This window comes from Anomaloglossus baeobatrachus, chromosome 12, assembly GCF_048569485.1.
Source record: "Anomaloglossus baeobatrachus isolate aAnoBae1 chromosome 12, aAnoBae1.hap1, whole genome shotgun sequence".
Taxonomy (NCBI): domain Eukaryota; kingdom Metazoa; phylum Chordata; class Amphibia; order Anura; family Aromobatidae; genus Anomaloglossus; species Anomaloglossus baeobatrachus.
The window spans coordinates 91015607-91157940 of record NC_134364.1 but is presented as its reverse complement, the minus strand read 5'-3'; the positions used below and the strand labels follow the sequence as shown (position 1 = coordinate 91157940).

At 44.4% G+C, this 142334-nt stretch overlaps 2 protein-coding genes across 2 annotated transcripts in view; both read left to right on the top strand.

Annotated features, from left to right (window-relative positions):
- Window positions 1–45498, top strand: part of CASQ1 (calsequestrin 1) — a 52447-nt gene extending 6949 nt beyond the window's left edge. The window contains exons 2-11 of the mRNA XM_075329685.1: window positions 5874–5958; window positions 13130–13230; window positions 18266–18377; window positions 23495–23568; window positions 29174–29304; window positions 36776–36821; window positions 38956–39010; window positions 41033–41133; window positions 41566–41640; window positions 44355–45498. Coding sequence (XP_075185800.1) covers window positions 5874–5958; window positions 13130–13230; window positions 18266–18377; window positions 23495–23568; window positions 29174–29304; window positions 36776–36821; window positions 38956–39010; window positions 41033–41133; window positions 41566–41640; window positions 44355–44612 — 1038 coding nt within the window. The 3' untranslated portion in view covers window positions 44613–45498. The remainder of the gene's footprint in view (window positions 1–5873; window positions 5959–13129; window positions 13231–18265; window positions 18378–23494; window positions 23569–29173; window positions 29305–36775; window positions 36822–38955; window positions 39011–41032; window positions 41134–41565; window positions 41641–44354) is intronic.
- Window positions 45499–72318: 26820 nt separating this feature from the next.
- On the top strand, window positions 72319–132915 carry PEA15 (proliferation and apoptosis adaptor protein 15). The gene is made up of 4 exons (XM_075329616.1): window positions 72319–72623; window positions 121834–122011; window positions 131953–132108; window positions 132751–132915. The coding sequence occupies exons 2-4, from the start codon at window positions 121840–121842 to the stop codon at window positions 132813–132815; spliced, it is 393 nt and encodes a 130-aa protein (XP_075185731.1). The 5' UTR covers window positions 72319–72623; window positions 121834–121839; the 3' UTR covers window positions 132816–132915.
- Window positions 132916–142334: the final 9419 nt, after the last annotated feature.

Sequence of the window (142334 nt, the reverse complement as noted above, 5' to 3'; positions counted from 1 at the left end):
TGCGCTCTCCCAGCTATACTCAAAAAATAATTTAATATCAGGAATTTGACATGAATTTTTAAAGAACGTACTCCAGCCCCATCAGTTTTAATTGATGCAATTTGTATTGTGAAATATGGTGCCAAATTCGCTTTAAGGTGCTCTTAAAAAAATAGGGGTCCTAGACAGAGAGTAGTTCCAGGCAAAGAGGAGTCCAGAGCGTAGAGAGGTCCTAGACAGAAAGTAGTTCCAGGCAAACAGGAGTCCAGAGCGTAGAGGGGTCCTAGACAAAGAGTAGTTCCAGGCAAAGAGGAGTCCAGAGCGTAGAGAAGTCCTATACAGAGAGTAGTTCCAGGCAAAAAGGAGTCCAGAGCGTAGAGAGGTCCTAGACAGAGAGTAATCCCAGGCAAAGAGGAGTCCAGAGCATAGAGAAATCCTAGACAGAGAGTAGTTCCAGGCAAAAAGGAATTTGACATGAATTTTTAAAGAACGTACTCCAGCCCCATCAGTTTTAATTGATGCAATTTGTATTGTGAAATATGGTGCCAAATTCGCTTTAAGGTGCTCTTAAAAAAATAAAAAAATATTCATGTTTTTTCTGTTAGACAGTAGTCCCAGACAATAGTCATATGCAAAGACGTACCAGACTGAGAGATGAGTCCTAAACAAAGAGTCTATGGCAGAGAGGAGTCGAGAGAAAAAAAAAAGTCCAGGGTAGGCAGTGGTCTCAGACAAAGAGGAATCCAAAGCGTAGAGGAGTCCTAGACAGAGAGTAGTTCCAGGCAAAGAGGAGTCCAGAGCGTAGAGAAGTCCTAGACAGAGAGTAGTTCCAGGCAAAAAGGAGTCCAGAGCGTAGAGGGGTCCTAGACAGAGAGTAGTTCCAGGCAAAGAGGAGTCCAGAGCGTAGAGAGGTCCTAGACAGAAAGTAGTTCCAGGCAAAAAGGAGTCCAGAGCGTAGAGGGGTCCTAGACAAAGAGTAGTTCCAGGCAAAGAAGAGTCCAGAGCGTAGAGAAGTCCTATACAGAGAGTAGTTACAGGCAAAAAGGAGTCCAGAGCGTAGAGAGGTCCTAGACAGAGAGTAATCCCAGGCAAAGAGGAGTCCAGAGCATAGAGAAGTCCTAGACAGAGAGTAGTTCCAGGCAAAAAGGAGTCCAGAGCGTAGAGAGGTCATAGACAGAGAGTAGTTCCAGGAAAAGAGGAGTTCTGAGCGTAAGGGAGTCCTAGACAGAGTTGTTCCAGGCAGAGGAGTCCAGTGCGTAGAGGGGTCCTAACCAGAGAGTAGTTCCAGACAAGAGGAGTCCAGAGCGTAGAAAAGTCCTAGACAGAGTAGTTTCAGGCAAAGAGGAGTGCAGGGTAAAGGCAAATCCTAGACACGGAGGAGTCCTATGCAGACAGGAGTCCCTGGTAAAGAATAATCCCAAATAGAGAGAAGTCTCAATAGTGGCGTCCTAGGCAGATCGGACACCTGAGCACTCAGGAGTCAAGATAGAAAGTAGTTTCAGGCAAGGAGGAGACTCACAAAAAGAAAGGTTCAATGGAGAGGAGTCTTCAGAAAATAACATATACCAAAAGAAAGGAGTTCCCGAAAAAGTAATTCTAGACTTGGAAGAATCCTAAGCAGGGCAGAGAAGAATCCCAGAAGGAGTCCCAGTCAAAGAGGATCATGCACAGTGGTTTATGTGTTCTTTAAAGTGGGTAGATAAATTGTTCCTACAGGGATCTATGACCTTACAAGAGAATTGGTGCCCCCTGTTTTGTATAAATGTTGGTTGCTTGCTAGTTACTGTTATTCTCACCAGCACATCCTCACTTTACATGAGAATGTGCTGCTGACAAACTCATTTTTATGTCAGCTTAAATGAAGTGAGAAATGAATGACACGCCCGCACCGGGGCCTAGGGGTTTCTCGTTACCGGGCTGCGGTTCTGCTTCTGGAACGCCGTGGTGGCGTGGCCACGTTTCGTGACCTCGGCGGTGTTGTTTAAATATGAAGGGGATGATGACAGTTTATTCGTGATGCCACTTGTGGTATGCGGCAAGTTAGGTGCAGCAACTGCGGGATGGGGACCTCTGGGGCAGGTGGTGACGCAGCTTAAATGGTGTGGCTCTCCACAGGTAGAGCTGGACCCCAGGGCGGATGGGGGTAGTAGTAGGTGATGGCGGGGGTTCAGGGCCGAAGGCGAATAACGGCGCGACACAGGTTTTTACTCACTGCAGCAGGTTCCAAGGTAACACAACATGTCAGTGACCACCTTCGGAGTGCTGGGGCTTCACTGGGATGGGCTCCAGCCAATCCCGGATAGTTCGGAGGTCAAGACCGGTGCACCCTTCTAGTGCTCTTTCCCTGGTTGTCTTCCTGCGCTGACTTCTCTCCCGCCTGTCCTGTGCCTAGGCACACAGAGCCCTGAACCGGTGTCCGTGGGCCCTGTCGGGGTGACTTGAAGCTCAATCCCTTGGCCCTATGTGGTCACCTTCCAGTGGATTCGTGTGCGGAGTTGGCTTTGGTACTAAATGGTCCTCAGCCTTTGGTTTTACTAGCGGAGCACGTTCGTTCTTCTCCCCTAGTCTAGGGACCAGTCCCTGATCTGTGCCAAAGTCCTTCCACTCCAAAGTTGTTTGTGGAACGAGGCCATGGGAGTATGGCGCACTTCCCGTGGTCTCTAGGACCCCTTCTGTCTTTTGCCCGGGCCGAGCTGCACCAGCTCCAGGCAACAGGTCTTCACTCCTCCACTGCTCCTTCTAACTGCCTGTCACTATATTGTCCCCAGCTCACTAGACTCCACCCACAGACCCTGTCGGATTAGGGGGAGGGAGGAACCATCACTAGCAGTGTGGTGGGTGTACATAGCATTAATGGAACCAAGCTCTAGCCCTAACCCGGTTCAGAGCTGCTAACTGAGGTGTTGTGCGTGTTTTGTGTGCATACCGGTGGATGACCACCTCCGTACCCAGGATGGAATACCACACCTCTGGCTGAGGTGCAGTACCTCTGTGGCGACTGAAGCCTCAGGGGCGCAACATGAGCATTTTACTATTTGTTGTTTGATCACTGGTCGCCTTTACACAGGACAATGAATGATCAGGGTGATCAGGGTCAAGTGCTCGCACAGATGATGATTAGGGCTTGCACAAAAGGCTCTGAGGACAAATACGTATCCATTTTCTCTAGGACTCCTCACTGTCTATTACTCCTCTTATACTAGTACTTTTTAATTTCATGACTCCTACCGAACTACCTACCTGGAATTCCTCCCATTCTAGAACTCCTCCCCTTCTATGGATTAGATCCTCACATTCTAGGGATCCTCACATTCTAGGGATCCTCACATTCTAAGACTCCTCACATTCTAGGGATCCTCAAATTCTAGGACTCCTCACATTCTAGGACTCCTCACATTCTAGGGCTCCTCACATTCTAGGATCTCTCACATTCTAGGACTCCTCACATTCTTGGGCCCCTCACATTCTAGGACTCCTACCCTTCTAGGACTCCTACCATTCTAGGACTCCTCTCATTTGAAGACTCTTAGCACAGAATTAATCTTATATTAGGACTCATCTCAGCAAAGGACTCTACATAGCCCTGGACTCCTCTAAACTTGAGACATCTTTAGCCCAGGATTCCTTGTAACCTGGAATTAATTTAGACCCAGAATTTTCTAAGCCAGAGACATTATTTACCTACTGACTCCTAAGAATACCTCCTAGTCCTAGATATTTCATAGTTAGGGACTCCTTATAGTTCCAGATTCTTCTTCATTTGGGATATCTTTTAGCCCTGTATTTCTCCACACATGGGCCTTAAAACGAATTAGGACACCCCTTACTCTGAGGTTCTTAGTTTTCGACCTTTTAGCCAGATTCCTTTTAACTTTGGACTCTTCTTAGTCTAGGACAAGTCTGGTTCTCCTCTCTACCTGTGATCTTTCTTGGCCCATGCCACCTCTCTAACTAGTACTTCCCTGTACTAAAATCTCTCTGTTTAAGACAACACTCTCCCCAGGATGCCATTATTGTCCTTAGTTTGGGAAATCTTTCAGCGTGACTTCTCTTATACTGGGTTAACTCTCAGTTTGTAACTTTTTCTACCTTGGACACCTCTTATCTCATATCTTCTCCCGTCCCAGGACTTCTTCTTAGTCTTTGTAACTACAGAATTTTTAGTCTTTAGAGCATTTATTTTATAGATCAAAACTTGGCTACTCAATGTTAGGTCACACGACCACGCCAAACCCAAAAATTGAAAACCCAAGAACAGGTTCTTCACTCTCTTTCCAGTCCTTTGTTGGAGGATTTATGACCTTTGTGTTAATTCCATTTTCATGATTGGTAGAGCCCTCTAAAAGTTCTCAACAGGCATGGAAATGATAGATGGGATCAACCTAAGTTTCCTCTTCTCCACTGGTTGCTCCTGGATAAAAAGTGGTCCCCTTGATTCCAATCATGCTAAGGAATCTTTGGCTTTGGACCAGGTCCACCAACTAACACCTTCGACTCACATATATGGGCACAACATTGTCTATTACACCTGATTGTAGTGTAAGTTTTCGATATACCTCTCGAGCCTATGCCAACAGCTATGAACATGGCATATAGCTGATTCTTCCACAAGATGGCATCATAAACTGCAATTCTATCCCTCTCTTCTGTCCCACTGTTTACAGCAGAGATCATGAGATTATTTTTTTTTTATTTTTTGCGTTTTGAGCATCTGCTCGTGTCACTTACTGCATCCAAACATAATAGATTCTTACGTGGGCGGCGTCACGAGAGCGAGGTGTCATGGAAGACAGATGAGAGACAGAGTTCACAAGGATGAATTGTAAAAATACTCTCTACCTGTGTACAGAGAAATGTAGTGCCAACTGGCAGAGACAGGATATAAGAATCCAGGATAATTGGACACTTATTCTATCAGCTGGATTAATGAAGATTCCAGACCACCTAAAAGAAATTTCCAGAAAGTTCAAAAATAAACCTAAGAGTCAGCAGTTGCTACACTGGTCTCCTAGGAGCTGTATTATAGTAGTTCTATTCTTGTACATAGGGGGCAGTTTTATAGTAGTTATATTCTTGTACATAGGGGCAGTATTATAGTAGTTATATTCTTGTACATATGGGCAGTATTATAGTAGTTATATTCTTGTACATAGGGGCAGTATTATAGTAGTTATATTCTTGTACATAGGGGCAGTATTATAGTAGTTATATTCTTGTACATAGGGGCAGTATTATAGTAGTTATATTCTTGTACATATAGGCAGTTTTATAGTAGTTATAGTCTTGTACATAGGAGCAGTATTATAGTAGTTATAGTCTTATACATATGGGCAGTATTATAGTAGTTATATTCTTGTACATATAGGCAGTATTATAGTAGTTATATTCTTGTACATAGGAGAAGTATTATAGTAGCTATATTCTTGTACATAGGAGCAGTATTATAGTAGTTATAGTCTTGTACATATAGGCAGTATTATAGCAGTTATATTCTTGTACATAGGAGCAGTGGTATAGTAGTTACAATCTTGTATTCTTGTACATAGGGGGCAGTATTATAGTATTTTCTTATATATAGGGAGCAGTATTATAGTATTTTCTTATATATAGGGAGCAGTATTATAGTATTTTCTTATATATAGGGGGCAGTATTATAGTAGTTACAATCTTGTACATATGGGCAGCATTATTTTTCAAAACAGTCGTTCTATGTGACTTACCGATGATATATAATTGTGATTATATCTGCTATTACAGTAGCAGGCTAAATTATCAATGCAATTATAATTGTAAATATATTATAATGCACCAAACCCTGTGTCTGATTTTACAGTCATAAAAGATTTTCTTTCTTCTCTTTTCCTCTTTTTCTCCCTTTTTATCTTTTTCCCTAGTTAGCTGCCCAAGTCCTAGAAGATAAAAGCGTGGGATTTGGATTGGTAGACGCTGAACATGATTCCGCAGTTGCCAAAAAGTTAGGTAAGTGTCAAAAGAACCTAATTTTACTTTTAGTATTTACAAAGATAGGTGAGACGTTTTGAAAGTTAGGACATAGCCTGCCCTCTAGTGGGCAAAACAGCAGCAACTTGAAATGCTGCTCCTAACAAATGCCTTTACTGGGGTTTTCTGTTTTTAGAGTGGCATATATAGGAAAAATTTGACTGCATTGAAAAAAAGTGCCCACTTGTGGCAAAATGTGCCCCATTTCTGAAGATCTAATACCGTACTTAATATTCTGAATAAACTTAAAGGCCACTTCGACTCCATAAAACGTGTACCCATATTGGAATAGAATTTTTAAGTCATCCCACAGTGACCAGACTCAGCGGGACAGTAATGAATACAATGGTGGAGCAAGAAGCCATGAGATCGACAGCACTCCACTATTCAGTTTGGGTAAATGATGAAGGAACTGCAGATCAACTGACTTTCAGGTCATGTAACTGGCAGATCACCTCAACAGAGTCGCAGGACACCAGCATGTGGGACTTTTGTGTGGAGACATACTGTATGGTGGACACTGGAAGTATCATACAGTCTAAGGACCTTGGGGGACATCATACTGTATAAGGAGAGCAGGGAGAGGGGGTGAAGGAAATGTATTTTGTGGATATTATATTGTGTGTTGGGGGGAATGTACTGTGTGTGGGGGAATGTACTGTGGGGACATCATACTGTGTATGGGGCAATACACTGTGGGGATATCATACAGTGTGTGGAAGGAATCTAGTATGGGCACATTGTACTGTTTGGGGGGGGGAATATACTCTGGGGGCATCATACTGTGTCTGGAGAAATGTACTGTGGGGACATCATACTGTATGTGGGGGATTGTATTGTGGGGACATTATACTGTATGTGGGGGAATGTACTGTGGGGACATTATACTGTGTGTGATGGGAATGTAGTGTGGGGACATCATACTGTGGGGGGGGGAATATACTGTAGAGACATCATACTGTGGGGGGGGGGTGATATACTGTAGAGACATCATACTGTGTGTGAGAAGAATGTACTGTGGGAACATCATACTGTGTGTGGGGGAATATACGGTGGGGACATTATAGTGTGGGGGGAATGTACTGTGGGGACATTATATTGTGTGAGGGGAAATGTACTGTGGGAACATTACACTGTGTGTGGGGTGAATGTAGTATGGGGACATCATACTGTGTGTGATAGGAATGTACTGTTGAGATATCATACTGTGTGTGGGGGGGAATATACTGTGGGGAAATTATATTGTGTGTGGAGGGAATGTACTGTGTGTGATGGGAATGTACTGTGGAGATATCATACTGTGTGTGGGAGGAATGTATACTGTGTGTGGTGGGAATGTACTGTGGGGACATTATACTGTGTGTGATGGGAATGTAATGTGGGGACATTATACTGTGTGTGGGGGAATGTTTGGGGGGGTTATAGTGTGTGGGGGAATGTACTGTGGGGACATCATACTGTGTGTGGGGGAATGTATGGGGTGGGATTATAGTGTGTGGGGGAATGTACTGTGGGGATATAATACTATGTGGGGGGACTGTACTGTTTGGACATTATACTACACTGTGTGGGGTGAATGTACTGTGAGGACATAATACTGTGTGTGAGCGGAATGCACTGTGGGAACATTATATTGTAGTGTGTGGAGGGAATGTAATGTGAGCATATACTGTGTGTAGGGGAATGTACTGCCGGGACATAATCTGTGTGTGGGGGGGGGGCACTTTGGGGAAAAGTGGTATTGTATTGTATTGTGTAAGATCAATAATAGGCTTCACTAGAAGAATATTTCTGTGTGGGTAAGGTTAGGGAAGTGGCAGTTTGTCTTCTGTCTATAACCATTGCGGACATATTGTCCCCCACACAGAACAGAGACTTCTGTTTCCTCATTGGTTCAAAGTAAAGGCAGACATTTTCTCTCATAGGTATGACATAAACAGACAATTTGACACCTACTCATGATTTAATTCCCCCAGACAATAGAGGGGAACATTTTGTCCCACATTCACGTCAGAGGCGAACATTTTGCCCCCTGCGATTCTTGTAAATGTGCTCCAACACTACCAGCTACACCCAATGGGTGATTATGTCCCACAAAATGGCTCCCTCTCCTGTGCGAGTGGCATGAAGCTCACTTTCATCTTTCTTATTTATACCGTAGAAGAAGGCAGATTATTTTTCCCTGGTAAACAATCCTACAGAAGGAGCGGGTTACAGACATTAAACACTAAGTCCAATTAAATTTAAAAGTGAAGCGCCTGGTTGCCATAGAGACCCCTATTCTGATTATACCGGGGGGCTGGGGGTGCTCCGAGCCGCGCAGAGAACACGATGTTTTGTCGGAATGAAGAACAAACAGAGAAGACTGCGTTAACCTCTCTGATCAAACATTTCTTCATTAGCGGTCGATTTGTGTAATGCTCCGTGAGGAGGGCCTGGCACGGACATAAAAAGCCTAAGTACATCTCGAGCCGACCTGACTACGCCCTGCCAACATCTTCAGGGTTGTCATGTAGAGGTTAGGAGCACACCTCAAGCGCTCACTGACGAGATTAATTTCTCCCTGAGACTCGATGTATGGTCCTTGTGTCTAACGAGCGGTCACAAGATCTGTCTGATTGCAATATATATAGAAGGAAATGGCGGAAACCATGACCAGCTAATCAAATGTATGTACACAGTGACTCCACCAACAGAATAGTTAGTGCAGCTCTGGAGTATAATACAGGGTGTAACTCAGGATCAGTACAGGATCAGTAATGTAATATATGTACACAGTGACTGCACCAACAGGATAGTGAGTTCAGCTCTGGAGTATAATGCAGGAGGTAACTCAGGATCAGTACATGATCAGTAATGTACTGTATGTACACAGTGACTGCACCAGCAGAATAGTGAGTGCAGCTCTGGAGTATAATACAGGAGGTAACTCAAGATCAGTAATGTATGTACACAGTGACTGCACCAGCAAAATAGTCAGAATAGTGAGTGCAGCTCTGGAGTATAATACCGGAGATAACTCTGTATCAGTAATGTAATCTATGTACACAGTGAATGCTCCAGCAGAATAGTGAGTACTGCTCTGGAGTATAATACCGTAGATAACTCTGTATCAGTAATGTAAGTACACAGTGACTACTCCAGCAGAATAGTGAGTGCAGCTCTGGAGTATAATACAGGAGGTAACAGGATAAGTAATGTAATATATGTACATAGTGACTGTACCAGCAGAATAGTGAGTGCAGCTCTGGAGTATAATACAGGAGGTAACAGGATAAGTAATGTAATATATGTACATAGTGACTGTACCAGCAGAATAGTGAGTGCAGCTCTGGAGTATAATATAGGAGGTAACTCAGGATCAGTTATATATTGTAGATCTTCTTTATGTATAATGTGCGCAGTGATACGTGCAGCCACGTGGTGTGACGCGTCCTTGGTTTGTACGGCGGTGTGTGGGACATGTGAGGTCTGTGTGACCTGTAATACTGTATCGGCCGCTCTGGGTAACAGTAGATTGATACTCAGAATGGGCTCATTGTATACAGAGAATATATATACGCCGTCTCTGCCTCTCTGTTCAACAAAGGACCATTTCAAGTTCAGGAATTGGGGGGAGGGCGCCATCACTAGGCATCGTCATGGAAACGGCTTCTATAGTGATGTACAACCTGCATCCACAAACATATACACAATACATACTGTATCCATTTTGTGAAGACCCTGCCATAGAGATGCACAGAGAACGACTCCCTAATCCTCCCATTTGTTTAAAAATTTGCATTGTTTGGCTTTTCACGAGCTTTGAGAATTCATCAGTGAGCTCGTTCAGACCATGAGTTTGTAACGCTGTTACTGCATTCCTCTCAGAAGGCTTATGACTATATGTAATTACAGTTCACTTCATGTTTTTATAAATCAGCTAAGAAAGAGCTCCCTGATAGATTCTCAGTTACCTCATTCTGCAGTCAGCATTGTGCAGAGACAGAAATAGCCTGTAAATGATAAAAGGTGAAAAAGTGTACTCGATCCTGTTATTTCCATAATTCCGTGACTTTTCCTTCGTGGTACAATTTCTGTGTTGAGGAGTGTATATCCAGAACATATTCTGCATCGCTGTCACATTGTGCCCCTGCGGCCCTCTTGCATTTTTCTCGCTGTGACACTCGGTGCTCACGAGCTTGGCCTGAATTACAGCTTATTAGCATAATTAAGAGGCAGCGGAGATAACACTGCATCATGTTCCTGGCGGCGGCGGCAGCATGTGGACGGCTCGTCCGAGATCATTATCACAAGTGGGCGACACACTCATGGGAGGCCTTGTCATGCACGGACCTACACGTACTTGATTTGTCACCGTCTACTGACATCACCATGAATACCGAACTCATTATATGGCCCTCAACATGAACTATGACTGAGCTGACGGGGTTAAATAGCCGAATATATTCTACTCGACAACCATAGATCAGATTCCTACCAGAGGAGATATTTATGATTATCTCTTAAAGGTGTACTCTGTGATATGACTAGTGCAAGTTCTCCAAATCAAAGTCCAGGAGCCTCCCTGAAAAAAAAGGAGAACTCAAGGCTTGAAAAATGTCTTTGGCACACTTGTGGTCATTCTGGTGTCCAAACAGGGGCAAGGAAAGTGTGCGCTTTTGAATGTTTTCCTATGCTCAACCTGACCCCTTTTTTACTTTTCTCACATTCCCTAAAAATTGGCATATGTGTTCTGCGGGGGCGGAACTAATCACTGAAATGGGAAGTCCAATGTTATACTCCACCCCCTCAGAACCAGCAGTAAACAACACAGGGTATTAGTATTGCCTATTTAGAAGGAATCTCTTACCAGAAAAATTTCACCAAAACCTCTGGTAAAGGAACATGTCCTCTGCATGGTCTACACTGTACAAATAAAAGAGCAGGAAGGAAAACACAGAGGATATGGATGAAAAATAGAAGTGTTTATGAAAATATTACACCCCAGCTCTATTTAGCTCATTTTTGTACTTTCTTTGATGGTAGACAACCACGAAAATGTAAAAAATATATAGAGAGAAATCTGCAGGGGCGGAACATAACACTGAAAAGGGAAGTCCTATACCTTGTCCCGCCCCTGAGGTGCAGTACTTTAATATATCATTTAATAGTTTTATCGGGAGTGTTACTTTAAAGGAAATATTTTACAAGAACTGTTTTCTTTTGAACCAGGGCATCAGTAGCTGAATTGATAGGTACCATGTACCCACTAAGTGCCCTTCAGCCCCTCCCCATTCCTTTGGTAACAGGACTATTCCCATTTCTTAGTAGTTAGGGCCTGTAATCAGGAATTTTTAGTCATCAGGGCTTGCTATTGTGGTCTGGTGAGTTAAAAATGATCCAGCTGTAGGTAGACTTTTTTCACCCCAAAGATCCTTTGAGCTCAAGAGAAAGCCCTACCCACTCCAGGAGATATTCTAAGGCAACACTTTGCTTAAAAGCATTTCTTTTTTCTTTTTCTTGCTTTTTTATTATCTACGTCCCTTGTGCACTGCATATTACTACCGTCTGACTCCACAGTAGACAAGGCTTGCTTGTTAAACATGATTATCGGGAAGCGTCTTTTTGTGCACCCAGATGGGCGAATTTAATAAAAGCAAAAAAATCTTGTTGTTAGAGTCATTTTAGTTTGGCGCACGCACCTGGTTTGACAGCTAAAATAATTATTTCCTCGAGTCGGTTTGTAATTAGAGAAGAGGGGTGACTGACACTCCAATAAACAGTGCGGAGGAGGTGAACAGCTCCTGGTATTGTTACAAGACGTTGAACACTTCTGATAAAATCCAGAGCACCAATGGGAGAATTGTGGTTAGGGATTAGCTCCTTAGAATGCCCCTTGATTAAATCGCGTTTGCTCCTTTCATTTTTGTATGGTGGCATCTTGATGACCCTTATGGATCTCCCAACTTTTTAAAATATATCTTATCACACTCCTTTTACAAGTCATGCCCTATTCTCCTTCATTAGCACCATGAACATGGGCTCTGAAGATGAATTATCCTGGCCTCATTAACAACAAAGTCTCGCCCTTTTCCAGGACTCTCCTAGTTGGCAAAAATGTTCCTGAGTGGTGGCACAATGTCTAAAATGGCAACTTCTGAGGGTATTTATTGACCTCAAACTGAGAACGGATTGACCCCTTTTACAAGCCATGCCCTACTCCCATTTTCCACCACCCTGAACATGGGCTCTGAAGATGAATTATCCCGGCCTCATTCACAACAAAGTCTTGGCTTCTTTCAGGACTCTTCTAGTTGGCAAAAATATTCATAAGTGGTGGCCCAATGTCTAAAATGCCAGCCTCTGGGGGCATATGTTGACCTCAAACTGGGAAAGGATTGACCCCTTTTACAAGTCATGCCTAAAGGCCCTGTCACACACAGAGATAAATCTTTGGCAGATCTGTGGTTGCAGTGAAATTATGGACATATTTTTCCATTTGAACACAGCCACAAACCTGTCAATGATTGTCCACAATTTCACTGCAACCACAGATCTGCCACAGATCTGCCACAGATTTATCTCTGTGTGTGACAGGGCCTTTATTGCCATTCTCCACCACCCTGAACATGGGCACTGAAGATAAATATCCTGGCCTCATTCACAACAAAGCCTCACATTTTTCCAGGACCCTCCTAGTTGGCAAAAATATTTGTGAGCGGTAGAATATTGTCCAAAATTGTTCAAAATTGCACTCCCAGGGGGTATTGTTGACCTCAAACTTCGAATGGATTGACATCAACAAATTGGCTAAAATTAGCTAAATAACAGCAAAGCAAAAAAACTGTGATAACTGCAAAAAAAACAGGAGATCCAACACAGCATGAAAGACAAAATCTGTCACATACCAAATGATGTCTGAAAGCAGAAATATTTCTAATGAATAATGACAGGAGTAAAGAAATCTGTGTTAATGAGCAAACGTGTGAAAAACTGGTAAAAACAATGGCAAATTCTACAAAGTGGATAGAAATCCTGAAAAAAAATTGAAATATGCAGAAAAAAACAATAAATTTAACCTTTTTTTTTATGTCCCGTTGCCTAATGACAGTATTTTTCTAATTATTTATCTCTATTTTCTTTCTTTCTTTTTTGTTTTGTCATCCAGGACTGCATGAAGAAGACAGTATCTATGTGTTTAAGGATGACGAGATAATTGAATATGACGGAGAGTTTTCAGCAGACACTCTAGTGGAGTTCCTACTTGATGTAAGTGCGGTGAGAATTGTTAATTGATATTAACATGACCGGACTTAAAGTCCATGGGTATTTCAAAGTCAGATCTTGGGTGTTGTAACTTCTCCTGGATTCCCCCGCACCAATCGATCAGCTAATTAAAGGTGCTGAGATAAACCAGAAATGGAACAGCTCCATTCATGGTCCTAGTGGTTGTGAATGGTACTGCAAGAGAATATGACAGCTTGCTGTACCATTTCTGGTCACTACGCCATGTACAGAGTTGTGCCCCTTCCGATGATCTGTGGAACCTACAATTAGGTGACCCTCAACAATCTGGAATTAGTGGCTTGTTTTAAGGCCGCTTTACACGCAGCGACATCGCTAAAGCTATGTCGATGGGGTCACGGAATTCGTGACGCACATCCAGCCGCTTTAGCGATGTCGTTGCGTGTGACACCTACGTGCGATCGAAAACGGTCGCAAAATCGTTGATCGTTGACATGCTCCCCTATTCCCAAAAATCGTTGCTGCTGCAGGTACAATGTTGTTCGTCGTTTCTGGGGCAGCACACATCACTATGTGTGACACCGCAGGAACGAGGAACCTCACCTTACCTGCGGCTGCCGGCAATGAGGAAGGACGGAGGTCGGCGGGATGTTACGTCCCGCTCATCTCCGCCCCTCGGATTGGGCGACCGCTTAGTGACGTCGCTGTGACGCCGAACCAACCACCCCCTTAGAAAGGAGGCGGTTCGCCGGTCACAGCGACGTCGCTGGGCAGGTAAGTAGTGTGACGGGTCCGAGCGATTTTGTGCGCCACGAGCAGCGATTTGCCCGTGACGCACAAACGATGGGGGCGGGTACGCACGCTAGCGATATCGCTAGGAAGATCGCAGCGTGTAAAGCGGCCTTTGGTCCTGACAACGCTCTAGGAGATGAAAAGCATGCTCCACAATGAGTTTTTTTTAGTGTAGACTCTTGAAATTTTCATAGTCTTAGATTATCTGCTTCACACAAAGCCTTTTTTATTGGAAGGGATCTTCAATAACTATAAACTGTGTAAGATTCTGGCATCAAGTGTTCAGTTTCCCTACAGTGCCTCTACAGGAGAAATTAAGCATTACACGTATCCCACTTTAATCACTGAGAGTCTAAAATGGGAAACTCAAAGTGACCCTTTAAGCACTGAAGATAAAAACTAATAGATAATAAAATACAGTGGAACCTCGGATTACGAGCATAATTGGTTACGGGACTGTGCTCTTAAACCAAGTTACTCTTATATCAAAGCGAATTTTCCCATAGGAAATAATTGAAACGCATACAATTCGTTCCACAACCCAAAAATACTTACTGTATTTCTATAAACGTATTACAGTAATACAAAATAATGTACTGTATTCGTATAAAATTATTACAGTACACTAATACAAAATACTGTACAGTAAAAAAAACAAATTAAACTGCACTTTAGCTTACAATAGAATTGTTGTGCGGGAGGTACAATATAGAGGAGAAAAAATAATGTATAAATATGACAATCTATATTCTAGTACGGTACACAAAAAAAAACCCCAAATCTATTCTCCCCAAAATAAGGCCAGAACTAAGCTAAATGTGGGGTAGGAATACTACACAGGCAATTACGGTACATTACAGTACAAGCAATGTGCTGTACTGGTAGCAGAAAGAAAGTCCAGTACTGTATCCACAAATGCAAATTGATAGACATGCTATATAATATATACTGTACACTGGTATACTGTATGCAGTACATATGTACAGAAAGTTACCTCCAGAGCGGGTCAGAGCGTGGTGAAATAACAGAACCGGAAGTGTGCACGGTGAGTATTTGCTCTCCCCCCCCATATATATATATATATATATATATATATATATATATATATATATATATAAAATCACATTTTATTATTTTATTAAATACATATAATACACATATAAACCTTACACAAAATAAGCATGTGCACGACTGTGAGTATTTGCTCTTATTGCAAAGCATTGCTCTTAATCCAAGTTACAAATTTGTAAAAAGCTTTGCTTATCTTGCAAAATGCTCTCAAACCAAGTTACTCTTAAGGGGGCTTTAGACGCAACGACATCGCTAACGAGATGTCATTGGGCTCATGGAATTCGTGACGCACATCCGGCCTCGTTAGCGACATCGTTGCATGTGAAACGCACGAGCGAACACTAACAATCAAAATTACTCACCATATCATTGATCGTTGACATGTCGATCTAATCCCAAATATCGTTGCTGTTGCAGGACGCAGTTTGTTTGTTGTTCCTGCGGCAGCACACATCGCTATGTGTGACACCCCAGGAACGAGAAACAACATCGTACCTGCGGCCGTCGGCAATGAGGAAGGAAGGAGGTGGGCGGGATGTTCCGGCCGCTCATCTCTGCCCCTCCGCTTCTATTGGGCGTCTGCTTAGTGACGTCGCTGTGACGCCGAACGAACCTCCCCCTTAGAAAGGAGGCGGTTCGCTGGCCACAGCGACGTCGCTAGGCAGGTAAGTATGTGTGACGGGGACTAACTATGTTGTGCGCCACGGGCAGCAATTTGCTCGTGACAAACAACCGACGGGGGCAGGGGCTTTCGCTAGCGATGTCGCTGTGTGTAAAGTGGCCTTTAATCCAAGGTTCCACTGTATAACACTAAGAAAAATAAAAAGGAATGAGAGAGAAAGGCAAGAGGAATAACAATACATATGATGGGAGCTGAGAAGGGAAAGAAGAGAGATGAGAGGTAAGGAGAGAAAAAAAGTACTACGAGTGAGGAAAGAAAGCAAAATAGGATAGCATAATAGGAACTAATAAGGAGAGACGAGAAGAAAATAAAGTAAAGAATGAGGAGAGAAGAGGATGTAGCAAGGATGAAGTAAACGGAAGTGAACGAGAGGGATATAGTGAGAGATGGACGTTGTAAAATAGGAAAGCAGAAGGAAGAAGGAAGGTAGTGAAAGGGCAATGGATGAGAATTAACAAAATGGGACTAGAAAGTCCAGGAGAAAAGATTAGGTGAAAGATGATAGTTAGAAAGTAAAGTGAAGTAAGAGGTAAAAAAAGGTAAAAACAAGATGAAAAATACAAGAAAAAAAAATACATATAAAAGAGGATAAAGGCAAAATGAGAGAGTTGGACAGCATGAAATAATAAGAAAAAAAGGATCAAAAGAGGTGAAAAGAGAAGACGACATTGTAGTAAGAAAGAGGAACATTACTCAAAAGGGATAAAAGAATGGCGGCGAAAGAAAAATTGTCAGAAAAGAATCAAATGGAGAGAATATATTACAATGGGAAAAAATTACAAAAAAAGAGATACAGAAGGTAAAAACAAAAAATAGGAGACGAAACCATGATTAATAAAAAAGGGGGTATAAAATAGGTGAGCAACGTGAAGAAAAGAAAAAAACAACTAGAAAATCTGGTGATGAAAGATGTAATAGAGAGTAAGAAACTACAAAGGACGAGGGAATAAAAAATCCCGGGAGAGGAAGGATAGAGTAAAAAGTCAGCTAAGTGGGACACGAGACGCAAGAGATACGACAGTAAGAGAAAAATCAGAGTAATGAGAAGATAGATGACGAGAGAGACAAGGAGAGTCCAGAGGTGAAGAGACCAAGGTCTACGATGAAAAATAAAGCAATGTAATGAGGAAGACAAGACAAGAGCAACGGGAGGCCAAGGTGTAGAAGAGTGACATTATCAGGAGAGGTAAAATACATTCAACCCCTGCCTGGTAGTCAAGAGACAAATGATGGGGGGAGGGCATATGCCTCGGTGGGTGAAGAAGACAGGGCTGAAGATGGAGGAAGCTTCGTCTTCAGGTAGATGACTTTAGATCTATATGTCAAGCTAAATGGCAGCTCTAATATCTATTTTTTTAATAGTTAAGATGCCTCCTGCCACCAGATATTAGCGGCTATATTTAAAGAGAACACTCTTTGCTTTGGCACAGACAGTAAATCCCGGCAGTGTTTACAGAATTAAGTCCCGACTGACCCCAATTACAGCTTCAGAATATTACGAAATCTGAAAAGATTGCACAGCGCAAATCAGAAAAAGCAATTGAAATCCCTTCTGGGGATACAGACATATTTGGAATAACACAGCTCGAACCTGCGAGGTTATTTAGGCCAAACACTAACAATTAACCTTCCCTTTTGAAGGTCCTTCTGGGCCAAGCATTTACTGATCATCACAAGTCAAGGTGCAGGAGAAAAAATCAATTGTGCTTTTTATATTTTATATTTGGTCAAATAAGGTTTATTGCTGTCAAGAAAGAGTATCCTACAAGTGGAAACTATAAAACAGTGTTACTCAAGGAGATATAGAGGAACTTCTAGGCTGAGAGGCAGCTTGCTGCAACAGAAACCTTCCTCCCACAGGACACAGAGCCTAATTATTTTAGCCCCCCTCCTTTTCCTAAGTCTTTCCCCCTTTCAATGATCCATCTAAAAATGTAGAGAAACATTGTTACGATGACTATGGGATAGCGGGGAACCGGGCTCCTAAGCTGACCTTCAAGCTAGGGGGTTCTATGTTATCCCTACCCTCAGGGATACTCCTAATGGTGGAGAGGCTTGAGTCTCCTTCCTGGCCCTGCTCCTGACCAGTCCTGATCTTATTTCTAGAGAGGGATGGGACAGGAGTGTGTTGAAAACCACAGAAATAGGCAGACATGGAAACCAAAACTCTGTCACACAGCATGCACAAACAAAGGTATAACACAATACTCCTATTATTAGGAGGAAAACAACAACCACTCCAAGCAAAAGCAACACATTCACTAGTAAGTCTGGGATACAAAAGCTCACAGACCAACACAGGATAACTTATAGTTGGCATGAGAAGATTTCATCCAGCATAAATAGGGAGCAGATGGGATTGGCTTCCCCACCACATGTGATCTCAGGAGGTCTTCAATAATTCTGGACCATAGTCCTTATGTGTAATTCAAGTAATCCAAAATTGTGCATCTCACTGGTGGTTGATGCAAAGGAAAGACAAGGCCTTATTACTCTAACCTCTTTCCTATACAGGTTCTGGAGGACCCAGTAGAATTCATTGATGGAAGTCATGAACTTGCCGCCTTCGAGAATATTGAAGATGAACCTAAGCTGATTGGATATTTCAAAAATGAGGACTCAGAACGTAAGTAGAATTTTATTTATGTATTGGTCTTCTATGCAATGCTTCAATGACGAGATTTAGCCAGACACATCCATTAATCCAACACCAGGTTATTTGGCATTCTGCTGCATGTCTATCTATTCTAGCTAGACAATAGTTTTATCTTTTGACCACAACCATTCACTATGTAATGAGGGCAGAAATCAGTGTGTGTAAAACGCTGACAAAGATTTTAGGTCGGTTTGTTAGAGGAATTTTCTATCCATGAAGCCTTGTGAAAAGGGGATGAATCTAGATAATAGGATGATACTCAGCAGATCCCTAGAACAATGGGTATACAAAAAGAGGGCCAAAGAATCCGAGCGTGCACAACCCTCTACTGAATAGTCCTCATGTACCATCTGAATGATCTATAGATACACTCCAATGTACTATCTATACATCCTTACATACTATCAATATCCTTACATCTATCAATACAGCTTTAGATACTACCTATATGTAAGACTTCCAGGGACTCCACTTACAGTGGCTCCTTTTAAATAGTATGAATACACTTGTTTCAAAGAGTAGTTTCTCCACTCAGGGATTACTAAAGTAATGAAAATGTACGCCAGCAACAGTTCATGAGTTTTTCTCTCACTTGGAAGCAATGGCTTTAATGATAATAGGTAAAAGGCTTGAGCAGAGATAAAAAAATTCGTTCACAGCAACCAGCTCATTGGTGACACTTTTTTAATACTTGTCACAATCTGCTGGCAAAAACCTCAGCAGCACATCCTTCACCACAGATACAATCTCTTTGTCTTCTCCACAGAGCAGCAAAGCACAGTGCTGGTCACAGCCCTTCTTCATGATCACCAATCTTGGCATTGGTACCCTTCTATTACTCAAAGATCGTCTTCTAGCATATTACAGCCAGGGCACTTCATCTACAAAGTTTATTGATGCACACAACACCAAACTCTCACATGAGATATGTAGTGTTTCACTGGAATTGTCACAACGTTATCGCAGCATACAAACACATGGGGCAGTGTAAAACATCACATTACATATAACAACATGTCCTAACAAGAACACGGCATTAGTGCAGACCCAAACAATTCAACAGGTAGCAACAGTCTGTGATGTTTGTAAGAGGGTAGCAAACCCATTTTCAACCCTCTTAAAAATATGACTTCGCTATCTATCTAGCTATCCTGATGAACTATCTATACGTCTCACATACTATCTATACATCCTCGCATAATATCTATATGGCTCACATACCATCTATACATCCTCACGTAATATCTATATGGCTCACATACCATCTATACATACTCACGTAATATCTATATGGCTCACATACTATCTATACATCCTCACGTAATATCTATACGTCTCACATACCATCTATACATCCTCACATAATATCTAGATGTCTCACATACCATCTATACATACTCACGTAATATCTATATGGCTCACATACTATCTATACATCCTCACGTAATATCTATACGTCTCACATACCATCTATACATCCTCACATAATATCTAGATGTCTCACATACCATCTATACATCCTCACGTAATATCTATATGGCTCACATACCATCTATACATCCTCACGTAATATCTATATGGCTCACATACCATCTATACATCCTCACATAATATCTATATGGCTCACATACCATCTATATATCCTCCCATAATATCTATACGTCTTACATACCATCTATAGAACATCATGTAATATCTATACGTCTCACATACCATCTATACATCCTCACGTAATATCTATACTTCTCACATACCATCTATATATCCTCACGTAATATCTATACGTCTCCCATACCATGTATACATCCTCACGTAATATCTATACGTCTCCCATACCATCTATACATCCTCACGTAATATCTATAAGTCTCACGTGCCATCTATACATCTTCATGTAATATCTATATGTGTCACATACTATCTATACATCCTCACGTAATATCTATACGTCTCCCATACCATCTATACATCCTCACGTAATATCTATAAGTCTCACGTACCATCTATACATCCTCGTGAAATATCTATATGTCTCACATACTATCTATACATCCTCACGAAATATCTAAATGGCTCACATACCATCTTTACATCCTCATGTAATATCTATAAGTCTCACGTACCATCTATATATCCTCGCGTAATATCTATATGTCTCACATGCCATCTATAAATCCTGAAACATCATCTATATGTCTCACATGCCATCTACCGTATATTTCCTCATGTACCATCTACACATCTCATGTACCATCAATACATCCTCACGACCCATCTATACATCTCATGTTCCATATCTACAACCTCACATACTACCTATACATCCACTCATACCATCTATACATCTCATATAATATCTATATGTCTCATGTATCATCTATACATCTCATGTAATAGCTATACATCCTCACATACAATCTTTTCCCCATCATGTGCTGTCTGTATATTGGTTGGTTACATGTTCGAGTGTAAATGATAGTGATTTGAAAGGGGGTCAGAATGACACATCCGTCCACCATGGATACAATCACCAGCAATTTACTGAAGGCTTAATTGATCATTTACAGGGGGTATTAGGAGATTTAGTGAGTCAGCAGCCATCCTGCCACCACTTTATTCAACACCTCAGTACACAAAACCTGCTTCCGCAGCACCCCCCGGCCTCACTGCCAGCCTCCTCCCCCGCTACATATGTTTATTTGGACCATTGATAGAACTTTCCTCTTAGCATTGTGCAAAAAGTTCCGGAAAACAGAACTCCAATATCATCACAAGACATCCATCATCCTATGATGTACTGTAAGTCTGTATATCATGATTCATTGGGGTCAGATCAGGGACTCTGTAACAGGAGGGCAATTTCTTCATATGTCCATATTATGATCCCTGTGGTGGCAGCTTGTTGGTTCTGGCTGAGTGGTGCGGTACATCTGGGCCAGTAACATGTCCTACATACCTATCCAACCCAACATGGGACCACTGGTGGATACCGGCGATTCTATTGGAACTACACAAAGAGATTAAGTTGTCCTAATACTTTCCTGGTTTAGTTCACAAAGGGTTACTAGACCTTGGAATTGTGGATTTGGCATCCTGTGTCTGTAGCCGGATCCCCTTTTTATTTTCCTCTAACATTGGGTCATATCTTCAGCTCCACAGACCATTAATCCTCTTATAATTCTGTACGCTTACCTTCTCCTGCCCACACAGTCCTTACAAGCGTGCAGAGTAAGTGCACTCCTTGAGTAATGAGCAAGCAAGTGCATGACTGGGACCTGCCCGAATACCGAGCAAAGTGATCGTATCTGATGGCAGTAATAACATGTGATGGATCATGAGCAATTCATCATCGGAGAAGCCACTACATTCAATCCCAAGAAGATGTAAAACACTTCTCCAGCCTATCACGACACTTTGAATAAGCCTATACAGCAACCTCACATATGGGATATGGAAGTCTAAGTATGGAGTCCTCTAGTAACCACCCAGTCGAAGCTTGCACCATGAGATGCCAACTTTCATGCTAACCACAGTCCTGCCTGAAGTCTTCAAAGACAGAAAGTAGGCCCAACATCATACAGACCATAGCTAAAACTTGCTATCTCTAGAAAAATGTCCATGAGGGCCCAATAAAAAAGTGAGACCTCCCATAGGTAGGGGTCATGTGTCATAGGAGTTCAAAATCAAGCCACATTATCACACTTTATTCTTGACCTCATTTCTGAACACTTGAAAGGTCATTGAATTCCTAGACCCCTTTAAAAAATGCTCTTATTTAAACAGACGTTTCATAGTCATCATACCCAACAATTGACAATGGATGAAATGAATGTTGAACGCAGATATCAAACACAAGATCGACCATATTTTACGCTGACCTAATCATTCAGCTAGACGTTCTCTTATCTGAGTCTTCAGCCCAATGTTTAATGCTCCAACATGTGTAATGCAATGATAAGAGAGAGGCTCCGGCGGCCCGCACCGTTCTTCATAATGGAGAAGGCTAATGTAACGTCGCTGAATAAAAATCAAATCAAAATGGATGGCTGCTCCCTTTGAGATGAGGCAACCATAGGATTTCCTCTATACAATGTACAGATGGATGGTAAGAAGGGACTTAATCTTCAGAATTCACATGCGAGCAACGTCCTTGACGCCGTCATGTTCTTCTACAACTAAGTGGTCTTATCTGAGTTAGTCAGGAGAGCCCAGTTTATGAGTGACAACTAGTTCCCATCTATATGAAGACCAAAATAGAGCATAGGTGTGCTTCGGGAACACTACCAGAGGAGGAAACCAACCATAACCATATTTGCTTCTTCTCTGACAATGTAAGGGATGGCATGTACCAGAGAGGGCTCATTTCCATTTTTGTTGTGAGTCCCCATAATCATAGATAATAACATATTTGAGAAAATATGACTATGAATATTGATGACTGAACCATCACAACCCAAAGGGTGCTGCTAAGGAGCCAACGTTCTTCAAATATACACTTAAAGGGAATCCTTCACACTGAAAATGAAGTCCAATCAGTGGGCACCATGGCTTAGAGCAGGAGAAGTTGAGCACTATATTAGAAATTTTCAGTAAAATTACTAACTGAGGATTTGAGTCAAGTGGGCGGTTACTTCTTGTGACTCAAAGCTAATTAATTGAGAAAGGACATCCACTGGACACTTAAGACCAAAATAAGCTGAGGTTTCAATGAAGAAACTACAGGTTCTACTATTTTTGTTAGTGATATGTCATATCAAATGTTCACATAGTTGGCCTCATTTCGGGGGATGTATATCGCCGCCTCCCAACCTAGTCATGTTCCTCTCCGACATGCGCCATCCCTCCTGTTAACGCCTCTGATCGCACCTGGAATATTCATTTTTTGATGCGAGGTTTACACAACTCTACCCCCTTTCGACTAAGACATCCTAGGAAATCCACAAACCTGTTCTGTAATTGACTGTACCAGTGGGACAATAGGCCATTTTTTTTAGTGATGATTGATTTGTTGTAATTGTCTGCCCTATGAGAAATTCCACAATTAATCCAATTACTAAATTACAAGACATATCTTCTACCTTTTGCAGATTACAAGGCCTATGAAGATGCAGCTGAAGAATTTCACCCCTACATACCATTCTTCGCTACTTTTGACAGCAAGGTAAGAGTTAGCCTGACTGATGTCTACACCAATTTCCTTAAACCCTATCAGACCTGTTATACTGAACTAACACGTTAAAGGGAATGTCCACCTCAAGACTGAAACATATCGGAAGACATGACTTCCCATCATCAGAAAAAAGGCCTTCAACAAAAGGCTCAAAAACTAAATTGAGAGAAGACATGAGCAAAATGAATTTGCCTAGAACTTCTAGGAATTTTCTGAAGCTGGAAAATTTGAACAATTTGCCATACGCTTCGCATGAGTAGGCTAAACACATTTATGTATTGCCTCGGACAGAAACAGACAACATGAACTCTGATGGACTTCCTCATAATTCCTTACAGCCAGAAAATTACATAGTACAGAACAATCAATTAGGAGGGACTGTCATAGCCTGTATAAAAGCTAGACAGGGAATGCAGCTGCAAGTTTGTGATGAATCTGGATAGTGAGAGGACTTCGCAGGTTAGAGAAATAATATGGAAAGAAAGGCATTAAAAATTTAAGAAACTGTACTGATAATGTGTGTGACAGCATAAAAAGAAAAATATTATACAGGTTTAAATGATAGGGAGAGAAAGATAAGAGAGTCACGGTGTCTGTGATGAAGGGCCAGGAAGGAATCAGTACCGTTATAGTGCTGCTGCAATTCAATCACACGTGTCCATCAATATCATTGGAGGTTTTGAAGTACTTTTCGTTTGTGGCACCTGATTTGTCACAAATTGAATTTCCTTGGAAAATTTGGCAAAACTGTCGAATTTGGTCCTAGATACGTCTACTGCCGACCATAGCACTATTGATTTCAATTGTGCTCAATCGATTGTGTGTGGCAAGGAACCATAAAAATCGATTACACTCTCTGACTAGTATCACGTCCGAGGTCCTGCCTGGTTTAATGGTTGGCCCAACCCCTCCTTGAATAGAGATGGACAGGCATCGTAGCTCATGGAGCACAACAGTTGTTGCCTCTTGATTATTCACAATGACCTAATAGAAGATAAGTAGAAGTTACTATCACTTGCTAGCCATCATGCACAGGTGCTGGTACATTACCCGCGGATCAGAATACTAATCTTTTCGATGTGATAGAAATGCAAGACAGAAGCCTGTGGCCAGACCAAGTAATTGGTATTTTCATACAATTCCCTACTTTGCAATTAAAAGCCATGACTGCTGCTTGGGTTGTCAGAGAAATACTGTGTATTTAAGGGCAGGGTAGTTAGTCACTGACTTGTCACATATGGAGGATGCATCAGATGGTGAAGGTGGGGAGTTAGTCATCTATTGCGTTACCATAGCTTTAACATTTTTAAAGGGATAGAACAAAAAAAATCTGCTAGGTGCAACAAACTACTGAAATACAAATTAACATAGCAAAGAGCGTAAAAGTTGGAATAAATTCTGAAATTTAAGCTCAAATATCCCTCCTCCCATCATGTTCTTTAGAGGAAATATCAACCGGGCTCATTGTCGACACTATCAAAGGCACCCACCAAAAAAATATAGTGTGGTGAAGGGGACCATGGGCTGAGCTGCAACTGTTATCTCTGCAAATTGGGGCATCTAGGTTTTAACATCAAATGATCGGTGAAGATTTGACTTAAGCGCTTCCTACCAATCGGTTTAATGCAGGGGTCAACAAGTTTAACAGAGTCCTTTCATTGTAGATAGTGACCCTTCTTTATCCATGTGAGTGATGATGTGTCTTGGTTTTCACTGTAATTCAGCCTCATCCATGTGGTAGGACCCTCACCGATGACACTCTGAAGCCTACACCCATCAATAAGTCATCGAAAAAAACTCAAATTCAGACATTTGCCAAAACCTGTATGATTGTTCATGGTTTTCATACCTAATATCTTCCAAACTAAGTCAACTTTGAGAACAGAAGGAGTTAAATAGTTGACAGTAACAGGATTAGTTCTGAGGCACTTTATCGAACACATAGGCAATAAAATTACCGCCTTCACGAGTTACTGCTAATATCTGAAACATATGTGCAATAATCATACTTAATTGCTCTACCGCATCCCAATTGATTTCTGCTGTAGGCTGAAACTACATATGAGCTATTGTAGAAGACGTTTCAACTGTGGGCTACACATCAGAGGCAGAGGAAGGAAACTTAACAATAAACTGAAAAAATGGACACAATGGTCTTAGGACATTATATATTATAAAGTGGCCAGATGGTAAAGTCTAAATTTGGTCAAATTTTAAGGGCATTTAAAAAAAAAAAAACAACTTATGAATGGTTGGTTGTTCTGATCTGTTCGTAAGGGATATGTGGTGGCCATTAACAATGATACGTTGCCATCCATATTGGTTATCATTATGTTTTTGGGTCCCTAATAGGAAGGATAACTCTTGGTGAACTTGGCTAAAGTCCAGCTTCAATGAGCTTTCCATATTTTAACATTGATAAGTAGTCCAAGTTTGATGGTAGAAGTCCAACTCTTGAGGCTTCCAATATTAATGAGAATGATATTAGTCAAGATTGCTTCTGCATCCTAAAAATGGCTGTGAAGTGCAGTTATTGAAACACAGATTTTGGGACAGTGGGACCAAGAGGTTCCTTTTGTTTCTGTGGGTTCTTGTCTTTTGACTGCCTTATCATACAGTCCCTGACAGAAGTTCTATTACTTATCCATTTTATGTAAATAAAAGCTTATAACCTGACTTTAAATTCATCCATTGGTTTGATAAATTATTCTTTTGAAAGCTAAAACCCTCCCAAATTTGTTTAGGTTATTAAAATAAAGTTGCTGCAAAGCTGAAATATTGATCATTTAATGAACACAGAAAGGTCAGATTTTGGCAAGACAAAAGTTTTGTTGCCTTGTCATATAATGCACCCAATCCTAGTTTACAGCCTCACCTGTGCTCACTATATGATCGCTTAATTAGTGGGTGTGTATAAAAAGAAACCCAGCACCCCAGACCTTCAGTTGAACTGCAACTTGACCTCTGACAACATGCCAAAAATCCACCCTGTGACCAAAGCCTTGATTATCAAGAGGCTGAAGACCAGATCCACTGCAGAGGTGTCTGGCACCTTTAATGTGTCTCCGCATCAAGTACAAAGAATTAAAAAAAGATTGAAGAGACTGGAGATGTTTTTGACAAGCCCAGGTCCGGCAGACCCCACAAGACAACTGTTCAGGAGGAACGTTTGTTGGTTAGAAAATCCAAAGCCAGCCCCTCTTCCACTGCAGCAGAGCTCCAAAAGGCCTGGTCATCTCAAGTCCTTGTGTCAACTAGAACAGTTGGTAGGATTCTGTCTCGAAATGGCCTCCATGATCGAATCAGTGCCTAGAAGCCAGCACTAAACAAAAGGCAATTAAAAAAACGTGTGGCATTTGCCAAGTCCCACAGCCTGCTAAACAGATGGACACTGGAAAAGTGGCAGAAGGTGGATTTCTCTGATGAATCTTCAGTTGAATTACACCACAGCCACCGCAAATACTGCAGGAGACCTACTGGCGCCCGTATGGATCCAGAAAACACGTAAGTTTGTTGATGGAAAGATCATGTGCGAAACATTTGCAAGGTGGAAGCCAATATCAATAGCCTAAAATATCAAGAAGTATTAGCTACCTCTTACATTCCCAATCATAAAAGGGGTCAAATTCTGCAGCAGGATGGTGCTCCATCTCATACATCCTGTCAGGACCGGGAGGACTGGTAGACCCAGGAGGTGGAGCCGCTGGACCGAGCACCCCACCGGGGGCAGGGTACACGGCAGCCGGAGCAGTGGCGTGGCTGGGACGGGAGCCGCGTCCCACAGGGGACGGGAAGAACAAAGTCACTGGGGTCACGGGGTTCCTAAGAGACAGTGCAGGACACTGGTACAGGTGCCGGGTAGTAAAGACAGGCAGTAGTACAGGACACGGCACAAGGGGACCTGAGCACCTAGCTCACAAGACAAGGCTTCAAGACACGTTGATCAGGCGCCGCCCACATGGAAAGGCCAGTCTTATATACCCAGCACAGCCTCATGTCATCTCCTGCTCCAGGTGTGCTGGGCCTATAAGACCAGGAGAGTGGGCGCGACCTGGTCCTATACAGAACCATGTGGCTAAGACTCAGAGTCAGACTCATAAGACCAGGAGCAGGACACAGGAGAGCACGAGCGGGAGCGGCAGCCATGACCGGTGGACACGTGGACTGGATCAGTGAGCACGTAGCGGTGGTGCGATGCAGGTACGACTGAATCAGTGGGTACGGAGCGGTGGTGCGATGCAGGTACGACTGAATCAGTGGGTACGGAGCGGTGGTGCGATGCAGGTACGACTGGATCAGTGGGTACGGAGCGGTGGTGCGATGCAGGAACCGGCTCAGTGGGTAAGGAGGGCTGCCGGGACACCGGGAGCGTGACACATCCATCTCTACAACAAAGTTCCTCCTGGCAAAGAAGATCAAGGTGCTCAAGGACTGGCCAGCCCAGTCACCAGGCATGAACATCATTGAACATGTTTGGGGTAGGATGAAAGAGGAAGTTTGGAAGACAAAACCAAAGAATCTAGATGAACTCTGGGAGGCATGGAAGACTGCATTTTTTGCTAGTCCTGATGACTTCATCAATAAATTGTCACACAAAATATTAAATATGGCTCTAATAGCACCACAACGTCATTCACCAATGGTTATGCAACATATCTTTGTATTAGAAGTTAATTCTTTGTTTGAATTTCACATAACTTTCTGTGGGCGACAAAGATCTGTTCTTCAGCCTCTTGATAATCAAGGCTTTGGTCGCAGGGGGGATTTTTGGCATGTTGTCAGAGGTTAAGTTGCAGTTCAAGTGAAGGTCTGGGGTGCTGGGTTTCTTTTTATACACACCCACTAATTAACCGATCATTTAGGGAGCACAGGTTAGGATGTAAACTAGGATTGGGTGCATTATATGACAAGCCGACAAAACTTTTGTCTTGCCAAAATCTGACCTTTCTGTGTTCATTAAATGATTAATATTTCAGCTTTACAGCAACTTTATGTTTAATCTTTCTTTATTAAAGTAAACAAGAGAATTTACAGGAAGAAAAAAAAGAAGATTCAAATACGTGATTACTTCATGTCAACTTACAGAGATTATAAGCCACATCCTAACTAACACCCCTTCTCTTACTAACTATCATAAGGCACGCATATGACATGTAACCACCTTTTATAATACAGACAATCTCCTTCCAAAGGAGAACTACAGCAACTTTATTTTCATAACCTAAACCAAATGTGGGAGGGTTTCAGCTTTCAAAAGAGTAATTTATGAAACCAATGGATGAATTTAAAGTCAGGTTATAAGCTTTTATTTACATAACATGGATAAGCGACAGAACTTTTGTCAGGGACTGTAGAGGTATCACTAGTAACTTCCTGTTGATGGATCAAAGACTGCTTTGATCTGATCTTCAAGGTGGATGTTGAAGGTATTTTCAAAAACACTATCAAGGCCTACCTGGATGGACAGAATTAGGTCGGTGAGATAAGGAGTCTTGATGGTTCAGTGGTAGGCTTGAGACCATTTGCTACTTAGGGTTGCTGTTCTTAAGGTTTGAGTTGTATTTTATGCCAACCAATTCTCTGTTTATGAATCCAGGTTGCCAAGAAGTTGACTCTTAAGCTCAATGAGATTGACTACTATGAACCTTTCCATGATGAGCCAGTGACAATTCCCAACAAACCCAACAGTGAAAAGGAGATTGTAGATTTCCTGCACCACCACAAGAGGTAAGTCACAGCTAGGTTGGAACTCTGAAGTTGATAGAACCAAGATCTTCCTAAGAAACCCCCAGGTTTATTGATCGTGCAAACCACAGATAATGACAACTTCACGAAAAGACCAAAACATCAAGAATCTGACTCAACAGAGCATAGTCTCACCCCATATCACTTGGCTAAAACTGTTACATGTCTCCCCAAGGCAAGCCAGGCTGGTTGTCAATCTTCTAATATCCATAAATGGCTGGTGGGCTCTGGTAAGATCCATTTGATAGATCCACCATAGTTTTAGAATTTGAAGATAGATGTTTGAAGGCCAAACTAAGTCTTGAATCTATGAGCTTGAGATATAGAACAATGCTAGCGGTATTATACTATCACCAGTCCATGTTCAGCAAGGGGCGAGAGACAGTTCTGTTGGGAAGTTACCATAGCGCCTGGCAAAATAATTTAGCTGCCATAGAAACATTAGCTATAACAGGGACAGTGTCACCTACTTATATTGAGGTCAATTTAACCCAACAATCTCCCTTCAGCTACAAAAGAAATTCATAATTATACAGAACAGAGAACTCATCTATCTGTGAAGATTACATTTTCTCCTGCAAAGAAAGCACTATTATAGTAGTTATATTTTTGTACATAGGAGCAGTATTATTGTAATTACAGTGCCTTGCGAAAGTATTCGCCCCCCTTGAATTTTTCAACCTTTATCCACATTTCAGGCTTCAAACATAAAGATAAAAATTTTAATGTTATGGTGAAGAATCAACAAGTGGGACACAATTGTGAAGTTGAACGATATTTAACCATCTTCCCTGTCCCTGCTGCAGAAACGCAGACCCAAACCTTGATGCTGCCACCACCATTTTTGACAGTGGGGATGGTGTGTTCAAGGTGATGAGCCGTGTTGCTTTTATGCCAAACATATCGTTTGGCATTGTGCCCAAATAGTACGATTTTGGTTTCATCTGACCAGAGCACCTTCTTTCACATGTTTGGTGTGTTTCCCAGGTGGCTTGTGGCAAACTTTAAATAACACTTTTTATGGATATCTTTGAGAAATGGCTTTCTTCTTGCCACTCTTCAATAAAGGCCAGATTTGTGCAGTGTACGACTGATTGTTGTCCTATGGACAGACTCTCCCACCTCAGCTGTAGATTTCTGCAGTTCATCCAGAGTGATCATGGGCCTCTTGGCTGCATCTCTGATCAGTCTTCTCCTTGTTTGAGATGAAAGTTTGGATGGACGGCCGGGTCTTGGTAGATTTGCAGTGGTATGATACTCCTTCCATTTCAATATGATCGCTTACACAGTGCTCCTTGGGATGTTTAAAGTTTTGGAAATCTTTTTGTAACCAAATCCAACTTTAAACTTCTCCACAACAGTATCACGGACCTGCCTGTTGTGTTCCTTGGTCTTCATGATGCTGTCTGCGCTTTAAACAGAACACTCAGACTATCACAGAGCAGGTGCATTTATACGGAGACTTGATTACACACAGGTGGATTATATTTATCATCATCAGTCATTTAGGACAACATTGGATCATTCAGAGATCCTCAATGAACTTCTGGAGTGAGTTTGCTGCACTGAAAGTAAAGGGGATGAATAATATTGCACGCCCCACTTTTCAGATATTTCTTTTTTAAAAAAACTTTAAAATAAGCAAAAAATATCATTCAACTTCACAATTGTGTCCCACTTGTTGTTGATTCTTCACCATAACATTAGCATTTTTATCTTTATGTTTGAAGCCTGAAATGTGGGAAAAGGTTGAAAAATTCAAAGGGGGACGAATACTTTTGCAAGGCACTGTATATGCTTGTAAATAGGAGCAGTATTATAGTAGTTATATTCTGGTATGTAAGAGCAGTATTATAGTAGTTATATTCTTGTATATAAGGCAGGGGCAGTATTATAGTAGTTATATTCTTGTACATAGTGGCAGTATTATAGTAGTTATATTCTTGTACATAGAGGTATTAGTTTAGTAGCTATATTCTTGTATATAGAGGCAGTATTGTACATAGGGGCAGTACTATAGTAGCTAAATTCTTGCATATAGGGGCAGTATTATAGTAGTTTTATTGTTGTGCATATGTAAGTATTATAGTAGTCATATTCTAGTACATATGGACAGTATTATAGTAGTTGTATTCCTGTACATAGGGGCAGTATTATAATAGTTAGGTCTTGTACATAGAGGCATTATTATAGTAGTTATATTCTTATAAACAGGAGCAGTATTATAGTAGTTTTATTCTTGCACATAGAGGGCAGTATTATAGTAGCTATATTTTGGTACATACAAGGCGGTATAATAGTAGTTATATTCTTGTACATGGGGGCAGTATAATGGTAGTTATATTCTTGTACATAGGGCGCAGTAATATAGTAGTTATATTCTTGTACATAGGGGCAGCATTATAGAAGCTATATTCTTGTACATAGAGGCAGTATTATAGTAGTTATATTCTTGTACATAGGACGCAGTAATATAGTAGTTATTTTCTTGTACATAGGGGCAGCATTATAGAAGCTATATTCTTGGACATAGGGGTCAGTTTCTATAGTAGTTATAGGGAGTAGTATAGTAATATATTTTTAGTGTTCCTATTATTTTGTGTCAGAGTTCTGCATCATTGTATCCTGTAGTCTTGAGCAAAACAATCTCCTATCACATAGAGTCTCGCTTTTCAGCAAGGAAATAGCCTCAGGTCCGTTTTACTCCATTTCATTGACAATAGTTTGTGCCCTAGGGGATCATCAGTTCACAGTCTCGTTATTTATGTGCGATTGTTAGCTTTTTCTTTGCAATTTTTAAAAGGGGACCAATTTATTACATAAACCAAAAAAAGAGGTCAATTTGAGCAATACTAATGGTCACCTTTTTCAGTTTACAAATGACTGATTAAATAAGATTACATTTCCAAAACTGTCCTGCCTCGAATTCATTCGCAGATGGGAGATGTAGGCAGTGAGGGATATCAATCTACCCACCATGTGAAGCTCTGGGAAAGAGTTGGTGAATCTAAGTCTACACGCCACGATATATCGTGCGATCGCACCCGCCCCCGTCGTTTGTGCGTCACGGGCAATTCGTTGCCTGTGGCGCACAATGTCGTTAATCCCCATCACACACACTTACCTCCCTAACGACGTCGCTGTGGGCGGCACCATCCTCTTCCTGAACGGGGAGGGACGTTCGGCGTCTCAGCGACGTCACACAGTGGCCGGCCAATAGTAGTGGAGGGGCGGAGATGAGCGGCCGGAACATCCCGCCCACCTCCTTCCTTCCTCATTGCCGGCGGGACGCAGGTAAGCTGTGTTCGTCGTTCCCGGGGTGTCACACGTAGCGATGTGTGCTGCCATGGGAACGACGAACAACCGGCGCGCAGAAGGAGGAACGACATTATGAAAATGAACGCCGTGTCAACGAGCAACAATAAGGTGAGTATTTTTGCTCGTTAACAGTCGTTCGGAGGTGTCACACGGTACGTCATCTCTAACGATGCCGGATATGCGGCACGAATAACGGCGCTTTAACTTATTTGTCTGTTTCTTCAATCTCTGTCTGCTGACCCTTCCTTGCCTCTTCAGTCCTCAGCTGTCTCTTCCTGTGGCTACTTCTTCCTTGTCTCTTCTGCCCAATCTGTCTCTTTCTATGCCTGATTCTTCTATTCCTTCAGTTCTCATCTGTCTCTTCCCATGGCTGATTCTTTCGTCTCTATAGGGTTCGTCTATCCCTTCCTATTAATGATGCTTCTATTTGTTCAGGCCTCGTCTGTCTCTTGCTGTGGCTGATTCTTTCCTGTCGCTTCAGGCCTTATTATCTGTCTCTTCCTGTGGGTTAGGCCCCTTTCACACATCAGTTTTTTGCCATCAGTCACAATTCGTTGGCTCGATGGATAGACGGATCCGTCGCAGATTGGGGAAAAACTGATGCGACGTATCCGTCGAAAAAATGTCGCATCAGTTTTTTCAGCCCAACAGTGTTTTTACACCCCATCTGAGCATGCTCAGTTAAAAAAATCGGAATCCGTTGCTGGATTCCATCATCTGACGGATTACGACGGATCCTGGGTCCAAAGGCTTCCATTATACCAAATGACAAATGGCGACGGATCCGTCGCTGTTTGCTTTTTCAATGCAAACAAAAAACGTTACTGTGGATGTCGTCACTGTCCGACGGACAAAGATTTTACGACGGTTCCATCGTACAACGGATGAAACGTGAGGCCATCCGTCGCAATCCATGGCTAATATAAGTCAATGAGAAAAAACTGATCCAGCGCTGGATCAGATTTTTTCACAATGCGACGGATTGTGACTGATGGCAAAAAACGGATGTGTGAAAGGGGCCTTACTCTTTTCTGTCTTTCCAGGCTTTGTCTTGTCTCTTCTTGTGGCTGATTCTTCCCGATCTCTTCTTGTGGCTGATTCTTCCGGATCTCTTCTGTTCTATTGCTTCCTGTGACTGATTCTTCCCGGTGTCTTCTGTTTTCTTCTATCACTCCCTGTAGCTGACTCTTCACGGTCTCTTCTGTCCCCTTCTATCTCTTCCTATGACTGACCTTTTCCTGTCTCTTCAAGCTTGTTTTGTCTATTCCAGTGGCTGACCTTTCTCTTCTTTCTCCTTCTATCTCTTTCTGTGGCTGACTCTTCCCGGTCTCTTCAGGCTTCGTCTGTCTCTTGCTGTGACTGACTCTTCCCCATCTCTTCAGGCTTCGTCTGTTTCTTCCTGTGGCTGATTCTTCCCAGTCTCTTCAGGCCTTGTCTGTCTCTTCCCATGACTAACTGACCCAGCGTATCTGAGCCGATAGTGTACGATACAGTATTCTCAGCGCTTTTATACGCACTCAGAGAAGTTGGCAGCTTTACATTATCCTATTTCCAGGGACGCGGGCCTCTCTGTCACAGGTGTCTCTTGAGGGTTAACTGTAGATAAGAGACGTCTCGTAGCTCCGTGTTTCTCACTATGGCTGATGAAAGCGCCTCTCTACAGACACACTTTAAATATTGGCAGTTCAGAGACCATGGTTGCCATGACAGCGAGGCCTTTACTCCGCGCTGAGCAAATACGTTATTATTGTTGTTTCTAACATATCACATCATTAATACTGAATCATAGTGCTCCACGGATGCCGGGGACGAGATCGACCACAGCCGAGACATCTGACTTGTTTACTTTTAAGAAATTACTTCACAGAGAAAGTGGGAAAAATAGTAAATTCCCCCCCCCCAAACATGACAGCCATGTTCTCCATTACCTGTCTAGTGTCCCTGTAACCATAGTAATCATGTACCCCATACCCGAACCCATGTTGCCCAAAGAACTCAAGAAATGGTGCCATCATAATGATAGCCATAAAGAAACCTAACAAAGGTCAAAGCACCCTACAGTAATATTCATAATGTTCTTACAACAAATGCCATGGTGCCCCCATATAGAATAATGTGCCCCATATAGCCCTCCATACAGAATAATGGGTCCAACATAGCCCTCCATACAGAATAATGTGCCCCGCATAGCCCTCCATACAGAATAATGTGCCCCACTCCATACAGAATAATGCGCCCCACATAGCCCTCCATAGAAAATATTGGACCTCACATAGCCCTCCATACAGAATCATGTGCTCCACATAATTTTCCATATAAAATAATGGGTGCAACATAGTCCTCCATACAGAATAATGGGTCCAACACAGTCCTCTATACAGAATAATGGGCCCCACATAGTCCTCCATACAGAATAATGTGCCCCACATAGTCCTCCATACAGAATAATGTGCCCCACATAGCCCATCGTACAGAATAATGGGCCCCACATAGTCCTCCATACAGAATAATGTGACCCACATAGCCCATCGTACAGAATAATGGGCCCCACATAGTCCTCTATACAGAATAATGTACTCCTCATAGTCCTCCATATAGAATAATGGGCCACACATAGCCCATCGTACAGAATAATGGGCCCCACATAGTCCTCTATACAGAATAATGGGCCCCACATAGTCCTCCATACAGAATAATGTGCCCCATATAGGCCTCCATATAGAATAATGTACTCCTCATAGTCCTCCATGTAGAATAATGTGCCCCACATAGGCCTCCATGTAGAATAATGGGCCCCACATAGCCCTCCATACAGAATAATGGCCCCACATAGTCCTCCATACAGAATAATGGGCCCCACATAGGCCTCCATGTAGATTAATGGGTCCCACATAGCCCTCCATACAGAATAACGGGCCCCACATAGTCCTCCATACAGAATAATTGGCTCAGCATAGTCCTCCATACAGAATAATGGGCCCCACATAGCCCTCCATACAGAATAATGGCCCCAAATAGTCCTCCATAGAGAATAAATGGCCTCACATAGTCCTCCACACAGAATAATGGGCTCCACATAGTCCTCCATACAGAATAATGGGTCCCACATAGCCCTTCATACAGAATAATGTGCCCCACATAGCCCTCCATACAGAATAATGTGCCCCACATAGCCCTCCATACAGAATAATGGGCACCACACAGTCCTCCATACAGAATATTGTGCCCCACATACCCAATCATACAGAATAATGGGCCCCACATAGTCCTCCATACAGAATAATTGGCCCCACATATCCCATCATACAGAATAATGGGCACCACATAGTCCTCAATACAGAATAATGTGCCCCATATAGGCCTCCATATAGAATAATGGACCTCACATAGGCCTCCATACAGAATAATGGCCCCACATAGTCCTCCATACAGAATAATGGGCCCCACATAGTCCTCCATACAGAATGGGCCACCACATAATACTCCATACAGAATAATGGGCCACACATAGTCCTCCATACAGAATAATGGGCCCCACATAGTCCTCCATACACAATAATGGGCCCCATATAGCCTTCCATACAGAATAATGTGCCCCACATACCCCTCCATGGAGAATAATTGGCTCCACATAATAGCTATGATGCCCCGTAACAATATCCATGAAAACCCCATAACAATGGTTCCTGTCCACCAAAACAAAGGCCATGGTGCCCTTATAACAAAATCATGGTGCCACAGAAAATTGCAATGATGAATCGTAATAAAAAGTAATTGTGCCCCTATAAAATAGCTATGATCATGACAATAGTGATGATGCCCCTCATACCAATGGTTTTCATCACAACATTAAACACTGTGACCACAAGACAAACGTTACTGTGCCCCCCCCCTTCATAAAAATAATATTTTTGGACTGTGGAACAAAAAGTCGACCAACCCGGCTTAATGTCCCCCTCTATGGTTGGTGGGGGAGCCAACTGTTTAGCTGAACTTCTGTAGGTAGAAAGTAATGGTATGACCATGGGATGACTTTAGGTTCAGGGGCAGCTGAGGGGCCAAACGTTCTGATGGTCACCTCAGATGGTTCTGTTGGTTAATATTTTCGTGTCCTCTTTTTTTAAATGTCTTTCAGACCAACACTGAGAAAGCTCCAGCCTGACAGCATGTACGAGACTTGGGTAAGTGCCTGTACGTGTGGTGACATTGATGTGGACGGTGTTTCTGGCCTCTACATACCATACAGCGTTAAGCCGGTCTTTTTGTTTTACACTGCGTCGTAGGTTCTTAATTAGAAGTTTCCCCTGAATTGATTTTGCATGAAGTCTATCAATACATTGAGTCTCAGCTGATCTCCCTCATTAAACCGTCATGCCCTTTATTAATGTGCACAGTGGGGCGGTATATACCACATTCTCGTAGCCGTGACTCACTGAGGCAATGGTAAGGTGTAATTTACGGCAGGAATCTCGGCTCCGTATTGCACGATGTGTCATTTCGAAGATTAATATAGGAGATACAAAGCAGAACTAATGAAAGTAATATGTAACAGATGTAATAAAGGCGGATGAGATATATACAAGCAGCATGGGGCGAACGCCGAGAATGATGGGAATAATGAAATTATATTAGTCAAGGCCTATAACAAAAGCTGGTCATAGAAGTAGTATAAACAAGTATAGGCCTTATATGTCATTCTATAGAACAGATAACAACCCCTGGCGTCACTTATGTCCAGGGGATAAAGATGGCTTCAACTGGCAAAAAAATCATCCTAGATCCTTGTTTATCCATATTAGCTAAGAGTTTTCCAAGCCACAAGAATATTTGGTTATAATAGGATTCTCAGGGTGTCTACACACCGTGGCTAGCTGTCAGCCACGGATTATTCTCCCTGGCCCACCACAACATATGTAAACTCAACTAGGCCAAGCATTCATGTGTTCTTAACCAAAGATCACCTTGAGTCCAAGAGCGGTCACTCATTTTATAGATTACAATTCTCCTTCCAGAGTGGGAACACACAACACGTCTTTTACTGTTATAGATACAGTTTAGGAAAAGAGACAGGTAAGCCACAGATGACGCCATCAATCTGGTTTCCTCTCTCATGGTAAAAAAAAAGGATTAGGCACACATTCAAACCTACTTTTCCCAATTCTCTAAAGCGGGCTTTACACGCTACGACATCGCTAATGCGGAGTCGTTGGGGGTCACGGAATTCGTGACGCACATCCGGCCGCATTAGCGATGCCGTTGCGTGTGACATCGATTAGCGATTTTGCCACGTTGCAAAACAGTGAAAAATCGCTAATCGGCGACACGGGGGTCCATTCCCAATTATCGTTACTTCAATAGTAACGAGGTTGTTCCTCGTTCCTGCGGCATCACACATCGCTGCGTGTGACGCCGCAGGAGCGAGGAACGTCTCCCTACCTGCCTCCCGGCCGCTATGCGGAAGGAAGGAGGTGGGCGGGATGTTACGTCCCGCTCATCTCCGCCCCTCCGCTGCGATTGGGCGGCGGTTCAGTGACGTCGCTGTGACGCCGCACGGACCGCCCCCTTAGAAAGGAGGCGGTTCGCCGGTCACAGCGACGTCGCCGGACAGGTAAGTATGTGTGACGGCTCTGGGCGATGTTGTGCGCCACGGGCAGCGATATGCCCGTGTCGCGCAACAGATGGGGGCGGGTACGCACACTAGCGATATCGGGACCGATATCGCAGTGTGTAAAGTAGCCTTTACTCTACTGTTGGGAAACAGTCGGTAAACCACCACAGGTGTTGCCGAAATCACCTAAAATAGTTTACTTTATCTAACGTGTATTGCCAACTTTATTGGATCAATTTGCTTCTCTGTTAGCATCTATTAATTAAAGGCCAACTATGGCCCTAGTACGGTTCCCAAGGGCTCTATGAACACTAGGTTTTTAGGAAAAAATTGGGCACGATAAATCCTATTTTGTTGGATCCTTGTTTTCCATATTTGCATCTCTTGGAAAGGATCCTTGATATAGGTCCACAAGGCCTCATGAACACAAGGTAACATGTTATTGGATACATTTCCAGTTTACGTAGACTAATCACATTCTTTTTTTGTAATGTCGGTCCCTTTCTCTATTGTTGTTGGAGATAGAAAACACTGTTTTCCACAAAATCACTCCAGATAGAGACTTTAAGTGGGTCTACATATATCGGATTTCTTTGCCAACTTTGGCTCCTAAAAAGCTGGAAACTCTCTTCTGTCTCTCAAGATTCTTCCCTGACCCTCACAATTCCCTGTGTTAATTTTTCTTCTTCTTTTCCTTCTTCTTATAGGAAGATGATTTGAATGGAATCCACATTGTAGCTTTCGCAGAAGAGGATGATCCTGGTAAGTAGTTGAGATTTCAAGGGTCCAAACAAAAAAGTTAAAAAAATTCCACCTGGAAGCACCTAGAGAAGATCCCAGCCTATGTTACTGTTCTCCTCCTCTTCTCAATACACCATAGATGCCAACAAAGTTTTTATGACTGCCAAATATCCAAATTTATGGGGTATTGAAAATGGGAACATGTGTAACGCCTGCCTGGAGCCACAAACTCCGACTGGCTGTAAGGGGTTCGGGGATGATGGTGCAAATAGCATTAAAATTATTATTTTTATTCAACAATTAAAATAAATATTTTACAGATCCATATAAATATTAGGCAGGAAAAAATGTCCCATAAATTATAGCAGCGGTTTTACTAGGAAAATAAAGTGCATAATGCCAAGATCACTTAAAAAGTCAATCCCTAATATATGACAAAGTGCACAGTGCAAAATTGTATCTAAATCCTATGTCATATATAAATAAGGTTATGGTATAATGATCCTATGTAAAAAAAATGTAACAATTATTTAATTTGCAAGGAAAATTATACCTTAAGTGATCTGTAAAAGCTCCAAAGTGTACCGCAAAGCCCCGACACGTGTTTCAGCGATCCTTTCCTCAGGGGGTGCTATAGAACGTGTCGGGGCTTTGCGGTACACTTTGGAGCTTTTACAGATCACTTAAGGTATAATTTTCCTTGCAAATTAAATAATTGTTAATTTTTTTTTACATAGGATCATTATACCATAACCTTATTTATATATGACATAGGATTTAGATACAATTTTGCACTGTGCACTTTGTCATATATTAGGGATTGACTTTTTAAGTGATCTTGGCATTATGCACTTTATTTTCCTAGTAAAACCGCTGCTATAATTTATGGGACATTTTTTCCTGCCTAATATTTATATGGATCTGTAAAATATTTATTTTAATTGTTGAATAAAAATAAAATTTTAATGCTATTTGCACCATCATTCCCTTTCTTTATTTAATTCTAACGAATTTTTTATCTGAAGGTATTTTTGATATTTATTGAAATTTAATGGTGATATTTATACGGAAATTTTGATTATCTCCTGGCTGTAAGGGGTGTCTAGAGAAAAGCCGCTCACAAAGCAGGACCCCGAGAACTCCGCAACCCTTTAACCCCTATACAGAGATTTGGAATTACACAGAGCCCCAGAGATCACTACCTGTGGTAGGCTGTAGTCCATGGTGGTCAGGCAGGGTCAAAAACTAGGAAATGCTAAACAGGAACAGAATCGACAGGCAAGGGCGTAGTGAGGAGACAAAGCAGAGGTCAAATACGGAACTGGCAGCAAGGTACAAAAATGACAGGCAGGAGGTTGTCAAAAAACAAGCAAAGGTCAGTGCACAGGACTCAAAATACAAACAGCACATGAACCAGGAGTACAGAACTATCTCTGGCAGTGGTCACATGACAGGAGGGGGAATAAGAAGGGTGTGGTGTCTTCCCATTGGCTGCAGGTGAATGATGGCAACTTCAGCTGGAAGACACACGCCACCTACAGTCAGCCAGTGTTACTGCAGGTTCTAGGGAAACCCAGCCTAGTGGATAAGCGGAGCCTGTGCTCAGCAGAGCCACGGGCACAGACTCCTCTCCCATCACCAGCACTATCCATGATGGGTATACGGCGTCGCCTGGCGATCGGAGCAGAAGTCGCAGGCGCGGACTCCAGTGGGGACATGACAACATGTCAACAAGTCCAACCTTTGGCTGCCACTCTTAGATGGACATGTAAAAAAACATCTAAAATTTTGGCTCAACTTTAGCATCTAATAACTGTAAAAATAAATTAAATCTTCTCTGTCACGATTCTTCTTTTAAAAGTAACGAAATTAAATTAGAAATTCAAATTATAACAACTAAGATGTTTTGAGGAACCTGATAGTTCTCCTTTCTAAAAAAAAAAAAAGATGACATTATTAGCATTTACCAGCTGCAAAGGAGAACCTATGATACGGAAAGTCTTGCAACTACGGGAAGATCCTTGATCATAATCTGTATTTCAGATGGTTATGAATTCCTGGAAATCATCAAAGAGGTTGCAGAAGACAATACGGATAACCCAGATCTCAGCATTATCTGGATCGATCCTGAGGACTTCCCATTGGTAAGGAAATCTCATATTTAGATACAAGAAATGACTGCTTAGAGTTGAGAATTTCCCTGGTCGAATAACAAGATGTTTAAAAATTACATTAAATGTTTGAGATTTTGTAAATTACATTTTTTACATTTTTAATTAAAATAGAACTTGTAGTTCCTACTTTACTGTATTAGGAAGCTGCTTTACAAGCTGTAATCTCGCTGCCTGGCTCACAAGGAACCAAGTAAAAAACAAAGGCTGTATTTTTGATGAATGCAGTTCAAGATGGTTGCACACTTGGAATAGCTGAACGGAGTGTCCTTGGCGTTCTTGGCACCCTTAATGTTTCTCCAGAATGTGGGAACCGGGTGCCTAGTGGCATAGTAAAGAAATGAGACGTGTGGAGAATTGTATCTGTGTGCTCTCTTTTTTCATTTAGTTCTATTTTTTTTTTAGTTGATTCCCTACTGGGAGGAGAAGTTTGGCATTGACCTGTCTCGCCCTCATATCGGTGTGGTGAATGTGACAGATGTAAGTAAGCCCTAGAAACTGCAGCCATTATCTTGTATATCTATGTTTACCAATTTGTGGAGATGTTCAACCTAGTGTTTTGTTGTAGAAAGAGAAAAAAAACAAGTGTTCCAGGTTTTCCACCATATTTGCAGACCTAAGGGATGACTAATACACTTTTCAGCCCATTTTTTTTTTCAGATCAGGTTGTTAAATTTGAAACCAGATGGAGACATATGGCTCCCTGGTGGTCTTAGAGATGAAGGAAGGACTCAATTTTCCTTAAAAGTAACTAAGCATATGCTCTGGAACCAACTCCATGTTGGTTATTCATCACCCAACTCTTTTGGTCCAGGCCAGTTCTTCATATCAGGTTGCTAAAATCAAAACTAGATTAAGACCATTGGCATTCTGGTGGCCTTAGAGATGAAGTAAGTAAATACTACTTGGCTTGATTGTCGATGACCCAATTCTTTCCACCCAGGCCAGTTCTTCAGATCAGGTTTTAAAAGCACAACCAAATTGAGACAACTGGCTTCATTATGGTCTTAAGGATGAAGGCAAGAGTTGCTGCTTCACTCAATTTCCCTCAAAAGTCATTAGGCATGTTCTCTGAGTCCTCCACCACCTTCCATCATCCAATTCTTCAGACCGAGGATAGCTCTTCAGATTAGTATGTTAAAATCATTTAGCAAGAAAACAGTCTCGCTCCTGGCTTATTCTGTGGACTAGTACATTTCCAATCCACCAAGTGGGAGTCGCAGTGTAATAAAGTTGAGAAAAGCTGTAGACAGTCTAAATCACTGTTTGAAAGAGGTCTGTGGCCAACATGATAGATTACCCATATATTTTGAGTAGGTATCTTGGTAAAAAAACAATATTTTTATTTAAACTTTCTGACTTTTTAACCCCATGGGATCATAAATGAAATTAATGTACATACTAACAAAAAACGAGTTTGTGCGTTTTTGTAAAGCTTTGGTGACTGACAAAATTATATATTTATAGCTATTAAAATTAAACATTTATTTTCTAATGAAAGAAATTAATCATTGGAAGAGGCCTTCATTTAAGATTTAGTCATCTTTACCATGGTCTAACCAATCTGGTCAAATGGGTTCAAAACTAATAACAAAATGATCAACCAAAGTCATAGACCGGTACCAGAAAAGGTGGAAGAATATAGAACCATTCTAAACCTTAGAAAGAATAAAAGTACACTAAATATTACCGCCATAAGATGTAATACATGATCAAATGTTGACTAGTAAAAATTCTCCTCTCAGATCTTCCATCTATTCACTACAAGTCTTCCCGCTGTGTCTTTTCTTTGTGGCTCTCTTCCAATTATTCATTATAACACTTGCTTGATAGTATTAGATCTATCTCGAAGCACGTAGGCCCATCTGGTTAACATCTCTCCCTTCCTACAGGACCTGTTCATCCTCCACTCCTTCTAACTAATGAACTAGCATGCCTAGGAGGATATTGTGCTGCCTATTCACGTGTTCTCATCACCAACCAATCCCCCCCTACCACCTAAGTCTCATCGTTCCTTTCAAGTCGGCCATCAGTAGCGTCTCTGTCTCGTTTAGTCTATAGCTTTGCACATATATAAATGCTCCTCTGAAGCTTTTGTTCCACCTGCCTTCATGAATGCCATCTCCTCTGTCTATTATCCCAATCCCACATTGTGTCCTTTCTGTGGAACATAATTACTGCTTTCTTCGGCTGCCTCCTGCAATGTTGTGTGTGACAGTGAGACATGCTGAGGCCGGTTTATAATTTTCAGATAACGCAGCTGTGCTATTTAGAAATCTGAGGATGGTCGGCAGACCTGCCTCTACATCCTGGGCTAAAAACAAAGATGTTGTGCAGAAAACATCAGTTTCAGGATTAACGAACTGTCCTCCCCATGACCACCCTTAAGGATCCCATACACAGTAGAAGAACATTGACCAAACCAGCCTTCCGACTCTTCCTCAACAGATGATTTTTGGGGAGAAAAAGATACAGGACAGCTTATCCTTTTGGTCTCCAGGAGATCGGCTTCCAGAGGAGCCTAGCATCGGCTCTCTCAAAAAGAACATAAAATTGCAGAGCTTTCCTGTTTGGGGGACACAGGAGAGCTAGCTGATGACAAATAGCTGTCTATTGAGAATGAGGGTGGGTTTAGAGTTGAGCTACTTCACTCGATTTTCTTCAAAACTGACCATAAATGGTGAGATGAGACATCTCAAATTTGTGGTGTCCCAGCCATGCCACTTCCACTGTGGGAGGTTTGGTCCTTCCATATATCTGTAATCTCTCTGGTAACACCAAGCTTTTCTGTCAGCGGTTATTGATGGCTTTCAGTCTTTGAAATACTGGCTCATGATACCTAGATATTATACCGTATGTGGAATTTATTGGTTTATTTAATAGAGTTGGGATCTTCCATTCAATAAATTCATCTCCTGGCAAAAGTAAAGAGTGGATAGAAAAAGTGTCTCTCACTCTTGAGGACTTATCTTCTGTGGCATTACAAGACTAATCCACTGGGCCTTATTTCACCTGTGGTAGCATTGCAGGAAAATTCATCTGCCAGGTTCAACCTGGGATTGGGATTGGGATTGCCCGACAAGAACAAACATTCTAAGCATATATATTTTGGTTTTGCAAGAATTAGTGATTCATATGGTAGCAAAAACTTTGTTATTGATTAATGATGGAATTTTAAAATATTTCTACCATAGGCTGATAGTGTTTGGATGGACATGGATGATGAAGAAGACCTGCCTTCAGCAGATGAACTAGAAGACTGGATTGAAGATGTTCTAGAGGGAGATATCAATACTGAAGAAGATGATGATGATGATGACGACGATGACGATGATGATGATGATGACGACGACGATGACGATGATGACGACGATGATGATGACGATGATGATGACGATGATGATGATGACGACGACGACGATGATGACGATGATGATGATGACGATGACTAAACGGTCATTGATTAAGTCGTTAGCATCTAACTAGATTATCCGTACGTTATTCACACGTCGAAAATCTTTAGTAACAACATATTTTTATATGAATTCTCGGAAGCTCATAAGCTTTACATAGACCCCCAAAAATTTAACATCTACTTCAAATCATAAAAATCGTCAGCAAACATAGTTAACCTGTTGTTGTGGGCAAAGGACATCTCTCAGGATATCTTCCATAATCAACCAGGGCCACCCAAAAATGTAAATTTCAAGACCACATGATGACTATGTTACCTTCTATACATTCATGGAAAACCACCTAAGGCTCAAAAACTGCATAAACATCCCAATACTAAGGAGAACACATCTAAAACGACATACCCCATTTCTGTTAGGTCAATGCCAATCTAGTGTGCACAGCTATCCACCAAAGTGCCAATTAATGGGTCAAGTGCTCCAACTCCTTTGAAACAACTTTCTAAGGTGTCGGGGCTAAAAAAAAAAATAAATAAATTGGTCGAACGTGCAAGAGTAGGGGCTTATTTCAAAGGTGTTTTCCACCCGATGACTGGCACTTTGGGGATGGGTGGTACTGAATAATTGCACCTACTATATTAGCATCATTAGGGCATCTGTAAGTTGGTCCTAGTGATTAAATCTTATCCCACAGTATAGGATTGAAAAAAATTTGGAACGTGACATCAACCTCCTTCCGTCTATGTTGCAGATACAAATTTGGACATTTTGCACATTTTTTTTCCAAACAATTGATGTTTGCACAAAATTTGTCAATGAATTTCATGCATCACTGTCAAGGTCTTAAAAGGTTCTCTACTGTGACTTCTGTGGTACAAAGCAATTCCCACAATTTGGAAAAAAAGAAAAATGATAACACCTAAAACCTTGTATGTGTCTTTTTTGGTAATTGTTATGGTTGTGCCATAGCTATAGCTAGGCGTTGAGAAAGCAGTTGTGGCCTAAAAGATGGGATAATCCCCCTAAACATCATATACATCCAGTAATCTCATCCGCGGTTAACACCTGTTTGGCGGTAGACTGAGGCCTAGCTGTTCCTTCACGCTAGGACTCTGGCCCATATTATGTTTTCTACTCATTTGGCATCAGATACCAATACATACACATATGAACTGCGTAGGACTAGTAAGATAGTAGATTCATTGGATTACATGCCAGCACAGATGCCATGATAATGACTAACTGGAACTGGAAGATTTTCACATATTTGGTATTCTAATCGGGGGTCATTCTAATTTGGGTACTTCAGAAGTTATTGCGCTCCTGTGGGTTGTCTATGGTTGCTACCAAAACATTTGCAATTTTACCCACAAATTTGAAGATATTCCCTGATCATGGATATAACGTATCCATGGATTGTGAGACTCAGATTTTTTAGCTATGTCATGGAAAATATTGTATTTCCATTGTCATGTGACGCTTCTGATATGGAGATGTTCTCTCTGCCTTTGAGGCCTTGCATTGAATCAAACCTATTTACTAATTAAGATGTACACAGTCAAAGTTTGCTCTTCCAAAAACTGTCAGCTACTTGTTAATTACTATGTATACAAACTCCATGTCTGCTCTCCATCAGATAACTCACTTCAATTACCTGTTCACAGCAAGCAGAGATCCAATGCACTCAGCCTTTGATCTGTATATAACTATAACTCAATTTATGTCACTGGTCCCAAGATAAAATGCAAAGTAGACACTCCTCTTAACAACAGGGTGCCCAGCCCCTGCTTAAGCCCCCCACATGGGCTCCGCCTATTCTAATATTTAATGGAGAAGATTGCCAAAAAAGTTCTGGGTTAAGATAGTAGGGTTTTTTATGGAAAGCGTAAGAAATATTCAAGTATAATAGTAAAAGGGAGACAGTCTTGCAGTAGCACAATACCAAGATGTCCTCTACTGCTGCCAAATCTCTGTCCAGTGGAGAATTGTTTTTGTGAGACATCTATCCCACAATGCACTGCTCAGAAAGTGGTTATCCCAGACTGCAGTCTATCCGTAAACAACAAGGGGAATAATTATATATAATATCTACTTCAGAGTCTACAGCTTATGCTATAATTACATGTCTTCCCTCCGCTTTACTTGTGGATCTGCGCAGCAGATGATTCAGGCTCTAGTACAGCAAAAAATTATACCTGCCTGACTGACTGACAGGTGCATCAAAGAAAACAGTCCCCGGGAAAGGAACTCGAGTGACACTAAGGATCTAGTGATATCTATAGCAACAACATTCATTTACGATTAAATATTCACCTATACATCTATTTATCACATCCATCTATTTAACTTTTCATCTTCGCCAGACGTTTTCCAAGCAGTGGCCATGGCTACGGACAGCATGGTTTTCTTCATAGATCAGTGTGATGTCACCTAGTAGAGCTAGAGTTTATCTCAGGTCTCCATCTTGGATTTGCTGTTGCTTAGTATCCAGGTATCTGGAGATCACTACATGGAGAGTATAGATGGGTGAGTCGATGACGGGCGTACATGCTGCATTATGGAAACACGATACCCAGAAAAGGAAGTGAGGCCCAACCAACAATACTACTGATGACTGGAAGGAAAGACAATCTAGACAAGCTAGTTAATTACCAATGAGATGGAAACCTCATGTCTGCTGGAAAGCTTTAATCTGTGAGACGAGACATGTCTGAGGACAGATTTCTGCTCAATGGTGGCGACCAGAAGATACATATATATCGGATCAGAAAGAAAAGTTATTTATTGTCACACTACATTGTAAGATCGGCGGCGACTCTTAGGGCTGCTTTACACGCAACGATGTATCTAACGATATGTCGTCGGGGTCACGGAATTCGTGACGCACATCCGGCCTCGTTGCGTGTAACACCTACGAGCGAGTGTTAACGATCAGAAATACTCACCTAATTGTTGATCGTTGACACGTCGTTCATTTTCAAAAGATCGTTGCTGGTTCTGGATGCACGTTGTTCTTCATTCCTGAGGCAGCACACATCGCTACGTGTGACACCCCGGGAACGATGAACAACAACGTACCTGCGTCCTGCCGGTAACGAGGTGGGCGTGTCGCTAATGCGGCTGGTCTCCGCCCCTCCGTTTCTATTGGCGGGCCGCTGTGTGACGTCGCTGTGACGGAGCACAAACCTCCCCCTTAAAAAAGAGGTTGTTCGCCGCCCACAGCGACGTCGCTAGGAAGGCGAGTACGTGTTACGTCTCTTAGCGATATTGTGCGCCACGGGCAGTGATTTGCCCGTGACGCACAAACGACGGGGGCGGGTGCTTTCACGAGCGACATCGCTAGCGATGTCGCTGCGTGTAAAGCAGCCTTTACTGTGTCAACTACGCTTCAAGCTAGTAGACCAGAATACCCAGTTGTGCTAGTTTCCAACAATCAACCATAATAATAAAACCACTTACTTAATAATGGGTAGGTCCCAAAACAACACTAACCTGTAAAGATGTGGACGCCAAAAGACTTCTAAAGAGTCCTGTCATCAATACCTAGCAGCATTGTGAGGTACAGCCATCATGGATCGAGCTTGGGTTTGATTGAGATCTGAAAAGTTTAGAAACAAAATGGTCATCAACTTTATGACCTGACATATATCAGACACATCCCACAAGAACTGACATATTCTGAACACCCCCTGAAGACCTGACATATACTGGAAATACCCCACAAGACCTGATGTATACTGGTAATATCCCACAAGACCAAACATATACTGGAAATGTTCCACAAGACCTGACATATACTGGAAACTCCCCACAAGACCTGACATATAATGAAAATATCCCACAAAACCAAACATATACTGGAAACATCTCACAAGATCTGACATATACTGGACATGCCACAAAAACTGAAATATACTGTAAATACCTCACAAAAACTGACAGATACTGGAAATTTCCAACAAGACCTGACAAACTGTGCACCCCCTCATAAGACCCGACTTTGACTGAAAACACCCAATAAAACATGCTGTATACTGGGATCATCCAAGACTCGCTGTATATCAGGAACACCACACGAAACCCTGTCATATACTAGGGACACCCCATAAGACCTCCTCTATACGGGTAACACCCCACAAGAACCACCTAATAGAGGGAAAACTCCACAAGACCCACTATATACCAGGATCACCCAACAAGACCCGTTGTATACCAGTAACGCATCTCAAGACTTGCTATATACCAGGATCACCCCACAAGAGCCTTTGTATAGCAGGAGCACTCCACAATACCCGCCATATACCAGGAGTACCCCACAAGACATGTTGTATAGCAAGTACACCCTGCAAGATATACTGATCCAGTCATCTAGAAGTTACAATTTGGCCCTTCTCAAAGTTCTCACATTATTATACTTTGCTCATTTTTCCCACTTTTTTTTTTTTTTTTAACATCTTTTTATTGAATTTTAACCGAATTTCTTTTACAATCTGCTCTTATACAAAGAGCATTTCATTGATGACATTATAATCAAAACAGTCCCGCCCACCCCTCCCCCCGCTCTGCGTGCGACCAGAAGCAACTTAAAATGGTAACTTATGTAATTGGTATGTGTCCATTGAGCAGTTCAAGAAGGTACCAAGAGGTCTGTCCAAACTGAGATTTAAGTCTATCCTTAAGCACTGTAGCCAAGTTAGGTATAAATAAAGACCATGTTTCAAAGAAACGCTTAGTCAACTTCTCCTTATTTTTCCTACTTTTAACACATAAACTTTAATAACCACCGAAAGGCACCATTGTCATAAAATAGTCAGGTACAGTTAGGTCCAGAAATATTTGGACAGTGACACAATTTTCGCGAGTTGGGCTCTGCATGCCACCACATTGGATTTGAAATGAAAACTCTACAACAGAATTCAAGTGCAGATTGTAACGTTTAATTTGAAGGTTTGAACAAAAATATCTGATAGAAATTGTAGGAATTGTACACATTTCTTTACAAACACTCCACATTTTAGGAGGTCAAAAGTAATTGGACAAATAAACCAAACCCAAACAAAATATTTTTATTTTCAATATTTTGTTGCGAATCCTTTGGAGGCAATCACTGCCTTAAGTCTGGAACCCATGGACATCACCAAACGCTGGGTTTCCTCCTTCTTAATGCTTTGCCAGGCCTTTACAGCCGCAGCCTTCAGGTCTTGCTTGTTTGTGGGTCTTTCCGTCTTAAGTCTGGATTTGAGCAAGTGAAATGCATGCTCAATTGGGTTAAGATCTGGTGATTGACTTGGCCATTGCAGAATGTTCCACTTTTTTGCACTCATGAACTCCTGGGTAGCTTTGGCTGTATGCTTGGGGTCATTGTCCATCTGTACTATGAAGCGCCGTCCGATCAACTTTGCGGCATTTGGCTGAATCTGGGCTGAAAGTATATCCCGGTACACTTCAGAATTCATCCGGCTACTCTTGTCTACTGTTATGTCATCAATAAACACAAGTGACCCAGTGCCATTGAAAGCCATGCATGTCCATGCCATCACGTTGCCTCCACCATGTTTTACAGAGGATGTGGTGTGCCTTGGATCATGTGCCGTTCCCTTTCTTCTCCAAACTTTTTTCTTCCCATCATTCTGGTACAGTTTGATTTTTGTCTCATCTGTCCATAGAATACTTTTCCAGAACTGAGCTGGCTTCATGAGGTGTTTTTCAGCAAATTTAACTCTGGCCTGTCTATTTTTGGAATTGATGAATGGTTTGCATCTAGATGTGAACCCTTTGTATTTACTTTCATGGAGTCTTCTCTTTACTGTTGACTTAGAGACAGATACACCTACTTCACTGAGAGTGTTCTGGACTTCAGTTGATGTTGTGAACGGGTTCTTCTTCACCAAAGAAATTATGCGGCGATCATCCACCACTGTTGTGATCCGTGGACACCAGGCCTTTTTGAGTTCCCAAGCTCACCAGTCAATTCCTTTTTTCTCAGAATGTACCCGACTGTTGATTTTGCTACTCCAAGCATGTCTGCTATCTCTCTGATGGATTTTTTCTTTTTTTTCAGCCTCAGGATGTTCTGCTTCACCTCAATTGAGAGTTCCTTAGACCGCATGTTGTCTGGTCACAGCAACAGCTTCCAAATGCAAAACCACACACCTGTAATCAACCCCAGACCTTTTAACTACTTCATTGATTACAGGTTAACGAGGGAGACACCTTCAGAGTTAACTGCAGCCCTTAGAGTCCCTTGTCCAATTACTTTTGGTCCCTTGAAAAAGAGGAGGCTATGCATTACAGAGCTATAATTCCTAAACCCTTTCTCCGATTTGGATGTGAAAACTCTCATATTGCAGCTGGGAGTGTGCACTTTCAGCCCATATTATATATATAATTGTATTTCTGAACATGTTTTTGTAAACAGCTAAAATAACAAAACTTGTGTCACTGTCCAAATATTTCTGGACCTAACTGTATATTTGACAATATGATGGTCAAAATAACGGTCTGAATAACAAAAAGACTCTGGTGGTCATGGAGCAGTGCCCAACCTGGTGATGATTCAGTATTGGGAAGCAATTTGGAGCTACCACACTTCCATCCCTTCCCAGACCTGAAGCAACAAAATGGCCTAAGTGCACAAACTGTAGACCGCTGCTGTAGACAAATCCTTTTAACCGATGGAACTAAAGGGGTTGAGTGGGGAATCAAAAACATAATGTCTATTACTGATATGGGAATGTGAAGGTCCAAAAGATGATGAGGGAATACGCTCAAGAGGAGGCCTTATTTTTTCATTTTTGAGCTTAAAAAGGCCCCCTCCTCCTTCCTTTCAACAGATGCTAAAATATTTAGGTGAATGGTCTAGTGCATGGTGGGTTAACTGCAAAGGCTGTAATCACAGCGGATTAAAGCCACAGGAACAGCGGAGGAATCTATAGATTAGAGCGATGCCCATCCATTAGCGTTTATAAATAAAACGGAATTAGAAGGCAGAAGAGACTCGCTGACCATGGTAGACTGTCTCGTAGATCAATGTGATGTGTATTACGAGCCAGTGACCTGACATTGCCAGGAGCTAATAAACTCAGAGAGACTCTGATTCTTCGCTCAGTCGGGAATCGGGGAATTCACAGCATCTGGTGTAACTTCTTGGGTCACATAAACATGAGGTGTGTGGCCAAAACCCAAATCTGTGAATGTACCCCGTTAGGATCATAATTTGTTTATTAAGATATTCTTTACTTTCTCCACATCATACCCATTAAAAAGTAATGATAATAGGACATTTTAAACTGCACAAAGTGTAGTGAGAACTAGAGATGAGCGAACCAGCCGCGGTTCGGCTCGAGTTCGGTTCGTCGAACGGAGGTCTCGTTCGAGTTCAGTTCGGCGAACGTTCGACGAACCGAACTCGAACCGCATAGGAAACAATGGCAGGCAATCACAAACATATAAAAACACCTAGAAAACGCCCTCAAAGGTGTCCAAAAGATGACAAACAACTCACAACACAACACAAACACATGGGAAAGTGACAAGGACATATACTCATGCGAAAACAAAAGAGCTGGACAAGGAAAAAGAGGAGGAGACACAGATATAGGCATGGCACGCCCTTCTAAAGTCATGTAAAACACCACAAGGTGACTCCAAGCGGAGTTCTCCCTTTTTTCCAAAAATTGGGCCACACACACACACACACACACACACCCACCCCTTCAGTTGCAGCACTTGTGCCCTAGTTGTACACTTCACAGCTAGATTTGCATCAAGCACATTAAAAAATACGCCATACTTAACCGTTCCCAGGATGACCCCGGGGTAGGTAGCAAAGTCTTTGCTGAACCATGACTTGTTCATCTTGGCTCCTTTTAAAAAACAATGTAAGCAAGGGTTACTCCAAGCGGAGTCTCCCTTTTTTCCAAAAATTGGGCCCCACACACACCCACCCATTCAGTGGCAGCACTTGTGCCTCAGTTGTACACTTCACAGCTAGATTTGCATCAAGCACATTCAAAAATACGCCATACTTAACCGTCCCCAGGATGACACCGGGGTAGGTAGCAAAGTCTTTCCTGATCCCAGCTTTGTTCATCTTGGATCATTTTTAAAAACACAGCAAGCAAGGGTTACTCCAAGCGGAGTCCCCCTTTTTTTCCAAAAATTGGGCCACACAGACACCCCATCAGTGGCAGCACTTGTGCCCTAGTTGCAAACAGGATGTTTTGATTTGCATCAAGCACATTCCAAATCCACAAGCATTTACTCTCCCCAGGATGAGACAGGGGTAGTAAATTCCTTGTGGATCCATGACTTGTTCATTTTGATGAACGTTAGTCTGTCCACATTGTCACTGGACAGACGCGTGCGCTTATCTGTCAGCACACACCCAGCAGCACTGAAGACACGTTCAGAGACAACGCTGGCAGCTGGACACGACAAAATCTCCAAGGCGTAAGTGGAGAGCTCTGGCCATTTTTCAAGATTTGAAGCCCAAAATGAGCAAGGCTCCATTTGCAAAGTCATGGCATCAATGTTCATTTGGAGATACTCCTGTGTCATCCTCTCCAGCCGTTGACTATGTGTCCGACTTGTTGTCTCTGGTGGCCTTGCAAAGGACGGTCTAAAAAAATTATGAAGAGATTCAATAAAATTGCTGTTACCAGCACCAGATACGGTGCTGCTGGTACGGGTAGACTGTTGAAGATGACGAGACCGTCCCATGTTTGTCAAGTTACAACTGGGAGATTCACTCCCTGCACCTGCACGGTTGTTTGGTGGAAAAGCCGAGCTAAGATCGAGTAACAGCTTCTGCTGATACTCCTGCATACGTGCGTCCCTTTCTATGGCTGGAATTATGTCACAAAATTTGGACTTGTACCGGGGATCTAATAGTGTGGCAAGCCAGTAGTCATCATCACTTCTAATTTTGACAATACGAGGGTCATGTTGGAGGTAGTGCAACAAGAAGGCGTTCATGTGTCTTGCGCAGCCATGCGAACCAAGTCCACGCTGTGTTTGTGGCATAGAGGTGCTAACCGTTCTTTCTTCCTCTGACATCTCCCCCTAACCTCTTTCAACTGAAATTTGACCAAGGTCTCCCTCATCCGCTGAGTCTTCCATGTCCATGGACAGTTCGTACTCCATTTCTTCATGTTCTCCTGCACCTTCCTCAACATTTCGCCTGCTACCATGCGCCCTTGTTGATCCCTGTCCCCCATGGTCCCATGCCTGCCACGTTGGTGATGATGAACGTCTGGACCTTGGTGATGTTGTTGTGTCTTGCGCATATGAATCCTCCTGTAGTTCCTCCCCTTCCTGTTGTCCCACCCCCTGACTCCGAATAGTGTTTAGCGTGAGCTCCAGCATGTAAATGACTGGAATTGTCATGCTGATAATGGCATTGTCAGCGCTAAACATATTCGTCGCCATGTCGAAACTGTGCAGAAGGGTGCATAGGTCCTTGATCTGAGACCACTCCATCAGGGTGATCTGCCCCACCTCTGCATCTCGTTGGCCCAGGCTATACGTCATGACGTATTGCACCAGGGCTCGGCGGTGCTGCCACAGTCGCTGTAACATGTGGAGAGTTGAATTCCAGCGTGTCGCCACATCGCATTTCAGGCGATGAACCGGCAGGCCGAAAGACTTCTGGAGCGATGCAAGTCGCTCAGCTGCGGCGCTTGAACGGCGGAAGTGAGCAGACAGTTTTCGTGCCCTGGTCAGAAGGCCATCTAGGCCGGGATAGTGTGTTAAAAATTGCTGGACAACAAGGTTCAACACGTGAGCCATACAAGGCACGTGTGTCACCTTGCCCAGGCAAAGGGCCGCACCCAGGTTTGCAGCATTGTCGCACACGGCCTTACCAGGCTGCAGGTTGAGTGGAGACAACCATTTATTAAACTCGGACCGCAGAGCTGACCACAACTCCTCAGCTGTGTGACTCTTATTCCCAAGACATGTCAAGCTAAAGACCGCCTGATGCCGTTGCGCTCTGCTGCCAGCATAGTAATGAGGGGTGCGTGATTCCTTCTGCGCAGTGAGAACGCTGGTGGCCTGACCAGGCAGGCTTGGGGCGGAGGTGGAGGACCCAGATGAGGTGGAGGAGGCAGAAGCAGTGGCGGAACTTGGACAGACAGAGGATTGACACACAAGTCGTGGGGACGGCAAGACTTGTGCAGCAGACCCTTCACCATCTATCACCATAGTTACCCAGTGCCCAGTCAGCAACATGTAACGTCCCTGTCCATGCTTACTGGTCCAAGTATCGGTGGTGAAATGCACCCGTTGACACACAGAGTTTCTCAAGGAAGCGGTGATGTTGTGTGCGACATGCTGGTGTAGCGCAGGCACACCTTTCTTAGAGAAGTAGTGGCGACTGGGCATCTGGTACTGGGGCACAGCGACAGACATAAGGTCTCTAAAATCCTGTGTGTCCACTAGGCGGAAAGGCAGCATTTCGGTAGCCAACAGTTTACAGAGGGATAGAGTCAACCTCTTCGCTTTGTCATGGGTCGCAGGAGGTGGCCTTTTATTTGACCACATCTGAGGGACAGAGATCTGGCTGCTGTGTGTAGACGGTGTTGAGTAGGGTGCCCCGGGAAAAATGCAGGTTTGTGAGGAAAGTGCTGGCGGAGACATCATGTTGCCTTCATCCAACGTTGGTGCTATCGATGTCTGAGAGAGCTGTACACACGCACTTGTTTCCCCTTCCAAGCCAACTGACGACCTACCAAGCAAACTGCCTGTTGCTGTTACAGTGGTGGAAGTTGTGCGTGGAAAACCAGGTGTGACAGCTGTCCCCACAGTCCTAGAAGATGAAGAGCGCGCGGATGCACTGGAAGGGGCAGGCGGTGGATGGTTCGCTCCGCTAGGCCGCATTGCAGCACGGTGAGCTTCCCACTGGGACATATGATATTTATTAATGTGACGATTCATGGAAGAAGTTGTCAAACTGCTGAGGTTTTGCCCTCTACTAACAGAATCACGACAAATTTTACAGATCACATAATTTGGCCGATCTTTTGCTATGTCAAAAAAGGACCAGGCTAGGCAAGGCTTAGAGGGCATGCGACCTGCTGAGCCCCCCCGACTAGTGCTCAGAGGCAGAGTGGTGGCTGAGGATGCAGTTGTAGACGTGCTACCAGTGCTGCGACTCTGTCCAGGAAGGCGCAAGGTAACTTCGTCGTCGGTTGCATCCTCCTCCACTGCCTCTGTTGACCTCCTCGAGTGCCTGACTGTGGGTTGACAGTAGGTGGGATCTAGAACTTCCTCATCAATTGTTGTGTTTGCACCCCCTCACCCTCAGACCGAGCCTCTTCTTGCCCTGACCGAATATTTAAGTTGTCATCCCAATCTGGTATCTGCGTCTCATCGTCATCAGTATGTTCCTCATTGTCTATAACAACAGGTGTTACAGTTTGTGAAAAAGGGTCAACATTATGCTCAGAAACTTGGTCCTCACGGCCTGAATCAGAGTCACAAAGGTTCAGGGCATCACTGCAGACCATTTGCTTGTCTGTACTCACTGTAGCTTGGGAGCAGACTTCTGATTCCCAGGCTATAGTGTGACTGAACAGCTCTGCAGACTCAGCCATCTCAGTTCCACCATACTGTGCAGGGCGGATGGAGACTTCAGAGCTGGGAGAATGCAAGTGTGATTGGGCTGACAAATCAGAGGACTGGTAGTTGAGGTGGCGGAGAGGGCATTTGTTGGACCACTTGAGATCCATTCAAGCATTTTCCTTTTTTGGCCATCATCTACCTTTGCTCCAGTTGTTCGTGTCCGTAAAAAAGGGAGCACATCGGATTGTCCACAGTAAGTAGTAGACATCTTACTTTTGCTGGAAGATGGTCTATCTTCAGCAGATGTTAATGGAGCTTTGCCACCTTCCCCACGGACAAACCCTTTTTTTTCCTTTTCCAACACGCCTCTTCCCCTTTCCACCAGCATCTGTCATTTTGCCACTCATTTTGATTGCGACAAGATTGTGCACTTAAAATGTGGTAGTAAAAATTGAGAGGTGGTGTAGATTTCAGCGCTGGTCTAGCTTTATTAACAGCAGAATAAACAACAATAATTATCCCTGACAATGCAACTACGACCCTTAAACTGGCAGCATAGTTTGCTAGTATAATGGCTTAGTAACAATGAGTTTGAGTGTGCAATGCAGGCAGACGTGCTGCAAATATCTTTGCACCAGTGGGACAATAATGAAGTCCAACAGCCACTTTTAGGATGCCAGTAAGGTTCCTCAGTGTTTGCTAGTATAATGGCTTAGTAAAAATGAGTTTCAGTGTGCAATGCAAAGGTGCTGCAAATATCTTTGCACCAGTGGGACAATAATGAAGTCCAACAGCCACTTTTTGGATGCCACTAAGTTTACTCAGTGTTTGCTAGTATAATGGCTTAGTAACAATGAGCTTGAGTGTGCAATGCAGAGGTGCTGCAAATAGATTTTCACTAGTGGGACAATAATGAAGTCCAACAGCCACTTTTAGGATGCCACTAAGTTTCCTCAGTGTTTGCTAGTATAATGGCTTAGTAACAAATGAGCTTGAGTGTGCAATGCAGTCAGACGTGCTGCAAATATCTTTGCACTAGTGGGACAATACAGAAGTCCAACAGCCACGTTTAGGATGCCACTAAGTTTCCTCAGTGTTTGCTAGTATAATGGCTTAGTAACAATGAGTTTGAGTGTGCAATGCAGGCAGACGTGCTGCAAATATCTTTGCACTAGTGGGACAATACAGAAGTCCAACAGCCACTTTTAGGATGCCACTAAGTTTCCTCAGTGTTTGCTAGTATAATGGCTTAGTAACAAATGAGCTTGAGTGTGCAATGCAGGCAGACGTGCTGCAAATATCTTTGCACTAGTGGGACAATACAGAAGTCCAACAGCCACGTTTAGGATGCCACTAAGTTTCCTCAGTGTTTACTAGTATAATGGCTTAGTAACAATGAGTTTGAGTGTGCAATGCAGGCAGACGTGCTGCAAATATCTTTGCACTAGTGGGACAATACAGAAGTCCAACAGCCACGTTTAGGATGCCACTAAGTTTCCTCAGTGTTTGCTAGTATAATGGCTTAGTAACAATGAACTTGAGTGTGCAATGCAGGCAGACGTGCTGCAAATATCTTTGCACTAGTGGGACTATACAGAAGTCCAACAGCCAAGTTTAGGATGCCACTAAGTTTCCTCAGTGTTTGCTAGTATAATGGCTTAGTAACAATGAGTTTGAGTGTGCAAAGGGCAGGAGGGTACAGTGGCAGGGTTGTGGGTCTGGGTAGAGGAAAGGAAGCCTCCCTTTCTATCCCTCCTAATGGGGAAATGCAGCGAGGAAATCCCTGACCTTAGCTACACAGACGCTGTCATCTTGTGTAGCTGTTAAAATCTGTTTTCACGGCCCTGACTGTCACCTATGGCTCTGACCCTGCCGGTATTAGCCCTTACAAGGGCTGAAAGAAACTTCTATCCCTATTCTGTATAGCGCTGTGTATAGAGCATACACAGCAGTATCGGAGACAGGAGCTACGCCAGCAGTGATTGACACCAAGACGCAGAAGTCAGATAATGGCGTGCTGGAGGAAAATGTCCGTTTTTATAATGCAGGGACATGTGACATGGACATCCTATCACACATGCCGTTGCTTCTCTGGCTAAAAGTCCACTTAGCTGTGTGTGTGTATGGGATTGGCTGACATGCTGGCCCGCCCCACTACACGCGCGCGCTTAGGGAAGGAAGACAAGGAAAAAAAAAAAATGGCGATCGCCATTATCCAAACAGCAGTGATCTGAATGCGCTGTTCCCGCACACTATACACTGAAATTTCATAATAGTGTGAGTCACAGAGTGACTTACACTATTACAGCGGAAAGCCAGCTAGTAATTAGCTTGTCTTTTTGCTGCTAGAACCGTTATCGAACGTATCTAGAACTATCGAGCTTTAGCAAAAAGCTCGAGTTCTAGTTCGATCTAGAACAGCCCCCAAAATCACTCGAGCCGCGAACTGGAGAACCTCGAACCGCGAACCGCGCTCAACTCTAGTTAATACTGTACTTAAACCGTTTCCACAAGAGACCACTTGGACAAACTAGTATGTTATCTTAAATACAGAGAAGTTCCTATGTTTCACCAGTTACATCAGCTTCATCAGGGGGAAATGGAAATAAGGCAACGGTTTCCCCGTGATGAAGCTGTCGTAATTAGTGAAACATGTAGGAGTGGCAGCACTCTGTACTATTCTTAAAGAAAAATATCTAGCATGGCTTAATGGTTACTTGTGAACTTGTGGGAGAGTGGTTTCTGTGGTTCACTGATTGGAAAGGTTATTACGGCAGTATATCGGTTTTAATTACAGTTGTAATTACACTATATGCAGCCTAAGCATATAGGTAAAAACCTTCTCTTTAGAGAGACCAGTCTATGGATCCACAATAATTAAAAACATTTCTTAGAGAGTGAAAAAGAAAAATGTAATGATAGGTACATTCACCAGGGTATATTTTTGTCTGAAAGGATATAGTTTTCCATCAATAATCTTGACATTGGAGTCACAGCAGTGAGAGAAAAAAAGCTTAAACAGGCAGATTCAGGGACAGATTTCTGAGGTGAAGAGGAATTAGTCAGATAAACACTGATCCAGGAAGGTGGCAGATTTGGACATCCTATCCACAGCTGGAGCCACAAAGGTTACCCAGCCATAGAACAATGACTCCAAGAATGCCACTGCAATGTTTAAGGGTTTGGGTTTATAAAAATCAAGGGATCTGAAAGAGTCACATCCGTTCATCTCCTGAAACATTAGTGAAGTCACACAAACGAATGTTGGGCGCTAAATGTTGAGTTATGAAGCCTAGCTCCAAGTTTGAAGGTGTGTCATAGAGTTTTGGTCAAAGCAAGAGCAGATCAATAGTTTTTCATATCTATGCCCAACTTGGCCAAATATCTTCTAAGGTGTAAAGCCTGCTTTACACGGTACGACCGATTGTGCGATTTCACAATCGATCGTACCCGCCCCCGTCCTTTTTGCGTCACGGGCAAATCGCTGCCCGTGTCGCACAAAGGTAGTAACCCCCGTCACACATACTTACCTCTCGTGCGACCTCGCTGTGGGCGGCGAACGTCCACTTCCTGGAGTGGGAGGGACGTTCGGCGTCACAGCGACGTCACACGGCCGCCGGCCAATAGAAGCGGAGGGGCGGAGATGAGCAGGATGTAAACATCCCGCCCACCTCCTTCCTTCCACATAGAGACGGCGGCGGCCGCGGGAGGCAGGTGAGCTGCTCATCGTTCCCGTGGTGTCACACGGAGCGACGTGTGCTACCACGGAAACGATGGTCAACTAAAGTAACCGATATTATGGAACCTAACGAGCAGTACCCGACTCACGATTTGTGAGCGATACTGCGTCGCTAGGAGGTGTCACACAGGCCGGCATCGCCAGCGATGCCGGATGTGCGTCACAAAAACCGTGACCCCGACGATCTATCGCACGATAGATTGCCTGATGTAAAGCAGCCTTAAGGGTACTATTCATACTGAAGTAAGATTCTGCCTTCGTAACTAGTGATGGATGAACACTAAATTGCTTGTTACTCAATTTTAGCTGGTCAGACGTTCAAATGTGCTTGACGTGAGTAACAAGCATTTTGTAAAGTCAAGGATTGGCCTGTTCGGGTCTATGCCCACAGACAGACAGCCAAAAACAGAGCATTTTCGGAGGGAGGGCGGGGTTGTTTTTTTTTTTTTTGACCCACTTCGTTCGAGAATGTTGTTTTATCCCACAGTTGTGCCATACAGAGACTGCAGTGAAGCATGCAATGGAGCAAGCCTGAGCGTTGTGGTCGTTGTTTGAGGGACAAACTATCCGAGCACCCGCGATACTTGGCCGAATCCCATGAGCAACCCGAGCATGCTAATGCTGGATCGAGTAACGAGCAGTGTCGAGCATGTTCGACCATCACTGTTCACAACCAAAAATAAGGTTTCCTCTACACTAAAGAGTTGAGGATAGTTGAAAAATAAAGAATCAGATGAGACTGATTAATGATGGATGTCAAAGAGTGACTTGGGTTCCTGTTCTTTTCTAAGACGTTTCATGGAGCTTAGGTCCACCTGAAGTTCTACCACAACTACATTTAAGTTGACCAATCATCTAATATGGAAAAATTGCTACCAAAAACATTGTCACAAAAATCTCTATTATGCTATAGAGTTAGGGCGGCGTCACACGCTACGATATATTGGGCGATATGTCGTCTGGGTCACGGATTCCGTGACGCACATCCGGCATCGTTAGAGATTTCGTAGCGTGTGACAGCTACGAACGACTGTGAATGAGCAAACATACTCACCTTATCGTTACTCGTGACACGTCGTTCATTTTCATAAAGTCGTTCCTCCTTCTGTGCGCCAGTTGTTCATCGTTCCCGAGGCAGCACACATCGCTCCGTGTGACACCCCGGGAACGACGAACACAGCTTACCTGCGTCCCGCAGGCAATGCGGAAGGAAGGAGGTGGGTGGGATGTTACGTCCCGCTCATCTCCGCTTCTATTGGGCGGCCACTGTGTGACGTCGCTGTGACGCCGAACGTCCCTCCCCCTTCAGGAAGAGGATGTTCGCCGCCCACAGCGAGGTCGTTCAGGAGGTAAGTACGTGTGACAGGGGGTTACCGACTTTGTGCGCCACGGGCAACAAATTGCTCATGACGCATGTGACGCCCTGGACTAGTCAGGTCATCCCAGGTAGCCCCATGCACACACACCCCCCTCCCTAAAAAGGTGACAGCAGCCAAACTTCAAAACCTTGTCACCACCCTCCAGGTTTGAGGGCCACACCAGGGGGGCGGAGCCAGGCAGTTGGCTCCGCCCACCGAGGAGTTCACAAGCCTGGAGGCGGGAAAAAGACACAAGTTCAGTGTGTAGTAGTCTAGTCTTGACAGTGGAGGAGAGAGGTCGAGTTCAAGGGCAGACCTGTGACCAGGTCTGCCAATAGTCTACTCAGGTGTCTGGGTCGGAGCCCAGTCACCTCTGGCAAGGAGGCAGACGGTGGTGGCCGCCTGCAGGAGCTGGGATTACAGCCAGTGGAACCGTAGGGACCGGGGTCGGGCGGTGGCCCGCCGGTACCGAACCGGGGAACCGATTGGAAACCGGAGCACCAGGAGGGGTACTCAGACCTAGTACGAAGCCCCGAACTGACAGGGCCGAGTCAAATCAACAGATTGAGGACTGGACTTAAGGACCTTTCCCACACAAGACCCGTTAGAAGACAACATCCCAACCATACAGGATAAAGCCACCGCCAAGGCATAGAGACCCTAGGGGCCAGCGTCTGCGGGCAAACAGGGCTCTTCCGACACCCAGCAAGCCGGGGAGCGGACTACCATTGCTTAGGCATAGGAGTCAAACATTCACACAAAGAGGTGCAGGAGAAGGGAGGAAACCACCAACCTGTTAAGGAAAAAGCTGCAGCCAGCTGCGGGCCCCGTTCATCATCCTGTTTGGTTTACCAGAGACTCCAGTGTATTGTGTCATAGGGAGTACACCAGTGCCTTCGGGCCGCACACTGCGCCGCACCGCAGCAGCATCCAGCACGCACCTGTACCCACACTTCAGCACCTCCCTCGGGCCCCCGGGACCATCACTCCCCTACCCACGGAGGGGTCAACACCAAGCTGCGCAACACCGTCCCCGGCAGCCCTAGTTAACGGCAGCGGTGGTGTCCATCCATTCACCACAACCCATGGGTGGCGTCACGAACTTACATCCCATTCCAAACCACCGCGGCCCCGGACGTGGTAATCCACACTGAAGTCCCTGCGTGTAGCGACAAACCCCCTTGCAGAGCGACGTGACCCCCGGGTCCGTGAGGAGCTCGAGCCACCCACCGTACGAGCACGGATCCGAGCGGCTCGGCGGTACACGCACAAATGATGGTGGCGGGTGCGATCGCTCATGTGATATATCGTCCTGTGTAACGCCGGCCTTAGGGGTACTTTGCACGTTGTGACATCGCTACTGCGATATCGTCAGGGTCATATCGAAAGTGACGCACATCCGGCGCCGGTAACGACGTCGCAACGTGTAAAGCCTAGATGCGCCGATAAACGATCGCAAAAGCATCGTAAATCGGTGATCTGTGTAGCGTCGGACATTTTCATAATGTCGCACCAATAGGAGATATGATGTTGTTCCTCGTTCCTGCGGCACCACACATCGTAGTGTGTGAAGCCGCAGGAGCGAGGAACATCTCCTTACCTGCCTCCACCGCCAATGCGGAAGGAAGGAGGTGGGCGGGATGTTTACGTCCCGCTCATCTCCACCCCTCCGCTTCTATTGGCCACCTGCCGTTTGACGTCGCTGTGACGCCGCACGACCCGCCCCCTTAGGAAGGGCCAGAGCGACCAGAGCGACATCGCAGAGCAGGTAAGTGCGTGTGAAGCTGCCGTAGCGATAATGTTCGCTACGGCAGCTATCACAAGATATCGCATGTGCGACGGGGGCCGATGCTAGCGATGTCGCAGCGTGCAAAGTACCCCTTAGAGTATGATGGAGCATAAGTCCATTTTATGATGGGTCAACGCCATCCATGATCAAAAGCTTCATCCCCAAGCCCTAAGCTTCCATAAGTTTTCTTTCTCTGCGGCCTAGACTTTCTACAGTTTGCAGACTTCTCCAATTATAACCTGCATTCATCCCACTCTGTTCAGGTTTTTAAGTTTCACTTATGCCTGTTGATCGGAGAATTATAGCCCAGCCATAAGCCTGTCTAACTTCTCACTTTGTGCCTCTACCTGGCCAATCATGAAAGGTCCCCCACAGAGACCGCAGCACAGGAGCTCAGAATACATATTTCATGTCATCGCCTCTCATGTAGTGAGAGACACATTTGCAATGACAGTCAGTATTTCAGTGTATAAATAGTATTTCCTTCCTGTGCGCGGCCCAGTGGTGCTGAATCCTATATGAGATGCCCAGTGTGACAGATCATGATGAGCCGCAGACAAATGTGGAAAAACGATTCCAGAAGATCATGAGCTCAGATCTTATCTACTGAGCAATGGGTTATTATTGATATTATTGTAGACTCTTAATATATGTGTAAGATGGAGGGTCTATATCTCTAATATTTATATCTGTCATTTATAACACTGGTACAAACAAGTCATCAAGTTCTTCGAAATTAATTACCTTCCAGTTTTATATTTCTGCATGGAGCAGTATTATAGCGCTTATATTCTTGTATATAGGAGCAGTATTATAGTAGTCATATTCCTGTACATAGAGGGCAGTATTATAGTAGTTATATTCTTGTACATAGGGGCATTATTATAGTAGTTATATTCTTGTACATAGGGGGCAGTATTATAGTAGTTATATTCTTGTACATAGGAGCAGTATTATAGTAGTTATATTCTTGTACATAGGGGCAGTATTATAGTAGTTATATTCTTGTATATAGGGGCAGTATTATAGTAGTTATATTCTTGTACATTCTGGCAGTATTATAGGAGTTATATTCTTGTACATAGGAGCAGTATTATAGTAGTTATATTCTTGTACATAGGGGCAGTATTATAGTAGTTATATTCTTGTACATAGTGGAAGTATTATAGTAGTTATATTCTTGTACATAGGGCCAGTATTATAGTAGTTATATTCTTGTATATAGGGGCAGTATTATAGTAGTTATATTCTTGTACATTCTGGCAGTATTATAGGAGTTATATTCTTGGACATAGGGGGTATATTTTAGTAGTTATATTCTTGTACATAGTGGGCAGTATTATAGTAGTTATATTCTTGTACATAGTGGAAGTATTATAGTAGTTATATTCTTGTACATGGGGCAGTATAATAGTAATTATATTGTAGTACATACGGGACTGTATAGTAGTTATATTCTTGTACATAGGGGCAGTATTATAGTAGTTATAGTTTTTTAGATAGGGGACAGTATTATAGTTAGGTCTATTCTTGTATATAGGGGCTATAATATAGTAGGTATATTCTTCTACAGTACATAGGAGGCAGTAGTATAGTAATATTCTTGTACATAGGGGCAGTTTTATAGTAGTTATATTCTTGTAGATAAGGGCAGTATTATAGTAAGTTATATTTTTGTATATAGGAGCAGTATTATAGTAGTTATATTCTTGTACATAGGAGGCAGTATTATAGTAGGTATATTCTTGTACATAGGGGCAGTATTATAGTAGTTATATTCTTTTACATGGGGGCAGTATTCTAGTAATTATATTCCTGTACATAGGGGGAAGTATTATAGTAGTTGTATTCTTGTACATAAGGGGCATTATTATAGTAGTTATATTCTTGTACATAGGGGCAATATTATAGTAGTTCTATTCTTGTATATAGGAGGCAGTATCGTAGTAGTTACATTCTGCTACATATAAGGCCGTATTATTTTTATATTCTTGTACGTAGAAGACGGTATTATATATTCCTTAGTATTATTAACAATCTTAACTGAATATCCTGTGATCCCAGCAGGAAACATAGAAGAGAATGATGAAGCTACTGATGGCAAAGATTGGAAAAACCGCCATCTAGCAGTGAGATAGTTAATAGGTCCAGTGTGGCAGGTGCATGGGGACAGGATGAATCTCATTACCTACTAATTAGGATATATCAGTAGCTGTAAGCCGGCGATAAACAAACAAAGAAATTGGGGAATGGTTTCTCCTCGCTGTAATTTACCTATAAGTGTGGCTTAAGGACATAAGTACTTAAATTGGATAAGATTTTTATTTGCAGGAACAAGCAATTTAACTAAGATCCCGGAGCAGGGGAAAGACATGCTGAGAGGCGAGCGAGACAGGACAGATATTAATACGTATAGTGCGTCATTAATAATACTGGGGTGTTCTGTGGCCCAGAGGACTTGGGGCCCCCGGAAAGCAGGGATTAAATATTAAATTTCCCGACCCTGTTCCTCACTTCCAAGATTCTGCATTTGAATTCCTCTCGAATCCCTGATTTCGGGAAGTGTTTTGGTGGTTGTATCTCATTTCTTTTCCAGTGTCCAGGAATTCACATTTGGGGGATCAAACGGCTTCTTATCTTAGGGGGGTACTCACATTTTGTAAACCTGGGTCAAGTATCCACCGAGTCCCAATCATATGTTGAGGAATTCGTTCAAAATCAGGAAGCTCTGCCAACTAAAATCTTATGTCGACAACCATTTTCTAAAGGCCGCTTTACACGCAACGACATCGCTAACAAGATGGCGTTGGGGTCACTGAATTTGTGACGCACATCCGACCTCGTTAGTGGCGTCGTTGTGTGTGAAATGCACGAACGACCGTTAAAAATCAAAATTACTCACCTAATCGTTGACGCGTTGTTTCTTTCCCGATTATCGTTGCTGTTGCAAGACGCAGGTTGTCCGTTGTACCTGCGGCAGCACACATCGCTACGTGTGACACCGCAGGAACAAGGACCATCACCTTACCTGCGGCCGCCTGCAATGAGGAAGGAAGGAGGTGGGCGGGATGTTCGTCCCGCTCATCTACGTCCCTCCGCTTCTATTGGGCGGCCGCTTAGTGACGCCGCACAAACCTGCCCCCTTAGAAAGGAGGCGGTTCGCCGGCCACAGCGACGTCGCTAATCAGGGAAGTATGTGTGACGGGTCTAAGCGATGTTGTGCGCCATGGGCAGCGATTTGCCCGTGACGCACAACCGACGGGGGCGGGTACGCTCGCTAGCGATATCGATAGCGATATTGCTGCGTGTAAAGTGCCCTTAAGGCATATGAAGGCCATGAGTTCACCATATCTGTAGTGAGTAAAAAGTGGTGGGGCACAACGAGGGGTAGGCAGGGTAGGCGACTGTTTCATGTTGTCACATAGAGTTTTGCACAAACTTCACTGACTGTTATGGCGGCGTCGGGCTCTGTTCAGTTTGGAGATTCTTACACTCCGCCTGATGGTTTCTCTGGTATCTGTATTCAACACAGGAAGACTCCGATTTGAACCTGCCGTTTGCTGATTCATAGGCAGGCTATCAAACGTTAATCTCTGCTGGTCTGCTTCCTCCTTTGATCACATGTTGTGGGGAGACCTATCAGATCTGCTCCCCTTCTATTTATGCTGGTTGAATCCTTCCACCCATGCCACCTATAGCTTGTCTATGTTGGTCTGTGATGCCTAGTGTCCTAGACTTTCTGGTGAAAATTTTGCTTTTTGCTTGAGGTTGTGGAGTTTACCCTGTTGTTTTGTGGTTCCTTGGTGCTCTTGTTTGTCCTCCTGAATCTCTTATTGCCTTTACCTTTGTATGTTTCTGCTATGTGACAGAGTTTTTGTTTTCTTTTGTCTGTCTTTCTCTGTGGATTTCATCACACTCCTGTCCTGTCCCTTCTGGGAGGAGGAGGGGGAATTAAATCAGGATTGGTCAGGAGTATGGCCAGGAAAGAGACTCAGGCATCTCCACCGTTAGGAGTATCCCTGAGATTAGGGATAGCATAGGGCCCTCTAGCTGGAGGGACACCTTAGGGGCCTCTGTTCCCCACAATCCCACAGTCACCACCAGGGCATGTGACGAACACAGGAATAGTGAGAAGAGTGCCATTAACTAGGGGAAGGTGAAGATTATGCCTTCTGCCAATAATACTGCAGGTTGGAGGTCGAAGAGACAATTTTATAGGATACACTTCTTTTCGGCATCTCATTGAGTGTTGTCCACGCATTTCGACCTGTGGTGGTAAATCAACGGTCCGTGTAGTTAGGTTGGATTCACTAAAATATATCTAAAAGGCAACATAGATGAGACTCCAGCACTGAACGCTGAGTCATATCTCATCATATGTCTGTCATCATCATTTCTCCTCAACAAAAATAGATTCCATGCCCCGGATATTCACCTCTGAACATCGCGACCCTCTCAGATCTATTCATCATTAATATTCATCTCGTCATTGCCATTTCCATATTTAATAAGGACACATAACCTACACTTCAAGAGGATGCAAACAGGAAGTCAGTGCGGTTTGTTTTCCTCTAGGTGGCGCCAACACGATGACTTGCTGCATTACTAAAAGCGGAGCTGAGCCATAAAATAACTTTATGTCGAGCCTTGCACATCCTCCTGGCGTTCTGAGATCTGAAATGTCATTTACTCTTAAGTGCCCGCTGACAAATGATCTGATTCATCAGGAACGGGACGACATACCTCTTAATGCAGAGCCCTCCACCACGCACTGAATCATCCGTAGTCATAAGGACTTACTCCAAGTAATGAGCCATCATCAAGTTTACATCATAGAGACTAATAATTGAGAGTTTTTGAGATAGTAGAAGAAAAAGACTAAAAACTGTAGAGACTCTTCCTTTTTGCACATGCATGATGGACGTCGTGCATGCCCATTCCTTACTGTGCCCCAGAATAATCCATACTGATGTCCCTATCATTGAAAGATGGGGTATCATCAGAAAGGTCACCGAACATTATGTCAATGTCACATAACACGGAGGAGAAGCAGCAGACAGAAAGTACAATACAAAGTAAAAACCTCTGTGAGTCCCTTTTTACAGGTCATGCCTCTTCCTCCTTTCACACAGCCTCAATCTGATGACAAAGCATCCTGGCCTTACTTAGGGGAAAACCAATTCTCGGGAAAAGTTTACTGTACTCAAGAAATTTGCCAACTTTTCTGAGAGTCATAGTCTTTTGAGAGAAGGTATCTATTTTGGGCAACACCCTTCTGTATGATGTTAATAGATGAGGTGGTTTCTCCTCTTTCCAACAGAGAAAGACGTTCACTCAAGAGATCATGGACAGTCAATGATTTCAACTGACGTCACCTAAAAATTTTCAATAACAGCTGATAAACTGAGGATGGGTGGGGTCACTCTCCAAATATCCATTACAACCACCATCCCATTAGTCCTACGTTGAATGGAGCCAACAACTTCTCCGAAGAGGCTAACTATCCAATAGTTACGAAATTATCACCTGACAATCTTCAAGAGTTGGGAAAAAAGAATTGGCCAGTTGAATTTTGAGATGCCCAATATTTTGTGATAAGTTGGCACCAGAGATGTTGAATAGCAACATTCTCCCTTATAGGCATTTTCAGCGAAAATGAGTGGGGTCAGGAGTGTCAGATCAGCCCACAGTCATTTGTACTTTGTTCAAACGAGTGTAGGTCCCCCCCTTTTTTTTAACTAGGTATTAAATTTATATGGCTTTCCATGTGAAGGGGTCTGAACACACGGACCCCGGTCCTGCTCTGATCCATCTCCATTGAGGTCGGTTAACACAAGGTAAGGTTTTAATACTAGAGGTTAGGACCATCCCAATTGGGGTACACCTTGTGGCAGTTGGATGGTTTTTATGCTAATTTTTTAATCAAAAACAGTGTTTACTAAGTAGTCTATGTTATTTAAATGTGCTATTACTATTTATATACTTACTGGCGGCGTAGTGCCAGCGACTCTGCAGAGATGCCGAGTTACTCACCGCCCCGGCCGGGTCACGCTATCCCCCATACTCCCCTGGCCATCCACATGTGCTGCTGCCTCATTCCACCCCCTGGGCCCTGTACATGTTGCACAGGGTTCCCAGGAGGGCATCTAATACGCCGTGCGCCATTTCCCGGAAATGCCTCTCAGCCTATGGCTGAGAGGCACTGTGTATTTAAGGCACCCTCCCATTTGGGAAGGTGCTTGCGCAACACCTTTAGTTAGTCAATCAGTCTCCTAGCTAGTTGTCAGGTCCTGAACTCCTGTCATCCCTGTGTCCGTTTCCAGTAACTGCCTTCCCATACCTGTGTGCCCCTGACGCAGGGATGCCACTAGGAATTTCAGGGCCCCTAACTGACATAATTTTGGGGGCCCCTTGAGACTCCACCCCAGCTCTGCCTCCATCCCTGCTCCGACTCCACCCCTCACACCTTCCACAGGCCCACCGCCAATCTTGGAAAAAGTGAGTTCAAGTAACCCCAAAAAGATGCCATTGTGATGGTTTCCTATGTCTTGAGATTGTCCGCGAAATGCGAGTCTTCTGGAAGCCAGAAACAATGTACCATCCAAGATTCTACGCAATAGGGCATTGAACTTGTCACTTTCAGTATGGATTTGCATTTGAAAGCTGCTATCAACACCAGAAAAACCAGTAACTGATTTTTCCAAAAGCTTCCAAGCCACATAAGAATCCCGATGCTGGGGATTTTTTTCGTGATTTCGTCATCTTTCGTAAAGATACCTCCACTGTTGTTCCTTTGGATCAACGCCTACTCGTCTTGCCAAAAGGCTACTACAGTCATGGTGTTCCAGAATCTTACCAGAAGAAAAGAGAAGGCACGTGATGCAGTATAGAACTTGTTTTGAGCTGCTCCAGACAATCCAATTTCTAGGTAACTCTTCTTGACTATTGGACAACTGGGAGCGTAACAGACTTTTGGAAAATCTTTTGCCAGTGTAATCTGAAGGCATGTCTTTGATCATGTCTATTAACTGTCTTTCAGTTTTCAATTTGCACAAAACGATAAACTGTCTGTCCTGGTTTTGCAAGTGTTCTGGCCATCGCCTAGGATCACTGTAGTCGCAAATTTCGATTTCATGTTCGGCAAAATCATCAACATTATCATTTGCCTCTCCTAGTCCCAGCCCCTCTGCTAGTCCTACTGACTCAACCTCAGTTCGAGTCACAGATGTTTTGTTTCCAGATCCGATAGTTGCACAGCCGTGTTCTTCGTCTGCAGGCCGCAGATCTTCATGTGGCAGTTCCTGGCGGGCTGTTGATGGAGAGGAAAGATCTTCCGGTTCAGCAGATGCATTAGGTAATAATTTGGCAATTACATTTTTGCTCCTCAGTTCTTTTTCCCGTTTCTCCCTCTGTTTCTTTACACGTCGCTTTTGAGAACCAGATTTGTATCGATTCATTATGTTCTATTTTGATCGGTTGGCAAAAAATGATAACTTTATTATTCAAACGTAGGGTTAAATAATGCACCCCATAGTCCTCCATAATTATAATGCACACCCAATATAGAATAATGCACCCCATAGTCCTCCATATAGTATAATGCACCCCCATATAGTATAATGCAGCCCCCATAGTTCCCCATACAGTATAATGCAGCCCCCATAGTCCCCCATATAGTATAATGCACCCCCATATAGTATGATGCACTGACATAGTCCTCAATATTGTATAATGCACTTGCATAGTCCCCCATATAATATGATGCACCCCCATACCAGTCCTCTATATAGTAGAATGCACCATATAGTATAATGCTCCCCAACAGTCCTCTATATTATACTTCAGGCTCATACATAGCACTCTATACAGTATAATGCAGCCTTATATTGCCATAGCCCCCCTTAGGCCACCATGCACTCATTGAATAAAACAATAAACAAGTTACTCACCTCTCGGCAGGGTAAGATTCCTCCAAATGGCTCCAGTCCCTGCTGTGTGAGCCTCCTGCCTACAGCGTGGTGATGTCACTACGCTGAGCTGCCACAGCGCAGGAGACGCAGCCAGGAGAAAGAGGGAGGAGTCCGCACCGGATAGTGTTGTGCTGACTCTTTCCTCATTGCGGGGAGGAAGTTCAGCCGCGGTCACAACGCAGGGGATGGTGGGCCTGTGTACAGGCACCGGGCCCCGTCGTACTGAGTGGCGCAGGCGACCCCTGCTGCGACTGCGGTAGTTACGCGGCGCCCCTGGTTTTTAAGCCAATAAATGAAGCGTGAAGGGGCCCCCCTTCTGATGAGCCCCAGGACTAGAGTCCTGTTTGTCCCCCTGGTGGCAGCCCTGCCTGACGTGCTCACCATTCCTGTCCATATTCATCTGTCCATCCTGCCTCGGTCAGTCACCCAGTTTGTACCCATCTATTTCTGTGTCCATCACATGCCCTGGGGGTCAGCTACCACAGTCCCGGTCACAGTCCTGGGAGTAGTACCTGGCGTCCGCCTCGCGGTGGGCGCTTACTTAAGCTCCCTCCCACTAATGGGTAAACCTGGGTCCCCCCTGTGGTCCAGTGGGTCCACTAATCCCACTCACTGCCACTACACTAGCCTTGAGCGTTACAACCAAGTATATGTTCATTTTTTTTTTAAGTTTTTTTATGGGTAAGCCTACAACCTGCCGTAACCCTCAGTCTGATATAGCACCGCACAACCAGCTCTACCCTAACCTACTGTATCCTCACCTATCCCTTGTAGATTGTGAGCCCTCGCGGAAGGGGACCTCTATCCTCCTGTACATGTCTGTGCCTTGTTTTGTTTATGATTATTGTACTTGTCCCTATTATGTATACCCATTTCAGATGTAAAGCGCCATGGAATTGATGGCGCTATAATAATAAATAATAATAATAATGGGTTGATAATTAGCTCAACAAGCATTACTAAGATCCCTCATCTCTAATCACTGGTCAAAAGGGCAAAAAGTCAGTAACAATTCAGTGTAATTTTGGGACCCCACGCTAACAGTAACCATCTGTACTAGGCATTTACTATACGATATACTCTACACAAGGAACTTCACTACTGTTAATGCAAACTAGAAGCCCAAGTTGCAGTGTAAAATGCAGGATATTAACCCAGCGTGATCTTTATCTCCAGTAATTAAGTACATTCTACCCCCTCCATGTAAAATTGACTACTTCCCCTCACCCGCTGCCTATATACAATGGGTGTGTAGTCATTAATAGGAATACATCTGTAGCTTTCTGTCTCTCATTCCCTCGCTCCCTCACACACAGATCCACACGCACAATGTGACATCACTCAGTACAAAGGGTGGAGTGAGTGAGACCACATTGAAATCAGTTCTGTCTGTAGGGGAAGGGAATTTCTTTGCAGACAACAGCAGCAGCAGCAAGAGGATCTATCAGCTAAGCCACATCCACCCTGGCTGGCATCAAATATAGAGAAACACAACAGTCTTATAGAAGGAGAGCAGAGCTTCCCATCATCTCGTAAAGTACACAGAAGACTTGGTCCTGGTCTGGGCTTGAGAAGTTATCAGAAACCTGAGATACCAGAACATCACTTTATCGGCTTGACGACAAACAGACGGTAGGACTGATGAACCTCTTGTGGGATGATTTAGGCAACTATTTAGATTACTATGAGGAAACCAGGGTAAGAGATGGTCAGAATGAAAGGGGTGTGTTGGGAGTGGCACAGGGACAGCATCGGCATAAACCAACTTTTGACATCTCTGCTTCCTACACTAAAAATATTATATATCTCAATATGAAAACTTTAGACGATGGAGCTTATTCTTCTTCTGTGGGTGTTCAGTAAGTCAATTTTGCTTTGGAGCTGCCTCCAAGCCTTCTGTGAAAGAGTTGACAAGCCTGGGAATTTTGGGGATGGTCTATCATCCTGGGTGTGGATGATTGGAAACTAAATGGAAAAAAAACTCCCGTGAGATCTCATGGAGATGTTTTGAGATGAGGGAACTTATGAAGATATCTTGTAGACTTCAGAGGTCAATGGTTAAGGGAAATAATTTAAGCTTCCTTATTGTCTTCCATATAGGATCTGATGAGTCTGAAATCGATCTATCAATGACATTTGGGCTTGCTATTGGTATATCAATGTCTTTTTTGTTGAGTCTAAAACCGATATATCAATGAAGTTTCCATTTAGTCTGAAATCTAAGACATTTCTGTTGGATCTAAAAGTGAGCTATAAAGTCTGATATCTATATACAGATGACATCTCTATTGATTCTGATACCAAAATATCGATATCTTTGTTGAGTCTGAGACCGATATATAGATGATGTTTCTTTTGACATTAAAGTAGTGACAGATAACGTGAGATATAGCCTGAGGCATCCAGTAGACTTTGGAGGTCTTTGATTAAGGGAAAGAGTTTGGTGATAATTATTATCACCTGTACAATTTCTGAGGAGTCTCAAATTAATTTATCAAGGACGTTTTTGCTTGATCTCTTATCGATGTATTGCTCTAAAACCAATATATCAATGATGTTTCTATTTAGGCTAAGACTAATATATCAATAATGTTTCTTTTGGATCTGTTATCTATGTATTGGTCTAACCGATATCTCAATGATGTTTCTGTGAGTATTATATCGATATATCGATGATGTTTCTGTCGAGTCTTACATCAATATATCGATGAAGTTTCTGATTAGTCTGATGCCGATTTATTATAGTATGAAGGGTTTGAGGTGTTAATAACTAGTGCACTAACGAGGTTCCACCCATATACTCCCCGTTTCAATTCCGTTCCTCTGCAGTCTCCTGCTACAGAGTTGAGTGTCCAGAGTAGTCACATTCGGAAGTTTGGGCGTGGGATAGTGAGAAACAGCGCAGGACAGGCTGACAAACCCACTTCCTATAAGCTGAGAACATGAAATACAATGGACTCTCCTGTGTATTAAAGCACATTCGGTCTGATCTAGCAGAGTCACGATTGTACACAAGAGGCTGATCACTCCATGCAACATCAAATACACAACCTGGCAACACGGTGGATGTAAAATGCGTTACTCATAAATATTAGACAGGGTAATGGCACGCAGCGTGCATGATCCAGCTGTAAAATATGCACAGAACAAAATAGAACACACTTAAAGGGGAAGGGGCTCTATATCCACCTGAAAGACGTTACATAGCAACAACCATGTAACTAGGAAGATCCTGGGTTGTGGTGGAACCAGTCATGGTCCAGAGGTAGGTCTCCAATGACTGTAGCGTAGACCTACAAGTGCTTGTATGATTTTTCATTACATGATTCCATTTGGGACTATGTATGTTATTTCATGGAAAGCCAAGGCAGGAAAGAGTTAAAAAAAAATCCACCTCATAACGGCTGACATGTGACCATCAGTGGCGGCATTGATTTAGGAATTATTACTACGAATGTTGGTATTTCCTGTTTGCTTACATGACATCAATGGAGGGCCAAACTAGTGGGTGTCCCCCTCGTCAAGGGCTTGGGCAGCAGAGTAGAGCCAGATACCCTGAAATGGTCACATGAGGGGCAACCCAAAGCAGTGGATGCATCGAAACACAGTACCACTATTTCTATAGTGTTAGTCAGAGTGCCCCATGAACAATGTCATGACAGTCCTGTCAAAAACATGGCTTCCTATAAAATGGTACCAGCCTGAGTGACCACATAAACAGTGTCTGACATAGTGTTCCAAGGTGTCCCCATCAATAGTGCCAGCAATAGTCCCCTAAAACAGTTTCACACACTGACAGTGTCTGTATGCCCAATGAAGCATTACTCTCTGTTATCAGCTGGCTAGAGGCGGACTTGAGTCTTATTGGCACTAGTAACAGGAAGTGGAGTGCAAGGGTTAGGCTACTTTCACACTTGCGTTGGACGGCTTCCGTTGCTATCCGCAGCCTTGAGGAATTACGGTAACCGTTGCAGGAATCCGTTATATTCCTCATAGACTTCTATTAGCTACGGATAGCAACGGATGGTTTTGCATTGCATCCGTCCCGCGGCGCATCAGTTGTTTTGACGCTGACCGCGAGTGACCGTCGGGCGGATGGAACGCTGCATGTAGCGTTTTTCTGTGCTTGGCGGAGTGTCAAAAAAACACAACCTGCAGGAATCTGTTGGTGTCCGTTGTTTTTATAATGGATGCCTATGGTGGCGGATTCCGTTAGAATCCGTCATTTGACGGATTCCGTTAATGCAACCGTCTTTACACAACTGCACATGCTCAGATGTGTAAAGTCAAGGAAAAAAAACCTATAGTGGATTGCGTTATTTTGTACGATCTGTAGCATCCGTTGTGCCACTATATGCAACGCATCTGTTGCATCCGTCACACAACACAATGCTACGGATCCCGTCCAACGCAAGTGTGAAACTAGCCTAAATAAGATGTATCAGGTGGGGTTTTTCAGGTCAGGACTTCCCAGTAAAGGCCCCATCGAGGGAACAGTGGCTGAAGACCTGCTGCTCCTTCTCTTCTAACATATGTTTCTTCTTAGTCATATAATGATGACTGAGCCCGGGATGGCGGGAACTCACTGGTTTCACAGGGTTCAACATCACCATGGCCTCACTTAAAGGGGCTGTCCACCTCAAACAAAACCCTCTTTAACAGAGTGGTCCTCAATGATAAGTTAATCACAGCAAACCCTTATGATCATCAAAGAGGAACCTGATAGTAAACGTTTAATTCCCCTGCAGCGCACCCCAGGAATAACAAAGTATTACAATTTCCATGTAATGAAAGGACGTGCCGCGTCCTCCGGAGTGACAGTGGTTCCTTGTACCTGCTCTTCACAGGTTATGGCATCCGGCTTTTCTGTCCCCATACCGGGACTTGTCTTTCTACAGATGAGCAGTCACGTGATCTATGCAGCCCCACAGAGAGAACCGTGACCGTGGTGTTGTGTAAAAAGTGACAGCGGAGTATTCTGTGCCACAAAATGATGGTGGAATATTCTGTGCCACAAAATGACAGCGGAGTATTCTGTGCCACAAAATGTCAGCAGCATATTAAGTGCCACAAAATGACAGCAGCGTATTGAGTGTCACAAAACAAAAACAAAATATTCTGTGCCACAAAATGACAGCGGAATATTATGTGCCACAAAATGACAGCGGAGTATTTTGTGCCACAAATGACAGCAGAGAATTGACTGCCACAAAATGACAGCGGAGTATTGTGTGCTACAAAATGACTGCTGCATATTGAGTGCCACAAAATGACAGCAGTGTATTGTGCACCACAAAATGACAGCAACGTATTCTGTGACACGAAATGATGGTGGAATATTCTGTGCCACAAAATGACAGTGGAGTATTGTGTGCCACAAAATTATAGCAGAGTACTGGTGTGCCACAAAATGACAGCAGCATATTGAGTGCCACAAAACGACAGCAGAGTACTGAGTGCCACAAAACTAAAGCAAAGTATTCTGTCCCACAAAATGACAGCGGCGTATTCTGTGCCACAAAATGACAGCAGCATACTGAGTGCCACAAAATGACAGCAGAGTATTGTGTGCCACAAAATGACAGCAGAGTATTGTGTGCCACAAAATGACAGCAGAGTATTGTGTGCCACAAAATGACAGCAGAGTATTGTGTGCCACAAAATGACAGCAGAGTATTGTGTGCCACAAAATGACAGCAGAGTATTGTGTGCCACAAAATGACAGCAGAGTATTGTGTGCCACAAAATGACAGCAGAGTATTGTGTGCCACAAAATGATGGCGAAGTATTGTGCACCACAAAATGACAGCGAAACAAGCTAATATTTTAGGCCACAAACTGCAAATCGCCCTACCCCCGCCAATTACAGAATAATACATTCTGTAGAAGGAGGGTAAAATTAAAAGACATGACTCCCTCTTGATCTGAAGGAGATCAATCTTCATTTCTTTGCACACATTTTCTCTCCTTCGGGGGTCCCAAAAAATTCTGACAGAGGCGTCTTGTCTCCCCAAGGCAGCTGCAGCCAGGCCAGTGCTGAAAGCGTTAAGCGAGGCATTGAAAAAATGAATGAATTAAAGGCATCCAGCTTCCTTCAGTGAAACATTAGCAGGCCGGCCATGTAGAGATAACGCTGGTAATACACAGGAAGCCAGACCGATTGTCACACTGCCAGGCGAAGAAGAATGTAGGATTTTAGCACAGGAAGAAACAAGCTATGGGGAGGAAAGGGGGGTCCGCTGCTTAATGACCTATTTTGTGTGCACTGTACCTTTAAGAACAGTGGTTTATTAATCACAAAGCTGTAAAGTAATTCCTGACCTATTTATGAGGTATATCATGGCGAATTCTGTCATACCTTATAGAGGAAGAACCGCCCTAGGGGAAATCACCACCCCATCAAAAATAATGGATTGGGGCAATTTTAAAAGAGAAATCACCCCAAATTTTTATTAGATATATTACATCAATTGCCAGCCCCTCTGGAACCAGTACAATTGTTCTTAAAGGGGATATCCATACTTAGAAAAACAGAGCTACTTTCTGTCCAAAACTGCGCCACCCTTGTCCACAGATTGTGCCTGGTACTGCAGTGAAATGAACAGAGCAGCTATGATTTTACTATACTCCAAAACCATATTTATCAAGATTAGTTGACACTTAGTCCCTCCTTTGGACTGCATGAAACTGGATGGGAACACCCACTTTTGGGTGGAGCTTACACAAACACAGCCCCTTTCAGGGAATTGCCTGGATTGTATCTGAAAATTCAGAAAAGTCTTTTCAAAGTTGGGACTCACCTATTCAATGCCTAATTCCTCTAAATCCTAAATATTGACATGTCGTACTCAAGTGAGGACCAGTCACTAGATACCAATATGTATTTTTTTTACATTTGGTGTAAACGCCGCTGTTCTCCCGAATCCGGCGATGTTTTACGTTTGTTCCTGTGCCTCTCAGTTCCAGAGATATAGCCACCTTTTCCTTGCATATGAATGTAGCCTTTTAACCAAGTAGGTGTGCTTGGTCCTTAAGAAGACGCCCACATTAAAGATGACTACACCCACTTGGATAACAAGAGGAAATTTATATACAGAAAAGAAGGGGCCATATCTCAGGAATGGAGAGGCGTAGGAACAAAAGAAAAACATCGCCGGATTCAGGAGGACAGCGGCATTTATACCAGGTTAACAAAATACATATTTATAGCAAAAGTCAGGTCCTCCATAAAGCCAAACTACACTCAAAATCTGAAAGTTGACATGTGTTCATACTGCAATATTGCCCTTCTTCAAACTGCTGAGATATGAGGAGCTGTTTGATGAGATTTTCACAATAAAGTTGTTCCCCCTAACATCGAGGGACAGGAGAAGTCATCGGGCTTGAAACATACCCATGTCTTTCATGTGTGAGAACATCATCAAATATATTCCCACATCTAAAGGCTCATTTACACACAACGATATCGCTAACGAGATATCGTCGGGGTCAAGGTGTTGGTGACGCACATCCGGCCTCGTTAGCGATGTCGTTGCGTGTGACACCTGTTTTTGCGATCAGTAACGATCACAAAAAGGTATCAAATCGTTCGTCGTGTACACGTCCTTCATTTTTAAAAAATCGTTCCTCGTTTGGAACGCAGGTTGTTTGTCGTTCCTGCGGCAGCACACATCGCTATGTGTGACACCGCAGGAACGAGGAACAACATCGTACCTGCGGCCGCCGGCAATGAGGAAGGAAGGAGGTGGGCGGGATGTTCCGGACGCTCATCTCCGACCCTCCGCTTCTATTGGGCGGCCGCATAGTGACGCCGTTGTGACGCCGAATGAACCTCCCCCTTAAAAGAGAGATTGTTCGGCGGTCACAGCAACGTCGGTGAACAGGTAATCGCATGTGACGCTGCCGTAGCGATATTGTTCGCTACGGCAGCGATCACCCCGTGACGCGCTACCGACGTGGACGGGTGCTATCGCTCGCGACATCGCTAGCAATGTCACAGCGTGTAAAGCCCGCTTTAGTTTCTTACACCCCTGCGTATGTGATATGAGTATATTGCCTTATTGAGGTTTACTAAGGCCCAAGATAGGTTTTTAGGTTTTTCGTGGTTACCCTTCAAATGAGACTCAGCAGCACAAAGTGTTTCAGCAGAGCACAGTGCTACTCTTGGTAAGAACGTACTTGTAAGTGACACAGGGCTGCATGTGTGTGACCGGAGCAATGCCATGATGTGAGGAGGGGAATGGAAATCACAGAGGAAATCACTGAGTCACCCTCCGCACTGACTGACAGCCAGTCTAATACTGAGCAGCTGTTAGTCAGGGAATGGGGTCTCAAGCAGCACAGAGTATTTCAGGAAATAACAATGCCGATCTTATATGGTGCAAAGATCTCTACAACCAGGTGATTATGTTAATCATGACTGTTGTGATGTGAGGAGCAAGCTGTGAACAAGTGGAAATTCCTAGGCTGATGTAAAAGGTACAGGCCCACAGCAGCACAGAGTGTGTTAGGAGAGAAGTATTCTGATATGCATGAAAATAGAGCTAAATATGACAGGCGCAGTGTTCAGCTGTAAGGCTATGTTCGCACGTTGCGTTTTTTCCGCGTTTCTGCAGCGTTTTTAGCAGCAGCGTTTTTGCGCTAAAACGCATGCGTTTTTAGCGCTAAAAAATGGTCAAAAGCCATTTCGTCAAAAACCAAGGGAAGGAAAACGTGCAGAATAAACTGCAGGTACTCCGACGCAACGTGCGCACATAGCCTAAGGATGACTGTGACATAGCAATAAAAAGAAGGATCCCAGCAGCAGCACAGAGTATTTCAGAACAGCTGGATATTTGTGCTTAATTTCCAATTGCAAAAAAAAAATTAAAAAAATAAGATATCGGGTTGGGTCGGTCCATTCATCTTTAGGCTATGTGTCCACGGTAGAATGTACCTGCGGATTTTTCTGCATGAAAATCCGCGACTTTCGCGGCAAATCCGCACCTTATTTTTGCTGCGGATTTACCGCGGATTACCGCGAATTTGCCGCGGATTTTGATGCGGATTTTTTTTTTTTTTTTCCCCATTCTATACCCAAAATCCGCACCAAAATCCGCAACAATAATTGACATGCTGCAGATTTTTCCGGATCAAAATCCGCAGCATGGACACAGCATTTCCAAAATGCCATTGAAATGACTTGGAAGTGCCGCTGCTGCAGATTTTCGGAAAATCCGCGGTAAATCCGCGGCAAATCCGCGGCAAAATCCGCGGTAAATCCGCAGCGTGGGCACATAGCCTAATAAATGTCCGACCGACAGAGCTAGAACAGAGTCTAGACAAGTTCTACACACACAAAAAAAAAGCCAAAACGCTTTGTGAAGGTTTAGAAACAAGAAGGAAGCGAAGATCATATGTGAGAGTAGCTGAACAGATTTTACTTCCTCTATAAAAATGACTGTCAGCCCCAAGCTCACTTCTGTAGCCACAACTTAATTTTTTTCCACAGATGGAAAGGCGCCGCCTCAGTATTAACCTACTACTTACCAAACAAAATCAAATTGGGAGTCTAAAACTATCAATCCCTAAACTACCAAGCTAACTCCTGATATGTAACGTGCCAGATTATGGCTCTGCTATGGGGTCCACAAACACCCCAAGTAATCAAAGTTCATTTCTCTGTTGGGTCCATGCTGCTGCATCTGTAAAATTATTTGCAGTGCTACAAGTGCTAGAAAACTGGGGTAGTTAGTCCTAGTTTGAGCTCAAGGCTTCACTGGCAAATCAGAGATTAATGGCATTTTGGATTTCTATAGACACGTGTAAAGTAAACTGTTCAATACATACGAATTGTGCGCCATATTAATTTAACCCTCTGTTACAAGGATGTCTGCTGCTCAACACTCTAAAGGTCGCTTTACAAGCAACGACATCGCTAACGAAATGTCGTTGGGGTCACGGAATTAGTGACGCACATCTGGTCTCGTTAGCGACTTTGTTGCATGTGACATGTATGAGCGAGCGCTAACGATCAAAAATACTCACCTTATCGTTGATCGTTGACACATCGTTCATTTCCCAAATATCGTTGATGGTGCTGGATGCAGGTTGTTCGTCGTTCCTGAGGCAGCACACATCACACTGTGTGACACCCCAGTAATGATGAACAACACTGTACCTGCGTCCTCCGGCAACGAGGTGGGTGTCACGCTCTCCACCCCTCCGCTTCTATTGGACGCCTGCCGTGTGACGTCACTGTGACACCGCACAAACAACCCCCTTAGAAAAGGGGGCGCTAGGAAGGTAAGTATGTGTGACGGGTACTAGCAATATTGTGCGCCAAGTGCAGCGATTTGCCCGTGACGCACAAACGACGGGGGCGGGTGCTTTCACAAGCGACATCGCTAGCGATGTCTCTGCGTGTAAAGCAGCCTATAGAGTTCAGTAGAAATGGTGAATGCACTTTTGGAAGTGACATATAAGACATAAAAATTAAACAATTTAGATAGTCGCAGATAATGTGGATTTCATAAATAGCAGATTTAAAGGGAACCTGTCACATGTAAAAATGCTATTAATCTGCAGATATAGGGTTAATATGCAGGTTAATATTGTTTGAAACCTGCCTTTCAAACCCTGCTGCCAGCAGGAAATTAACTTTAATCCTCCCAGCAGCATTCTGGTTTCAATCATGGGTGTGGGGCCAGTTCAGGTTGTCACAGCTCAATGTACGAAGAGCGGCACCTGTAACTCACCCTCCGCACTGACTGACAGCCAGTCTAAAGGGTACTTTACACGCTGCGATCTCCCTAGCGAGATCGCAAGCAAGCGTACCCGCCCCCGTCGCTGCCCGTGGCGCACAACCTCGTTAGTTCCCGTCACACGCACTTACCTGCCCTTCTACGTCGCTCTGGCCGGCGAACCGCCTTTCTAAGGGGGCGGGTCATGTGGCGTCACAGCGACGTCACACGACAGGCGTCCAATAGAAACGGAGGGGCGGAGATGAGCGGGACGTAACATCCCGCCTACCTCCTTCCTTCCGCATTGCAGGTGGAGGCAGGTAAGGAGATGTTCGTCGTTCCTGCGGCATCACATATAGTGATATTTGATGCCGCAGGAGCGACGAACAACATCGTACCTGCAGCAGCAACGATATTAAGGAAATGAGCGAAGTGTCAACGAGCAACGATTTTTCACGTTTTTGTGCTTGTTGCTTGTCGCTCATTGGTGTCACACGCTGCGATGTCGCTACTGGCACCGGATGTGCGTCACTACCGACGTGACTCCAACGGTATATCGTTACCGATGTCGCAGTGTGTAAAGCATCCTTAATACTGATCAGCTGTTAGTCAGGGAATGGGGTACAGTTACAGACGCCATACAGAGCGGTGACTGAACCCACGCTGTTGCCACAGCCGTGACTGAAACCCGAACGCTGCCAGGAGGATTAAAGTTCATTTCCTCTCGACAGCAGCGTTTAATGTGTAGATGCCGGGCAGGTTTCAAATGCTATTAACCTGTAAATTAATCCAGTATCTGCAGATTAATAGCGTTTTTACACATGACAGGTTCCCTTTAATTATCAAGTGGTAAAATTAACCATAGAAAGCAAAGGACCCCTTGTGTATGTTATATAGTAGCTGTATTCTTTACATATGGGGCAGAGTAGTAGTTACATTCTTGTATATAAAGGGCAGTATTACAGCAGTTATATTCATGTACATAGAAGCAGATTATTGTAGTTATATCCTCGTACGTGGGGGGCAGTAATATAGTAGTTATATTCTTGTACATAGGGGCAGTATTATAGTAGTTATAGTCTTGTACATAGGCGCAGAATTATAGTAGTTATATTCTTGTACATAGGAGCAGTATTATACCGTAGTAGTTATATTCTTGTACATAGGGGCAGTATTATAGTAGTTATATTCTTGTACATAGGAGCAGTATTATAGTAGTTATATTCTTGTACATAGGGGCAGTATTATAGTAGTTATATTCTTTCTTGTACATAGGGGCAGTATTATAGTAGTTATATTCTTGTACATAGGGGCAGTATTATAGTAGTTATATTCTTGTACATAGGGAGCAGTATTATAGTAGGTATATTCTTGTACATAGGAGCAGTATTATAGTAGTTATATTCTTGTACATAGGGAGCAGTATTATAGTAGGTATATTCTTGTACATAGGAGCAGTATTATAGTAGTTATATTCTTGTACATAGGGGGCAGTATTATAGTAGTTATATTCTTGTACATAGGAGCAGTATTATAGTAGTTATATTCTTGTACATAGGGAGCAGTATTATAGTAGGTATATTCTTGTACATAGGGGCAGTATTATAGTAGGTATATTCTTGTACATAGAGGGCAGTATTATAGTAGTTATATTCTTGTACATAGGAGCAGTATTATAGTAGGTATATTCTTGTACATAGGGTCAGTATTATAGTAGTTATATTCTTGAACATAGAGGGCAGTATTATAGTAGTTATATTCTAGTACATGGAAACAGTATTATAGTAGTTATATTCTTGTACATAGGGGGCAGTATTATAGTAGTTATTTTCTTGTAGATGGAGTAGTATTATAGTAGGTATATTCTTGTACAAAGGGGGCAATTCTTTTTGCGTTTTTCCAGCATTTTTGAGCCCTTCCAGTCAATTGATTTAACCTAAAAAGCACATTGGGCAAAAAGTGGTAAAAACGCGTCAAAAACGCATACGTTTTTGGGGCCAAAAACTGTGCATCTTTGTGGTTAAGAAAAGCTGCAGCGTGTGAACATAGCCTTAAAATAGTTACATTCTTGTACATAGGGGCAGTATTATAGCAGTTATATTCTTGTGCGTGCATAGGGCTCAGTATTATAGTAGCTATAATCAAGTACATAGGGGGCAGTATTATAGTAGTTACATTCTTCTACATAGGAGCAGTATTACTGTAGTTATATTGTTGTACATAGGGGGCAGTATTATAGAAGTTATATTCTCATACATGGGAGAGTAGTTAGAAGTGTGTTTATAGGTGCACCAATATTAACGTATGTCGTGTCATTTTTTTTTAACATGGAGTTGATATAGTCAATATGGGTATATAATATTCAGCCACCACAGGCCGCAGTGGGTTGATTTAATAGGGTCGGGAAGGGTCAGGCCTGTGTAATCTCCATGAGTAATCAGTGGAATAGAGACGTGTGGGGATGCAGTGACATGGGTGGCGTGGCTCCATCCCTGGACCACTTTTGGATGGGGCTTTGCATTGAGAAGCTTACACGCTCAGCCCATCAGCGCTATGCCTTGTGTCAGCCCATCTGTTGGAGGCAGTCAGCTGACTCATGTTCTGCAGATTTCTGTTTTGACCTGAATACTATGGGGCTCGGTGGGACTGGAGAGTAGGAGGGAGGGGAAATGCTTTGAGATCGCTGTAAAATCTCCATCATCAGATAGGAAATGACTCTCGGCAATCCTCACACCAAATCACTGAATGAGGGCGCATCCCATTCAGGAAGTAGCGGGAGGAAATATATAGAGGAGGAGGGAACTGTGTACATGGAGGCAGGAAATGAAATTAAACCTAATTTCTCTTATAGTAAATTTGACATTTAAAGGGGTCCTCAGTGTAAAGAGAACTTTATAAAAAAAATTCTCACATTTTTATCAGTTCCCAATAATAAGTTATTGGACTGTGGAGAAAAATAGATTAAATCTGTGGGCCGGGCCTGCTAGAGAACAAGAAGCTCCAGCAACTGGCAATTAAAGAGTACAGCATACACTGTGTGCAGATATTATTAGGCAAATAAGTATTTTGATCACATGATCCTTTTTATACATGTTGTCCTACTCCAAGCTGTATAGGCTGAGAGCCAACTACCAATTAAGTAAATCAGGTGCTGTGCACCTCTGTAATGAGGAGGGGTGCGGTGTAATGACATCAACACCCTATATAAGGGGTGCTTAAGTATTAGGCAACTTCCTTTCCTTTGGCAAAATGGGTCAGAAGAGAGACTTGACGGGCTCTGACAATTCCATATTATGAGATGTCTTGCAGAGGGATGCAGCAGTCTTGAAATTGCCAAACTTTTGAAGCGTGATCACCGAACAATCAAGCGTTTCATGACAAATAGCCAAAAGGATCGCAAGAAGCGTGTTGGGCAAAAAAGGCGCAAAATAACTGCCCATGAATTGAGGAAAATCAAGCGTGAAGCTGCCAAGATGTCTTTTGCCACCAGTGTGGCCATATTTCAGAGCTGCAACGTTACTGGAGTATCAAAAAGCACAAGGTGTGCCATACTCAGGGACATGGCCAAGGTAAGGAAGGCTGAAAAACCACCACCTCTGAACAAGAAACATAAGATAAAACATCAAGACTGGGCCAAGAAATATCTTACCACTGATTTTTCAAAGGTTTTATGGACTGATGAAATGAGAGTGACTCTTGATGGGACAGATGGATGGGCCAGAGGCTGGATCAGTAAAGGGCAGAGAACTACACTCCGACTCAAACGCCAGCAAGGTGGAGGTGGGGACTGGTATGGGCAGGTATCATCAAAGATGAACTTGTGGGACCTTTTCGGGTTGAGGATGGAGTGAAGCTCAACTCCCAGACCTACTGCCAGTTTCTGGAAGACAACTTCTTCAAGCAGTGGTACAGGAAGAAGTCGGTATCATTCACGTAAAACGTGATTTTCATGCAGGACAATGCTCCATCACATGCATCCAACTACTCCACAGCGAGGCTGGCCAGTAAAGGTCTAAAAGATGAAAAAATAATGACATGGTCCCCTTGTTCACCTGATCTGAACCCCATAGAGAACCTGTGGTCCCTCATAAAATGTAAGATCTACAGGGAAAACAGTACACCTCTCGGAGCAGTGTCTGGAGGCTGTGGTGGCTGCTGCATGCATGCAATGTTGATCGTAAACAGATCAAGCAACTGACAGAATCTATGGATGGTAGGCTGTTGAGTGTCATCATAAAGAAAGGTGGCTATATTGGTCACTAATTTTTTGGGTTTTGTTTTTGCATGTCAGAAATGTTTATTTCTAAATTTTGTGCAGTTATATTGGTTTACCTGGTGAAAATAAACAAGTGAGATGGGAATAGATTTGGTTTTTATTAAGTTGCTTAATAATTCTGCACAGTAATAGTTACCTGTACAATCAGATATCCTCCTAAGATAGGTAAATCTAAAAAAAACCCCACTCCAACTTCCAAAAATATTAAGCTTTGATATTTAGGAGTCTTTTGGGTTGATTGTGAACATAGTTGTTGATCAATAATAAAAAAAAATCCTCTAAAATACAACTTGCCTAATAATTCTGCACATAGTGTAGAGTCACCTTACTAGATACATACTAATTTGTTTTAGCTATTAAGAATGGTACTATCAGGTGGTTATGACTCCCTACACCAGTAATGGTGAATTCCGAAGAGCAACAGGAATGTAACTGATGGGCGGTTAAAGCAACCGAGGGTGGTATCTGACACCATCAGAAGAGCAAATAACAAGTGGTTTCAGTGACATGTGACTCCCCCAACGCCACAGATGGGTGATTCCCCTAAACTACTGCCTTACCATCGCCAGCGGCGAATGTTACAGTTTGATCGGGCCATGGAGTCCACTGACGCCGGCTCTCCGCCTCTCCCTGAGCTATACCAAGAGAGATCTCGCAGATGCAGGAACAGCAAAATCTAATTCTGAACCAACTAGTCAGTGAATGTGCACCACTCCAGGTAATGCTCCCTCTGTAACCAGACCTTCTCTGTCTGCACCACTTCACTTCGATGATGACCCCAAGCAATGCCAAGGTTTCATCAACTAGTGCACAATGCACTTTGGACCGGTCCAAAGAAAATTGATGGGTCAGCAGTTCAAAGTGGCCTTCCTGATATGGCATCTTGGTAGCGAGGCTCTTACTTGGGTCAATTCCCTGTGGGAGAGAAATGACCCAATTACCACTGACATTCTGGAATTTCTGCAGGCCTTCCGAAAGTTTTTGATGAGCCGGGCCGTGTCGTGTCTGCTGTGTCCTCTCTTCTGCCATTGTGCCAAGGAGTCAAGACTGTGGTCAATGTGTGGTTCAATTTCGCACTCTTTCTTCTGAAGTTGGATGGAATAATCAGGTGCTGGTGTTCACCTTTTGAAAAGGTTTATCCGCAAGAATCGAGGATGAACTGTCCAGCTGTGATACTCTCACTACTCTGGATGATTTTCTCTCTTTAGCCACACGGGTCGATCGCAGGTTCCAGGAACAATCCAAAGAAGTCTCCAGTGAAAGGAAATGTACGCACCTGGCTCCAGTCTTCCAGAGACCATTAGCTTCTCAGGTTCCAGCTTCTGTTGTGGTCCTGAACCCATGCAGGTGGATAATATCAAGATGTGTGATCAATAACAAGAACATCGCCAAGTTTTGGGGTTGTGTTTCTGCTGTGGAGGAGCAGAGCACTTCTGTTCTTTGAGGACATAAACCCTCTTACCTTGGCTCAGTAGGGGGGGGCGTCTACCTTGGCGAAAACTGTTCCTCTTCTTCGTTGACCTTGTCCGTATCGAATGCTGGAGTTCAGTTCTCTGAGACAGCTCATGTAGACTTCGGTTCTGTTGGAAATTTAGTTCAGTGAGCGGAGGTGAATCATTACCAGATCCCCATCCGACATCTTCTGAAGCCCGTGTCGGTGTCTTCCGTGGATGGAATGCCCCTGTGCGATTCCATGCGCTTTCTGAACTTGTGGATCTATGCATTTGGAGAAGATCTCCTTCCTAGTTCCTCCAAACTTGTCTTGTCCGTTTCTTCTAGGTCTGCATTGGCGTTATGTTCATGAGCCTGTTCTGAACTGGAAATCTGGTAAGATGCGCCATAGGGGACAGAGATGCCATGAGAAATGTCTGGTTGATGCCCATCTGTCCCAATCTTCTGAGGTCTTGTCAACCAGTCCTGCTTTCTGCCCTTCAGCCGGCTACCACTGACTTCGTCGAGAGGAAAGAAGAGTCCCAAGGTGTCCCTAAACCATCTGTGATGTCTACCCCGGTTACCGGTTCCATGTCCCAGAGAAAGCCTTCTAAGCAATGGCCATCCAGCCTATCCCTTCCACCAGCCATTTCTTCTCCCATTCACTGTGAGGATGTTATTCCATGGATGATATTGCTTTCTGGCCTGGTGAAGAAGGAGTGTAAAGGGGGGGTACTGAAGCGGCAGCGTTCCTGCATTGCTCTCCACAGCAGAGACGCTGCCTTACTTACAGTGTGGCCTGCCTAAGCCGCACTGCCTTCCTTTCCCTCGGTCAACCATGTGTGCATGTTCTGCTTCCTCCTCCTGATGCCTGTATGCGGTCTCCCAGAAATGCGCCTAGAGCGTGCATGCACACAACTGCCCAGAAAGCCATTTCCTGGAAGTGCCTTGCAGCCTATTGTTGAGAGGCACTGGGTACTTAAGTCATTAGGGGAGGTGCCTGATCAACGTATTTAGTGGTTTGTGCCCTAGCTAGCTAGTTGTCAGGTCCCCTTGTCCACTTCCCGTGTCCATTTTCCTATTCCTGTTTCCCATCCCCATCGGTAACCCCGGTGCCTTTCCATTCTGGCTGTGCTATCAGCCTCGACTGTTCCGGTGGTCCCTAACTACATTAGTGACTGTGCCTCAGCCATCATGGTGGTCCCCGTCTAAACTAGGGACTCTGTCTGTTCGTCCTAGCCGTATTATCAGCCTCAGCTGTCCTGATCACCCCTTTCTACACTAGTGATTCTGCCTGTCCATTCTGGCCATACTGTCTGCCTCAGCAGTCGTGGCTGCACCTGCAGTATTAGTGACTCTGTCATCCAGCCATTGGACTCTGCCCGTCCTGACCTGCCCTGGGGGTCAACTGCTACAGCCCCAGTCACTGCCCTGGGAGTAGTAATAGAATAGGTAAAACACCAGCACTCAAGGAAAAAGGAGAATTTTGAGTATGCAAATAAATGTTATTTTTTATTAACTGCAAAAAGTGAACCCTGACAATGCAACACCAACGTTTCGGCTTGCGCCTTAATCAAGGTTGCCACTGCCATACTGCTGCTGCAAGCTTCCCTGGGCATCTCCTACAGGCGTTCTCTTTCTCTCCACCATTCTTCTGAATCTTCTACCCACCAATACAATGTATGCTTGTACTGCAAAGTGTGAAGCACCTGCTTTATCTCAGCCACTGTTGTCCATTGTGACCCACGTTCTCTTGTACTTCCACATTAAGCAACAACCTTGAGAAAGGCGCAAGCCGAAACGTTGGTGTTGCATTGTCATGGTTCACTTTTTGCAGTTAATGAAAAATAAAATGTATTTGCATATGCAAAATTCTCCTTTTTAGTTTGAGTGCTGGGGTTTTACCTATTCTATTAGTACCCTTGCTTTACCCTTCAGCACCACCTTTGAAGCAGTGAGCCAGAGCTCACCTATAGTATATGATGCCCTGGGAGTAGAACCTGGCGTGATTCCTGTGTGGTTCAGTAGGTCCACTTCAGCTCGCCACCTTACCATCACCAGTGGCACGTGTTACACACAGATTCACTTTTCATGTCCTCAGGGCACAACTAATAAGTGGTTACCCCAAGAACACAGATTGGTGGTTTGGTCTCCTCACACCACCCAAGGTTATTTCCACGATGCCACTTAAACTAGGAGCAGCACCAAGAGCTAGTTCCCTCATACCACCGATAGTGGTTTTACGCAGCCAATGGGTTTTACTAACCACCTATTAAGTAATATGCTTTTAGATAAATTTATGAACCTAAAGCCAAATATTGGCATCGAAGCCCCCGTCACCGACACCCCCCATCCTCCGAGAATGCCCGTTTATTATCCATTCAGGACTTTGTTTTAAACTGTGTGTTTTATTGTAACCCCTATTGACAACCAAATCTTTCAGTGTTATATTTTAACGGAGCCTTTTTGTACTTTGTCGGGAGTCCAATCCTTACATACCCAGCAGTTCAAGGTCCCGGGGAACACTGAGATAAAAAGCACTATTGTTCGCTCCAACCCAAGTGCACCCCCCTCTCCATTACTCCTTTTGTTTGCTCCCCACAGTAATTTTGCATAAAGCTATCAGCCTTCCGGACATTCCATTCCATTTAAATGGGGGGGAGGGGGGAAGTTGGGATGAAGTCTATGGGAGCAAAGCTGGTTCACAGCCTGAAAAATTAGAACTTTGTGTGGAGCAGGTTAAAAGGACAAGAAGAAAAGTAAAAGCAGACGGATGTTTGGAAGAAGCTGACAGGAGACTGGAAGGCTTCACAAACTGTGTCTTGGAGAGTTGGATCATAGAATACCAATGATGCCTGGGATTCTCTCCCCGCCCGCCCCGGTCATGTAAGAAAACTTCACGAGTAGGGGTGGGTGTCTAGGAAGTGAAGTAACATGAAATAAGAGGTGAAAAAAACTGAGAAAGAAGGATAGAACAATTACTTTTAATAAAGTTAAAAAAAAATTCTAGAAATAGAGAATTTTAATTTTGTAGAATTTTTCAATTTTTTTTTATTCCAATTAGATTTTTTAAGCAGACTTATGTATTTTTTTTAAATTCTGCAACAGAGAATTTAAAAAAAAAAGTGTAATTCAGATTTATTTTTCTGAAGGGCCATGGTTTCTCTGGCCTCACCGACGGTGGACACTACTCTACTCGGAGCAGGGTGTATCAGGCCTTATGATGGTGGACATTACTCTACTCATACTATGGTGTATGAGGTTTCACAATGGTGAACACTATTCTACTCGGAGCATGGTGTATCAGGCCTCACGATGGTGGACACTACTCTTCTCAGAGTATGGTGTGTCGGCCCTCACAACGGTGGACGCTACTCTACTAAGGCTGGTTTCACACTACGTCTTTTTAACATCCGTTGAAAACGTTATTTTAGCGGAAGTACGGATCCAGTGCAAATGCGTTTTCATTTCAATGCATTTGCAATGGACTCGCGTTAACATCCGTTCACCTGCGTTTGCCTGCGTTATAGTGCGGATCCGGTGACTTGCAGTTTTTTAACATGTTTCAAAAACGCTACTTGTAGCGTTTTTGAGCTGCGTCAAAATACTGCAAGTCACCGGATCCTGACTAAACAGCACGCAAACGCAGGTGAACGCTGGCGTGCTGATAGACAGGATCCTGCTTTTGTACTGAGCATGCCCAGAAAGTACTGAGCATGCCCAGAACCAGTCTCGCGTGATCTGTCTATCTCTCTACTCCCTCCCTCACCCTCTCTCTCTCTCTATCTCTGTCTTTCCCCCTTCCTCCCCTTCCTCTCTCCCCCACCTGAGAGCTGCGGACACTCGTAACCAAGGTAAATATCGGGTAACCACTTCTCTTAGTTACCCGATGTTTACGTTGGTTACGCGTGCAGGCAGCCCGGCTCCTAGCAGCTGCAGACACTCGTAACCAAGATAAATATCGGGTATCCAAGGCCGATGTTTACCTTGGTTACCAGCGTCTGCAGCTGTCAGAAGCCTCCTCCCAGTCTAGTTCCCCTCACTCCCGATCACATGACTCCAGTGCCCGCCCCTAAACATCCAGTGCAGGATCCTGCAAAATAACACATGCGTTTGCATACGTTATTTGCTGTAAAAGCAGGATCCGTACTTCCGCTAAAATAACGTTTTCAACGGATGTTAAAAAGACGTAGTGTGAAACCAGCCTAAGAGAGTAGTGTGTCAGGATCCACGATGGTGGACACTACTCTACTCATAGCATGGTGTATGAGGCCTCACAATGGTAGACACTACTCTACTCGGAGCATGATGGATCAGGCCTCACGATAGTGGACACTACTCTACTTGGAGCATGGTATATCAGGCCTTACAATGGTGGACACTACTTTATTCGGATTATGATGTATCAGGCTTCAAAATGGTAGAGACTACTTTACCAGAGCATGGTGTCAGGAATCACAATGGTTGACACTACTCTAATCAGAGCATGGTGTGTCAAGCCTCACAATCTACTCTGAGCATCGTGTGTCAGACCTCACAATGGTGGAGACTACTCTACTCTGATCATGGTGTATCAAGCCTCACGATAGTGGACACTATACTCAGAGCATGGTGTATCAGGCCGCAAGAAGGTGGACACTATACTTAAAGCATAGTGTATCAGGCCTGTATCAGACCTCACAATGGTGGAAAATACCCTAGTGGGAGAATGGCATTTCAGGCCTTATGATGGTGGACACTATTCTACTCTGAGCATGGTGTATCAGGCCTCATGATGGTGGAGACTACTCTACTCTGATCATGGTGTAAAAGGCCTCACAATGGTGGAGACTACTCTACTTTGAGCAAGGTGTATCAGGCCTCACGATGGGGGATACTGGGCACTATAATCAAACTATGGTATAACAGGCCTATATCAGGCCTCACAATGGTGGAAAATATTCTACTAGGAGCATGGGGTATCAGGCCTCACAATGGGGGATACTTCTCTACTCGGAGTCACGCAGCTCTAACGTTCTGGGGTTTATTGACGGCAAACAGTGTAATCGAAAATTAAAACATGCCCGCAGTCGGGGATAAAAGTAGGATGATTGTGCCGGCGGCAGTGGATTATATAACAATTCAATGTTGTCACTTTCAATATGATGCTTTCGCTCCTCCATAAGTCCTGGTGTGAATTATTCATGGTGTGCTTGAAGGGATTCAGATTTTTTCACAATTGGAGGTGTGATTTTTTTTTTTTTAAAGGCACGCATCCAAGAAGTGTTCCTCATCACTCTGCGATAGCGTATGATCTCCTGGGTTACAAATAAGACACAACAGAACGACTCAGGGACCCTTTTCAGAACATATTTATGAAAATTTGAACCCATAAAGGGTTTCTGAAACAGACTGCGACTGTATTTTTAGCCTGGTATCAAGCTGGAAAGGACTGACATCCTTATAAGGGTATTGTCTGTCTGCTGTCAGTTGATCAGCCAATAAGTATTTCGTAGAGCATTCTCTTCAAATCTGATTGGCTGAAAAACATGAATCTTCCACAATGCTCCTCCCAAAAGTCATTTTCAGTTGAATGCCAGGCTCATTTCCAGACCCTTTTTGAATACAAGTCCAAAACTAAGGGGTCTTATATAATTTTATGTAAGAAATTGATCACTTTTACACATCTTAAGACATGTTTGCCCTTTTCCAAAAATACTGAATAAGGCAATATGAATAAGGCAGGTCTACGCTGGAGGGCGTTCGTTCAAGTCTTTGTGTATATTGTTTAGCAAAGGCGAAAAGGTTGTATATAAAAAAAAAAAAAAGAAAAAAGGAGGGGCGGTGTTCACACAGACTCGTCAGTTGCCATGGCGATTTCGTTGCACATAGATGGAAGAATACATACTCTTCCCTCAAGGCCTCCCTCCCGTCTTGTCTGCGATCGCTAAGCCAATTTTCACATTTCTTTCAGGCTTAGCAAATGTAAAGCATTGGCGTGAAGAATGTCGGGAAGGGGTTAATTGGAGGGGGGAGGGGGGGACGGAAATGGAAGGGAAAGAGTAGGACAGGGTTAAACAGGAAAAAAAAATAATTAAAGGGTAAGGGTATGTGCGCACGTTGCTTTTTACCTGCTTTTTACCTGCTTTTTTGCTGCTTTTTCTTCTGCGCTGTTTAATGCCAAAATGGATGTGTTCTTCTATTCAAGCAAAGTCTATGGGAATTTGGGTTTCTTGTTCACACTATGTTGTTCAAAATGCTGCCTTTTTGTAGCAGAACTTTGGTCAAAAACTCAGCTTTGCAGTGCAAAACCCAAATGGCAAAAACAATTGACATGTTGCTTCTTTGAAAAGCTGAGTTTTTGACCAAAGTTCTGCCACAAAAAGGCAGCATTTTGAACAACATAGTGTGAACAAGAAACCCAAATTCCCATAGACTTTGCTTGAATAGAAGAACACATCCATTTTGGCATTAAACAGCGCAGAAGAAAAAGCAGCAAAAAAGCAGGTAAAAAGCAGGTAAAAAGCAACGTGCGCACATACCCTAACTCTTCTCAAAACCTAAAAATTCAAATACAACTGAAGTAAATCCCCATATCTTCATTTCCTCCATATCACATCTACAGGAGTCAAGGAAGCTGAGATATGGAAGGTTGTTTGAAGGCTTTGATGCTGGTCATGTGACAGGGGTGGAGCATGGTGGTCACTGATGACGGTCTCTTCCGGACTGATGAATCTACTGGATCAGGAACTCAAAAAATGTTATACCCTGTAGGATCAAACAACACCACATATTTCAGCTTCCTGGACCCTAGTAGTGACTAGGGCATCAAACAAAATGGCTACCTGGGAAGTAGTAAATTCTGAGACCACTGGGCAGGAAGCGGAAGTGTTGATGACAGCCTCGCAGTACAGCCGTCCACCAGGGCCACTCCTATAGTCAGTATGCTATATAGACATCCATAAATTTTACCGTGTAGTTCCCCTTTAAGAAGCATGATATAAGGAGTTTACATCTGTGCACGGGACATGTGGCCAATCAGATTGCGGCTTACGAGTCCTTTAAAAAAAATTAGATCAGTAATCTGACCGTGGTCCTTCGCCACATTCAGGTCACAAGACGGTTCGCTATAACCCGAGTCACAGATACTCCGCAGATAGACAGCACGGATAATTCTCTCTAATGTCACAAGGAAAACTACAAGAAACAACCTCAGAGACATAGTGATCTACTGCTCATCCGAGGGTACAGGTGTACATGCCCAGGTTATACCAGCTGTACATTTATAATCATATATATATAAAATACCCAGGTTATACTAGCTGTATATATATATAATTATATACAGGAGATGCCTATGTTATACCAGCTGTACATCTATAATTATATATAGGAGATGCCCAGGTTATACCAGCTGTACATATATAATTATATAAAGGAGATGCCCAGGTTATACCAGCTGTACATATATAATTATATACAGGAGATGCCCAGGTTATACCAGCTGTACATATATAATTATATACAGGAGATGCCCAGGTTATACCAGCTGTACATATATAATTATATAAAAGAGATGCCCAGGTTATACCAGCTGTACATATATAATTATATAAAGGAGATGCCCAGGTTATACCAGCTGTACATATATAATTATATACAGGAGATGCCCAGGTTATAACAGCTGTACATATATAATTATATATAGGAGATGCCCAGGTTATACCAGCTGTACATATATAATTATATACAGGAGATGCCCAGGTTATACCAGCTGTACATATATAAGTATATACAGGAGATGCCCAGGTTATACCGGCTGTACATATATAAGTATATACAGGAGATGCCCAGGTTATACCGGCTGTACATATATAATTATATACAGGAGATGCCCAGGTTATACCAGCTGTAGATATAAAATTATATACAGGAGATGCCCATGTTATACCAGCTGTACATATATAATTATATACAGGAGATGCCCAGGTTATACCAGCTGTACATATATAATTATATACAGGAGATGCCCAGGTTATACCAGCTGTACATATATAATTATATACAGGAGATGCCCAGGTTATACCAGCTGTAGATATAAAATTATATACAGGAGATGCCCATGTTATACCAGCTGTACATATATAATTATATACAGGAGATGCCCAGGTTATACCAGCTGTACATATATAATTATATACAGGAGATGCCCAGGTTATACCAGCTGTACATATATAATTATATACAGGAGATGCCCAGGTTATACCAGCTGTACATATATAATTATATACAGGAGATGCCCATGTTATACCAGCTGTACATATATAATTATATACAGGAGATGCCCAGGTTATACCAGCTGTACATATATAATTATATACAGGAGATGCCCAGGTTATACCAGCTGTACATATATAATTATATACAGGAGATGCCCAGGTTACACCAGCTGTACATATATAATTATATACAGGAGATGCTCAGGTTACATCAGCTGTACATATATAATTATATACAGGAGATGCCCAGGTTATACCAGCTGTACATATATAATTATATACAGGAGATGCCCAGGTTATACCAGCTGTACATATATAATTATATACAGGAGATGCCCAGGTTATACCAGCTGTACATATATAATTATATACAGGAGATGCCCAGGTTATACCAACTGTACATATATAATTATATACAGGAGATGCCCAGGTTATACCAGCTGTACATATATAATTATATACAGGAGATGTCCAGGTTATACCAGCTGTACATATATAATTATATACAGGAGATGCCCAGGTTATACCAGCTGTACATATATAATTATATACAGGAGATGGCCAGGTTATACCGGCTGTACATATATAATTATATACAGGAGATGCCCAGGTTATACCAGCTGTACATATATAATTATATACAGGAGATGCCCAGGTTATACCAGCTGTACATATATAATTATATACAGGAGATGCCCAGGTTATACCAGCTGTACATATATAATTATATACAGGAGATGCCCAGGTTACACCAGCTGTACATATATAATTATATACAGGAGATGCTCAGGTTACATCAGCTGTACATATATAATTATATACAGGAGATGCCCAGGTTATACCAGCTGTACATATATAATTATATACAGGAGATGCCCAGGTTATACCAGCTGTACATATATAATTATATACAGGAGATGCCCAGGTTATACCAACTGTACATATATAATTATATACAGGAGATGCCCATGTTATACCAGCTGTACATATATAATTATATACAGGAGATGCCCAGGTTATACCGGCTGTACATATATAATTATATACAGGAGATGGCCAGGTTATACCGGCTGTACATATATAATTATATACAGGAGATACCCAGGTTATACCAGCTGTACATATATAATTATATACAGGAGATGTCCAGGTTATACCAGCTGTACATATATAATTATATACAGGAGATGTCCAGGTTATACCGGCTGTACATATATAATTATATACAGGAGATGCCCAGGTTATACCGGCTGTACATATATAATTATATACAGGAGATGGCCAGGTTATACCGGCTGTACATATATAATTATATACAGGAGATGCCCAGGTTATACCGGCTGTACATATATAATTATATACAGGAGATGCCCAGGTTATACCGGCTGTACATATATAATTATATACAGGAGATGGCCAGGTTATACCGGCTGTACATATATAATTATATACAGGAGATGCCCAGGTTATACCGGCTGTACATATATAATTATATACAGGAGATGTCCAGGTTATACCAGCTGTACATATATAATTATATACAGGAGATGTCCAGGTTATACCAGCTGTACATATATAATTATATACAGGAGATGTCCAGGTTATACCAGCTGTACATATATAATTATATACAGGAGATGTCCAGGTTATACCGGCTGTACATATATAATTATATACAGGAGATGCCCAGATTATACCGGCTGTACATATATAATTATATACAGGAGATGCCCAGGTTATACCGGCTGTATATATCAGTAAATACCCAGGTTATACCGGATGTTATATGATGATATTTCCTGTAGTTTTCTATTGTGAGCAGAATATCTTTTCCAGGATGAAATGAGTAGAGTTTCGCACAGGACAATATGGGAGGGCGGCGCAGTAACCTCCGTTGTTCAGCAGCTGCCGTACTTTGGAGAATTAGTTCTTAATAATGGCAGGGTCACCATCGACGTCCGCGGAGCTGCCTGTCTGTCGCCGTCTCTGCCAGGAGCATGTTGGAAACTAATGTCCTGGGAAGAAGAACAAGACGTCTGTCTCCCTGTATGAGGCCACGATACACTTAGTGCTAATCACAGTTTCCAATATTGCTATTATTCTAGCTTCTTAAAGGGATTGTACCAATCGCTCTTTAAAAGTATCTATGGTGTACATTTATCCATGCTGAATACATAAAAGTGCAGTACAGGTCTGAACGGCACTTTATTCTAAAGATTTTTTTTGTTGCAAACATCTGGATTTGAAATAAATATGTTGTAGTGAGTGAAGGGGGCGCTGTTGTATTGCAGTCTATGGAGAAAGAAGCTTTCAGTGTTGGTGGTGGAAAGTGGTACTGCAAGTACCATCCAAAAAAAAGAGGTATGAATGCAGCTCTGGAGGTGATGAATAGAAATTATAAACAGTAAAATTACGGGCTACAGCCCCTGATGTTTCAGTGAATAAATGACCATAATGCATTGTGGGAGATGAGAAAAAAAGCTACTTGAGTGAGCAGAATTGTAAAAACAGCTCTGGAAGGATTTTTTTTTACATTTCCTCTGTGAAAACATTTTTTTTAACCTGGAAACTGGGAGGTTGGAGGAAAAGGGTGGTGTTTCCGATGGATGTCACTTAGGGGAGCACCGGACGATATATCAGGTGCTAATACGGGGTGCTGAGGAAAAACAGATGCCGGAGATGTGTGAGCAAGATGTAGAGGAAGTCGCCTCGAAGTAAAGGTCAGTGTCAGGAAGAGATCTGCACAATGTCACCGACATATAAACTCCGCAGGCCCACTAGTGTCCCCACACAGGGCCGAACCCCCATCATAGCCCAACAAACGCAATAGTGTATCCCTCTCACGACCCCACAGCCCCCCACACACAGTACATACCCTTTCATGCCTCTCACATACAGCACTGTACCTCACTCATGACCCCACAGACCCCCACACACAGTATTGTGCCCTCTGATGGCTCAACAGCGACCACATACAGTACTGTACCCTCTCATGGTCCCACAGCTCCCCCCCCCACGGTACTGTACCGTCTGAAAGCCCCCCACTCCCTACAGTACTGTATCCTCTTATGGCTGCACAATTTGACCCCCACGCACGCACATACAATACTGTACCCCCTCATGGCCCCACAGCCCCCGGCCAACACAGCACTGGATCTTCTCATGCCCCTCATACACAGTACTGTACCCTCTCATGGCCCCACACACACAGTACTGTACCCTCTCATGCACCCACACACTACTGTACCCTCTCACAGTCCCCACACACAGTACTGTACCCTCTCATGGCCCCACACACAGTACTGTACCCTCTCATGCACCCACACACACAGTACTGTACCCTCTCATGGCCCCACACACACAGTACTGTACCCTCTCATGGCCCCACACACACAGTACTGTACCCTCTCATGCACCCACACACTACTGTACCCTCTCACAGCCCCCACACACAGTACTGTACCCTCTCATGGCCCCACACACTCACTACTGTACCCTCTCATGGCCCCACACACACAGTACTGTACCCTCTCATGGCCCCACACACTCACTACTGTACCCTCTCATGGCCCCACACACACAGTACTGTACCCTCTCATGCACCCACACACTACTGTACCCTCTCACAGTCCCCACACACAGTACTGTACCCTCTCATGGCCCCACACACACAGTACTGTACCCTCTCATGGCCCCACACACACAGTACTGTACCCTCTCATGCACCCACACACTACTGTACCCTCTCACAGCCCCCACACACAGTACTGTACCCTCTCATGCACCCACACACTACTGTACCCTCTCACAGCCCCCCCACACACACAGTACTGTACCCTCTCATGCACGCACCCCACACACACTACTGTAGCCTCTCATGCACACACCCCACACACACAGTACTGTACCCTCTCACAGCCCCCCACACACACAGTACTGTACCCTCTCATGCACACACCCCACACACACAGTACTGTACCCTCTCATGCACACACCCCACACACACAGTACTGTACCCTCTCACAGCCCCCCACACACACAGTACTGTACCCTCTCATGCACGCACCCCACACTCACTACTGTACCATCTCATGCACACACCCCACACACACTACTGTACCATCTCATGCACACACCCCACACACACTACTGTACCCTCTCATGCACACACCCCACACACACAGTACTGTACCCTCTCATGCACGCCCCCCACACTTACTACTGTACCATCTCATGCACACACCCCACACACACTACTGTACCCTCTCATGCACACACCCCACACACACAGTACTGTACCCTCTCATGCACGCACCCCACACTCACTACTGTACCCTGTCATGCACGCACCCCACACACACAGTACTGTACCCTGTCATGCACGCACCCCACACTCACTACTGTACCCTGTCATGCACGCACCCCACACACACACTACTATACCCTCTCATGCACACACCCCACACTCACTACTGTACCCTGTCATGCACGCACCCCACACACACACAGTACTGTACCCTGTCATGCACGCACCCCACACACACAGTACTGTGCCCTGTCATGCACGCACCCCACACACACACACTACTGTACCCTCTCATGCACGCACCCCACACACACAGTACTGTACCCTGTCATGCACGCACCCCACACACACTACTGTACCATCTCATGCACGCACCCCACACACACAGTACTGTACCATCTCATGCACACACCCCACACACACAGTACTGTACCCTCTCACAGCCCCCCACACACACAGTACTGTACCCTCTCATGCACACACACAGTACTGTACCATCTCATGCACACACCCCACACACAGTACTGTACCCTCTCACAGCCCCCCACACACACAGTACTGTACCCTCTCATGCACGCACCCCACACACACTACTGTACCCTGTCATGCACACACCCCACACACAGTACTGTACCCTCTCACAGCCCCCCACACACACAGTACTGTACCCTGTCATGCACGCACCCCCCACACACACAGTACTGTACCCTCTCATGCACGCACCCCACACACACAGTACTGTACCCTCTCATGCACGCAGCCCACACACACAGTACTGTACCCTCTCATGCACGCACCCCACACACACAGTACTGTACCCTCTCATGCACGCAGCCCACACACACAGTACTGTACCCTCTCATGCACGCACCCCACACACACAATACTGTACCCTCTCATGCACGCACCCCACACACACAGTACTGTACCCTCTCATGCACGCAGCCCACACACACAGTACTGTACCCTCTCATGCACGCACCCCACACACACAATACTGTACCCTCTCATGCACGCACCCCACACACACAGTACTGTACCCTCTCATGCACGCACCCCACACACACAGTACTGTACCCTCTCATGCACGCAGCCCACACACACAGTACTGTACCCTCTCATGCACGCACCCCACACACACAATACTGTACCCTCTCATGCACGCACCCCACACACACAGTACTGTACCCTCTCATGCACGCAGCCCACACACACAGTACTGTACCCTCTCATGCACGCACCCCACACACACAATACTGTACCCTCTCATGCACGCACCCCACACACACAGTACTGTACCCTCTCATGCACGCACCCCACACACACAGTACTGTACCCTCTCATGCACACACCCCACACACACAATACTGTACCCTCTCATGCACGCACCCCACACACACAGTACTGTACCCTCTCATGCACGCACCCCACACACACAGTACTGTACCCTCTCATGCACGCACCCCACACACACAGTACTGTACCCTCTCATGCACGCAGCCCACACACACAGTACTGTACCCTCTCATGCACGCACCCCACACACACAATACTGTACCCTCTCATGCACGCACCCCACACACACAGTACTGTACCCTCTCATGCACGCAGCCCACACACACAGTACTGTACCCTCTCATGCACGCACCCCACACACACAATACTGTACCCTCTCATGCACGCACCCCACACACACAGTACTGTACCCTCTCATGCACGCACCCCACACACACAGTACTGTACCCTCTCATGCACACACCCCACACACACAATACTGTACCCTCTCATGCACGCACCCCACACACACAGTACTGTACCCTCTCATGCACGCACCCCACACACACAATACTGTACCCTCTCATGCACGCACCCCACACACACAGTACTGTACCCTCTCATGCACGCACCCCACACACACAGTACTGTACCCTCTCATGCACACACCCCACACACACAATACTGTACCCTCTCATGCACGCACCCCACACACACAATACTGTACCCTCTCATGCACGCACCCCACACACACAGTACTGTACCCTCTCATGCACGCAGCCCACACACACAGTACTGTACCCTCTCATGCACGCACCCCACACACACAGTACTGTACCCTCTCATGCACGCACCCCACACACACAGTACTGTACCCTCTCATGCACGCACCCCACACACACAGTACTGTACCCTCTCATGCACACACCCCACACACACAGTACTGTACCATCTCATGCACGCACCCCACACACACAATACTGTACCCTCTCATGCACGCAGCCCACACACACAGTACTGTACCCTCTCATGCACGCAGCCCACACACACAGTACTGTACCCTCTCATGCACGCACCCCACACACACAGTACTGTACCCTCTCATGCACACACCCCACACACACAATACTGTACCCTCTCATGCACGCAGCCCACACACACAGTACTGTACCCTCTCATGCACGCAGCCCACACACACAGTACTGTACCCTCTCATGCACGCAGCCCACACACACAGTACTGTACCCTCTCATGCACGCACCCCACACACACAATACTGTACCCTCTCATGCCCCTCATACACAGTACTGTACCCTCTCATGCACCCACACACTATTGTACCCTCTCACAGCCCCCCACACACACAGTACTGTACCCTCTCATGCACGCACCCCACACACACTACTGTAGCCTCTCACAGCCCCCCACCCCCTACACAGTGACAGTATCACGTTTACCTGTCACATCATCACTGCTCTAGTGTTGTTGGTTTCTGCTGCCATGTGACTTTCTCAGGTCAGGTGACCTGAAGGGCTTTGAACTGTGAGGCTCTACCTTGAAGGAATGGTGAAGAAAGCACCCGCCGGCTTCACCTCTATCTCCAGCTGTAGCTATATCCTGGAGGACCGACCTCCCTAGACTGTCCCTTTAGATGTGAGAGTGATGGCAGATGATTATTATTTTTTATTTGTTTTGTAGAGCACCATTGATTCCCGGCTGCTGTACATACAAAATACAGATACTGTCTGCTGAGCTGTGTATCTAATCCTATCCTGTGTGATACTGTCTGCTGAGCTGTGTATCTAATTCAACCTGTGTGATACTGTCTGCTGAGCTGTGTATCTAATCCTATCCTGTGTGATACTGTCTGCTGAGCTGTGTATCTAATCCTATCCTGTGTGATACTGTGTGCTGAGCTGTGTATCTAATCCTATCGTGTGTGATACTGTCTGCTGAGCTGTGTATCTAATCCTATCCTGTGTAATACTGTCTGCTGAGCTGTGTATCTAATCCTATCCTGTATGATAATGTCTGCTGAGCTGTATATCTAATCCTATCTTGTGTGATACTGTCTGCTGAGCTGTGTATCTAATCCTACCCTGTGTGATACTGTCTGATGAGCTGTGTATCTAATCCTTCCCTGTGTGATACTGTCTGCTGAGCTGTGTATCTAATCCTATCCTGTGTGATACTGGCTGCTGAGCTGTGTATCTAATCCTATCCTGTATGATAATGTCTGCTGAGCTGTGTATCTAATCCTATCCTGTGTGATACTGTCTGTTGAGCTGTGTATCTAATCCTATCCTGTGTGATACTGTCTGCCGAGCTGTGTATCTAATACTGTCCTGTGTAATACTGTCTGCTGAGCTGTGTATCTAATCCTTCCCTGTGTGATACTGTGTGCTGAGCTGTGTATATAATCCTATCCTGTATGATAATGTCTGCTGAGCTGTGTATCTAATCCTATCCTGTGTGATACTGTCTGCTGAGCTGTGTATCTAATCCTATCCTGTGTAATACTGTCTGCTGAGGTGTGTATCTAATCCTATCCTGTGATACTGTCTGCTGAGCTGTGTATCTAATCCAACCTGTGTGATACTGACTGCTGAGCTGTGTATCTAATCGTATCCTGTATGATAATGTCTGCTGAGCTGTGTATCTAATCCTATCTTGTGTGATACTGTCTGCTGAGCTGTGTATCTAATCCTACCCTGTGTGATACCGTCTGCTGAGCTGTGTATCTAATCATTCTCTATGTGATACTGTCTGCTGAGCTGTGTATCTAATACTGTCCTGTGTGATACTGTCTGCTGAGCTGTGTATCTAATCCTATCCTGTGTGATACTGGCTGCTGAGCTGTGTATCTAATCCTATCCTGTATGATAATGTCTGCTGAGCTGTGTATCTAATCCTATCCTGTGTGATACTGTCTGCTGAGCTGTGTATCTAATCCTATCCTGTGTGATACTGTCTGCTGAGCCCTGTATCTAATTCCATCCTGTGTGATTGCGTGATACTGTCTGCTGAGCTGTGTATCTAATCCTATCCTATGTGATACTGTCTGCTGAGCTGTGTATCTAATCCTACCCTGTGTGATACTGTCTGCTGAGCTGTGTATCTAATCTTACCCTGTGTGATACTGTCTGCTGAGCTGTGTATCTAGTCCTACCCTGTGTGATACAGTCTGCTGAGCTGTGTATCTAGTCCTATCCTGTGTGATACTGTCTGCTGAGCTGTGTATCTAATCCTATCCTGTGTGATACTGTCTGCTGAGCCTTTTATCTAATTCCATCCTGCGTGATTGCATGATACTGTCTGCTGAGCTGTGTATCTAATCCTATCCTGTGTGATACTGACTGCTGAGCTGTGTATCTAATCCTATCCTGTGTGATACTGACTGCTGAGCTGTGTATCTAATCCTATCCTGTGTGATACTGACTGCTGAGCTGTGTCTCTAATCCTATCCTGTGTGATACTGTCTGCTGAGCTGTGTATCTAATCCTATCCTGTGTGATACTGTCTGCTGAGCTGTGTATCTAATCCTATCCTGTGTGATACTGACTGCTGAGCTGTGTATCTAATCCTCTCTTGTGTAATACTGTCTGCTGAGCTGTGTATCTAATCCTATCCTGTGTGATACTGTCTGTTGAGCTCTGTATCTAATCCTCTCTTGTGTAATACTGTCTACTGAGCTGTGTATCTAATCCTATTCTGTGTGATACTGTCTGCTGATTCATGTATCTAATCTCATCCTGCGTGATACTGCCTGCTGAGCTGTGTATCTAATCCTATCCTGCGTGATACTGCCTGCTGAGCTATGTATCTAAACCTATCCTGTGTGATACTGCCTGCTGAGCATGATATCTCGGCACTATTCTGGACAGACTGACGCGCCCCCTTGCCATATACCCCGGGCACAGTGGATACGGGAGTGCCGCGGTGTTAGTGCGGTGCAGTCCCCCAAGTGTCACATGTAATAAATGTCTGCGCCTGCACACAGGATGTCCAGCAGTTTGCAGAGATCATCGGTGTCCGGCTCTCAACCGTGTGCTAATCTCACAGACAGTATGTCTGCCTGCGCCTGGCACTGGTTATATAATAGAAGGGGATTCACGGTGGCACTCGTCATGGCATTTAAAGGGGAAGTGCCTCTATTTTGCAATGCCATTTCTACTTGTACAAACCCCGCAACAGATTTAGACCATGCTACTAATCAGAGGCTGATGTAGGTTTTGCTGCACCTGGTGCAAGAAGTCAGTTTGGCGCCACCTCCTATACACAGCTCAAGCGGTGTGAGCAGTCATCATGTGACCACTCAGATGTGATTTGCACACTGACAGTCACATAATAATGAGCTTCTCTCTGAGAGAACCAGGAGGTGAAGCTAGTTGTCACGTGAACCTAAATCTGAAAATCGCCTATGAAGAGTCATGTGATGAGTGCTGGAAACAGCAAGCAGGGATGAATCCTGACAATGAGCATATTACACACTGTTAGGATTTGGCTACAGTGCTGAAAGTTGTAATTCATGCTCCTAACACAAATACAGATGTACTAGCTATGAAGTTATCACCTTGCAGAATACTTTATCACCATAGCCATGTATCATCTGACAGATTATGGATTGCTACATGTGTACAGGAACAGAACCAATAACAACACAGCAATAAATCCCCAGAGCCACCATTTGTACATAACTATGTCACCACCACCATCATCAGTACAGGAAGACATCACCAGAACCATCATCAACACACACGAATACATCAACAGAATCACCTTCAGTACAGTAATATAACACTAGATCACTAAATGGATACACCAATCCAGGAATACATCACAAAAACTGCCCTCCGTACATGAATATATCACCAGAACCATCATCAGTACAAGAAAACATCACCAGAAATACACCACCAAAACCAGCAGAAGTACATTAATACATCACCAGAATCATCATCAGTATAGGAATGCATCACCAGAACCCCCATCAGTACATGAATACATCACCAAACCACCTTCAGTATAGTAATACATTACTAGAACCCCCATCACTATATGAATACATCCATGATCTTTTCATCACTAATAAACTCTCCTTCCTCGCCATCACAGAAACCTGGCTCACCCCCTCTGACACAGCCTCTCCTGCTGCACTTTCTTATGGAGGTCTCCAACTCTCTCACACCCCCTGCCCCAGCAACAAGCATGGTGAAGGAGTTGGTTTGTTCCTGTCCGACCAATGCTCCTTTACACCAATTCCACTACCACCCTCTGTTACTCTCCCATCTTTTGAGGTGCACTCCGTACGCATCTACGCCCCCTCCAACCTTCAACTGGCTGTCATTTACCGCCCTCCAGGGCCAGCCACTGCCTTTTTTGACCATTTCACCACCTGGCTACTACACTTCCTTTCCACCGACATCCCCACCATCATTATGGGTGATTTCAATATCCCCATTGACACTTCCCACTCATCTGTCTCCAAACTTCTAACACTCGCTTCCTCCTTCGGCCTCACCCAATGGTCTTCTGCAGCTACTCACAAAGATGGCCACACGCTGGACCTCATCTTCACTCGCCTCTGTTCCCTATCTAACCTCTCTAATTCGCCTCTACCCCTGTCTGACCACAACCTACTCACATTCTCTTCCCTCTCTTCGCCAAGTATGCAACCCCCACTCCACAAACTTTCACACCCTCGCAGAAATGTCAAACACATTGATTTACACGCCCTTTCTCAGTCCCTTCTCCCTCTCATAGACATTGCATTTTTACACGATGCAGATGCTGCTGCAACTTTATACAACACTACAATCTCTGCAGCTCTCGAATCAGCTGCCCCCCTCACACACACCAAAACCCGCATAATCAACAGGCAACCCTGGCACACGAGGCAGACTAAAGAACTAAGACGGGCTTCCAGAATTGCTGAGCGCAGATGGAAAAGGTCTCATTCCACTGCGCACTTCATTGCATATAAAGAGTCCCTCACCACTTTCAAGTCCACGCTAACTGCTGCAAAACAAACCTACTTCTCATCCCTCATATCCTCTCTCTCTCACAACCCTAAACAGCTATTCAACACTTTCAATTCTCTCCTCAGTCCTCCAGCACCACCTCCCTCTCCTCTCCTCTCAGCTGAAGACTTTGCCTCTTTCTTCAAGCAGAAGATTGACAATATCAGAGCAAGCTTTGGCCCACAATCACTACAGCCACTTCTCACAACTACTCAGCCTTCTTCCTCCAAATCCAGCTTCTCCACCATGACAGAAAACAATCTTTCCACTCTACTCTCAAGATCACATCTAACAACCTGTGCACTGGACCCACTCCCATCCCACCTCATCCCCAACATCACCGCAGTCCTCATCCCAGCCCTAACCCATCTCTTCAACCTATCACTAACAACTGGTGTATTCCCTTCATGCTTTAAACATGCCTCTATTACACCCATCCTCAAAAAGCCCTCCCTTGACTCATCCTCTGTGTCAAACTATCGCCCCATATCCCTTCTCCCCTATGCCTCAAAACTACTAGAACAGCATGTCCATCTTGAACTGTCCTCATACCTCTCATCCTGCTCCCTCTTTGACCAGCTAAATCTGGCTACCGACCGCATCATTCCACTGAAACTGCCCTAACTAAAGTCACTAATGACCTACTAACCGCCAAAGCCAAGCGACACTACTCTGTCCTCCTCCTGGACCTGTCCTCTGCCTTCGACACAGTAGACCATTCCCTCCTACTACAGATTCTCTCATCTCTGGGCATCACAGACTTGGCCCTATCTTGGATTTCTTCATACCTAACCGACCGAACTTTCAGCGTCTCCCATTCTCACACCACTTCCTCATCTCGCCCCCTATCTGTCGGTGTCCCCCAAGGCTCAGTTCTTGGACCCCTGCTGTTCTCCATCTACACCTTCGGCCTGGGACAGCTCATAGAGTCCCACGGCTTCCAGTATCATCTCTATGCCGATGACACACAGATCTACCTCTCTGGACCTGACAGTACCTCTCTACTAACCAAAATCCCACAATGTCTGTCTGCTATTTCATCCTTCTTCTCTGTGCGATTCCTTAAACTTAAAATGGACAAAACAGAGTTCATTGTCTTTCCCCCTCCTCACTCATCTCCAACAAGCCTTTCCATCAAACTTGATGGTTGCTCACTCTCCCCAGTCTCACAAGCTCGTTGCCTTGGAGTAACCCTCGACTCTGCTCTATCCTTCAAGCCACACATCCAAACCCTCTTCAACTCATGCAGACTACAACTCAAAAATATCTCCCGGATCCGCGCTTTCCTTAACCAAGAATCAGCAAAAACATTAGTGCATGCCCTCATTATCTCCCGCCTCGATTACTGCAACCTCCTGCTCTCTGGCCTCCCTTCCAACACTCTTGCACCCCTCCAATCTCTCCTAAACTCTGCGGCCCGCCTAATCCACCTCTCCCCTCGCTACTTCCCAGCCTCGCCACTCTGCCAATCCCTTCACTGGCTTCCCATCACCCAACGACTCCAGTTCAAAACATTAACAATGATATACAAAGCCATGCACAACCTGTCTCCCCCCTACATCTGTGACCTAGTCTCCCGGTACCTACCTGCACGCAACCTCAGATCCTGACAAGATCTCCTTCTCTGCTCCTCTATCTCCTCTTCCCACAATCGCGTACAAGATTTCTCCCGTGCATCCCCCCATACTCTGGAATGCTCTACCTCCGCACATCAGACTCTCACCTACCGTGGAAAGCTTCAAGAGGAACCTCAAGACCCATCTCTTCCAACAAGCCTACAACCTACAATAGCCCTCAGTCCAGTACACCACTGCGCAACCAGCTCTGTCCTCACCTATTGTACCATCACCCATTCCCTGTAGACTGTGAGCCCTCGCGGGCAGGGTCCTTTCTCCTCCTATAACAGTCTGTTTTGTACTGTTAATGATTGTTGTACGTATACCCTCTTTCACTCTAAAGCGCCATGGAATAAATGGCGCTATAATAATAAATAATAATAATAATACATCACCAGAACCACTATTAGTACAAGAATATAAGAACCAAGCTTACTACAACAATCAATTGAAATGTTAGGTCAGCCTCATATACAGTTGAATTACATTAACTACAACTCCCAGTATGTCCTTAACAATAATAAGGAGATATTGGGATTTGTTACCAGCCATCATTAGACTGGGGACCATACAGGAAACACATTACTGATGAGAGATAATCAATATCACAGATAAACTTATACCTTCAGGTACCTTATAGGTTATAAGTGACATCATCTATGATTGAAGTTGGTTTTTTTTTCTTTTTCTTCTGGAACAGACACCATGATGACTTTTCTCTGATCTGCAGGACATCCCGACACAGTGCACTTAAAAATAGCAGCGTGATTATAAAGCTCCTGAATAAAAAATATCTGCCGTACGTTGTGCTTCTGAATAATTGCACTTCACTTTGCTCCCTGTACAAAGTGTGACCACCACACTGTCCTTCTTATAGTACATGGCCTCCACACTGCCCCCTTCTCAAACTCTCTCCACATACTTTCCCACATACTGTGCCCTCACACTGTCTCTCCATACTGCCCCTCTCTATACTGCCCCCAGTGACCCCAAAATGTCTTCTCCCACCTTTTCCGCCATATTTTACCCTCATAATATTCCCACTTTCCTGATGAATCTCAGTATCTTCAGCTCCATCGGAGCGCTTACCACATCGTCGCCGTGCAGGAATAATGTCAGCAGAGTGATCAGGTGACTGTATCACGCTGCTGACATTATCCTGACTCAGGAAGGCCTCCATTGTACTTATTCCTGACAGATATGGGTACAATGGACTGCAGGGAGCTGGTGTCTTACCTGTTCTCTGAGCTTGCTATCAGTGTAAAAACTGGCCCAGAGAATGGCCAGATCTGGCCTGACGGAGCTTTCCCCCACCACTGGTGGCTGAGCTCAGCGCAAATGATCCCCTGCCACTAATGCTCTAACCGGCACAGGGTAGTACCCCGAATATGGATGATTACAAAATCAGCAATTTGGGACCTGTGGGTTCCTCTTCTACTTCTACTTGAAAATGTACACTACCCATAACAGGAATTCTCGCTTGGTCTAAGCAAAAAAGTACCACTTTAACCTGAGCTCTTGGGAAAAGGACCACATCACCTTAAAGTTTCTTAAATTTTAGTGTTGGGGAACTATTAGATTGTCCCCCCACAATTGTCAGATATGGTTGCCTATAGAAGTCAAATACAAGCATTATTTCTAGTGTAGAGTCTGCAGGGGTGGAGCTTGACAGAAAACACCAAAGAATCCCAGCATCAGGCTCCTCCCCTGCGGATCCCACTATAGAAATACCACAGTGTATCACTTTTTCCCTGCAGTGTTTCTTTAAAAAACATAATTCTTTCTTTCCAATTCCAGTTTTTACTGACCGGTGCGCAAATTAATCTACCGTTCTGCTCGTTAGCCAATTAATTTTCATGCCTGACACTTCGACAGAGAAGTACATGTTAATTAATACACTATCATGAAATAGCAGAGGACATGTAATCTCATTATATCAGCATCTATGGCGATGCTACTAGGAGACGGTGGTACTCACCTGCCGTGCACACCATCCCAGACGTCGCTGCTCCACTTTTTTTTGTAATTTCTCTTAACACCCTTCGAATCCGCCGTTCCCCCCCTCTGTCTCCCATGCAATCAAGTGTAAAGACGCGGTTAATAACTGTTAATTAGTTTTCCCTGAGCTGTGAGCACGGAGGTAACACATTCAGTGCACGTCATGCAGCTCCAGCTTTACATGGAGTTGAGGATCTTAAGGGGCTTTTTTTTCAGAATTGATCCAAAATTAGTACGTTTAGGATATATAGAAAACAGACGTCTGGGTAACTCTACTTGTACTATGACTATGATCCAAGTGATTCTTAAACTTACTGGCACTACTCACCACCCATGACCCTGTGAGGATTTACACAGACCTTTATTTAATGGGTGGCCCAACTGTTCTTTACCAATTTAGGGCAGGTAATTGCAGGTAAAAATGTTACTGTAAAATAATATATATTTTTTTATATTTAATTGGACACAACTCCTTATTTGGATTCACTATCATAGGACAGGTTGTGGTTGGGAACCAGTTTCACTTGTTTATACTTATCGTAAGACATGTTGATGTGGTGGGCACCTCTTTCACCCTTCTTTCAGCTCATCAGTGCAGGACAGGCTTTTGTGGTTGGGAAGCTGTTTCACTTGTTTCTAGTCATCATCGTAGGACATGTTGATGTGGTGGGGAACTTCTATCACCCTTCATTCAGCTCATCAGTGCACAACAGATTTTTGTGGTTGGGAACCTGTGTCACTTGTTTATACTCATCATCGTAGTACAGGTTGATGTGGTGGGGGACGTCTTTCACCCTTCTTTCGGTTCATCAGTGCAGAACAGGGTTTTGTGGATGGGAATCTGTTTCACTTGTTTACACTTATCATAGGACATGTTGATGTGGTGGGGGACCTCTTTCACACTTCTTTAGGCTCATCAGTGCAGGACAGGTTTATATAGTTGGGAACCTCACTCGTTTATACTCATCATCGTAGTACAGGTTGATGTGGGGGGTCCTCTTTCAGCCTTCTTTCAGCTCACCAGTGCAGGAAAGGTTGTGGTTGGGGACCTGTTTCACTAGTTTATACTTATTATCATAGATGACAGATGAATATGTTGGGGGACATGTTTCACCCTTCTTTCAGCTCATCATCGCAGAACAATCTGTGATTGGGAGCCTGTTTCACTTGTTTAGACTCATCATCGTAGGACAACTTAATGTGGTGGGGGACCTCTTTCAGCCTTATTTTGGTGCATCAGTGGAGGACAGGTTGTGGTTAAGAACCTTGGGAACCTATTACAACTTTGTTTGGACTCAGTGTGGGATAGGGTGTAGGAGCCAGGAATATGTTTCATACATGTCTTAACTCATTAGTGTAAAAACAAAATGTTGCAGTTGATATGGCAATTTCTGCAAAACAATATGAACGGTCTCAAACATTTTGACCTGTATACAACACTCATGTTCGTAGCCATCAACCTGTAGACAACCAGTTTCATACATTTTTTGGCTCTTTACTGTGAGATAGATAGGTAAAATAAAGGCTGGTTTTCAAGAAATTGGGTCCTTCCTGTTTCATACTTGTTTGCACTCATCAGTGTAAAGCAGATTGGTGTTTTCTGGAAGCAACTGGAGAATAAACTATTTCAATGGACAAATGTGTGAGACCATTTTCACAAACTAAACGAGGGGACAACCTGTTTCTCCCTTTTGTGGACTCATCAGTTTCAAACGAGTTATTGTGAGTTTCAGCCATGTTTGGAGAAATCAAGCTGTATAAAACCAGTATAGCCCTTCTATAGACTCATTGGCATAGGATAGGTGATAGTGGGACACAGGTGAAGAGCTGGACATGGGGAAACTGGAAACTTAGTGCTGTCACTACTTCTAGTGGCCTATAACAGAGCACACACAATAGATATCTCTCATCGGGGGAGAATGAAGCTGTGAATCCATAGGAATGTAGAGAATTCTTATCTCAGCATAAAGGGTGCGAAGTATGAAGACAAACTGGAAGGCTGCATGGTGTTGTGTCATTAACACTTCATCACTTCCACTGTGCCAATGCCGGAGAGTGTGTGCGACAACCTGACACACTGAGGACATCATGTCAGTGGCGGCTCCGCACACGACTGTCATCCAATCTGTTATTTCCATCACATCCTCAACACAAATAACACAAAGGACTACAAGAATAACTATAAAAATTAGCTCACAGTTCATGTATCACATATAGAAGTATTGTACAAGTAGTAGTTGTATTGTTGTACATAGGGGCGGTGTTATGGTAGTTATATACTTGTACATAGGGGCAGCATTAAAATATATTCTTATACATACCGGTAGGGAGCAGTATTATAGTAGTGATATTCTTGTTCATAAGGACAGTATTATAGTAGTTATATTCTTGTACATAGGGGCAGTATTATAGTAGTTATATTCTTGTACATAGGAGCAGTATTATAATAGTTATATTCTTGTACATAGAGGCAGTAATATAGTAGTGATATTCTTGTACATAGAGGCAGTATTATAGTAGTGATATTCTTGTTCATAAGGACAGTTGTGAGGTAAATCCGGAGATATGACGATAAATCATGATATTCAAGTATGTCAGGAAGCCCTCTCCTGGTGTCACCCCCCCCTTTCCTTCACACAACTGGTTTAGCAACAAACTCCATGGCCATGTCCTGTGATATGGAAATTAGGTGGCTTTAGGACAAAGGACACAGGATGACTCCCTGCCGTCACCCTGTAACAAGAGTTGTATCTCATTAGCAAGGCTATGGAACTAGCAGACAGAACGACTCCAGTAAAAAATGGTTCATATCTCGCAAGCCATATTTCCGATAAATATGGCAACCATAAAAATGGTGTCTCCGCATGTGGACGATGCCGGCACCCCCTTTTTATGGGAGCAGGACATTGGGAAATGCCCCAGGCGTGATATCAGCCAATGGGGAACTGGCAGACAGGTCATGAGTCCCCTCGTTCTGTAGCTAAATTCATAACTGTCACAATGAGAGCATTGGCGTCCGCCTACGACGCTCCCAGGCAAAGTTAGGGCCAATATCCCCTTTGCTGGATAATTCTGATCCATGCAGGGGGAGTGGCAGTGCTTCCCTGTGAGGTCACTAAGGTAGGAGGGGACCTGGATCTGCCCAGGTTGATAACCCTACTTCGGCCATTTTCCAGTGTTCTTCTGCTCGGGGGCCTGGTTGGGAAAGACCTGTGAGGGGGTTCCTGGAAACCTGGTCTACAGCGCCCCCCTGTGGCCAGACGCAACAAGGTAACTGCTGGAACTGTGTATGCCTGTTTGTAACCCATGCTTTGATTGTAACTGTACTCTGACATAACTGTATATTCTGTAGATTCCCTATTGTATATATTGTAGTTCTAGTGTGCTTTAGGCGATTAAATTATATAATTAATCTTGGGCTGTTCTGTTATCTCGATCTTGAATCCCACGTCTGTGTGTTCGGCTAATAGTTACCGTGAAGCGGTTGGTGGCAGCGAGTTGTGCCAAGGATTATTGTGGGGAGGCCAGTGAGATTCGGGAAGATATTATATATTCCGCCCGCGGAGGTCGGGGGAATATATACCTTACTCTCACCGGGGACCCTTCAATAATCGGCATAAGTAGTATAGCGGCCTCCTTGCTTATTGTCGGGCAATTCCATAATTGGCCTGACTATAAGAGGGGCGCTAGAGAGCGCGTCACGTGCTCTGTCTGTCGGTCGGGAGGTATAAAGTAGGGGTGACCCCCACTTGTTACCCCCCGATTGTGACGTACTGGTAGCCAGCGCGGGGGATTTCTGAGTGACCCCCCCGGTGGTTTGTGACATATTGGTGGCAAGCGGTGGGATCGAGATAATAGTGTGTGTGAGTGTGAGACCCATACTCCCAGACACTAAAGACTGCCTGCAGCAGCTGTGGCTGCTGGGGTCTTCAGACTAGCTCAACACTAGAGTGTCAGAGTGCAGATACTGTAAGGTGTGTGGAGGCATCAGGTGTCAGTTCTGTGTCAGTGACCAAAAGTCTGCAAGAATGGCTGAGAGCACCAGGAGCAAAGCCAAAGGAATGGCCGATGCTAAGGCCAGAGACGATGAGGAGGTTGTCCACGAGTCCTCCAGGAGCTCGACGCCAGAAAACAGCTCTGCAGAGGACATTGCACAACCGGGCACTGCTGGACAAGATGAGGAGCAGCTCGCCCAAGGGTCCTCAACGAGCCAGATGCCAGCCCTCCGCTCTGCAATGGACAGTGAATCACCAGGCTCCGCAGCGGGCCGCAGATCACCACGTGCCATTCCACCGAGCCTGGGAGGCTCGGATAGCCTTCTTCAAATGGCTATGGCCCTACGCCAGGCTGGAGACCGGGAGGGCTACAAGGAACTCATGGCCGAGCGTGAGCGGCAAGCAGCGCGTGAAGAGCGCCAGGCAGAGCGTAACTACCAGCTGCAGCTAGCTCAGCTCCGGCCCTCATCAGCCACCCGTGACCTTCCAGACACCAAACTTCCAAAGGTCCGTGTTGAGGACTTCCCAGTGCTGGAGAAGGATGGAGACTTGGACTCTTTCTTGACTGCTTTTGAACGGACTTGCTTGCAGCATCATCTGAAAAAGGACCAGTGGGCCAAATACCTGACCCCCCGTTTAAGGGGTAAGGCCCTGGATATCCTTGGGGACTTGCCTGCTGAGGCGGATCAGGGCTACGACACCATCAAGCGGGCCCTGATCCAACAGTACAACCTCACCCCGGAGTCCTACCGCAAGAAGTTCCGGACGCTGCAGAAGGGACCAAAGGACTCCTGGGCTGACCACCGGCGGGCACTTGCCCGAGCTGCCGACCACTGGACCCAAGGCCTGCAGCTTTCCACCGGACCGGAGATCCTGGACTTGTTCATCACGGAGCAACTCTTGTGGAACTGCCCTGAGGATCTCCGCCAGTTCATCCGAGACCAGAAGCCAAAGGGATCCACGGCTACAGCTGCCCTGGCAGATGACTACACCAACAATCGGGCTCCTGAAGCCAGGAGAGCAGCCACCAGCAGCACCTGGAGAGGGGGTAAGATGAACTCTGCGACTGCCCCACCTGCCCCTAGACTGCAGGGGGTGTCCCCCTCAACTCCCCTCTCCAGGCCCGTGGCAGAACCAAGACGGTGCCACCAGTGCAACCTACCTGGACACTTCAAGGCCATGTGCCCTCAGCGTCCCAAGGCCCCGGCTCCGTCCCCGTCCCAAGGGCCGCCCAAGGTGTATTGTGTGGGTGGGGGTGGTGGTAGGTCCCTGGACAGCTTCCAACCTGTCACCGTCGGCCAGTCTGTGACCATAGGACTGCGAGACAGCGCCTCGGAGGTGACTCTGGTGCGGCCTGAGATGGTGTCCCCCCAAGACTTGATCCCTGGAAAAACCCTCGCTGTCTCCGGGATTGGAGGCATTGACCCGGCGCTGCCTGTTGCTGACATTTATGTGGACTGGGGCGCAGGGCGAGGGGTGAGGGAGGTGGGGGTAACTGATCGGATCCCTGCAAACGTGCTACTTGGGACAGATTTGGGGCAGATAACCTCCCAGTTTGGGCCCCAACCAAGGGCTGAACCTTCAGCCAGTATTGACATGACTCCTAACAATGTTAATGTGTTATCTATGAATGATGTAAGGGAGGAGGGAGTGAACTCTGATATTTCTGCTTGCATAGACACCATAGACACACACTCAGCTGCAGCTGTGACAGGGGAGGGGGTCAGAGAAAGGTGTGACAATGCCTCTACAAGTAACCAGCCTGTGAGCTGGGATCTGTTGCCCTCTGCAGGGATAAGCAGAGAGCAGGGTGCTGCAGGGGGAGGACCAGTGTGTGGGGTGGGGGCTACCACAGCAAATGTGGGGTCCCCAGAGATTTCACAGCGGGGTTCTGTTGCTGCAGGAGGGGAACAGGCAGGTGAGATTGGGGCCGGTCCAGGAGCGGAAGTGCTCCCAGGTAAGATCTCGGTGCATGGTTCCCCCACAACCGGGGTGTCAGGAAGCCAGGTAGGTCTGCCTGAACCGGCGACTTGGTCAGGAACGGAGGAGGATCAGGCACGACCCACGGTCGCAGCGGCTGTGGCCGCTGTCACCCGCAGTGGGAGTGCTGGAAGCCAAGGGGCCTCCCGGAGGTCCGATAGCTCTTCCCCTTCTGACCAAGTGGCAGCCGAGTCAGGTGGAGGCCAGGACACAGGTCCCGGGGTACTGACTGAAGATGTGACAGTCTCGTCGATTCTGGCCACATCTGGTCAGGGGTTTCAGGCAGCGTTAGAAGCTGACGACAGCCTGAAAGCTCTAAAGGAGCAGGCGGCACAGCCTCCCTCGGACTCGGACCCGGAGCGAGTGGTCTGGGACCAAGGACGGCTGTACCGGGCCACGGTCCAGCAGGGTTCACCGGAGGCGTGGCCCAGGGACCGACAGTTGGTGGTACCCTATCCGTTCCGGACGGAGTTGTTGCGGATCGCACATGAGATTCCGATGGCCGGACACCTAGGGATCGCTAAGACCAAGGCCAGGTTAAACCAGCATTTCTACTGGCCAAAAATGGGGGCCGATGTGGCTGCCTACTGCCGTTCGTGTGAAACCTGTCAGAGAGTGGGGAAGGCGGGGCCACACCCCAAAGCCCCACTGGTATCTCTGCCAATCATCGATGAGCCTTTCAGGAGGGTGGCTGTGGATCTGGTCGGCCCGCTGGCCATCCCCAGCAGCTCCGGGAAACGCTTCATACTGACGGTAGTGGACTATGCCACCCGGTACCCAGAAGCAGTGGCCTTGTCGTCCATTCGGGCTGACAAGGTGGCCACCGCATTGCTGGAGATTTTCTCCCGAGTGGGTTTTCCCCAGGAAATGCTCACTGACCGGGGGACCCAATTCATGTCCCAGCTGATGGAGACCCTCTGTAAGCAAGTCCAGGTGCGACATCTGGTGGCCAGCCCGTACCATCCACAGACTAATGGCCTGTGCGAGCGGTTCAATGGCACCTTAAAGCAGATGCTTAAGATGTTGGTCGACTCCCATGGGCGTGACTGGGAGCGGTATCTCCCACACCTGTTATTTGCTTACCGGGAGGTTCCACAGGCCTCAACAGGATTCTCACCGTTTGAGCTCCTGTACGGGCGACGTGTGCGGGGCCCCCTGGCTCTGGTGAAAGAGGCTTGGGAAGGGGATTTGGCCACCCCTGGAGTGTCGGTTATCGAGTATGTCATGCGCTTCCGGGACAAAATGCAGGCCTTGACGCAACTGGTACACGACAATATGGCTCAAGCCCAGGCCGATCAGAAGCGTTGGTACGACCAGAACGCTTGTGAGAGGACCTACCAAGTGGGTCAAGAGGTGTGGGTACTGGTCCCCGTACCACAGGACAAGCTTCAGGCAGCCTGGGAAGGCCCATACCTCGTGTACCAGCAGCTCAACCCTGTGACGTACCTGGTCACCCTGGACCCTGCCCGTGGAAGGCGGAAGCCCTTCCATGTGAACATGATGAAGGCACATCATGAGCGGGAGGCATGTGCGCTCCCCGTGTGCAACCTGCCCGAGGAGGGAGAAGCGGAAACCCTCTTGGATATGCTAGCCCAGGTTAGGGCAGGCGGATCCATTGAGGATGTGGTGGTTGGCCACCAGCTCTTGGAGGACCAACGGTCCCAGCTGTGGGCCACCCTACACCCCTTCCGGGGGTTGTTTACCAACCAGCCCGGAAGGACTGACTTGGCTGTCCATCACGTGGACACTGGGGATCATCCCCCGATCCGGCGTTCAGCATATCGGGTCTCCCTGGAGGTGCAGCAACACATGCGCCAGGAGATTGACGAGATGCTGGAGCTGGGGGTGATCCAGGCATCCAACAGCGCTTGGGCCTCGCCTGTAGTCCTCGTCCCTAAGAAGGACCGAACCACTCGGTTCTGCGTGGACTACAGGGGGCTCAATGCGGTCACGGTCGCCGATGCGTACCCAATGCCACGCATCGATGACCTGCTCGATCAGTTGGCCGGGGCTCAGTACCTGACCATCATGGATCTGAGCCGGGGATATTGGCAGATCCCCCTGACTCGCAAGGCCAGGGAACGCTCTGCCTTTATTACCCCATTTGGACTGTACGAGTCCACGGTGATGCCATTCGGGATGAGGAATGCCCCTGCCACTTTCCAGCGGATGGTCAACACCCTGCTCAAGGGACTTGAAGGGTACGCGGCCGCGTACCTAGATGACATTGCCGTCTTCAGTCCCACCTGGGAGGACCACCTAGAGCATCTAGCACAGGTGCTCAGGCGGATCCACCGGGCAGGTTTGACCATCAAGCCGGGAAAGTGTCAGCTGGCCATGAGCGAGGTCCAGTACCTCGGTCACCGGGTAGGCGGGGGAACACTGAAGCCCGAGCCTGAGAAAGTGGAGGCCATCGCATCCTGGCCCACCCCCAGGACCAAGAAGCAGGTGATGTCCTTCTTGGGGACCGCTGGGTACTATAGGAGGTTTGTTCCATGCTATAGTAGCCTGGCAAAGCCCTTGACGGACCTCACCAAGAAGAAGCTGCCCTCTGCAGTCGATTGGACAATGGACTGCGAGACAGCCTTCCGGGCCCTAAAGGACGCCCTGTCCAGCCCGCCCGTGCTACAGGCAGCCGACTTCACGCGGCCGTTTGTAGTACAGACCGACGCCAGTGACTTCGGCCTCGGTGCGGTGCTCAGCCAGGTGGACTCTGCGAACCAAGAGCACCCAGTCTTGTACCTGAGCAGGAAGCTGTTACCAAGGGAAGTTGCCTATTCCACGATGGAGAAGGAGTGCCTGGCCATAGTGTGGGCCCTGCAGCGTCTGCAACCCTATCTATACGGGCGCCACTTCATCGTGGAGACGGACCACAATCCCCTCAGCTGGTTGCACACCGTCTCTGGGACGAATGGGCGATTGTTGCGATGGAGCCTTGCGCTCCAGCAATACAACTTCACCATTGCCACAAAAGGGGCCGTGACCACGGTAACGCAGACGGGCTGTCCCGACAAGGAGAGGTCGCGGACGGGCGCACGGGGGAACACGAGTGTGCTGCCCCCTAGCGCCCTCAAAAGGGGGGAGGTGTGAGGTAAATCCGGAGATATGACGATAAATCATGATATTCAAGTATGTCAGGAAGCCCTCTCCTGGTGTCACCCCCCCCCTTTCCTTCACACAACTGGTTTAGCAACAAACTCCATGGCCATGTCCTGTGATATGGAAATTAGGTGGCTTTAGGACAAAGGACACAGGATGACTCCCTGCCGTCACCCTGTAACAAGAGTTGTATCTCATTAGCAAGGCTATGGAACTAGCAGACAGAACGACTCCAGTAAAAAATGGTTCATATCTCGCAAGCCATATTTCCGATAAATATGGCAACCATAAAAATGGTGTCTCCGCATGTGGACGATGCCGGCACCCCCTTTTTATGGGAGCAGGACATTGGGAAATGCCCCAGGCGTGATATCAGCCAATGGGGAACTGGCAGACAGGTCATGAGTCCCCTCGTTCTGTAGCTAAATTCATAACTGTCACAATGAGAGCATTGGCGTCCGCCTACGACGCTCCCAGGCAAAGTTAGGGCCAATATCCCCTTTGCTGGATAATTCTGATCCATGCAGGGGGAGTGGCAGTGCTTCCCTGTGAGGTCACTAAGGTAGGAGGGGACCTGGATCTGCCCAGGTTGATAACCCTACTTCGGCCATTTTCCAGTGTTCTTCTGCTCGGGGGCCTGGTTGGGAAAGACCTGTGAGGGGGTTCCTGGAAACCTGGTCTACAGCGCCCCCCTGTGGCCAGACGCAACAAGGTAACTGCTGGAACTGTGTATGCCTGTTTGTAACCCATGCTTTGATTGTAACTGTACTCTGACATAACTGTATATTCTGTAGATTCCCTATTGTATATATTGTAGTTCTAGTGTGCTTTAGGCGATTAAATTATATAATTAATCTTGGGCTGTTCTGTTATCTCGATCTTGAATCCCACGTCTGTGTGTTCGGCTAATAGTTACCGTGAAGCGGTTGGTGGCAGCGAGTTGTGCCAAGGATTATTGTGGGGAGGCCAGTGAGATTCGGGAAGATATTATATATTCCGCCCGCGGAGGTCGGGGGAATATATACCTTACTCTCACCGGGGACCCTTCAATAATCGGCATAAGTAGTATAGCGGCCTCCTTGCTTATTGTCGGGCAATTCCATAATTGGCCTGACTATAAGAGGGGCGCTAGAGAGCGCGTCACGTGCTCTGTCTGTCGGTCGGGAGGTATAAAGTAGGGGTGACCCCCACTTGTTACCCCCCGATTGTGACGTACTGGTAGCCAGCGCGGGGGATTTCTGAGTGACCCCCCCGGTGGTTTGTGACAACAGTATTATAGTAGTTATACTCTTGTACATAGGAGCAGTATTATAGTAGTTATATTCTTATACATAGGAGCAGTATTATAGTAGTTATACTCTTGTATATAGGGGTAGTATTACAGTAGTTATAGTCTTGTACATAGGGGGCAGTATTGTAGTAGTTATATTCTTGTATATGGGTGGCAGTATTATAGTAGTTATACTCTTGTATATAGGGGTAGTATTACAGTAGTTATAGTCTTGTACATAGGGGCAGTATTATAGTAGTTATATTCTTGTACTTAGGGACAGTATTATAGTAGTTATATTCTTGTACATAGGAGCAGTATTATAGCAGTTATATTCTTGTACTTAGGGACAGTATTATAGTAGTTATATTCTTGTACATAGGAGCAGTATTATAGTAGTTATATTCTTGTACATAGGGGCAGTATTATAGTAGTTATATTCTTGTACATAGGGGCAGTATTACAGTAGTTATAGTCTTGTACATAGGGGGCAGTATTGTAGTAGTTATATTCTTGTACATAGGGGGCAGTATTATAGTAGTTATATCTTGTATATAGGGGCAGGTATATTCTCTAATATCTCCATCTTGTTTCTAGGAGGCCATGGAGGAGTACGGCAATTTGCTGCAGGAGCTTACTGAAAACATTACCAACGAGGATCTGGACCAGCTAAAATCAGCCTGTAAGGAGGATATCCCAAGCGAGAAAAGTGAGGAAATCACCTCCTGCCAAGACTGGTTTAACTACCTGGAAAAACACGATAAATTGGCAAAAGGTAAGTCCTAAATACACCGGCCGCCGGAGATAATTTCTAATATCCCTTTCACTTTTTAGGACAAACTAGGGTTTTATTTATGGGCCTAGGTGCTCTTGGGATGGTGGAAACCATCAATACGCTGGTATTGATACCTATTCTAGCTTTTATAAATACGATATCAGTAAAACATGGACTTTGGATCTCGCCCTACAGCTGCTTGCTGATGGTTTCCAGGTTGTTCTAAAACAAACACAAAACATGGCGGAAGATGATATACAGTGATATCTCTGACAGCTTTGTGAAGTTTTTCACAGATACCGGAGCCTCAGAGGAGGCTATTTTCTCCATGTCGGGGACATTAGCAGAGGAGAAGTAATAATTACAGGAGCGCTTGTGTCCTGTGGCGCAGTAGGAGGGAGGGAGGGAATCGAACCGAGGCCTTTACATGAATTCCCAGCACAGCGCTGGTCAGGCCTGCGTTAAGAGTCTTCTGTTGCTATGCCAATGCCTGTCGGATGCCTTCGGAGGGACCACCGCCGGCGATGTGGCTCCCCCGCCACTGTGAAAATCGTTTAACCCCTTGTCATCTCCTAAAACAACATTTATGTAAAGCCTCCAGGTGAAAAAAAAAATAACCCCACAAGAACATTATCCACAGTGCCGTACATCACCATATGAATCGCGCTGCCATATCAACGTGGCAGGATATCCAAATGCCCCTTCATTAAATAAAAAAAGTAAAATATACAGCAAAATTTTATCATGAAAAATGTTGTTGCACATGACAACCAATCACAGTGCAGCTCTCACTTTGCCCCCAGCCTTTTTAGAATAGCAACCAATCACAGCACAGCTTTCATTGTGTCCGAGCCTTTTTAGAAATGAAAGCTGAACTCTAATTGGTTACTAAAGGCAAAGACGGGTTTTGTTTTTAAATCAATACTAATAGGAAAATGTTGCCAATAGCAACCAATTACTGAGCAGTTTCCATTTTGCATGAACCTTTTTAGAAATAATAGCTGAGCTCTGATTGGTTGCTATAGGCAAAGACAAATTTGTTAGTTTTTTTTTGTTGTTTTTTTTAACATCAATACTAAAAGAAATATGTAGTCCATAGCAACCAATCACAAAGGAGCTTTCATTTTGCCATAGCCTCTTCAAAAATACCAACCAATCACAGAGCAGCTTTCATTTTGCCATAGCCTCTTCAAGAATACCAACCAATCACAGAGCAGCTTTTATTTTGCCATAGCCTCTTCAAGAATATCAACCAATCACAGAGCAACTTTCATTTTGCCTGAGCCTTTTCAAAAGTGAAAGCTGAGTTGTGATTGGTTGCTATAAGCAAAGACAGGATGTTGGTTTTTTTTTAACGAATCACAGGCCAGCTTTCATTTTACCAGAGCCAGTTTAGAAATGAAATCTGAGCTCTGATTGGTAGCTATACCCAAAGACAGATTGTTGGGGTTTTTTTTGCGGCTGGTGAGAGTCGGCGTTCCTCCCCCCCTCTTATCTCCGGTCTTGTTTGCACAGGAGATTGTTATTTTCACACAATAATTAAAGTGACATTTCTCTCTACATCTAAGCCCTGGATCCGGGTGACCTTTCCTGAGCTTCGGCATCTCGTTGCCAACCTGGTTCCCTGGCAACGTGGCGCTCGGTCCACGTAACTCAGAGGCGAATTTGAGTTTTTTGATCTGCGAGCGAGCGCAGTATCATGAAGCCATCAAGGCTCGGAGACAGCTTCTGCCAGGGCACATTTAATGAACCAGTCCAGTATTCTGCCACGCGAAGCGAGAAAAAGTCAAAACCTCACCTTAGTGATAGCTTCATAATATCCCTCCCTTAAAGGGAATCTGTCTTCTCTCTTGTTTTACATTTTATGTCAGTCCACATTAACTAAAAATTCAGTTTCAAGTTTTATTATAACTGTATATTCTGTTGTCCCTCTGTTACACCTCCTGGAAATTGTAAAGGAAGCGTCCCAGTGTGACGCCCTGGCCGGGCCAGGTAGTTACAAATAGGCCCCTGTACTACACCTTTCCCTCACAGGTGACAGCAGCCAACCTTAAAACCCTAGTCACCCCCCTCAGGGCTAGATAGACACATCAGGGGCGGAACCAGGCGGTTGGGAGACGCCCACAGAGGAGTTTAGACAGCCCGGGGCAGGAAAGTAAACAGATTCTGTTAGAGTTCAAGTTGGAGAGGAGTGTGGGCTGGAGCTGTGTCCAGCTCCAGCAGAGGCGAATACACCAAATTGAACGGCACCAGGGTAGGAACCCTGGTGCCACTGGCTAGGAGGCAGACGGTGGTCTCCGTCTGCAGGAGTCGGGAAGACGGCTCGGTGAAACCAAGGTTGACCGGGACAGGGTTGTAGCCCGCCGGTACTGACCCGGGGAACCGACTCGGAAAGCGGAGCACACAGGGGGGTACTTGCACCCTGAAGCCAGGAACCAGAACCTACTGGAACTGGTTAATTAACCGATTGAGGTCAGGATTATAGGTCCTGTCCCACCCAAAGTCCCTAATAGAAGGCAACAGCCCACCGAGGGGGATAAAAGGCAACCGGCAAGGTTCAGAGATCCCACGGGCCAGCATCTGCGGGCAAGAGCTCCTTAGGCCACAACCGGCCGGTAGCGGACTCCTGAAGTTGCAAGCACAGGCAGTCCACCGTTCTAAAAAGGTGCAGGAGAAAGACAGAGAATACCAGCCGGGTGGGGGAACCAGAACACAGCCGGCTGCGGGCACCGACCACCATAACCTTGGTTTACCAGAGTGTTTACCGGAGTGTTTCCTTCAATAGTGAGTACACTAGCACCCTGCAGTCGCCTATCTCCCTGTACCAACAAACCCCAACGGGTCCCGGGGCCACCATCCCTGCCCACGGAGGGGTTAACAACTTGCTGCACAACATCTTCCCCGGGTGCCCCGTTACTGCAGCGGTGGTGTCCAAACTCACCACATACCGTGGGTGGCGTCACGAACCTAGTACGGCCCAGCCCGTACATATACGTCCTACATCCACCAACCCATCCCCCTGTTCATTCGGAGTGTCCGCGGGATCCCCCAGGTCCGGAGACCCTCGAGCCACCCACCGGAAGGCCCGGACCTGAGCAGCGGCAGGCTGCCGGCACGGGGGCGGCACACCTACACGGTCTCTGTCCGCATGGATTGGACACTGGCAGAATGTTGTAGGGACACGCTCCCTTACGTTGTAATATCTAGTTGTGAATTTATTCTTCCAGGAGAAATAACAGTGAAACAGCATAAATCGAGGTTCTAGGACAGAAACTACGTATGCTCGGCATGCACATGCTCGGCCTCCACTCCATTCACTGTGAAAAATGTATGTTGCTGTAGACACACTCCTCCGTGCCCATTTCCCACTCCCATTCCTGAAATATTACGTTTCAGGCAGGTTTGACATTTGCTGTCTCTTCTGGGTGTCAGAGATCTACCCTTATTCCGGCTATTATGAAACGTTGCTCTGAGATGTGTGAAATGATCAACTCAGCTCTTCTGCATCCAATACTCAGCTCGCTACATCCATTAATCAGCTCTGCTATAACCATAACTCAGCTTTGCTTCTGATAAATCTCTCTCTGTTTTTCTACATCATTAACTTTGCATATGCTCAATCCATATCGCAGCACCGTTCAATCCATAACTCAGCTCTGCTGCATCTGTAAATCAGCCCTGCTACATCTGTTAATCAGCTCTGCTATATCCATAACTCAGCTTTTCTTCTGATAAACCTCTCAGTTTTTCTACATCCTTAACTGAGCGTCTGCTCCATCCATATAGTAGCACTGTTGCATCCAAAACTCAACTCTACTACATCTACATCTTCCCCATCCATCACTCAGCTCTGATGCATACATAACTGAGGTCTGCTACATTCAGCAGGTCAGCTCTGCTACATTCGTAACTCAGCTTTGCTTCTGATAAATCCCTATCTCTGCTTTTCTCCATCCTTAACTTAGTGTCTGCTCCATATTTTCCAGCATCGTTGCATCAAGAACTCAGCTCTGCTTCTGTCAAATTCACATTTATTTCCGTTTCTCTACTACATATCTCAGCTGTGCACAAGTCAGCTTTGTTGCATGCTTCCATAAATTAGCTCTGCTATATCCATAACTCAGCTCTGCTACATCCATAGAATACAGAACCCAGTTATTTTCAACTTTCTGGCTACTTCGAAATTCCCACGCATGGAGCAAAGGCATGTATGGTATGCATTATTCACCACCAGTTATCCGGACTGAGTCTGTCAAGACGACAGGATCCCGTGTAGGAGTCGTATCAATAAAATATAACAAGATAGAGGATCTAACGGAGGGTTTTCCTGAGTGCAAGAAACATGAAAACCAACCTAAAGACATGTACAAGGAAGGACGTGACCGGTGGTGGCAGCGATAGAGGGGGGGGGTTGTGACAGGACAGGGTCATTTGTTCACCATAAGTAAAGGCAAGGACTCTGCCTTTGTTATCCAGCAGAACAATCCGTGAAAGCCTGAACCATTCGAGATCTGAACAAGTGAGGCATTGTACCTTATGTCACCCGGACATCAGGCTCTTGTCTGCAAGTCCGATGTGCTAATTAGGCTTCTCCTAAAAGACAAAGCGAGGAGATATTTTTTCCCCTGTTTATGGGTTGTTTATTTTGTTGCTCAGCTCTACTGAAGTGAAATGGTTTGCGCTGCAATACCACACACAACCTGTAAACTGATGTGGCGCTGTTTTTGGAAAAAGCAGGTGTGGTTTTCCCAACCCTAGACAATCCATTTAAAGGCACCTAATGGATATATTACATCATCATTTATTATTATTATTTATTTATAAAGCACCATTAGTTCCATGGTGCTGTACATGAGAAGGGGGTTACATACAAAATACATATACAAGTTACAGTAGACAGACTAGTACAGAGGGAAGAGGGCCCTGCCCTTGCGGGCTTACATTCTATAGGATTATGGGGAGGAGACAGTAGGTGGGGTGTAGATGGGGCGGCAGCTCCGCACGGTGGTGGGGCGGCAGCTCCGCACGGTGGTGGGGCGGCAGCTCCGCACGGTGGTGGGGCGGCAGCTCCGCACGGTGGTGGGGCGGCAGCTCCGCACGGTGGTGAAGCAGTGATGTCATTGAAGGTTATAGGCATTTCTGAACAGATGAGTCTTTAGGTTCCGTTTGAAGTTTGCAAGTGTAGTAGATAGTCTGACGTGTTGAGGCAGAGAGTTCCAGAAGACTGGGGATGTTCGGGAAAAGTCTTGGAGGCGATTGCATGAGGAGCGAATGAGAGAGGAGGAGAGAAGGAGATCTTGGGAGGACCGGAGATTACGTTTTGGAGTGTAGCGAGATATTAGTTCAGAGATATATGGAGGAGACAATTTGTGGACGGCTTTGTAAGTCAGTATTAGTAGTTTGAATTGGATACGATGGAAGATTGGGAGCCAGTGAAGGGACATGCAGAGAGGAGAAGCGGGGTGGTAGTGAGGCGAGAGGTGGATCAGTCGGGCAGCAGCATTAAGGATGGACTGAAGAGGGGCGAGCGTCTTAGCAGGGAGACCACATAGGAGGATGTTGCAGTAGTCGAGGCGGGAGATTATGAGAGCATGCACTAGCATTTTTGTAGATTGAGAATTGATGAAGGGACGGATTCTGGAAATATTTTTGAGTTGAAGACGACAGGAGGTGGTGAGGGATTGAATGTGAGGTATGAAGGACAAGGCAGAGTCAAAGGTCACTCCGAGGCACCGAACTTTGGGTGCTGGGGAGAGCGTGATGTTATTTATTGTAATAGATAGATCAGGTAGAGAGTGTAGGTGAGATGGAGGAAAGATGATCAGCTCAGTTTTGGCCACATTGAGCTTTAGGAAGCGAGAGGAGAAGAAGGAAGATATAGCAGATAGGCACTCTGGGATTCTGGACAGCAGAGATATGACATCTGGACCAGAGAGGTAGATCTGAGTGTCATCGGCATATAGGTGGTACTGGAAGCCATGGGACTTTATGAGTTGTCCCAGGCCAAATGTATAGATAGAAAAAAGTAATGGTCCCAGGACAGAGCCTTAAGGGACACCAACAGAGAGAGGACGGGATGAAGAGGTTGTGTGGGAGTGGGAGACACTAAAAGTGCGGTTGGAGAGGTATGAAGAGATCCAAGAGAGGGCGAGGTCTCTGACACCAAGGGAAGAGAGGATCTGTAGTAGCAAGGAGTGGTCAACAGTGTCGAAGGCTGAGGATAGGTCTAGAAGTAGGAGTACAGAGAAGTGGTTGTTAGCTTTGGCAGTAAGTAAGTCATTTGTGATTTTTGTCAGGGCAGTTTCAGTGGAATGATGTGGACGGAAGCCGGACTGTAGGTTGTCAAAGAGAGAGTTAGAGGAGAGGTGGGAGGAGAGTTCAGCATGGACGTGCTGTTCCAGGAGTTTTGAGGCGAATGGGAGTAGCGATATGGGGCGATAGCTGGCAGCAGAGGTTGGGTCGAGGGAAGGTTTCTTTAGGATGGGTGTGACTGTTGCATGTTTAAAGGCAGAAGGGAAGGTACCAGTCGTTAAAGATAGGTTGAAGAGATGGGTTAAGGCTGGAATTAGGATAGTGGTGAGGTTGGGGAGGAGGTGGGTTGGGATGGGATCACGTGCGCAGGTGGTGAGGTGCGCTTTTGAGAGAAGATGTGCAAGCTCTTCTTCGGTGATAGTAGAGAGGACGTTTATGGGGGAGGAGCAGTGGTCTGTTATATGAAGGGGTTGTGGTGGTTGAGCAGAAAAGACTTGTCTGGTTTGGTCGATCTTTTCTTTGAAATATGTGGCAAATTCTTCTGCGGAAATGAGGGAGGTTGGAGGGGGCAGCGGTGGGCGAAGCAGGGAGTTGAAAGTATTGAATAACTGTTTGGGGTTGTGTGTTAAAGAGGATATGAGGTTTCTGAAGTATTCCTGTTTAGCCGAGGTAAGGGCCAAGCGAAATGTGTGAATTGCATTTTTGAATGTGGTGAAGTCTTCCTGGGAGTGCGTTTTCTTCCAGCGCCGCTCTGCGGCCCTAGACACTTGCCGAAGCTTTTTAGTGAGGCTGTTGTGCCAGGGTTGTCTATTGATTTGTCTCACTCTGCCATGCACAAGAGGAGCAACTGAATCGATAGCTGATGTGAGAGTGGCGTTGTAGAAAGTGGTGGCACTGTTTGTGTCATGGACTGAAGATATGGAAGACAGTGGTAGGATAGAGTCAGAAAGGGTGTGTATGTTGACGTGTGCGAGGTTTCTGCGAGGGTGTGATACGTGCTGGGCAGGAGGGGCAGGTGAGGAGGACAGAGCAGAGAAGGTCAATAGATGGTGGCCAGATAAAGGGAGAGGGGAGGTAGTGAGGTTAGATAGGGAGCAGAGACGGGTGAAGATAAGGTCTAATGTGTGTCCATCTTTATGGGTGGCAGAAGTGGACCACTGAGATAGACCAAAAGATGAAGCAAGGGAGAGGAGTTTGGAGGCTGCTGACTGGCGGGTGTCAGTGGGGATGTTGAAGTCACCCATGATGATAGTGGGAATGTCAGCAGAGAGAAAGTGTAGAAGCCAGGCAGAGAACTGGTCGATAAAGGAAGTGGTAGGGCCTGGGGGTCTGTATATGACAGCCACTTGGAGGTTGGAAGGAGAATAGATGCGGACAGAGTGCACTTCAAAGGAAGGCAGGACAAGAGAGGGTAGAGGTGGGATTGGATTAAAGCTGCAGTTGTTAGAAAGAAGGAGGCCCACTCCTCCACCTTGTTTATTGCCAGGGCGAGGAGTGTGGGTGAAGTGGAGGCCACCGTAGCATAGCGCAGCAGGGGAGGCAGTGTTGGATGGTGTCAGCCATGTTTCAGTGATGCCCAGAAAGGATAGGTTGCTAGAGGTAAAGAGGTTGTGAATGAAGTGCAGTTTGTTACAGACTGAACGGGCATTCCACAGCGCTCCAGAGAGAGTGGGCGGCGGAATGGGTGAGAGGGGGATGGGTTTTATATTGGAGAGGTTGCGGTAGTTACTAGTAAGGGTGGAGCGATAGGGGGGTGGTAGAGAGCAGTGTCCCATCTGGGGGGTCCAGGATTGGGAGATATGTCACCAGCAGTGAGGAGAAGTAGAGAAAGGGAGAGCAGGTTAGAGAAGGAGAGTGGACGGAATGGTCTGCGTGTTATTAAGAGAGACCTGAGATTTAGGAGCAGCTCAGCAGATGAGGACAGGTGGGAAGGTAAAAGGGAAGGGGAGATGAATATTTGTTTGGCGAGTGCTGGCGTTGGGGGATAGCGAAGGAGAGTGAGGAGGAGAGGGGCAAGGACCGTGAGGGCATAGGTGAACATGGTGAGTTTAAGGTTTCCAAATGGGAATATGAAAAAGTGTAGGGGACAAAATGCAAGTGACAAACAGTTAAGGAGGTAACGCTCACCTTCTGGTCAATTCTGGAATATTTCTGATTGCCCACTTAGAAAATCCCACTTATGAAATCACACAGACCATGGTCATAACAGACCTGTGCCAACAAATTTATACAACTCTAGAGGCCTAGAGAATGACTCAGGTGTGAGCAGAAGGGAGGGGGCTAGAGGAAGATAGCTCTGAGAAACACACCAGGGGTGAATTAGTAAGTACAAACTAAAGCTGGTGTCACACTAAGCGACAGCGACAACGACGTCGCTGTTACGTCACCATTTAAGTCGCTGTTATGATCGCTGCTTAGCTGTCAAACACAGCAGAAGCAGCGATCATAACGTCGCTGTGCTACATGTGCAGAGAGCAGGGAGCCGCGCTTAGCGCTGGCTCCTTGCTCTCCTAGGTACAGTACACATCGGGTTAATTAACCCGATGTGTGCTGCAGCTACATGTCACAGTGCAGAGAGCAAGGAGCCGCGCGCACTGCTTAGCGCTGGCTCCTTGCTCTCCTTGCTACAGTATACATCGGGTTAATTACCCGATGCATACTGCAGCCACATGTCACAGTGCAGGAGCCGGCACTGGCAGCAAGAGCGGAGGCTGGTAACCAGCGTAAACATCGGGTAACTAGGGAAAGGTCTTCCCTTGGTTACCCGATGTTTACGCTGGTTACAGCTTACCGCAGCTGCCAGTGCCGGCTCCTGATCGCTTCATTTCGTCGCTCTCTCGCTGTCACACACAGCGATGTGTGTGTCACAGCGGGAGAGTGACGACCAAAAAAATGAAGCTGGACATTCAGCAACGACCGGCGACCTCACAGCAGGGGCCAGGTCGTTGCTGGATGTCACACACAGCGACAGCGACAGGACGTCGCTGCAACGTCACAGAAAATGGTGACGTAGCAGCGACGTCGTTGTCGTCGTCGTTATGTGTGACACCAGCTTAAGAGAAACATTTGGACAACTTCACAGCTAGAAAACGAACTACTTAAGATGCAGAAGAAATAGACAGGTGTGAACCAAGAACAAAGAGTTAGAAGAATATGAAATTCAGATGGGAATGGCAGTGGTTTTGAGCAGTATCACATACCAATAGAAATAACATACAGGAAAGGATAGACTTCAATGGGAATGGCAGTGGTTTTGAGCAGTATCACATACCAATAGAAATCATCATGCAACAAAACTACAAGTACCAGCATGATTTGATAACGTGGTGTCCACTGATTGAAATATACCGGTAGATGTCAGGTAGACTCTTGTTTAGGCCCAACCCCCCCACCTAAACATGAATTTTCAATGGGTAGCTTAAGCATGGGTGGACTAAGTTGGCGCTAGAAGCGGCCTATTTCTAGGGAAAATAAATGGATCGGGAGTTCAGTTTTCAAGAGCCTGATATTTCTATCTACAGCTTTTTGTCTAAGGGGAGGGTTGTCCAACTTTTCAAAAAAACTACAGGTTTGGCACACTTTGATCAAAATGGAGTATTAACATGTCCGGTGGACGAGGTTCACGTTGTTTGTGGTCTACATGACGTTGTTTTGACTTTTGGTTCAATTTTTTTTTATTATTTTTCCAGATAATCTTGCATACATAGAACACATTTTTGAGATCTCTCGACGTCCCGACCTTCTCACCATGGTCATTGACTATAGGACCAAAGTTTTGAAAATTTCAGCAGAAGAAGAACTTGACACAAAACTCACTCGGATCCCTAGTGCTAAGAAATACAAAGGTAAGTTATCCCGAACATGTGATTTTCCATTATCATCATGATGGCCCTCAATGTATGTGAAGAAATAGTTTTCAAAAATAGTCATACATTTGTTTGGATGGGATGAACATACAAAGGAAAAAAAATTGGAGGGAATCAGGAAGTACTAGAGTTTTAGGAAAGATGAAACTGTAGAGAAGAAAAATGGAAGGAACCAAAGAACTGGAGGTTTTGGAGACTTCATTTGAAACAATTGAGGACATCTAAAAAATAGAATTTGTTTGGTTTTTAGAAGGATCCAGAATTGAATCTTGTTTAGACATCCTTATCGGGGTGAGACCTAGTCAGTCAGTGCCTTGAAAAATCTTACACAATTCATACTCAAGTGGACAACTTTTTCCAAACCTTGGTCAATAAACAATTTGTAGGACAGTCAGAGTTCTTCATGAATTTCCAGATTTCCAAGCATGACTCCACAAAGTTGGATGATGACCAGTCAACAGTGGGTGGCCTCTTTGGCTTTCAGGATTGAGAACAGGAAAGTGCAAGGAGGTCCACTTAGGGTTGAGGTCTTTCAGGCTTTTTTGATGGCCACCTGATGTGAAGCTTATTAATAACTTTTAGGCCTAAAATTTTACATTTTTGTTTTATTATTCTTTTCAGATATTATAAGGCAGCCTTCAGAAGAAGAAATCATCAAATTGGCCCCACCACCAAAGAAAGCCTGAAGATCTTTTAAAGGAGAAAAAGAGAAGACTCAATCCTATTTGGTCTCCATTGTTCTATCCCTCTTGTTTACCTCGCGCCTCGCTGGTCTCACCTTGGGTTATCCCACCGCAGGAGTAGAGACTGGGGAGGGAAGGGGGACGGGACACGAAAAGGAAAATCCGCACCCACCGATGACCACTAACAAGAGTCCTAATCCTGTTGTGTGTGTGCTCCGTGACCTGCAGTCTGTCCTATGATGCGTTTCGTAAGCGTGTGTTTAAGTAGAAGCATTTTTTTATTTTATATAATTATATATATATATCCTTCTCGTGGGATAATGTGGCTAAATACGGATTTTATTTTTTGTGGATTGGAGATTTCTATGCAAATGGAAATGAGGCCCTTGTATATTTTCTTTTCTCCATGGTTGTTTCCACCCGTTTGACCATGGCAGTGGCAGAAAAAAGCGTAGTGCGTTTAGGAGAGCATTGAGTGTGTGATATTGTGCTGTGTCTATGTATTATCGTGTATCCATGTTCTGTACCCTATAAAAGGCGGACATTTTAAAGGCAGGATATGTAGGGCGCAGTGTTTGCGCTGGTTTCTACAAGCGAAAAATAAGCCTTTTAATGGCGGTCTACCGTTACTGGTGCACTTTCTTGAGGAAACTGTGATTGGTCTCCTTCGAACATTCCAGTGTGTCGAAAATATGTCGCCACCTTTTGGTTTAAAAAAAATAAAATAAATACAAGCAGATCATTTTCCTGCGTAGTGGGATCAAAAGAAAAAATAAAAAAAGTAGTCAAGGCCAATGCTTGAAATAAAAAAAAAAAAGTTAGGTGAATTGCTGCCTTGAAATCTCGAAAAAATTGGTGCAAGGAGATTCAATGGTCAAACACTGAATGCGGCCAATGGAAGCCAACAATGCATAAAAAAAAAAAAGTGAACCCACAGAATTTGGCACCCCCAAAAAAATATACTCAATGGCTATACCAAACATTTGAAAAATTTGGTATAAACGTAACTGGTGAGCTATCTGAAGGCTTTTTCGCCACTAGAGGCTTCAAAGAATGGTGGAAATTAGGGAAAAGGGATATGTAGATAATAGAAAGCTTTAGATAGAGGAAGAAAGACGTGTACAGGAGGGAGAAGAGTACAAACCTAGAGAACCAGCCTGAACACATTTTTTTTAACAAATGGCGCCACTTTTGCCTATAGGTTGGATCTGGTATTACAATGGTGGAAATTAGGGACAACAGTGATATGTAGAATAGAAACTTTTAGAATAGAGAAGGAAAGACATGTAAAGGAGGGAGAAGAAAGCATAAACCTTCGAGAAGCAGACTGAATAAAATTAGAAAGATGAAGATATTTTATTTTTTAACAAAATGTTAACAAAAACTCTTGCCCGGAAGTTGGATCTGGTATTACAGCTTTGAGTTACAATACTTCTGAAATTTTTGGAAATCCAAACTATTTATCAGATCTTTCAATCTAACCATGGGGGAATTAATAAAACACAAAACAAAAAAAAAACCTCTGCTGATTTTAACAATTCTGGTTCTGAAATAGTTTTTGGATATTTTTTTAAAAAAATTTAAATAAAAAAAAAAAAAAAAAAAAGAAGATTGGGTTAAAAGTGAGCTACGAAGGCTTAACACAAGGAGGAAGGAAATGACCGAATTCAGCCGGGCACGTGTTTGCATCGTGATAACTAAGAAAAAAATGTAAATTCTTGGCGGATGCTCGGAAACCTGATTTCCGCTGCTAATACAAACAGTAATAATATCCGATCAGACAGAGGTGGCTGCAGCTGGCGGAACAATAACGCATAATGGGGATTGAAATCGGAGAAACACAGCTGCATCGCGCCAGCTCCCAGGAGCCATGCCAAATGGGTGGGCCTTGGACCCCTGTACAGAAAACTAGGTCTGACGTATTTTTAACCCCTTTTGGGTGTAGGCTAGTAGGAAGGGGGCCCTTCTTAATTTTCTCTGGATGAACCCCCAATAATAGCATAGTCACCAATTAACCAACTCCCTCTGGCTATAGCTAATTGATTGGGCTATCAAAAAAAGGATGTTTTAGGTGGCAGAACACGCTGGAACTTGTAGCTCGAGAGTCAGTTTCCGAAAACAAACAAACAAACAAAACTGGTACTGAAAAATGCCTTTCTGTCACCGACAAGACCAGGAATGTAGAATATGCCGTACAGGCATAAAACACCCTTATACCGGCCAGATTCTTCTCCTTCTCGAATTGCATCATTATACAAACACACGGATCGTCCTACTTAACCCTTCTGAAGCAGCCAGCAGAAATTGCCTAAGAAAAAAAACTTGGCAGGAAAATTAAACACGCGGTGTGAAATTCACAGCAGGTCATTTCTTTTCTGGGGATTTTCATCATTTGCAATGCATAGGGTAAAATCACCAAAATATATGTAAAATTTGCCACGGATCCACGTGTGAGAAAAGTATAATTTGTGGAGTAGAAACTCGACAAAGTTCAAAACTCCTCAAAAACTTTGATTTTCTGCTCCGAAAACTAAGCTAAAACACTCTTCGCTAGATTTTTTCTTTCGTAGCGTTTTTAAAAAAGTGTTTTGTTTTTCGCAAATTTCTGTTTTCTAATTAGCCTTTTGCTCTAAAAAGTTTTTGAAGAATGACTTTTTGAAAAATATGCTCCAAAGTAGACACTGTTCAATCAAAAATATGCCACAAAATGATCAACACCCCCCTTCACCACCAAAAAGAGGTTTTCAGCTTGAAAAACTCAGTGTATCCACCCCATGTGAACATAAGTCTAAATTTTTACTGGAAAAAATAATCCTAAAGTATTTTTCCAGGATGCTCTGGAAGGCAATCATGAGCAGATGGAAAACAGATCAGGGAGATTTCCCAAAAGCTGAGAAGGGGGAGAAGTTACATTCCTACTGATGGGATCTGGACGATTATGGTCAACGAGAGGGAGGAGAACCGGCAACAGGCCGGAGCAAGTGAAAAATGTAACTAATCCAATGTGATCTCTGAGGGGTTAACCGGCCGTTCCGAAAGATTTTTACCCAGGCGAGCACAGTAACAGATGAGCTCCAGTGATATTTCCAAAAGAACGTGAAAATGTCAAGGAAAATGTTAGAAATTAAAGAAAATTTCACAAAAAAGAAGCACTAACAGCGCGGAGAGAAAGTACGTCCCATCCCGAGCCTCTAGGGACCGCAATGCATTAGTGAGAACAATGAATTTTAATTACTTCATACTTGCAAAAATGTCAGAAAATGTGGAAAAAAAAAAAAGCCTAAGAATGACAGGAATTGGAAAAATACATATTTTAGAGTGCTGCTGTAGCACATAGCTACCTCCAGATGGCAGTGTTTATTTTCTTTAAGGTTGGTCATGAAGAAGCCTAGTAAGCTCCTCCCATAAACAAAAAATGGGATCAAACCCCCCTAATTTATTTATTTTTTTTGTTAAAATAAGTGAAAAATTATCCAAAAAATTGCATTGTTGGCTTCTGTTGCCGTTTAACATTTTTTGGGCTTTGTTCATCCTCTGATGAGACAATTAGGCTCAGAATATTGAAATCCCCCCACCTCCTCTTCCTTCCGTATCAACGAGAGGCTCTTAAACACACAAGCATCACTGATTATAATGATACCAGCTCAGTTGACAGCCACACGTGGCCAAATACGGGGGAAATAGAGTTTTGTTTTTTACTGTTCAATCCAGAGCCAATCACCCACTCTTATTGTTTTGTGTTATCACTCAATTTTGCCAAGGGCGAGAAGAACTCTTGATTCTTTCACTCTGCTGGGAGGGAGCGGATGTGGTTTTGTGCTGTGTATGTTATTGAAATTTTATTTCAGTCCCCAAAAACAACCGTGAATTTCTTTACCCCCCTCTACACTCCAAATTTTACCAAACAAACGTCCTACATTCAAAAAGCCATGTAGAAATTTTTGAAACACCTAGATGATGGGAAATTCATAATTTTGGGATTGATATTTTTAACAAGTCAAAGCAAAAGAAACCGCAAAGTATTTATTTTTTTATCTCTATACCCACCACGGTCAACTTCTTGTCACAAATGTGGTTGATATATTTTTTTTACCAGGTCCAAAAATTGACAGCATAGAACAAATTATGTCAATAATTGGCCGGTATAGTCCGCCATATTGCTTGGAGGATCATAACGATACCAAGGATAACTGATCTGGCTAATAATAAGGTTACCTGTACAGCCAGCTTCAAGTACCATCCCATTTTTTTTTTTTTAAAAAGAAAAATAAAAAAAACCCTTAAAATTATTTGCGTCCGCATTGAAAAAAAAAATTCTCCGCATTACAATGAAAAACAGCATGCTGTAAAACTTAAATATATATTTAAAAAAAGCCAAAATTGCCATAAACAAATCTTTATTTTTGTAAAAATTTGCCTACCCATCACTTATTAACTGTGCCTTCCAAACAGACTGTAGACTGTTTTTTGCTTTTTGTTCTTTTGTAACGCTTTGCTTTTATTGTTTCCCAAAACTTTACATGAAGTGAAGCTCATAATTTTAGAGAATCATTACACTTTGCCACCTATTACACATCGTAAGAAAATTTGGGGGGCTCATGCCAGATGAGACTTTCTTTTCAATTCTAAAGGGCGCTTTACACGCAGCGACATCGCTAGCGATGTTGCTCGTGAAAGCACCCAACCCCGTCGTTTGTGCGTCACGGGCAAATTTCTGCCCTTGGCGCACAATATCACTAGTACCAGTCACACGGACTTACCTGCCTAGCAACGTCGCTGTGGGTGGCGAAAAGCCTCTTTTCTAAGGGGGCGGTTCGTTCGGCGTCATAGCGGTGTCACACGGCAGCCGTCCAATAGAAGTGGAGGGGCGGAGAACAGCCGCATGAAAGTCACGCTCACCTCGTTGCCAGAGGACGCAGGTACGGTGTTGCTCGTCGTTCCTAGGGTGTCACACATAGCGGTGTGTCCTGCCTCAGGAACGACAAACAACCTGCTTCCAGCACCAGCAACTATATTTGGGAAATGGACGACGTGTCAATCAACGATTTGGTATTTTGCATGGTTAGCGGTCGCTCGTACGTGTCACACGCAACGTCGCCAACAAAGCCGGATGTGCGTCACGAAGTCCGTGACCCCAACGACATCTCGTTAGTGATGTCGTTGCGTGTAACGGGGCCTTAAGGGTTTTTTGTTACTAGTTGATTAAATTTTTTTTGTTATTGCAGATTTTAAAGTATTTTTCCTTTCCGTTATACTCTTAAAACCATTAGAATCCCTGGATAATCTGAGGAAATTTTGATTGGGATGATGGAACGGTAAATCTCCACGTAGGTTGAGTAACAAAGGTCGAAAAGGCAGACTTTTACAAGGGTGAAAACTGTGTTCCAAAATAAGTGTGGTGTGATTTGCATCCCTTAGGATCCAGATAGGTCCCGAACTACATTACTTAACGAGCAAGGGCAGCCCTGGTGAATGTGGTCGTACCCAAGACCTCTTCCTCAATGCCTAATGGGTCCTTATTATGGGCAATATTTTGAGTAAAATCATATTCTATATAATATAAAATATAACTTTACTAAAAAAAATATAAAAAAGAAAAATATATTATATATATATATACATACACACACACACACATACATACACATATATACACACACATATATATATACACACACACACACAAACATACATATACATATAGTATAATATATTTTAATTTTTTTTTAAATTGGGTGGAAATAAAAAAAAAAACTTAATATACTTCTACATTAATTGGGCACATACGAGGCACACAAAAAACACGCACAATCTGAGTGTATCAACAGGATAGAGAACACATTCATATATTTTATAGATAGATTGTACAAGTGTCCTTGATTATCTAAAACTTGTGAATAAAAAAAAATTATATATAAAAAATTCTAAAAAAATAAAAAATTTAACCATTTCCTTTATATATCCAGTCACAATATGGTTGCTGCCTATGGAAAAAGCCATATTAGAAAAAATATATACAAGAACAACCTTATTAAAAAGATAGTCACAACATTTTTTTCCCAATATTTCTTCCCTTATTGTGTCAACTTTGTTATTTTTTTGGGTCATAGTTTTGTCAGATTGGTTTTCTAGTTTGCTCTTTCCCAGCATCCGACGCTCAGACCGTGTTAACTGTGTGTACATATATATTATAAATATATGTATATGAAATATACTAAGTGTTCCTCTTGTTGTTTAGTGTTAATTTATTGCAAAGCTACAGGACTTGAGATGAAAGAATTCAGTTTTGATTTTTCCAGATTCTGATCAAAACCAATCATTGTGGAGAAGAGCAAAAAAAATAAAAATAAAAAAAAAAAATATATATTTTATGAATTTGCTATTTAAAAATATATATTTTTTAGACCACTGTCATCAGGAAGAGGGTACAAATGGCTTCAAAAATGTTTTTTATAAAATCTAGTTCTTTCAGCATGGTAAAATAAAAAAATAATAAAAATATTAATATACAACATATGGACGGTAATCCCAAAGTTCGTAATTTTTGTTTAAAAAAAAAATCCCAATTGTAGCTATTTTTAAATTCCCAATTGCTAGTTTGTTAAATTTTTAAAAATTCTTAATTGTGGCATTTTTTTTTTATAAATTCCTAATTGAGGAAATTTAAAAATTCCTCATTTGTTCAAAATTCTCAATTGAGGCAATTTTAAAATTCTTAATTGGGACGAAGGGAATTTTGTTACTTACCGTAAATTCCTTTTCTTCTAGCTCCAATTGGGAGACCCAGACGATTGGGTGTATAGCTACTGCCTCCGGAGGCCACACAAAGTATTACACTAAAAAGTGTAAGGCCCCTCCCCTTCTGGCTATACACCCCCCGTGGGATCACGGGCTTGCTCAGTTTTAGTGCTAAAGCAAGAAGGAGGAAAGCCAATAACTGGTTTAAACAAATTCAATCCGAAGTAACATCGGAGAACTGAAAACCGTTCAACATGAACAACATGTGTACCCGAACAACCAAAAATCCCGAAGGAAACAGGGCGGGTGCTGGGTCTCCCAATTGGAGCTAGAAGAAAAGGAATTTACGGTAAGTAACAAAATTCCCTTCTTCTTCGGCGCTCCATTGGGAGACCCAGACGATTGGGACGTCCAAAAGCAGTCCCTGGGTGGGTAAATTAATACCTCATGTAAGAGCTGTAAAACAGCCCTTCCCTACAAGGAGGCAACCGCCGCCTGCAGGACTCTTCTACCTAAGCTGGCATCCGCCTAAGCGTAGGTATGCACCTGACAATGCTTGGTGAAAGTGTGCAGACTCGACCAGGTAGCTGCCTGGCACACCTGCTGAGCCGTAGCCTGGTGCCGTAATGCCTAGGGCACACCCACGGCTCTGGTAGAATGGGCTTTCAGCCCTGATGGAACCGGAAGCCCAGCAGAACAGTAGGCTTCAAGAATTGGTTCCTTGATCCATCGAGCCAGGGTGGATTTGGAAGCCTGCGACTCTTTACGCTGATTAGCGACAAGCACAGAGAGTGCATCCGAGCGGCGCAGAGGCGCCGTGCGGGAAATGTAGATTCTGAGTGCTCTCACCAGATCCAACAAATGCAAATCCATTTCATATCGATGAAATGGATGAGGCAAAAGGAAGGTAAGGAGATATCCTGATTGAGATGAAAGGGGGATACCACCTTAGGGAGAACTCCGGAATCGGGCGCAGCACTGCCTTGCCTTGGTGAAACACCAGGAAGGAAGCTTTTGGATGACAGCGCTGCTAGCTCGGACACTCTCCTACGAGATGTGACCGCTACCAGAAAGGCCTCTTTCTGGGAAAGTCGAGAGAGTGAAACATCTCTCAGAGGCTCGAAGGGCGGCTTCTGGAGAGCAATTAGTACCCTGTTCAGATCCCATGGGTCCAACGGCCGTTTGGATCTAGCCGCAAGCCTGGAGATAAAGGGATCCACCTTTGGACCCTGGGTCCAGCGCCTGACCACGTCAGGGGGAAAGGGATAACATGTATCCTTAATACATTTGGAGAAACGCTTATCTGGTAAGCGTGGTGATTCTGAACTGCTTCTCTGAAGTCAGCGTGGCCAGAAAAGTACTCAATGTACGCTTGAGATACTGAAATGGGATTTCTCCTGCTGGGAAGCTGACTCCTCCACTGAAGGAGCTGGGGGAGAGATATCCAACATGCCATTGCTGGACGCTATAAAATCATTCACCATGGCGTCACCATCCGGTGTATCCGGATTGAGAGCGGTGTCAGGATCAAAGTCCTGATCAGCTACGTCTGCCTCATCATACAGAGTCCTCTGCTGTGACCCTGACTAGTGATGAGGCCGAGTGCCGCTCCCAGCGAGCTCGCTTAGGCTGTCTGGGACTGTCGTCCGTGTCAGAGCCTTCACCCTGGAATGCCTGGGACCCCCCCGGAGCACTGATTTTGTTCCAAATGAGGGTGGCCAGGGAGCAATGTACAGAGGGACAATGTGACAAACCTCCTGCAGGAACGTGTGTACCTGAGGAAGTGGTGCTAGGCGCTTCTGAAGAATACAGATAGCGCTGAGACTTGTCCTTTAAGGGAGCCGAGTGACAACCTTTTTCCAAACCAGATTGCAGGAAGGAAGGAAAAGTAGGGAATGCAAATGGGCAGGGAGACACTCCCTGAGCAGAGCATTAAGAGAAGAATATCCTCCACATCCTGTGGTAGATCTTGGCAGACGTCGGTTTTCTAGTCTGTCTCAATCCGACATAGTCAGCAGCTGCTGCTGACTAAAAACAGTGGAGCTATGCGTGGATGTCTGACCTCCTTCGCACAAAGCTTGAAAACTGAGCAAGCCCGTGATCCCACGGGGGGTGTATAGCCAGAAGGGGAGGGGCCTTACACTTTTTAGTGTAATACTTTGTGTGGCCTCCGGAGGCAGTAGCTATACACCCAATCGTCTGGGTCTCCCAATGGAGCGCCGAAGAAAATTTTTTTTTAATTCCTCATTTGTTGAAAATTCCCAGTTGAGGCAATTTAAAAAAAAAAAAAAAAAAAAACCCAATTCAGGCTATTTTTTTTTCAAAAAATTCCCAATTGTGTCAATTGTTTTTGGAAATTCCAAAATTGGCCTTTTCAAAAAATTAAAATGTTAGTTTTTAACCATCACAAAAGAAATTATCTTACAGCCTTTGAATTCTCTGCACTCCTAAAATAAATATACTTTGAGTCATCATTCTTCCTCAGTGACAGAAAATATGAAAAACAAAAAAAAAACAAAAAAAAAAAGAAAGAAAAATAGAATGAATGGAGAAATTGTACTGGCATTTTGCACTGACCACTTGGAACACCTTCCATCAAAAGTCCCTTGTTTGCTAAACTTTGTAATAAAAATAAAATAAAAATGTAAATAGAAAAAAAAATGCATATTGTAAGAAAAAAAAAAAAAAAAAAAGTATGTAAAAACCTGAGCTTGGCTTTAGCATTCTATTGAAATTGTAAGAAAAGAAAAAAAAAAATAAAGTGACAAATAATTGTGCTAATAA

Coding starts and splice junctions, on each gene's coding strand:
- PEA15 (XM_075329616.1), top strand. CDS start 121,840: ATGGAGGAGTACGGCAATTTGCTGCAGGAGCTTACTGAAAACATTACC. Junction 122,012..131,952: donor ACACGATAAATTGGCAAAAG/GTAAGTCCTAAA, acceptor TTATTTTTCCAG/ATAATCTTGCATACATAGAA. Junction 132,109..132,750: donor TAGTGCTAAGAAATACAAAG/GTAAGTTATCCC, acceptor TATTCTTTTCAG/ATATTATAAGGCAGCCTTCA.